Genomic DNA, 144179 nt, shown 5'->3' on the forward strand with positions numbered 1-144179 from the left:
TAAAACTAATAAAACAAGTTTTAAAAAGAGACTTTTCCATTTGATTACATTTTGTATGATGGATTATGCAGAAAAAGTAGAATTGGGCTGAAAGATCTATTGCTTTATCACCTGTTCAGGTTGTAAATCGTGTTTTTTAAAAGTAACTAAGCAACTAATTACTTTTGGAAATAAGTAATCAGTAAAGTAACGGGATTACTTTTTTGGGGGAAGTAATCGGTAATTAGTTACTGATTACTTTTTTCAAGTAACTTGACCAACACTGGTCCTATGTTAATGTTTTCAGTTTTGCTTCAATTTGGTCTCATCATGGTCGTCCGCCCGCCTAAAAAAAAGTCCAAACAGCCTGTGACATTTTCTCCCAGTACTGACAGCTGTATTAGTTTAACAGCAAGTAAAGAGGCCTAAAGTGATACGTTTTGAATTGTGACAGAAAATGGGAGCCAGAGTCTGTCGCGGTTTTAAATTCACTACCGGATGCACTCGGCTCTTCTTGAAAGGGATGTGACGCAATAAAAAACCGCAACATGTACGACAGATCCACACTCGCGGATGAGGCCTGTGCGCGCGCGTGTGGAACCGTAATGGCCGCCGTGCAGCTCAGTTGCGCTGTTTGTTTTGCTTCATTGGCTCAACCCTCCGGGGGGCGGGGCCGCTGCGGGGCTAAAGTCACGTGATCTAGGCAAAGCCAAACTGACCAATTCCAATATGGTGGCCAGCCTAGCAGGTCTACGGTTCCTGTTGATGGTAGTGTTGTTCTGCGGAATCAGGTACGGCGCCTGCAGCCAGAAAGCTCCGCAGGTTTTGGGGCTGCGGCTGGAAGAACCAGTGGATCCGCTGTGCATGAAGGGTCGTATCATTTCAGCACCAAAAGGAGCCACGTTTAAGCTCCGTGTCTTCGGGTTTAATCTGAATGGAAGCTTGCCATGGGTCGCGTTCGCAGGAGCAGCTGGCGGAGCGGCTGGGGCTGTCGGTGATACACCGGACCCTTGCGAGGAGCAGTTCAACCGCCAGGACTCCAAGTTAAAGGTGACCAATTTAGAACTCGACGATGCGCACAGCGTGCTTCTAACTGTGGAGGTTAGCACCTCTGAGGGGGAAGCTGGCAACGAGCAGACCTACTACCACCTGTGTGTGCGGAGTGGAGAGACATGGACATCTGCGGGCCTGGACAGACTGCGAATAAACACTGACACGGATCTGCCAGCAGACTACATCCCGCCGTGGGGTCTGGCCGTACTGATAGTGCTTGTGCTTATGATCTGCGGATTGCTGAGGACGGTGAACTTGAGCCTTTTGTGGCTGGACCCAGTCGAGCTTTATGTCCTACACAGCTGTGGATCCGAGGAGGAGAAACGAGCCGCCAAACGGCTGGAGCCGATCAGGAGAAGGGGGAACTTCATGGTGAGTTTCTAAAAGCACGTGGGGAAGCCACAGGGAAAGAAAGGTGCAAATGAAGTAGTGTTTTCTAAACGCATGTCTTTTCCACCGCAGGCATGTTCTTTGTTGTTCCTGTGTGCTCTGGGGCATTCTGTCCTCGGTGTGCTCCTGTACCGGGCACTGGGCTCCATCGTCTCTGCTGTGTTCAACAGCGGCTTCCTTATCTTCTTCCTAGCTGAGCTGGCTCCTCACATCTTGTGCTCAGGTTACGGCTTCCAGCTGGCGCCTGGTCTGACCTGGCTGGCCCAGGTTTGCATGGTGCTTACCTGCCCCCTGTCTTGCCCTCTGGGCCTGATTCTGGATCTGGGGCTGAGGAGAGACATCAGTACCTGTGGGATAAGGGAGAGGGCCATGGAGATGGTACGGGCAAACGTGAATGATCCTTACAGGTAAATATAGTGGACTTGGGAGAGTATCACAGAGATCTGACATAGAGGTGCGATGAGTATTGACACTTGGTTTAAAAAAAAAACCCTGATCTGTTTGTTTGTTTGTTTGTTTGTTTGTTTGTTTGTTTTTTAAGAAAGAAAAAAACACATGATGCTTCTGAACATACAGAGTAAACAGAACTAGAAAAAAAGATACTATAGGACATAACCAACAAAAAGTGTGTTCTGTCATACTCTACAGTGCATAATTCTTATGGTACATTATGTTAGATTCACTGACATACAGGAACAATTTAGTGTTCCAGACACAGACTCTTTGCTAAGTTTGAGTTTAATATTTGATTAAAATGTCTGACACATTAAGATGCTTTGATTCATGATTAATGCCAGACATCCCAGTTTACTTTAACAGAAGCATTTGGTGTGATTTTGGCCAGTGCTTTCTTGTACTGTTTGCATAACCAATGACTAACAGGAACATCATTCGTAGAAACTTGAAATGTAACTTGAACCCGAAAGACTTGACTTTTAGGAGTTGTCTTTGTTTAGATCTCCAAACACTTGATATTCTAGTTGGATTAGTCCAAAAAAATTTGAGATTATTCTGAGGGTGGACTTCTTTTTAAAGACTTCACAATTGTTATATTCTTCTTAACACTTGCCCATGAAAGACCTGAAACTTGACTCACACGTGATCTGAAAGTCTTGAGAGTATTTTGAAATTTAGATTTGTTTTTTTTTTGTTTTTTTTTAAACAGACTTCACATTTGACCCCATAGTAGCCTTGTAATGATTTGAAACATGACCTGGCCTAACACTGTAAAAATTTGATGCTTGAACCAGATTAAGTCTCAAGACTCAGTTTACCATGTGTGTATTGGTCTAACTGTATTAACACCTTAGACAGATTAAGTATTGAGACTGGACTCAGACTCATTTTCAAAAGATTTAAGACTCGACTTGAACTTGGTTCAATAGACTTTTTAGGACTAATCTGCATTAAATTTGTAGGATTTGAGACCTGAAGTTGGTTCTTAAAGATTGGCCTAGAAGATTTGATAATTGACTTGATTGTTGACTCAGTTTTCTTCATTATGTTTGTAGTGAGTTTGTAAAGGAGGAGTTCAGTCGTGGGACATTGCGCATTAAGACCGTGGAGGACATCTTGACACCTCTGAAAGACTGCTTCATGCTGCCTAGCTCGGCTGTCCTAGACTTCTCCACTATGTCTGAGATCATGCAGAGTGGTTACACCCGTGTGCCCATTTATGAGGAAGAGAGGTGGGATCAGCAACACAACACTCACTTAATAGCTTAACAAAAACATGGCTTAAAAACTTGACATGGCAGCATTCGCCTCATCTGAACAGAGTATCTGTAGAATTGGCAGCTTTGAATTAGGCTTCTTGGTATAACGTTGAATAAATGTAAATCCTTGGATTCACTCATTTAAAAATGTCTATTCCTTGAAACCACCATGACAAAAAAGACAACAGCACAAGTGTATATTTTCTTATAATCTAGCACATGCAAAATATTCTTAATAATAACCAGAGTATGTGTGTCCAGGCCTTTTATAACTTCAACATTTTTACCAAAGAATGAATATAATGGTAGCCATAAGAGTGCAATGGAAAGGTCTTTGGGAGTTATTCACATATTCATACCAATCATAAGCCTTTGTTTGATTTCCTTCAGGTCTAACATTGTGGAAATCCTTTATGTGAAAGACTTGGCTCTGGTTGATCCAGAAGACTGCACCCCAATGACGACTATCACCAAGTTCTACAATCACCCTCTGCACTTTGTGTTCAATGATACCAAACTAGATGCCATGTTGGAGGAATTCAAAAAAGGTTGGCTGCTGTTTGATTTGTGGGAATGGTTGGAATCATAGAAAATTATAGAGTTGCCATGCTGCAAGCTTTTCACCTTTTTTATTTACATTTATTTTTATTTTGGAGCTTTCATTTTGCTCATATCCTGAATTATTAAAAGTCTCAAGTCTCATGACGCCTGATACATGCTTTGATCAAATCTTTAAAGTATTAGAGAGAGAAACTCGAAACAGTTAGACAGTCCCTTATGAGTTGGCCCCCTTTCAACAACAAGAGACAGAGGCAGAACCAGGCTGACTGCTGTGATCCTGAAGCTAATAAGCCTGGATAGATAAGTATATAATGTCATCCTTTTGAGAAGTGATATAAATAAAGTATATAAATAAAGCCAGAGTAGCCTATATATTTTATATTTTTATTGACCTTTAACAAATGTATACTAAAGTACAATTAATTAGCTGTTGGTAGCTCTTATTGCAAAAGAATATGCTTGTACAGACAATCTTGAGAATAGCAGAGAATGCCAGCTAATCCCACTTCAGATTAGCTGATGATGATGATGATGATGATTCAACTGATTCCGTTTTACACATTTTATTAGTAAATCTCATATAGGGCACTATTTGAGTGGCTTCAGTGTGTCTGTTATGCATCTGTAAACTGCCTTACAACCCATCTCAACCCAAGATCCTGCTTTTTGTACTGTATCTGACTTCATTAATTAAATATTTATCATCATTGACGCCTGCCCTGAACTTTAATTTGATTTTTCTATAGAAGGTAAAGAGGTGCCAGAACTGCTATACTGCCAACTCTAAATTAGTGCAGGCCTGTCCTGACTAATGTAGTCCACACAGAATATCACTGGCATGTTGTGAATTTAATAGATGCTTATTTCTGTGATTTCTAAGAAGTTTGTACTGGAAACGACTTAAACAGTAAGTTTATCACACTGAATCTAAAGAAAATCACTTGTGTGAGTTATGACTTTGTAGCCCTCCTTCCTGTTATGTCTCCTTTATAATTCAGAGTTACTCTTTTTACTCCAAGTACCTTTTTCCTCACTATAATTTGCCATTAACCTTTATCCTTTAATCAGGCAACTCTCACATGGCCATCGTCCAGAAGGTGAACAATGAGGGAGAGGGAGATCCTTTCTATGAGGTGCTGGGTTTGGTCACTTTAGAAGATGTCATAGAGGAGATCATCAAGTCAGAGATCCTGGATGAATCTGATGGCTACTGTGAGTGTCTTTTGGAATATTGGCTTCTTTGCTTCTTTTATTGTTATTTATTGTTATTATTGACTCCCCTTGCAGTAGACAGGAAAGTAAAGCGTCCCCTCACTCCACTGGAGATTCCTCTGGAGCCTCGCAGCACCCATGAGGAGTTTTCTCTTTTCAAGCCTCCTGAAGGAGAACCCAAGATCCGAACTTCACCACAACTCCTGCTAGCCACACACCGCTTCCTGTCCAGAGGTATGTGATTATGTGTGTTTATCTGTAAATCTCTACTGACCGAAGCTAGCACATGAATAAAATAGTCACAGTTTAACACAGCACATGTAATGATTATGCCACGGACCTGGTCAACCAAGCAGTAACTGGTTAAAGGGGAGTTGAGACCAGTCTCTGACTTTGACATTTTCCCTTACAGGAAATGTGTAAATGTATAATGTGTAAAGATGTGTTTGTATTTAAATGTCAGAACAACAAAGTAAAGTTTTAGGTCAAACATCTCAAAGAAAAGGAAAACAGCAACAATAATTTTCTGCACAATGTCTTCAGCATGAATCAACATCAACAACACCAGATTTACTAACAGGGACAAATTCCGCAATTACAAAAATATGCACATGACAGTGAAAGGCTTGCTAATGATATCCTTACTGACTTGGCTACAGCAGTTCATTTTAATAATAACCAGCATTGTACCATAAGGTTGGAGTATGATCTAATAACCAAATGACCACATTGTGTAGGTTGTGTAAAATCTTGTGTTAGGAATTGCTGGAGTCTGTGTGTGGATAAATGTGCGTGATGTCCAGATAAACCGCATAGCGTGAGTGGAGTGTAGGATTCATTTGGATAGGCTGTCCTATTACGAAATATTCCACTGTATAAATCTGAAATATCTTTTTGTCTGTAAAAGGCACAAAGTGTATGTTCTCAACAGCAGGTTTAATGTGTCTTTGTCCAAATTTGTTGACCCAGATTTCGCTTTCTGCAAACTAGTTTCCTTTTTCCAGAGAGTTAACCCTGGATCATTTATCATGCTTATTGACTCAATGAAGCTAATTTGCTTGTTGCCATATTTCTCTCATACTGTACTATGGAGAATAAAATGTAATAGTTTTACATTTGACTGTTTTCTCAATTTTGTAAGACAAAAACCATGGTTCACATTGCCACTTATTCATATTTAAATTTTAAATGGGCCTCTGCTCTTTATTTACCCAAATACTTGTAGGTATCAGTTGATGATGGGGGTTGCCCATTTTTCCCATTTTCCCAAAACATGTTCACCCTTTAAAGGATTTTGCTTCTCAGATTGTATTAACGCAGAGGTTAGGTTACACCATAGTTACACTACACTAGCTTTTTGACATTACAAAAAACAACAACTTTAAGAAGCTTTGGGGCTCCGACTCTATTATTTAGCAATACGTGCAGTATCACAGCTGTCTAGAAAGTGGTGCATAGTCAAGTAATGTCTAACTAATTTTAGAAAGTTTAATGCAGTGACCCCACCAATATACACTGTATTGACAAAAGCATTCACTCGTCTGCCTTCACACCATTATCAACTGTGTGACATCTAGGGCTGCCACAAACGATTATTTTGATAGTCGACTAGTCACCGATTATTTTTGTGATTAGTCGACTAATCAGATCATCATCCATTGGACGTACAGCTTATTGCACCAGCAGCATCTGGTCTTGTATAACTATCATTAGCTTACAGCTTGAAGTGTTTGTGCTAACTAAAAATAAAGACAAGATGGTAGTTTATTAATTTTTAATGAAATTTGCAGATTGTTTCGGTGAAGTTTAATAAACTCCTTGCTTTCTAAAATATAACAGGACACCGGAGTATATTCTCCAGCATCTCACACTTCTGATAATCAGCTGTATGCTTGACAGTTTTAGCTGTGCAAAAACTATAACTTTAATCTCAGCCAAACCGATTTACTCAGGAACAAATAAAATACTAAAGAAAGCCAAACAATAACATTTTTAAGTTATCTAAGTGACTTATATATATGTTTAACCTGACTAGCAAAAGACGGCGGTGGGTTTGAAAACGATTTGCCGGGAGTCCGGTGTTCTCACGGCTCTAGTTAGCCTTGCCCCCGCCTAGCTAACGAGCTAGTGGGTAACAGACGTCTCCGAAAACGTCGGAGCGCTTTTGAAAATATGTGGTGTCTTGATAAACTGAGCAGATATTTGAGGTTTACACAGCTACATTCTCGCCTGAAAATATGTTAAACGTTTATTTTGTGACCCAGAAAGAATAATAAGAGTAAAGTTAAAACTAACTAGCTGCCGCCATTGTTGACAACTGCGCTGGGCTGCGCTATGAATTCTGGGACACAGCTTCTTCTTCTTCGGGGTTTAACGGCAGCTGGCATCCTTGTACATGCAGTGCTGCCATCTTCTGTTTCAGTCCGTTATTACACTCTTAAATCCTACTACTCATTCCTGCGTCCTTTGTGATCTTACAAAGCTTCAAACGATGCGTCGACTATTAAATTAGTCGTCGACGATTTTAATAGTCGACATAATCGTGACTAGTCGACTAATCGTGGCAGCCCTAGTGACATCCCATTCTAAGCCAGAGGGTTTAAAATGATGTGGGCTCAGCCTTTGCAGCTATAACAGCTTCAAATCCTCAGTCTTCATGGCAGATTCACCAAGGTTTGTAAACATTTTTTAAGAGGTTTTGATTAATGTTGACATGTTACCATTTGATTTGTCCACTGCACATCTGTGATCCTCAAAAGATCTGGTAATTGTGGCAGCTATTTGAGTATGGCCAACTTATCGTCATGGCACCCGCTGTGCTCTTTTCCTGGTGCAGCCCGTCTGCTTGAAAGTTTGATGTGTTGTGCATTCAGACATGCTCTTCTGCATACCTTTGTTCCAGTGAGTGCTTATTTGAGTTACTGTTGTTTTATTATTAACTTGAGGTAGTCTGACCATTTTGCTCTGTCATCAACATGGTCTTATCACCCAAAAAAACGCTTCCATCTGGACATCTCTTGTTTTCGAACAATTCTCTGTGAACCTTAGAGGTGATTGTGAGAGGAAAAACACAGTATAGCTGCAGTTTCTGAAATATCCAGCCCAGCCTATTTGGCACCAACAACTATTCAAAGTCACTTAATTTAGTTTTCTTCTCGATTCGGATGCTCTGTTTTTACTGTACAAGTCATCTTGATCATGTGAACATGCTTAAATGTGTTGAGTTGGTGTAATGTAAAAAGCTGACTAGACATTTGTGTTTAAGTAGCTGAACAGGTGTACCTAATAAAATGTTCAGCCAGTGTACTTAAAGATGCTAGAGGAAACCTTCCAGACTACTTATTTCAGTTATTCAAATAGTGTCAGTTCACAACCAGTCATTTCAAACCACTTTAGATTGTAAGGTCAAGACTACAGTATTATTGAGCAAACACCAACAATCATAGACTATTCCCTGTAAGCGGCTCCTTGAGTTGATGGGAAGGAAGAACTCCCTTTAAACATGAAGCTACGCTGCATATGAGTCATGACTACGTTTAAGTCATAACCCTTCCTCATATTATTATTGCCTTGGTAAGCACAGCAAAAATGATTAGAGTGACCCTAACAACTAATAGTAGATTAATTAGTTCTCACCTTTATCTTTCCTCTGTCTGAAAACAGGCTTGTATATCATGACTCAACTCTGGACCTAAGGTCCAGTATTGATGTCTTTGGCAAAAGCTACTGAAGCATTCAAAGAATTGAGCCTCGACTGGTCACAGCTAGTAACACCACTTTATTGTTGTGTAAAGCACTTTGAGTGCTCAGAGTAGAAAAGCGCTATATAAGAACCAGTCCATTTACAGCCAATATTCAACAAATTTCATTGCGTCCAGTGGTAGAGAAAAGTGTTCAGATCCTATACTTAAGTAAAAGTACAAACACCATACAGAAAAAAGTACTTGGGGTAAAAGCTCTGGGGCCCCTTTAGGTAAGTGTCCACCTGACAGGTCATTTCAAATTATCCATTGACTTTCTATGGGAGGTGCGGTTGCAGTCACTGTAGGTCCCATGATGTGAAAGAATAGAATCTATTGTTAACCCAAAATATGACATGGTTAAAACGATATTTCCATCTATTAATAAACATTACGTGGAAGGCACAAGGAAGAAATCACACACTTCCTCGTAAATGCTGCCTCATCATAGGACCGATTCATAATCAACAACAAATATGACACATTTTGAGTCAGTCCAGTATGACAGAGAGGAGCTGAGGTGGATATGGGTTGCAAAGTTTGCAGATAGCCTGCCTAAAGCTGCAGGATAACTTTAAAGCAATACCTGTCATTAGGTTTACCATCTAAATCCATAGATGGTGAGGCATGACTTTAAAATCAAGTGATTTGTCCTAGCTTGACTTTGTGGCATGCTTGAGCTAATGTACTGCTTGATTTGGTAAAACAGAAAAAACTGTAAACTGCAAAATGGTAAAGGTAGAAGGAAAACGGAAATCGTCAAGTGCCTTAAACTTGTGTAAATGCATTTATTGTCCAGACAATGAGTTCACTTGTCCTATTTGACCTTTGGCCTCTGTAGAAGTGGAACACTTCAGCCCAGCACGTGTATCTGAGAAGGTCCTGTTCCACCTGCTCCGTCACCCCAGTGTCAACCAGGAAGTGCACTTTGACCCTAACAACCGTCTGAGCCCAGCACACTATCTTTACACCCGCAACCACCCAGTGGACTATTTCATCCTTCTGCTGCAGGTATTTGCTCATATACCCACACTTTTAAAAACTTTTAGCAAAACCAAATTTTGTCTGACAGGAACAAATATATGCTTGAACGTTTATACCACAGAAGATTCAACTTCAAAGTTAAACTGGTAGCTTAAGTCAGTCTGTAAAGTGAATTCAAAGAATAGCTTAATATCTTTATTTTTTTGCTTTCTTGCTTGAAGTAGAGAGAAGATTGACACCAGTTTTACACATGTACATCTATTGCCCTGTACTAAATGTGAGGATTCAGTATAACAGTTTAAAACTGGGGAACCAAGAGATCGTTTCCACATTTTACCAAAATACTTCTTATAATATCATGCATATTTTTCTTGTTTCCTTTGGATATAATTATTATTACCTTTTAGAACATTTTAGACCATGTTTGTCATTTATTTATTTATGTGTGTGTGTGTGTGTGTGTGTGTGTGTATAGATATATATGTGTGTATAGATATATATAGATATAGTCAATCCTTCAAGCTCGGGTCCTCTACCAGAGGCCTGGGAGCTTGAGGGTCCTGTGCAGTATCTTAGCTGTTCCTAGGACTGCGCTCTTCTGGACAGAGATCTCCGCTATTGTTCCCGGGATCTGCTGGAGCCACTCACCTAGCTTGGGAGTCACTGCACCTAGTGCTCCGATTACCACTGGGACCACCATGACCTTCACCCTCCACATGTTCTCGAGCTCTTGAACCGTTCGATACAGTGCTTTCGGTTCGGTACGCATATGTATCGAACAATACAAAATTTTTAATTTATTTTATCAACTTTCCTTCTGACGATGCTGTCTGTGTTGAGCGCTCAGTGGATCTGCGCTCGAAGGTGCAGCCTAGGCGGAGTAGTCGAACGCAGATTCACTGAGTGCAGGGCAAGCTAGCGAGACAGAAGTTAAGCTCTGGTTGCAACATGGCAAATTGAACCTCCCCCACCCTCATTCAGATGTGGCGTTTGGAACTATTTTGGTTTTCATGTGACGTATGACCCTGAAGGTAAGCGCGTCATGGACTAATGTAAAACAGTATGTTGGATGTGCCACGCAATGCTCAATTACATGGGTGGGAACTAGTGTGTTAACGCAGTTAGCTCGTTAATGTGTTGACGCCGTCCAGCCCCACGCATGGGGCGATCAGCGGTAGCTCGTTAACGGAGATTTGCCGTGTTGTGGCGTTAACGTCATTTCAACGAGATTAACGCTGACAGCACTAGTGGGAACACAACGAATATGACTGCACATTTACTCCGACAGCATCCTAGTGCAAAGACAAGTGGAAGTAGACAAAAACAACAAGCACGCATGCTACAAACTTTACCCGAGTCATTTAGACAGCCGTTAGCACATGATTCTCCTTATGGGGACCTGATATGTTTAATATGCTGCTGAGAATATAGCCCAGAAGAAGCATATAGTATAGCTTTTATTTTGGAAAGAGCCATTTCTCTGTAATAAACTCTTTTCCAAAGATGAGTGATTTCTCGATCAGATAGATTTATTATTTTATCCCTTTGTTTCAGCAACATTACATTTAAAAACTGTACTTTTGAGTTAAAATATATATTTATAATTTTAATAAATGACAAATGAAAAAGGCATGAACATTTTTTTTTTTTGTATCGAAAAAATATCGAACCGTGAATTTTGTGTATTGTTGCACCCCGTGTGTGTGTGTGTGTGTGTGTGTGTGTGTGTGTGAGAGAGAGAGAGAGAGAATCAATCTCTCGAACCGGCAACCTTCCCAACTCTTGAGCCACGATCACCCCCATATACACACACGCATACGCACACGTGTGTGTGTGTATATGTGACTATGTATAGTTTCTATTATGTATTACAGGTACAACTTATATTGACTGTGCCAGGCATTGCACTAAAAAAAGTAGGAAGATGGCCGCACACTAGAGGCGCTCCTAAAGCCTGTTGATTAATGTTCTGAACCTGGAAACATACACTCCAGCTGTAGTCATAAATTGGACACCCTTTGTTGACTTTGAAGTTTTTCAAGAATTACCGTCTTTGGAAAATGGCAGGTAATAACAAAGCAAACTTTTTTTTAAGGGAGCTACCACGAGGAAGAAGCAAGCTAGCATTAGCCTCGCTCCGGAACCGCCCGAAAATACACCTGCATCTGAGGCCGCCTCTCCAGCAGTAGTTGAGGAAGGTATAGGGAGCGAGAGCAAAAAGGATGTTTTTGAGGAAATTAAGAAAATGAACGCTACTCTTCAGGTCGTAGCAAAAGATGTCACCACTATTAAAGAAGCCACTAAAGAACTGAAAGATTCGGTGGAAGATATAAAAGTGAGGTTAGGAGAGGCGGAACAACGTACCTCAGACATGAAAGATGCCAGCGTGCTTACCGAGGCAAAAGTGGACAAATTCCAGAAAAGGATGGAGGCGTTGTGGTCACGAGTGGAGGACCTTGAAAACCGTAGCAGGAGGAACAATGTACGGATTATTGGACTTAAAGAAGGTGTGGAGACACCCGGGAACGTGGACAAATATGTGACGGAGATTCTGGCCAAAGCACTTAAGCTTTCTGGAAGTGAATTTGAAATTGAACGTGCCCATTGTTCCCCTGTACCAATGCCGGAATCTAACGAGCCTCCCAGGGTGATACATGTCCGCTTTCTACGTTCATCTGCTGGGGAGAAAGTACTACGGGTGGCCAGAGAGAAGCGTGGAGTCGATTGGCAAGGCGCCAAGCTTTCCTTCTTTGAAGATGTTACAAGGGAGCTGGCGGAGAAGAGGAAGGCATTCAACCCGGTCAAGAAGCGTCTCCGAGAGCTACAAGTGAAGCATAGGCTGATGTATCCTGCAACACTCATTTTTACGTGGAACGGACAAAAGAAAGCATTCAAAGACGGAAAGGAGGCCGAGAAATTTCTGCAGGAGTCGACTTAGAGGAGTGCGGGACATGATGTAACAGATCGGAGAAGTGTATGTGAATTTTAAAATAAGGTAACAAATAAAAAAATGGGCACAACGGGGCCGCGGCGGCGGTGCTGCTATCGGACGATTAGCGTGTCTCACGGACCACGGACAGTTTGGTGTCTCAAGCTAAAGTTAGTTAGGCTTGGGTAGGAGGGGAGGGAGGGGGCGCTTAGCAACGTTGTTTTGGTTTGTTTGGGTTTTGTAATATTGAGTGCCTATGCCTATATATTTGTGTTGTGTTGTAAAGCGCACAAGGTGTGCCTTAACCCATTTCTATTAGAAAGCGATGAACAGGTATACTAAAATAATATCGTGGAACATAAACGGATGTGGGGACCCAATTAAGAGGAAGAAGGTTCTAGCATACTTAAAATCTAAAAATACAGATATAGCGTTTATTCAGGAATCCCACATTGCTGGGGAAGAAGAGGCAAAAAAGTTTAAACGAGACTGGGTGGGCTCCGTTTTTCATAGTTCATATTCGAGTAAACGAAATGGTGTTTTGATCCTTATTAATAAAAAATTAAGCTTCGTGTTGCTGAAGAAATATAATGATAAAGAAGGGCGCATTATCTGCTTGGAGGCCTTAATTAATGGGGTTTGAACAGTTTTGTGTAATATTTATGCACCTAATAAAGCAGAGCCAGATTTTTTTTTTTTTTTTTTTTTTCACTAAATTAACAAGATAATAGGGGATCATGAGGGGCAGGTAATATTGGCTGGGGATTTCAACCAGGTGATGGATGGGATAATTGATAAGAGCAAACCCAGGGGTACGTCTACACCCAGGGACAGAGAGGCTGTTCATTTACTGACAGAGGATCTTTGCCTAGTGGACATTTGGAGGTTAGTTAATCCCAGTTCAAGGGAATATACATTTTACTCCAATTGTCATAAAACATATTCGAGGATAGATTTCGCCTTAATATCAAAGTCTCTGGTCGATTCAGTCGTCGACTGTGAGATTGGTGCCATTGTCATTAGTGATCATGCCACAGTAGAGTTGCAAATTGATTTAAACACAGATAGAACGAAGAGGGGTCGCTGGAGGCTTAACATGATGTTGTTGCAGAACAAATGTTTTAGTGAGGAGTTAACAAAGGATCTTAAAATTTTCTTCGAAATCAATATGGGTTCCACAGATAAAGTAGCCACAGTTTGGAAGCATCTAAAGCATATATAAGAGGAAAGATAATTGCATACGCAACAAAAGTTAGGAAAAGTGATCTAGAACGGGGAAAAAACCTTAGATAAAGAAATACGAGAATTGTAGAAGGATTTAGCGAGACAATACTCAAATTATAAATACCAGACTATGTAAATTAAAATACCAGCTGAATGACATTTATAACAAAAAGGCATAATATGCCTTATTTAGGCTTAAAACAAAATTTTATGAAGGTGGCGAAAGGAATGGAAGACTATTGGCAAGGCAACTGAAGCAGCAAGATAATTTAAATAATATATCTATGATTAAGAAAGACGGCCAAGTGGTAACCTCATCGAAAGAAATAAATTCAATTTTCCAATCATTTTATCAAGATTTGTATACGTCTGCTGGTGCACTTAATGAGGGGGAGGTGAAGACATTTTTTTCAGGTCTACAATTACCTACTCTTTCTGGGGAACAGAAAAAAAGACTGGATGAGCCTATAACTGAAGAAGAGGTCAGAGCTGCGATCTCATCAATGAAGAATGGGAAATCGCCAGGCTTGGATGGCTTCCCGATTGAGTATTATAAGAAATATATTGATATTTTAGCTCCAGTCCTACATAAAGTTTACCTTGAGGCATTAGTAATAGGTTCCTTGCCAAGTACGTTTAATGAAGCACTGATCTCCCTTATTCCTAAAAAGGATAGGGATCTATCGGACCCAGCAAATTACCGGCCAGTAAGCCTTTTGGGCGTCGATTGCAAAATTTTGACAAAGGTTTTGGCCTCCCGCCTGGATCAAATATTACCAGATATCATCAATGGTGATCAGGTTGGCTTTATTAAAAATAGGTCCGGGACCCGGCAGGGGTGCTCTTTGTCCCCGCTGCTTTTTACAATATTTCTGGAACCGCTGGCCTTGGCTATTCGAGCTAACAGGGATGTCAGAGGTGTTCATGCAGGGGGTATGGAGCACAAGTTATTTCTATATGCTGATGACATCTTAGCAGTATTAACGGATCCCATGCAGTCTCTACCAGCGCTACTCACATGTGTTGAGTCATTTTCAGGGTTGTCAGGTTATAAGATAAACTGGGACAAATCGGAAGGCATGCCATTATCAGCATCATGTCATTCTAGATGCGTTACTCCATTCAATTCTAAGTACTTACCTTCAGGTATGAAGTATTTAGGAATAGTATTAAAACCCAAACTGGAGGATATTATGCTTTCAAATATGGAACCTCTCCTCCTAAAGATAAAAACAAATCTGGATAAATGGGGTAAATTGAATCTTACACTATGGGGTAAAATTTATGTGATTAAAATGATGGTGGCCCCACAGTTCAATTATGTTTCCATGATGTTACCTGTACGAATTCCTTTACACATATTTAGTCAATTTGAGAAGTTAATTAAAGATTTTTTGTGGAATAACAAGAAGCCGAGAGTGAATATAAAGAAAATGTGGGCCTCTAAAGACATTGGGGGAATGGCCCTCCCAAATGTGAAGTTGTATAATTTAGCTTTTGAAATGTCAAGACTGGCCAAACACTGGACAGGATCGGACTCTGAGCTGAGCTGGATGAAGATCGAACAGGAACTAGTGAGCCCTTTTACACCCTTGGATGTTCTCTCACAGGGCTCGGCAACTAATGGACAAGACTTTCATAATAACCCAGTGCTCGGGTATTCCAAAGCTGTCTGGGTAGAGGTGCACAAGATGTGTGGAGCATCTCATTTAAGACAACCTTATACCTCGCTATGGAACAACACTGCTGTACAGATTGGGCGAAAAACTGTGCTTTGGAAGGAATGGCTTGTCAAAGGCAAACACAGGATAAGTGATCTTTACTCAGGGGGAGTGTTTATGTCATTCGTTGAAATAACCCAAAAATATGGTTTGATAAGAGAAAATAATTTTTGGAAATATTTACAAATAAGGGATTGTATTACCAAAGGGAAATTTACTCAAAGCTCAAATATGGTGGTGGAGTTTTTAGAATTGTCCAGTACGGCACATAGGGCAGCTGTTTTCTACAAACTGTTTAACAATCCAAAAAAAGAGATGTGTGAAAACTTAAGGATTATATGGCAGAGAGATCTGGGTTGTGCAATTTCTAAAGAAGACTGGCGCAGAATTTTGTCATTCTCTGATAAATATATAAGAGAGGTCAGGGGTAAATTTACTCAGTATAAATTAATACACAGATGGTACTTCACTCCGTCCAAACTTTATAGAATGGGAATCAGTCCCAGTAATGTATGCTGGAAATGTAGTTCAGATCCAGGGACCTTTATGCATGCTATTTGGGAATGTGGGAAAGTTTATCCCTTTTGGCAAAAAGTATTGGATAAAATAGGAAGGTGGATTGGTTTGATGATACCCCTGTCACCAAGACTGTGCTTATTAGGGGATCAGTCGGTGTTACCTGGGGTTTCAAAATATGACTTTGTGGTTATAAAGGTGGGGGTGATCGCAGCGGCTCGAGTTATTCTCAGTGTATGGAAGGAACCATCTCCTCCAGAATATAATAGGTGGAAAGAAAATATGCTGAAAATGGTGTCGTATGAAAAATTCTTTGCTAGGATTAATGATAATAGGGAGGGTTTTGACAAATCATGGGGACATGTTTTTGGCTGAGATGGCTGGAATTTATTTGGTCAGGGCAATTATCTTTAGTTAAATTTTATGCTTGCTGCATTGTATGTTTGTGTAGGCACTCAGTAATGGAACGACTTAAGAATTAGATTTTATTGTCCTTTTTTTTTTTTTTTTTTTACGGGTGTACCGATAGTTAGTAGGTATTGAAAATAGACCCAAAATATAAAGGTGAATTAACCATGGGATTGGAAGCTCTTTTCTTTTCTTTATTGTTTCTTTTCTCTTGTTGTTTCGTTTGTTACTTTGTTTGTTTTCATGTTGTTAAATGTTAAAAACAAATAAAGACTTCAATTACAAAAAAAACCGCACTTATTAGTAAAAGTACAAATTTAAGACTGTAAAATACAGCCTTTTAGCCTGACGTAACCTGAAAATCACTGACAGTGGAAAACATTATCCAGAAATAAGGATATAAGTAACACAAGCAAAGCAGTAGAAGTTGCATGTGTGAATAATTTTTTTTAATACTTTCTCTTTATTGATTTTCATCTTATTTTACATACAGAACTAAAGAGGGCAAGGGAAACCAACACAGTCACATATGTTCGCATATTCCAAAATACACAACGCCTTGTTTTACTTACACATATTACATATTACACAGGTGCATGTCCCATTCAAACAAATTCGCAGCTGTCCCTCTGCATCACAGAGGTATCAGTTTCTAGTCTCTTGACATATAACGATCCCATCGTTCCCAAAGTCTCTCTCCTTTCTCCTTCTGTAGCCGCAGTGAGAGGGTAATCAGTTCCATATGATGAATTGTGTTAATAATGTCTATGACCAGCTTCCGTGTGGGGGGGCTTGTCTGTAACCAACACTTAGTAATTGCCTTTTTGCATGCAACCATAATTATTTTCAGTAAGTATGAGTCTCTGTTATTTATATCCTCAGGGATATTCCCAAGGTACATGGTACTAAAGGAGAAGTCCAGTATTACTTCCAGCACATCCATCACCATTTGTTTAATCTCCTCCCAAAAGGTCTTCAGTTTAGGGCATGACCAGAAGACATGGAAGCAACCTGCAGTGACCTCCCCGCACTCCCTCCAGCATGAAGCGCCTGAACCACTTATTTTGGATTTCTGCTTTGGTGTGATGAAGAATCTAATTAAATTCTTCCATCCAAAATCTCGCCATGTTAAAGAATTTGTGGTAGACAACACATTCTTCCACATCCGCAACCAATCTTCCTCTGAGATAGTTATACCTGCTTCTTTTTCCCATCGATGACTGACATATCTTGTTGAGGTCTTTTTCATGGCTGTAAAACTTCTGTATATTTTGCCTATAGTACCTCTTATAATGTTCTCACCATAAGCATCCATAAATATTTGGATCACCCCACTAGCATCTGCGTCAAGCATTCTAATTTCCTTCCGGAAGAAGCTCCGAACCTGCAGGTAACGATAAAAATCTTCCCTGCCGATCTCGTAAATCTGACACGTCCTCAAATTTGATCAGCTCCCCATGCTTAACTATCTTACAGATCGCAGTGATTCCATGCCTGGACCACTCCCTGAATTTATGGTCTAACAATGCTGGAAGAAAGCGTGGGAGATGCGCTGGCCATCCCAGCAACCCTATTTCCCTATTAAGACCAAAAATTTTAATCACATCTGCCCATTTTTTCAGGGAAAAACTTACACATAAATTTTGCATCTGATATGCCTGTGGCAAACTCTCAAGAGACCCCAGAACAGACTGTATTGGGAAATCCATCAAAGAAAGCTCAATGTCCTTCCATTTTGCCTCAAACTTAGAGTTACACCAGCACACTAGAGGTCTGATCTGGGCTGCCAGATAGTAATCCTCAAAGCACGGTAGAGCCATGCCCCCCCACTCACCAGGCAGCTGCATTGTTGCATATTTCACTCTCGGCCTTTTATTTCCCCATATGAATCTTGAGCAATGCATATCCCACTCCCTAAATTGTTTTGCTGGGACCTCAACTGGAAGTGCTGCAAACAAATATAGCAGCTTTGGGAGGATATTTATCTTTATCGCTCTAACTCTGCTGCCCAGATCGAGGGGGAGCAGACTCCACCTCTCCAGATCTTCATATATCTTCTTGTTCACCCGATTATAATTAACTTCATATAACAATGCAGGGTCTTTTGTCAGCAGGATCCCCAAATACTCCATTTGAGATTGATGCCATCCGAATCTATATCTTGCTACCAATTGTCTTGAGGGGTTAAAGAAGAATGTCAAGATTTGAGTTTTTTGAATGTTCAGTCTATAACCAGACAGTCTGCCATATTCTTCCAGTATTTCCATAAGCAGAGGAATTCCCTCTTCCGGGTTTCCTAGCGCTACCAGCACATCGTCTGCATACAAGCAAATTTTATTTTCCACATTCCCCGTTGTAACCCCCTCCAATCGAGTATCTTCCCTGATACATTGAGCCAATGGCTCAATGAAAAGGTTGAAGAGCAGTGGGCTCAACGGGCAGCCCTGCCTGCAGCCACGTTGTAGCGTTATCCGATTTGAGAGGCTTCCATTAACTTTGATCCTCGCTGTTGGAGACATATAAATCATTCTTATACACTGAATAAACCTGTCACATAGCCCAAATCTCTTCAACACATGAAACAGAAATTCCCACCCGACTGTATCGTATGCCTTTTCCGCATCAAGCCCAATGAGAACTGTTCCAGTTTTCCCTTTAAGTATCCGGTCAATAGTATGAATGGCCCTTCTGATATTATCGTGTGTTTGTCTGTTACCAATGAAGCCTGTTTGATCCTCCTCTATCAGCGTGGGCATCAATGTACTCAACCTCCTAGCCAAAATCGCGGCAAATAGTTTATAGTCTATATTTAACACGCTAATAGGTCTATAACCTCTGGGGTCAGTTTTATCCTTCCCTGCTTTTGGTATGACAGAGATATACGCCTCCTGCCACGATGGTGGGAGCGCCCCCCCACTCAGAGAGTAATTAAAAGAGGCCTTTAGTAGCGGGATTAAGGGTTCCCTCATCTGCCTATACCTCTCTGGTGGAAATCCATCACATCCTGGGGCTTTAAAAGTCTTGAGTTTTGAGATCCCAATGTTAATCTCTTCTGCTGATATTTCTCTGACGAGTTTTTCATTCTGCTGCTTACCTATAAATGGTAGATCTAGGCTGGATAAGAAATTCTGAATCTTATGCTCATCTGCTTTGTCCGGTTGTGTGTATAGCTCAGTGTAATATTCTTCAAATGCTCTCTGAATTTCTTCAAGTTTATTAGTTATCTTATTTGTTTTTAAATTTCGAACTTTATGAATAGTGTTCTCCTGTTGTTGCCTCCTGAGTCTCCATGATAATAGCCTAGCAGCTTTGGGTCCTGCCTCAGACCACCGTTGTCTATTATATTTTAATTTTTTTTTCAATTTCCTCACTTAAAATTTTGTGGATCTCCTGTTTAACCAGCCTCATCTGCTCCAATACCTGGGGGCACCTTGTAACGGTGTGCAATTGTTCCAATTTTCCCAAATTTTCCTGCAAATCTGACAGCTTTTTTGCTCTGACCTTCTTTAGGACTGCACATTTTGCAATAATTTTACCCCTAAGGTATGCCTTAGCCGCATCCCATAAAATCGTAGGATTAACTGTTCCATTGTCATTGAGTTCTAAATATGTTTTTAACTCCTGTCCCATTTCTCTTTTAAACAAGTCATTATTTAACAGACCTGTGTTAAGCCTCCATAAGGTGTTTTTGGGGCTAGCTTTAAACCCAATCTTCATAGTTAGTCCCGAATGATCAGATAAATCTCTTTGTCCTATTATACAATCCTTCACTCTGTGGAGATCTTTACTAAAAGTAAAGAAATAATCAATCCTCGAGTACATATCATGTCTCGCTGAATAAAATGTAAATTTGCGTTCATGTTTGTGTAAATATCTCCATATATCTATAAGCCCCAACTCAGACAACATTGTTTTTACTTGTTTCTCTAATTTAGTTCCCCTCCGGTCTCGGCTAGTTGTATCCCATTTTGGATGGAGAAGTAAATTAAAATCTCCTGCACATATACATGTACCAACACTTTCTGCGGCAATAAGACTGAATATCTCCTTAAAGAACCCTGTACTACTACCAGGGGGTGCATATATATTACACAGCGTGACGTCTTCCTGTTCCATTTTCCCTTTCACCAACACAAATCTTCCCTCTTTATCTTTATGTTCTCCAGTAAACTCAAAACCAACCTTGTTCGGTATCAGAATGGCCACTCCTCTTTTTTTGCCAGATCTATGTGAGGCATAATAGATATTTTTGAATCCCATTGTCTTCCACTTCTCATGTTCTTCCTTTGAGAGATGCGTTTCTTGTAGAAATGCAATATCAATTTTTTCCCTTTTTAGCTTTGAAACTATCTTACTCCTCTTAATGGGATTCTTTATACCATTTACATTCAAAGACAATACCTTATAATACCGCATATGTTCTATATATTTCCAACTTATTTTCCTGCACCAACATAACAATACTCCCAGCCCTCAGAACACATAATAAACACACATGAACAAAGACAGAACTTGTCTTAACCAAATAAACCAGGTCTTCCATAAGAGAGGTTTTTTCTCTCCTCTCAGTCTGGGGGAAATGCCACAGTGTGGGGCCCCTCTCGTTTCCTATTTTAAAAGAAAAAGGGAAACTAAAAAACAAAAACAAAAAACATGTGAGTCACCTGCATCGGACCCTCACCACTCTATGATCAAAGGGGTATCGACGTGCCATATTCCATCACGGCCAGGGGAGGAGGCCATCCAACCATATATCCCCCTGTATTGATCAGCAGCCCGGCGCACCTGTTTTTCCGTTGGTCTTATGTTCATCTTAACAGCGAAACGGGGCGGGCGGGGCGCAGGTGTTACTCCTCCGTACCTTCAGCTTTTCCCGTGCGCTCCCGCGTAGATCAGCTGTATTCCCGGTGCGTCGCGGCCCAACCACGCTCGTCGGTAGGATACTGCTGATCATCTCCGCCGTAATGCCTTTGGGCTTTCTTGTGGCCACCGGTCCCACCGTGTATCCGCGTCTTCTTAGATCCGCCGCAGCTTCCTCCGCGTTATTGTATAGGACCATTCCCGAGTCAAAATGAACCCGCATTTTAGCAAGCGGGGTCTGGAACCGGATGGCGTTTTCTTTAAGTACTTTTTTAACCGGGCCATACTCTTTTCTCTTCATTTGTATGTTTTCGGCATAGTCGTGATCAAAGAAAATCCGTTTCTCCTTTATATATACAGGCTTCTTCCATGCAGCGCGTAGGATTTGTTCTTTAATATTGAACTTTAAGAAGCGCACCACCGTTGATCGAGGGGGCGCCCCCGACGGCGGCCGCACTCCCAGCGCCCGGTGAGCTCTCTCTATCCCTAGGTTCTTCTCGCTGCCCAAGTCCACACCGTCCCCCAACTCCGATATCATCATGCTTTCCACATACCTTAGCATGGAGGTGCCTCCTATGTTCTCAGGGATGCCATATATCCGTATGTTATTACGGCGTGAGCGCCCCTCCAAATCCGTAACCTTCTCTTGGAGCTGCCTCTGGCAGCAGCTGAACAATGGCATCCCTCACTCCAATGTCCCATTTCTCCTTCCCTACCATGTTTCTTTCCATTTCTTCCAGATGTTTCCCCACCTCCTCGATCCTGCTTGTGGCGGCGGTAACCTGTTGATTTATCTCGTGTGTTAACTCGCTCATTTTCAAAGTCAAAGTCAAAGTCAACTTTATTTGTCGATTCTGCCACATGTACAGGACATACGGAGAATAGAAATTGCGTTACTCTCAATCCCTAGATAAATAGCAAATGAACATTTAAATATATTTAAATATAAAAGTGATTAAAAATGCAAGTAAAATAATTAAAAAGTAAAAATTTAAATAAATACAATTTTACATATAACAAGAAAGCTATATAATATACAATATAATGGGTAAGTGACATTGAGTGTAAACCAGGCAGAGTAGTGCAAATAGGCAAATAGTGCAAATGGAGATTTAGTAGTGTACGGTAAGAGAAAGTGTAACAACAAAGTCTTATGAGGTAATGGCAGTCCAATGCTCCACAAAGTGACTGGTAACTGGTGCAGGCCAGTGAGTGAGTCAGAGAGTGTGTGTGTTTGTGTGTGTGTGACAGAGTTCAGTGAGACCGTGGAGGAGAGAGGGGAGAGGGGGCAGAATCGGGAGGGAGTTAAGCTTCCTGACAGCCTGATGGATGAAGCTGTCCTTCAGCCTGCTGGTCCTGGCCTGGAGACTCCGCAGTCTCCTCCCCGACGGCAGCAGCTTGAAGAAGCTTTGCATTGGGTGTGTGGGATCAGCCGCTATGCAAAGGGCTTTTTTAGTGAGACGGGTGCTGTAAATGTCCTGGAGGGAGGGGAGAGAGACACCAATGATCCTCTCTGCAGCTCTCACTATGCGTTGGAGGGTTCTATGACAGGACGCATTGCAGGCTCCAAACCACACAGTGATGCAGCTCGACAGGATGCTCTCGATGGTGCCTCTGTAGAAAGTGTACATGATGGGGGCTGGTGCTCCTGCTCTTCTTAGTTTGCGGAGAAAGAAGAGACGCTGCTGTGATTTCTTGGCCAGTGCTGTGGTGTTGTACGTCCAGGAGAGATCCTCTGTGATGTGCACACCCAAGAACTTGGTGCTGCTCACTCTCTCCACAGACGCTCCGTCAATGGTCAGAGGAGCATGTTGGGTGTGCATTCTCCTGAAGTCCACAACAATCTCCTTCGTCTTCTCCACATTCAGAGAGAGATTGTTGTCAGCACACCACGTGGCCAGGCGTCTCACCTCACTTCTGTAGTCGGTCTCATCCCTGTTGCTAATGAGACCCACCACCGTTGTGTCATCCGCAAACTTGATGAAGAGGTTGGAGCTATATGATGGAGTGCAGTCATGGGTCAGCAGAGTGAAGAGGAGGGGGCTCAGCACACATCCCTGCGGGGCCCCCGTGTTTAAAATGATGGTGCTGGATGTATTTGGGCTTTCATGTCCTCTTTCAAACTTGTTCTCACGAGCGATAGCTCCTTCTTCATCTCTGCCTTAAGGTCTTGCATGCCCTCCGCCACTACTTCACCCACCACTTGTCTGAGAGGGCCTAGCGCTGATGTTGCGGCCTCCGCCACCATCTTCTCGCCCTCTTGCTCGGAGCGTGTTTCATATGTCTTACTCTCAAGTCGCGTTTCTAAGCTTCGGCCTGGGGCTCGTCCCTTCTTATTTTTATTTCCGCTCATTATTCTTAAAGGGAAAATCGCTTTTAATGAATTATATTCTTGAATTGCGGATTATTTTAGCTATCGATGCAGGAGCTCCTGTTTATGCTGCTACTCTCGCCACCATGACACCGGAAGTCCATGTGTGAATAATTTTAAGGACATTCTTGTGAGTTTATTGTATATGTTTTCTCTTGTTTCCAAAAACAATGGTAAATGGTAAATGGCCTGCATTTGTATAGCGCTTTTCTAGTCCCTAAGGACCCCAAAGCGCTTCACACTACATTCAGTCATTCACCCATTCACACACACATTCATTGTGTGCATGTTTCTTGTTTGCTCCTTGTCAGGGCCGCGTTGAAGTGGAGATTGGCAAAGAGGGGCTGAAATTTGAAAATGGAGCATTTACATACTATGGCGTGTCTGCTTTGACGCTGCCATCTTCAGGTGAGTTTACAAAACACAGAATTGCTTCACAATGCAGGGACAATTCACCCGAAGACTGATCATACAGATTTCTGGGCATTTAAATGCATCATCATGTTTGTTAAGATTGTGTATACTTCATGAATTAAAATTAAAAGCCATATTTAAAAAGTTAAGATTACAGTGTAGTTTTAACACTCAAAAATAAAACTATTTACAAATTTTATTAAATTGTTTTAAGTAAGATAAACAGGGCAATTTCACAGCATTCCTGTAGAATACTAAAACTATTACATATACAGTAATGTACTTTACATTATATTAATGCATTTCAAAGCGCGCGTGTCACTCCGAATGGCCTGGAAAATTGTGTATTAAGCACTGAGAATCCTGATAATTATTTAGAGATATTGTATTCAAGAGTTTCATTTCACCACTAGACTTCCAGCTGTAAGTAAGAATATGTCTTATTATTTTCATTATTTTTCTTGGTAAATAAAATCCACAAATCATCTCCACAATTTTAAAAGCCTGAAGTGACATCTTTCATGTCACATTTTTGTCTGACCCCTAAAACATTTTACAACCTACAGAAAATACTGCAAATAAAATCACACTGAGCTGCTGGAGCAGTTAAATGTTGTTTTTGCATACATAGTAGACAACAGATATTAATAAATCACGTTAGGGCTAGGTTTATATGCTAAGTCATAAAAAATAAGAAAACAAATTGAGCAGGATAAATTAAAATCAGCCAACATGTCCTGTTTTACATGCATGGAAGTTTTAAAGAAGTTCTTGGAGTTTATATTTATGCCTGGAATTGAACCCCATAGCATTCATTTTCATATCAGCTAGGTTATAAAAGACTTCATGCATATAATGGTCATTTTAGGTATTCCCTTTAGGTTTGACCACATAGTATTATAATTATAACAATGTTTCTGTTTTAATCTAGTAAATGACCTTATTGCTCATTTTAAATGATTTATATTTTTGTTTGATAAATGAATAAAATAATTGCCTAATTTTAAATAAAGGCTGATAAATTCTTAGTCCTTGAATAAGCCATAGACTTGTATGCTCAGTGACATTGTTCTTTCAGTTGAATCAGGACCTTCCAAATATGGGAAGAGATTTTGAGCAGGAGTGACTCAAAACATTAATGTAACATTTGTAACATTTACAGTATCTGTAGCATGTTAGTTAAATCCTAGTTGTAGACATTAGAAATAGCAATTTAAAGGCACCTAACAAAAATTATGTGAATTACAGTTTAAAGCTAAACTAGTTGGCTGTAAGTGGGACCAAATTTTGTTACCTTTTTATTATTTACCTCTCATTTTATTTATACCAAGATTAAAACCTTAACTGTGATTTAAGTACATTAAAATTACATTATTTAATGGTCACTAAACCACGTAAATTTCCAATCATAAGCTACTGTTTCAAGTTAGCAGTTTTCTCTTAATAATTCTCTCCATAGCAAGGTTTGAAGAAATTAGATTTAAACTTTATCATATAAACTTACATATTAGTTAATTGATTTTTTACACATTCTTCATAATAATTATAATACTTGTTCCAAGGGTTTGTCAGTCGCTTCAGTCACACCTCAAAATTTTATCTTCAAACCAGTTAAGCATACAATAAGCTAAAAGTAATGATTTCTACTAAATCATAATGCTGTGTTTCAGTGTGTTTTCATAACAATGAGTTGGTGACAATAAGAAGACAAAAGAGCTCAAATTTGCAATGCTCCAGATAATGTGCAGGCTGTATGTATGATTGTGCAATTTCAGTGCACCAGTCTCCGGTGTCAACTCAGCGTCACTCTCCCAGGGATCCTTTTGAGTCAGCAGAAGCCACAAGCCCGTCCAGCTATTGCCCCGACTACACCGTCCGAGCTCTCACGGACCTCCAGCTCATACGAGTTTGTATATGTGTCTTTTCTCTTGGAAAGTATTCATCCATAACAAAGACTATTCGTAAGCATTAAAAAGTTTTAATTTAATCTGTATTGGTTAGTAAAGCGTATCATAGACAACAAACTGATAATACAGTTACAGAAATATAAAGAATATAACAGTTTGACAGAGCCTACAATAATACAGAGAAAACCCCAACAATCAGTTAATCCCGATGAGCAAGCTTTTGGTGACAGTGGGAATCCAGCCCTAACTAAATCATGCATTCATTACTTCTATGCTCGACAGCGTTGGGCAAGTTACTTTGAAAAAGTAATTAATTATAGTTACTAGTTACTACTTCAAAAAAGTAACCGAGTTAGTAATTGAGTTACAAGATTATAAAAGTAATTAATTACTTGCAAAGTAACTATTGCGTTACTTTAAAAAAAAAAGTTTAACCCACTGGGGTCCAGGGTATAATTGGCCATTTTTAACTACTTTTGATTTCCCCTCTACAGTTCACCTAAAAACTATTTACTTGCCTTGTTTAGTATCATCCTTTTTAGCACAACCTCACATGTCTGAATTTACAGTTATGTTTTTATTTTGATATACTGTATTAACACAATTGATCTAAAATCAGACAAAACATAAAATCCGAGTAGAAAAAGTTATGTTTTACTGTAACAACCACAAACATGTTTATTGAATCATATTTCATAACTTTAAATGCAATTATAAATTGTCAATTTTAAAATCATATGCAAAAGTTTTGCAAACAACAAAGTTATTTGCAGCCGTTTACCTTTTACCCCCTTTTTTTAAATAACCATTTCAAACTATTTACAGAACAATCAGCTGTTCTGCATTCAATAAGATGCCACACAAATTATTTGTGCCACTCCAAAAAAATTATTTCTAAGGTGACTACTGTCTCCAGGTAGAACCTGGAGACAGCAGTCACCTCATTGTTCTGACACACAACACAATACTATCCACAACACCTAACTACACAAGACAACACATTAACTACAGACTCCAAATATGCTGAACGTCACAAATCTCTCACATCTCAAAACTCGCTCTCTCTCTCTTTTTCTGAGAGTGCTTGCTAGCGCTGTCCTTAGACATTAAACGTGACAAAACTATTGAGGAAAAAACGCCACGAATTTATTGTTTATCATGACTCTGGTTTTACGTGGTCTATCAACACAATTTAAAAACTGGTATATATCACCTTGTTGGTTTGTCATCTTGAAGTGGTCATGTGATTGGCTTACCACGACTACTTTATTCTTCCTCAGTCAAACAGCAGCACTCAAGCGATTGTTTTGCCCCCTTAGCTACAGGTGTTGTGCCAAAAAGTGATCGTTGGGCAGAAAGTGATTGCCGTCCGCGCAGCTGCTAAAAGCTGTAGCGCCCAGATTACTTACAGTTACTTCCGTGCAACTGATAAAAGATGTGGTAAGCTGAAGACAGCATCTGTTTGTTGAAAAATAGTAAGGCGACCGCACCGCATTTTCTTGTTAGTAACGGTAACCGCGTTGTAACGATAGAAATGGTAATTAGTTAGATTACTCGCTACTGGAAAAAAGTAACGCCGTTAGTAACTCGGTTACTATTATCCCATTATCGGTTACTTGTAATGCCGTTATTCCCATCACTGATGCTTGACTACTGTAATTCATGATTATGAGGTTGTCCTAAAAACTCCCTAAAAACCTTTCATTTTATCCAAAACCCTGCAGCGACATTACTAACTTGTGTGTACGTGTGTTTTGCAGGTGACACGTCTACAGTATCTCAACGCTCTCATGGCGTCACGCGCTGGCCAGAGTCCAGATCCACCTGAGATCAAGATTTTGCCGAACAGTCAGACCAAGCTGCTCAATGACAGAAACACCACGCAAGGTAGCTTTGTTCAAAATGATGTCTGACTTGCCGGGTGTGCTGCCCCATCGACTACAAAGCTTTGTTTTCCAGACGCCTTTTGTAAACGTTTATAGGAATGTGCATTCCTTTTTGCCTTCAGCTGAACTAAATTAATTTTTTCTCTTTCTCTTTCTTTTCCCTCCTTGCGCGCCTCCATGTGTCCTCTCTGCTCTGGCCTGTCCAGAGTTCCCTGTAAACTTTTCATTCTTTGATACCATTGAGAACTACTGTTAACACTTTTGTTTTGTTGCATGAGGTAAATGAAATGCAGCCTGTCACTGACTGTGTCCATTTCTGGTTTCTGGAACCATCTCACTTCTCCCAGTTTTACTGTAGTTAGCTGAGTCTCTTTGAATCTGCATGGCTGTTCTACTGAATTGATGCCCTTCACAAAGCTAATGACAGGAATCTGGGTGTATATAAAAACATAGGCGACAAATGGTGATGAATTGTGTCCTCTGGCATCCAAAATGTAGGTCTACACTTTACAATAGAGAACTTAGGTGAAAACTGTTTGTTTTAACCTGATATATTTCCCAATAATGTGCCTTTATGGATAATGCCCACTGTGTCCTCTCAGTTCAATTAACTTCAATTCAATTTTATTTTATACTTTCAGTTCACAACGTCTGATGTACGTGAGTACTGTCAGGTAATGACTGTGATGTTAGAGAGCTTCAGTAATTCAGCAGTCCACTATAAGCAAAGCACTCAGTCATGGTGGGGAGGAACAGTATCCTTTTTAATAGGAAAAGACATGTGAGAACCAGGTTCTCCAGGTCAGTTAGGTTCTATGTAAGCGATTTCTTGATTCAACTGCTCAGTTAGCAATCCTGCCTAGGTGTTAAAGTGGAGCTTTCTAATTTGGCTAAACATGAAAGGCATGAGTTCTAGCACAGTACCATGTGGAACTCCACGACTGGTTAATGTGTGGAAGGAACACACCTTGTTTACATGAACAAATTGGATGAGATAAATATAACTCAGACTGCCACAGTGAACCATCTTCATTGTACAGATTCCAGAAAAAGAAGAATCGCTCAGAACGGATTATACTGACATCAAAAGCACCCTGCAGCTGCAGATTGCTGTTTCAAATCACAGCTCTAGAAATGGGGAATATATCAGAGTTAAATAAAGCAAAATTATTCTTTGAGAATAATATTAAACCCCTCCCCCCAAAAAGGCTTATATTTTCAAAAAAAAGGTTAAAAGGTACAATATATGTTAGACTGTAAATTTGAAACTGCATAAAATAAAATAAAAAGAAAAGAACTAAAAAGATCAATATTATGTGATAAATTAACAGCTCTAACCTCATGTCAATCCCATATTGTGTTTCAGAGATATCTCTCCTAATTGAGCATGTTAGCCAGCTAGCATTTGGATGTTTCCTTTGTGTCTTGGTGTGGAATAAAAACTCTGTGGAGCCTCCAATATGATCTCTGTCCAACATGAGAGGAACTTGTAGATCTGTCCAGAAACAGTACTGTGCAAATATTTCAGGCAGGTGTGAAAAAATGCTGTAAACAGAGAATTTAGAAAATTCTACACAAATAGGGATGCAGCTGCTTCAGGATAGCAATTCAATGCACCTTCAAAACAGCAGGTACACTAGGTACACTTGCACACAGTTTTTGAAGGAACTCTGCTAGTAGGTTGTTCCAAACATCTTGGAGAACTAACCACATATCTTCTCTGGATGTCTGTTTCCTCAGATCCTTCTGTCTCTTCATGTAATCCTAACACGCTTGATGATGTTGAGATGCTGAAGATGGTTCTTAATGACTTTGTCTGTATGTTTGGGGTCGTTGTCCTGCTGCAGAATAAATTTGGGGCCAATTATATGCCTACCTGATGGTATTGCATGATGGATAAGTATCTGACTGTGTTTTTCAGCACTAAGAACACCATTAATCCTTACCAAATCTCTAACTCCATTTGCAGAAATGCAGCCCTAAACCTTCAACCAACATCCATTATGCTTCACTGTTGCGTGCAGACAATAATTATTGTACCACTCTCCAGCCCTTTGACGAACAAGCTGCCTTCTGCTACAGCCAAATATTTAAAATTTTGACTCATAGGTCAAAAGTCTAGAGCATGTGCTGCCATTTTTCTGCACCCCATTTCCTATGTTTCCGTGCATAATTGAGTCGCTTGGCCTTGCAGCCAAAAAGCCATACCTCCAACTTGGAAACAACTCTTCCATGAAGACCACTTCTGGCCGGACCTGGGTGGGTGTACCTGGGTCCCACTGGTTTATGTCAGTTCTGAGCTGAAGGCACTGCTGAACATCTTCCAATTTCGAAGAGTAATAAGCTTGATGTGTCTTTTATCTGCTGCACTGTTTCCTTGGCCAACTACTGAGTCTACAATCCTCAACGTTGCCCGTTTCTTTGTGCTTCTTCAAAAGAGCTTGAACAGCACATCTTGAAACCCCAGTTTGCTTTGAAATCTTTGTCTGGGAGAAACCTTGCTGGTGCAAGGTCTTGTGGTTCTGCTCAATATTGCCATGACATGAAACGGTCTTTCACAACCTCACCTTGGTAGCAGAGATTGGCTGTTCCATATAATAATTGCTGATGGTTTGAAGGCAAAAGGTGGTAATACCAAATATTGATTTGATTTAGATTTTTATTTTGTTCTCTCACTTTGTTTATTTATATCAATTTACAAAATACAATCATTATTCATATTTCTGAAAGCATTCTTTACAGCATTTTTTTTTCACACCTGGCTAAAACTTTTGCAGAGTACTGTGTTTTTCTTTTAAACAGTCATGGTTCTGACTTCTCTGTGAGCCAGCCATGTAAAAACAAAACACATGGGCAGTAAATGAAACTGAGGTGACATGCCCACGTTGATTGGCATTACTGATGTCGTTGGCTGATATATTTAATGTATTATCACATCAGTTTTGTGATGGCTTAAGAAGTCTGTGTACCCCTGGCACAAGGATGGAAAAATAATCACCTGGGGAAAAAAACCCAAATATCATTAGCAGCTATTGATCATTGGTATTGCTATTGTAAAATTGGTATCTAACGCACAGTCGCTGGAGACTACAGCATGACCAAAATTATTTTTGCAGCCTTGTGTAATTAACTAGAAATTTCATTGCTTTTGAAATGGTTGCTTTAACAATGGGGACCAGGTGTGTAGCCACTCACAGTCAGTTACCATCTTCAGAGCGACTTTGGTGCCCCAAAATGGTGATAAAGCAACAACAGAGACTCGACAACTCGACCTTGTAAACTTGATAACAGATTGTTGGACAACAATTTCAAATCTTTTACCATCATACATACACAGAATTAACTCATTACATTTATAGACTGGTCACAATCTCATAGATCTTAAACTGAAGTTCAAAAACTTCTGCACAAATAGGGATGCAGCTGCTGCAGGACAGCCATTTAATGCAGTTACCTGGTAACCACTGATTTGCTTATTGCTTCATTTGTTTTTGGTTTCCATCCTGTTTTTGCTCCAGTGTGACTGAGTCATCCGTGAAACCGTGACCACAGTCATTTAAAGTTTTTATTAGAAAGGAGGCAAAACATAACAACGGGAGAAAATGTGTTAGTCTATTATTAGCAAAAATTAATTTCAAACTTAACGGAGACCCGTCATATGCCTATTGGAGGACTTGTTACATCACCATAAGTGTACTAAAAAAGACAAAAGATGGCACTAAAGTGATGACAAAGTCTGTGCTCCTGAGAAAAGCTGTACTTGAAAATATTTTTGAGTTGAATGTCATCATTTTGGCCCATGATATATCTCCAAAATGAATACAGCATACAAACTATTGTTAGTTATTTTATGTAAAATATAATACAGAGGGAAAGCGTGAGTGTATTTATAGACAAAGAACAACTCTTTCCTAATCACTGGCTTTTCTTCATCAATCGTGCTATCTTTCATGTCTTGAGGCAGACTATTGTTTCCTATTTTTATTCCCCTGCCATCATCTTTTAATCCCCTCTTCATATTACTGTAACACCCCACCCACCCCCACCTTAAACCCCCTGAGTGGGTTTACATAAGTGTGATGATGTGACCCCTTACTCATCCTAGCTCTCCTGTCATTGGTCAGATTCCACAGGTGGCACCAGAGCCCAGAAGAGCTCCCCAGAAGATGAGGCTCACGGGTAGTGCAGTTTCTGTCAGCCTGTTGTTTGGGGGGGAAGCCCTCCTCCAACCAAGTAGAGATTGGTTTTGTTTTTTTATATCATTGTTTGTAATTATTGATAAATCATCTATGGCTGGAACCTAGTTATTGGACAAGACTGGAGTGGAAGTGCTTTTTGTCTTTTATGTACATCTACTGTTCACACTGTTCATTTCCACCCACATTCCTTTATGTGCTTACTATTGGAATTATTATTTTATGCAATTTTTAATAACTTTGGACTATGTGTGTGCATGTTTATGTATATACAAATAAAAATGTGGTATAGCAGGAAAAAGTATATGGATCCTTTGGAATGACCTTGTTTCTATTGGGATTCATTATAAAGTGTCATCTGATCATCTTCTTTGCCAGAAGCGCAATGTGCTTCAATCAGCAATACAAAACTGTGTGTCTGAAAGAAGAGCTTCCTGTAGCTGCAGGTCAAACTTGCACTGAATTATGGAAGACTCTTTCCCTGCATTTTTTTTGTTGTTGTTATTTTAAAAACTGGGCTGATACAAAATGCAAATATCTCCAAAGGGTTCCATTGCTGTTTCTTGCCCTTGAGTATACATTTTAATCTGGTGGTGCCTTACTTCCAGATTGAGCCTTCTGTACTAAACTTGTTTTGCCATTCCTTACTTGTGTGTGTGCGTGCGTGCGTGCGTGCGTCCCTTTGAGACATTAAAAACACTCGATAGTGGGTTCTAAGCAGATTTGCACCTTACATTTGTGCACTGTGGAAGATGTTAAACTATTTGGTGAGATGCGAGGTACGTCCGAATTTTTTCAATTCATTTAACATTGATGCCATACTGTGTGTGTGTGTGTGTGTGTGTGTGTGTGTGCGCGTGCGTGCGTGCGTCTTTGATCTTTCAGTCGCTCATGGATGGTTTTCTAGGGTCTGGTTCTACTACCATAGACCTTGGATCTGTAGCAAAGATTTCTTGAAGCTTGACTGATTTTTCACAAATTCTGGATATAATGTTTTGTCAGGGTAGAAAACATGGCTAAAACAGCACCGGCCTTTTGAAAGAATTCTAGAAACATTTTGTTCAGTATAGGGGTTAACAGTGTAGACCTGTAGAGCTCAGGTGCTGTTGATTGTTACTATATACATAGAAGTGACTGACCTTTCTGCTAGTTTATCCCGTTGTTCTCTTTTTTTTCCCCCCAAACTGGCAAGTCAAATTGAAACATGCCTTACTGTGAGACAAAATACAGTGTGGTTTCTCCAAAAAAAAAAAAGAATATAAGGACAGAACTATAATTCAATATGAAACTGAGGATGAAAAGATGCAAAAGGATTTCCAAATTGACGTCACAAGCTGATAAACTGTTATTTGACATATCTTTTATTACTTCACATCACACATTCACCATAAAGACTCTGACATGATGGAATGGAGATTTGATAGTCTAAGAGAGGGAATTTTATTTGGCACCCCACAGTTAGACATCTCACAGTGTTACTGTTTAAAGGGACCTTAACACAAGACTAAACACCTGTTAGTGTTAATAATGTTTGAGACCTTTGTCGACATCAAGATTAGAGTGCACTGATTTCTATAGCCTTTCTGCTGTGATTGGTTATTATGCCTTCAGGCATGTGTGATTGAGTATGTGTGATAAATTCAGAGAAAAGGACTATAGAAATTCAACCAATATAGAGGTCCTTGCATGACGTCTAGCAAAAGGCCAACAGCACACCTAACAGGGGTTCTTTTTTCCCGACAAATTCTGATTGGTCGAAGAATTGGCTTTTACAGAAAGACTGCCACTACAGACTTTACCATAAAGGGGAAGAAATCCAGAAAGTATCAAAGCTAAAAAAAAATACTAATGAGATGCATAGACATTTATATGAACAAATTATATATATCCAAATATAGACAATTTTGAGGGGTTTTTTTTAGGTTGTTATTTTTTCCCCACTCAGTCTCTAAACAAAACTCCAGACTCGTGGTTTGTACTTGTACTTTGACTTTTGATACTTTGTACTTCTGCTCCAAACTTTAGGTTGCAGCTTTTTAAGTCTCACCTACTTAGCTGCTATTACCAGGCCAAGGAGGTGAGACTATGTTGTTATCTTTTGCATCTCTGCAGGCTTAATTCAGAAACATTGAGTACTGAAAGAGCTAGAGATTTTTGTTGAATTCTTTTTAAAGATTGGTGTAACTTATGTGACCATACAATGCCTTTAGATAAACAAAAACATCCATCATGTCTAAAAGGACCTGTGGAAACACCAGTTGGAACAATAGACCGTATAGATGATATGGAATTGAGACAGATCACATTACTACCTTGTCAATCACTCTAACATTTTGACTCTAATGGAGACCGTAATTTCTTTTTATAGGACTTGAAACCATAAAAGGAGACCATAAAGTCATCAGGAAAAGCAAGATTTAATATAAAGTTGTGCAATCAGATCTGTGACACAGAAATGGGACATGTTTCTATTGTTGCTGTTCCTAGTGTTCCTTAAGTAAGTTCTAATATACATGCTGTGATGCTTCTACGAGTAGGTCTGCTTTTCATAAGTCATGTAAACTTAAGACTTATGAAAAGCAGACCTACTTAAACTTAAGAGCATACAGTAAGCAGCACAGCACAGAGCACTGTGGTTAAGTAGAGGGTCTGCTCCCTGCACTGTTCCCAGTGTGTCGTCTAATCCTTGCAACTGGAAATCAGATTGGCACTGAAAGGGTGAATGTGGTGAAATGTTGTTTCTAATATTGTTTAACTGCAGTTGCCCTGTAGTTAAACAAGATTAGATTGAACAAATCCCAAGCATTTGTTTGTGCTTCAGAAGCACCTTTAAGAACCTTATTTCCCACCTCTTTGAATTATGATGGCATTCCTGTGTGTGTGTGTGTGTGTGTGTGTGTGTGTGTGTGTGTGTGTGTGTGTGTGTGTGTGTGTGTGTGTGTATGAGTTCAACGCAGTATGTCACCTGTAGACCATGAAAAACATCCAGTCTGCACTGTAGTATTCATTATCCAGTATGCTGACAGTCTAAAATACATTTGAAATGTCTGTCAGTCATTGTTGCATGTGTGTAAACATGTGAGAAAGGTCAGAAGTGGCTTCTAAATAATCCCTGTGTTGATGATAAAATATTAATGATAACAAGGAAGGACAGGAAGAGTCAGTCTTATAATGGAAAGCTTTCACTGCATAATTAAATAAATGGAACTAGATGAAACAAAGCAGTGGGATATAAAACAACATCTTATTCTTCATTGTAGGACCTATTATCTCATTCATAGAGGAAATTAACTCAAAGGGAGCAAATACAGTTTTGTGAGGTGATGGAAAGTGAATTGGCAATGGCCAAACTTATGAGGTGAATTGTCAGAAAATCAAAATGAATCAGTGAAAGCACAAACGGGTACAGGTTCATCTTATGTTTATATGACAATCACAGTTGAGATGAAAGAGTTCCAAAAAGGCCCAGCAATCTTTAGTTTGGGAATGGCTGCTATATTGTATAAGGTAGATTTTAAAATCTAAATCTAACCCTTAAAGGATAATTCTAGTTAATTTCAACCTAGCTTACATCCCAGTAATTTGGCTCAATGGCTCATGCTAACTTTACCTTGTCAACTCCATTGTAGAGGTGGCAGTGTGAGAAGTTGCACAAGAAGTCAGCAAAGTTGTTTCTTTACATTGTGTTGATGACTATAACCGATTTTTAGAAACTGTTTTAAATTACAGACATTTAACTCATTTTAAATGTCTCCTTTCAATTTTTCAGATGCACGGGTGCCAACTTAACCTGAGAATTCATGGCCCATTAAGCCATTTCAATAGGAAACACACCATGTTAATCATTACATAATCAACCTAGTGTATTTCCCACATTGGTGTGCAGGGTTGCTTAGGAGTCGGCGCTGTCAGCTGTGACACAGTGTGTTTCTTTGTGTTTCAGATCCATGTATGTTAGATTCAGTCTGTGCACATGTATGCGTTATTATTCAAGTGTATTGCCATATTCCAGCAGAATCCCAGATTCCCTGATAATGGGATTGTGAGTAAATATTTTTTTCAGCAGTTTGCTCATTTTTTGTTCTAAAAAAGTTGATTTCTATCAAAAGATTGAATGTAAAAAGATAATCCTGATTTTGTGCGACTTGGGCAGTTTGCTGATGTTAAGAATGATGTATTACTAAATGACTACTTGGAGTATAAATCTAGGAAATATTTTATAGGTAATCAGTCTTAGTTTCCAGGTACAATACTGTTACCAGACGAGTTATTGAGAATTAAATAGTTCTCGCTCTCTCTCGCTCGCTCACTCACTCTGTTACATTTGTATAGAACTTCTAAAGTTATTTTTGATGGTTTGTTTTTTCTGGAATGCTGCCAGTATTGGGTATATTGGGACTCCATTGAATTTAACACTTTCAATAATTTCTTAAGAAATAAAGTCAATCCTGTTCTGAACATGTTAATTATGATTGCTTTTTCTTTTCATACGCAGCATATGACATGACGTGAGATCGCTGACATGAGGTTTTTATACTGACATAGTGCGAATAAAGATCAAATAAAGCAGTTTGCTTGAAACAACAACTTGGAACCTGAACACAACATTCCCCCAACATTTTCAGTTTCTAGTGTGGTGTTGTCAACACCAGCCTAAACATGCCTGACGGTGTTCTCTGGATGAATCCCGTACTCTACCTGAATCTTGGCCAGAGCTCAGTGTTTTACTGTAGTTAAACAGAAGATGGCAGCATCTGTGTTGTAATGAGCGGAATTTTAGCAAGAGACAAGTGTATCAATCTGTCAGAAATATATGCAGACACCAGTATATGTTAGGGCAGCTAAAGGAAGCAGAATTGGATAAGCAGAAGACGAATGGAGGGAGGGAGCTGTGTAATGAGATGCATGCAGGTGATAAGAATCAAAGACATTGAGGCAAGTAAAACTGAAGGCAAGATACTGGAGACAGGTATCTACTAAAATAAAATAGGAAGCGAGAAGCAATAGCTAAACAGGAAATGAGACAAGAATTTAAGGGGAATTGACAGATGAGAAAGGGCCAAGAAACTGAGGGAACAAACTAAACTGAAACATAATTCGTGAAAGGAAATATATTAAGTTGAAAAGATAAACACAAAGAAAACTAAGAATTAAACATATTATTCAGTAAGCAAGACATGAGAGCACAAAACCTCAAAATGCTGGGTCAAAGACCTCTGATCATCACACTCCTTTCTGGCTGAAAAATGTAAAATATTATTATTACTTATTATTGTTAATACTTATCCAATTTTTATATATTTAGCATATATATATATATATAAAAAAAACACCCAGCACGCCCCTGCGGGCGGTTTATCCTTCAAGCTCGGGTCCTCTACCAGAGGCCTGGGAGCTTGAGGGTCCTGCGCAGTATCTTAGCTGTTCCCAGGACTGCGCTCTTCTGGACAGAGATCTCCGATGTTATTCCCGGGATCTGCTGGAGCCACTCGCCTAGCTTGGGAGTCACCGCACCTAGTGCTCCGATTACCACGGGGACCACCGTTACCTTCACCCTCCACATCCTCTCGAGCTCTTCTCTGAGCCCTTGGTATTTCTCCAGCTTCTCGTGTTCCTTCTTCCTGATATTGCTGTCATTCGGAACCGCTACATCGATCACTACGGCCGTCTTCTTCTGTTTGTCTACCACCACTATGTCCGGTTGGTTAGCCACCACCATTTTGTCCGTCTGTATCTGGAAGTCCCACAGGATCTTAGCTCGGTCATTCTCCACCACCCTTGGGGGCATCTCCCATTTTGACCTCGGGACTTCCAGGTTGTACTCAGCACAGATGTTCCTGTACACTATGCCGGCCACTTGGTTATGGCGTTCCATGTATGCCTTGCCTGCTAGCATCTTGCACCCTGCTGTTATGTGCTGGATTGTCTCTGGGGCATCTTTACACAGCCTGCACCTGGGGTCTTGCCTGGTGTGATAGACCCCAGCCTCTATGGATCTTGTGCTCAGAGCTTGTTCTTGTGCTGCCATGATTAGTGCCTCTGTGCTGTCTTTCAGTCCAGCTTTGTCCAGCCACTGGTAGGATTTCTGGATATCAGCCACCTCCTCTATCTGCCGGTGGTACATACCGTGCAGGGGCCTGTCCTTCCATGATGGTTCCTCGTCTCCATCCTCTTTCTTGGGTTTCTGCTGCCTGAGGTATTCACTGAGCACTCGGTCAGTTGGGGCCATCTTCCCAATGTATTCTTGGATGTTCCTTGTCTCATCCTGGACTGTGGTGCTGACACTCACCAGTCCCCGGCCCCCTTCCTTCCGCTTAGCGTACAGCCTCAGGGTGCTGGACTTGGGGTGAAACCCTCCATGCATGGTAAGGAGCTTTCTTGTCTTTATGTCAGTGGCTTCTATCTCCTCCTTTGGCCAGCTTATTACCCCAGCAGGGTACCTGATCACGGGCAGGGCGTATGTGTTGATGGCCCGGATCTTGTTCTTACCATTCAGCTGACTCCTCAGGACTTGCCTGACCCTCTGCAGGTACTTGGTGGTTGCAGCCTTTCTAGCGGCCTCTTCATGGTTCCCATTTGCCTGCGGGATCCCCAAGTACTTGTAACTGTCTTCTATGTCTGCAATGTTGCCTTCTGGTAGTTCAATCCCCTCAGTTCTGACTACCTTCCCTCTCTTTGTTACCATCCGACTACACTTCTCCAGTCCAAACGACATTCCAATGTCATTGCTGTATAGCCTGGTAGTGTGGATCAGTGAATCGATGTCTCGTTCACTCTTGGCATACAGCTTGATGTCATCCATGTACAGGAGGTGGCTGACAACTGCTCCGTTCCGTAGTCGGTATCCGTAGCCAGTCTTGTTAATGATCTCACTGAGGGGGTTCAGGCCTATGCAGAACAGCAGTGGGGACAGAGCATCTCCTTGGTAGATCCCGCACTTGATGGTAACTTGTGCTATGGGCTTGGAGTTGGCCTCTAGTGTTGTACGCCACATCCCCATTGAGTTCCTGATGAAGGCTCTTAGGGTCCCATTGATCTTGTACAATTCTAGGCATTCCAGTATCCAGCTGTGGGGCATTGAGTCATAGGCCTTCTTGTAATCAATCCAGGCAGTGCACAGGTTGGTCAGTCTGGTCTTGCAGTCTCGGCTGATTGTTCTGTCTACCAGTAGCTGGTGTTTTGCACCTCTGGTATTCTTGCCAATTCCTTTCTGTGTCCCGCTCATGTATTGACCCATGTGCCTGTTCATCTTAGCCGATATGATGCCTGACAGGAGCTTCCATGTAGTACTGAGGCAGGTTATTGGTCGGTAGTTGGAGGGGACCGGTCCCTTCTTGGGGTCCTTGGGGATCAGGACCGTCCGGCCTTCAGTTAGCCATTCCGGGTGTCTCTCGTTAACTAGCAGCTGGTTCATTTGTGCTGCCAGACGCTCGTGGAGTGCAGTCAGCTTCTTCAGCCAGTAGGCGTGAACCATGTCGGGCCCTGGTGCTGTCCAACTCTTCATACTGGAGACCCTTTCTTGGATATCTGCCACTGTGATGGTTACTGGACCCTGTTCAGGGAGGTCACTGTGGTCTGCCCTCAGATCCTCTAGCCACTGAGCATTGCCGTTATGGGTTGCATCCTTCTCCCATATGCTCTTCCAGTATTGCTCCGTCTCCAGCCTTGGTGGTGCTGTTCTCTTATTGTTCCCTTGCCACTGAGAGTACACCTTTGCTGGTTCTGTGGAGAACAGCTGGTTTATTCTCCTGCCTTCTATCTCTCTGGTGTACCTCCTCAAGCGGCTGGCCAAGGCTGTGAGTCTTTGCTTGGCAGTTTCCAAGGCCTCAGGTATGGACAGCTTGCTGTATTTCTTAGGCACCTTATTTGTCGCACCTTTCTGCAACTCCGTTAGTTGGCTAACCTCCCTCCGTGCTACTTTGATCTTGCCCTCTAGCCTCCTTCTCCATGGAGGGTACTGCCCCTTGTGGCTGTTCAACTTGTAGCCAAGCATCTCACTGATCACTGCTGCCGTATTGTAGATCAGCTTGTTAGTGTCGGTAATCGTGGTTGTAGGTATTGCCCGTAGGTCTGTCCAGCGTCCTCCCCCGCCACCTGATCCAACTCACCACCAGGTGGTGATCAGTTGACAGCTCAGCCCCTCTCTTTACCCGAGTGTCCAGAACATATGGTCGCAGGTCTGCTGATACGATTACAAAATCGATCATCGACCTACGGCCTAGAGCGTCCTGGTGCCACGTGCACTTATGGACACTCTTATGTTCGAACAGGGTGTTCGTTATAGCCAAACTGTGGTTAGCACAGAAGTCCAATAACAGAGCACCGCTCGGGTTCAGATCAGGGAGGCCGTTCCTCCCAATCACGCCCCTCCAGGTCTCGCTGTCGTTACCCACGTGAGCATTGAAGTCTCCCAGCAGGACAACAGAGTCTCCAGGTGGAGCACCCTCCAGCACCCCCCCCAGGGACTCTAAGAAGGCTGGGTACTCTGAACTGCCACTCGGCGCATAAGCGCAGATGACAGTCAGGACCCGTTCCCCGACCCTAAGGCGCAGGGAACAAACCCTCTCGTCCACCGGGAAAAACCCCAACGTACCAGCAGCAAGCCGAGGGGATATTAGGATACCCACCCCAGCCCGCCGCCTCTCACCAGGGGCAACTCTGTTTTCCCTCCTTGTAAATCTCACATTTGATGATGGACCACAGGTTCTCAATGGGGTTCAGATCAGGTGAACAAGGAGGCCATGTCATTAGTATTTCTTCTTTTATACCCTTTCTTGCCAGCCACGCTGTGGAGTACTTGGACGCGTGTGATGGAGCATTGTCCTGCATGAAAATCATGTTTTTCTTGAAGGATGCAGACTTCTTCCTGTACCACTGCTTGAAGAAAGTGTCTTCCAGAAACTGGCAGTAGGACTGGGAGTTGAGCTTGACTCCATCCTCAACCCGAAAAGGCCCCACTCATTTCATCAGTCCATAAAACCTTAGAAAAACCAGTCTTGAGATATTTCTTGGCCCAGTCTTGACGTTTCAGCTTGTGTGTCTTGTTCAGTGGTGGTCGTCTTTCAGCCTTTCTTACCTTGGCCATGTCTCTGAGTATTGCACACCTTGTGCTTTTGGGCACTCCAGTGATGTTGCAGCTCTGAAATATGGCCAAACTGGTGGCAAGTGGCATCTTGGCAGCTGCACGCTTGACTTTTCTCAGTTCATGGGCAGTTATTTTGTGCCTTGGTTTTTCCACACGCTTCTTGCGACCCTGTTGACTATTTTGAATGAAACGCTTGATTGTTCGATGATCACGCTTCAGAAGCTTTGCAATTTTGAGACTGCTGCATCCCTCTGCAGGATATCTCACTATTTTTGACTTTTCCGTTCCTGTCAAGTCCTTCTTTTGACCTATTTTGCCAAAGGAAAGGACGTTGCCTAATAATTATGCACACCTGATATAGGGTGTTGATGTCATTAGACCACACCCCTTCTCATTACAGAGATGCACATCACCTAATATGCTTAATTGGTAGTAGGCTTTCGAGTCTATACAGCTTGGAGTAAGACAACATGCATGAAGAGGATGATGTGGAAAAAATACTCATTTGCCTAATAATTCTACCGCCTACTGGGGTTGACCAGAGGGGCCGATGGCGCGATATGGCAGCCTGCCCCAGGGCAGCTGTGGCTACAACCGTAGCTTGCCTCCACCAGTGTGTGAATGCGAAAGTGAATGAATAGTGGCATTGTAAAGCGCTATATAAATCCGACACACACACACATATATATATATATATATATATATATCTGTGTGTGTGTATACATATATGTATACATAAAAGTAGGGTTGCCAACTCCCTGAAAAATAAATAAGGGACACCTCGTGGCCAGGGCCGGGCAACCCAGTTGTCTTCACCCTTCCCAGTGTGGTGAATTTTCTAGCTCTTTTTTTGTTTGTGAAATTATTATTATTTTTAACCATTTGACTTGAAGTTGATTTAAGTAGATGCATATTCTATTCTTTGTGATATGAACACATGTGAAACAAGTGATCATTTAGCCATTTATTTTCGATGTGTAAAAATAACTCAGTTTGGTGATGGCTATGGCGGGGCTTCCACAGAGGCCAGCAGGTGGATGAGGTGAGGGGAGGCAGGAGGAGAGCCCCGAGGCAGCCACCAGTCAGAGTGTCAGGTGAACTGAACTTCAGGTAAGAAGTTATGACCTGCAGTCTATCTGGGTCAGATATAAACTAAGTTTAGGTGTAGTTTATTTTCGTTGTGCTGACTTTTTACCGTCAGTTGCAATAACTCGTACTGCGTTCTAGCCAGCTTGATGGAGTTTTTAGGTGGGTGGGTTCTATGATGTTACTGATAGTGAACTTTATTTTATTCATAAGGTTAGTTAGTAGAGTTGCCAACGGCTCCTTAAAAAAATGGAATGGTCCCTCATTAAGAGAAAATATTACACGTTTCGTATTGAGCTGAGAAGAGACGCAGTTTGTCCCGAACTTTAGCTAGAATGGAAAAGGACACAAAGCTGAAGTTATTCTGTCGTTACGCTGCACAGCTGCCTCTTCTTCTCTCATTCTCTCCCCCTGCCTCTCCTGTTGCTACTTCAGTCATGAAACTGATCAATGATCAGCTGATCGGCTTTTCTCTCTCATTTATTTATTGCCCACTTTGCGCCAGAAAGAGGAAACCAGCAGATGTCGCGCTAAACAACAGCAGCACGTTTAAGCTTGATCAGCTGTTGTCAGAATTTATTTAATATTAATTTCTAGTATCAGCTGATGTTTGCTGGAGCCACAGCTGTAAAACTGCTGGTCATGATGTCGGTTTGTATATGTGGTGAGAGGGAAACATGAAGATGAAACCAGGAGATGTCCTTACTGAATCATTAGAGCTGAACAGGTGATGGAGAAACAGGTTTATCTTTTAGGTGACATGAATGAGTTGAAGGGAAGTTATGAACTGTTTCTGAGAGACAAATAACACCAGGATCCTTTTCTAAGCAGCTGACAGCTGGTAACTGTGCAGGTGTGGATCTAGGAAATTTTTGCCAGGGGGCCAGGTAGGGCATTAACAGGGAAAGGGGGCACAAAGAAATACTTTTCTTTCTTATTCTCATTTAAAATATCTAGCTTTTATTAAATAATTATCTAAATCTTACAACCAAAGGTTTTATCTGACGTAAAATGTATAGAAATCATACATATACCAACAAGACAGTGTACATCACTGTCACAACAGCATTTGTTTTCATTCAAAGGCTTTATGGCTTTAATACCTGGTGGGCCGGTCTCTAGTCAAAATGCCCGATTTTCTGTCCCGGTCCAGCCCTGCAGGTTAATACTGGCAGTGTCACCATGCCAGCTGACTGTATTTCATCATCAGCCAGTGTTGTTCTTTATCAATATTACCAAAGTTTACCATAAGGCAGCATAGAAAGTATTTACTTGCTTTCAGGTTTTATTCAAATATTAGTCTTTTCAGTTGTTTCCCCACTTTTTTCCTGTTTCAAAATCAAACACCAGTTTGTGAGAAGATTATCTTCTTTTTTTAATAGGCAGATAAAGTTTTGCATTGGCATTGGCTAATTTGTCGATTGTTTGTTACAAATGTTTGTATTTTAATATTAAAAAATGTTTTTGCCCAAAACATATGTGCACTATATGTCAGTAAAAATACTATGCAAATATTGCTGTCCTTGAATGCTGAGTAAACACTGACAAAGCACTGATTGTATCTCTTGTACTTTATCAACGCAGTATCTAAAAACTTTGCACCGTAGTGGTTAAAATCTCATTCTAATAAGAGTTAAAAGCGCATTCGGTTATTAGGTATATAGGGTTATTGAATTATGGTTAATGGTTGGTAGAATTTTTTTTAAACATTATCTGCCAATTACATCTGCCACCCTTCTCCAAATCTGTGCCCCTACCTGGCCCCCCCAACAAAAATTTTCTAGACACGCCACTGAGTACAAGTTGAAGATTTCATTCAAAGTTTTATACAAGGATAAACTCAAAGTTGTGAATCAAAAACACATTTTTTGTCATATATGTAGCATATGTCTTTTCTACGTCTGTGTCTACGTCATGTGTGTGCTGTTCTATGTCTTTGTGGTTTACAAAAATGTAGATCAAACTTTTCTTGTGTGGTTTGGAAATTACACTTGTATTTCCAAACCACAAAGTACTTCCATCCATCCGTTTAAAACAAGGCAAAAGGTGAGGTACACCATGTGAGAGCTACTAGTCTGTTACAGAGAGACAGACAACCATTTGCAACTATGGGCAATTTAGAATCGCCAGTTAAGCTAACCCCACTGACTGCATGTCTTTGGACTGTGAGGGGAACATGGAGTACCTACAGAGACAACATGAAAGGCAATGGCCAAATTCAAAACCAGAAGGTTCTTTCTATGAACATTGGGCAGCCGTCTGCTTCCCAATGCCAAAGATTTTTTATTTTTTTCATTATATATTACTGACATATCTAGTACGCCTGTAGAAAACGGGGGGGGGGGAATAAAGCAGAAATGCTAAAGTGAAAAGACAGGCCTTGCTTACTGCATAATTCCTGTTTAATTCTTTTTTTTTTTTCTTTTTTTTTTGGCCTGTCCCGTTTGGCTCTTTTGCCATCAGAATTGTTGTCTAAAGGCAAAGAAAGATGCCCAACGGATTTACTTTACCAAACTGACCATCCCAGCCTTGCCGTAATGGTCCATTTGATTCATCTTTTATTGTTTATTTTATTTTCACTTACTGAATACGGGACAGACTTGACTGGGGGAAAGAAGGGGAGAAAGAAAGAGGGAAAGAGAAACAGCTGAGAAGAGGGACGGGGGAGAAGGGCAAAAGACAAAAACCAACAGAACGGGCAGAGAAAAAAAATGCATATATCAATCACCTGGATCACCTGCTGAGAAAGAAAAAAGAAAGCAAGCAGAAGAGAACAAGAGTAATAGAATAAACAACATCACAATGATATATGGGAATATGACAGTAAATACTAAATGTTAAACATTATTGTGCAGCACATAAGATCAACAGAACACAGTGTGCTTTGAGGTAGGAGCCAAAAAGGGTGTAGTTTGTGGGTGTGATCACCCGTGTGTACACCTGTGAGCATGGACGCGCTTGTTTTTTGTTTTTTAAAAGGTTCCTTCATGTAATAACGTGCTAGAGGGTGTGGGGGGGCCACAGCCCCGTCCTCCAGGGCGTGAAGCAGGTGTGGAGGAGATCAAAACTCCAGACATCCAGAGGCCCCCAGAACACAAGAGACCAAGGAAGACCAACAGAGGGGCAGCTGCGCCACTGTCCCGGAAAGAGCTGACGAGAGTCCCAGATGAGGGCTCACTCAGCAGCCGCGGAGCAGAAGCCAGGGGGAGTTGCAGTGACGCGCCCGTGAGCTCCGCCGGCAGCCAGCTGCGCCTGAGTGACCGAGCCCCAGGCCGAGAGGCCGGGGGCACCCCACCTCCGAAGTGGCCCGAGCGAGCCCCAGGCTCCAGGCCCCGATAAGCGGCCGCCAAGGAGTGAGCCGGTGTGTACCTGGACGCCCATCCCCGGACACAAAGAACCACCAACGCACCGATGTCTGAGGGGGTCCGCCACTGGCAGGGGAAGTGGTGGTAGGGGGAGATAGGCCTCCAAACCTTGGAGGGCCTGAGATGTCCCCAGAGAGGTGGCGCCTGACACCCAACCTGACATATAGACACAGACATACAGGCACACACAGATACAAACATCCATTCCCACCCTCATGCTCTCATATGCACTTACTCCACACTCAACCAACGTGGAGACAGACATAAAGAGACGTTGTACACACGATCACACTCCCCAAGCGTACTCTACAAACCGGGTCTAGGTGCCCCCGCCCCTGGAGGGGGGAACTGCACCCAGACCCAGGTGGTGTTTCCCTTTTCCCTGCGGTGGGGGGAGGCAGACCGCCCCGACTCCGCAGCAGCAGGAAGGCTCCACACTCCAGACCGCAGTCGGACGGCCAACTCCGTCCGACTGCGGACGGAAAAAAAAGGGGGGGGGGGGGGGTAGCCTCCTCTGCACCCTGGTGACATACCCCTACTCCAAGGCCCTGCATGTGTGGGTGGTTGTGGTGGAGCGGGAAGAGGGAGGCAGCTGGAGATGGGGAGGGAAGGAAGGGAGGGGCAAGTGACCCCTCCCTGGGGCCAGCTCCCCCGCTGACCCCAGTAGGCACCCCCATACTCCGGAAAGGGGGCCTGTGTATATATATATATATATACGTATATATATATATATATACACGTATACATATATATATACACACGTGTATATATATATATATATACGTATATATATATGTATATATATATATATGTATATATATATATATATATATATATATATATATATATACGTATATATACGTATATATACGTGTATATATATATATATATATATATACGTATATATACGTGTATATATATATATATATATATATATATATATATATATATATATATATATACGTATATATACGTGTATATATATATATATATATATATATATATATATATATATATATATATATATATATATATACGTATGTATATATATATATATATATATATATATATATATATATATATAGGGTGCAAGATGCTAGCAGGCAAGGCATACATGGAACGCCATAACCAAGTGGCCGGCATAGTGTACAGGAACATCTGTGCTGAGTATAACCTGGAAGTCCCGAGGTCAAAATGGGAGATGCCCCCAAGGGTGGTGGAGAATGACCGAGCTAAGATCCTGTGGGACTTCCAGATACAGACGGACAAAATGGTGGTGGCTAACCAACCGGACATAGTGGTGGTAGACAAACAGAAGAAGATGGCCGTAGTGATCGATGTAGCGGTTCCGAATGACAGCAATATCAGGAAGAAGGAACACGAGAAGCTGGAGAAATACCAAGGGCTCAGAGAAGAGCTCGAGAGGATGTGGAGGGTGAAGGTAACGGTGGTCCCCGTGGTAATCGGAGCACTAGGTGCGGTGACTCCCAAGCTAGGCGAGTGGCTCCAGCAGATCCCAGGAACAACATCGGAGATCTCTGTCCAGAAGAGCGCAGTCCTGGGAACAGCTAAGATACTGCGCAGGACCCTCAAGCTCCCAGGCCTCTGGTAGAGGACCCGAGCTTGAAGGATAAACCGCCCGCAGGGGCGTGCTGGGTGTTATATATATATATATATATATATATATATATATATATATATGTATGTGTGCCTGGAACGGTGACCCTGCAATCGGCAGTAAAGTCAAAACCTGGTCACCTGTACTAAACTGCTGCTCTTCAGAATGCCGGTCATAAAAATACTTCATCTTGACCTGAGCCTTTTCAAGGTTCTGTTTGGCCAACTGACCTGCCACATACAGTCTGTGCCGAAAACCATTAACATAATCTATCAAGTTCACTGGTGGTTCACCTGACAACCACTTATCGCACAGCACTGTCAACGGTCCCCGAACTTTGTGGCCAAAGACCAAGTCATTTGGGCTAAACCCAGTACTCTCCTGGCACACTTCACGCGCTGCCAACAGAAGCCACGGTAAACCTTCCTCCCAGTCACTCCTCATTTCGGTGCAATAGGCACGTAACAAGGACTTCAGTGTTTGGTGGAAGCGCTCTAAAGCACCTTGGCTCTGTGGATGATAAGGAGAGGCTTTATTATGCACAATATTCAACAGCTTAAGAACTTGTGCAAATAGATGTGACGAAAAGTTTGATCCCTGGTCACTCTGAATAATCTTCGGTATGCCAAATACAGAAATAAACTGTGTCAAAGCCTTCACCACAGACTTAGCTGTGATGGTACGCAACGGATATGCAGCAGGATAACGCGTAACCTGGCACATTACAGTTAACAGATACTCCGAACCAGATTTTGATCGAGGAAGAGGGCCCACACAGTCAATGATCAAATGTTCAAATGGGTTACTCACAGCAGGGATGGGACAAAGTGGAACAGGTTTAATAGACTGATTTGGCTTACCTACAATTTGGCAAGTATGGCAGGTCTTAATGTAAGCTGAAACATCACGCTTAAGACGTGGCCAAAAGAAGTAGCGCAAGATGTAATTATAAGTCTTCGTCACACCCAAATGTCCAGATTTGTCATGAGAACACTTCAACACCTCGTCACGGTATTTAGTTGGAACCACAATCTGGACAACTGGACTCCCAACACAGTCCAACCCTTGCGGAATCCACCTACGGACTAGTACCTCCTTCTGCAGAAAATAACCAGAGGCCGCACTTCTAGCGTCATCACTAGGTTGCACTTTGTGAAACAGCTCAGTCAGTGAAGCATCAGCACGCTGTGCCTGAATTAACTCTTGCTGGGAAACTGACAAATGTTCAGGAACAATCAAGTCTGGTTCAACCTGACACTCTTCTGCTTGAGTTACAGGCTCTGCATCCCTTTTAGCTGCAGCCCTCGTAACAGCACAAGCTGCAAAGTCAGAAAAACCCTGTTCACACTCATGGGACTCATTCAGAACTCTAGATTTAACAGGTAAAGAATTGTTGTGGGCAGTCTGAGGTACACCTGTGCACTACTCATGATGTCAGATCAGCATCTTGATGTGGCACACCTGTGAGGTGGGATGGATTATCTCAATATAGCAGATGTGCCCACTACCACACATTTGGACTGATTTGTGACCACTGTTTGGGAGGGATGGTTATATTGTGTATCTGGAATGAATTTTAGGTCTCTACGTCCATCCCATGGGGAATGGGAGCAGTAACAATGGTGTTGCGTTTATATTTTTGTTGAGTGTATATATGTGTGTGTATATATATATGTGTGTGTGTGTATATGTGTATGTATATATGTATATGTATATATATGTATATGTATATGTATATATGTATATACATATACATATATGAGCAATGTTTGTCAAACAAGTGTGACAAACATACAAAAAATAGGAAATCGGGAAGGGGGAAACCCTTTTTCACATTTTTAGACACATTTTTAGTAGACATCAAAAGTCCCACAAACATTAAGTTATGGATTTTTTCCTCTAGTTTTGTTTAAATAGTTGTGTAAAATGGGGAAAAAAACATCAACCTTTCACCTGAATTAATGCAACTTTTTCCTCCTCACTGTGTGTCTAGAAATGAGTAGCATTAGGCAGAGAGCATATTCTTTCCATTTCCCCTGTAACAAAATTGCAGCAGTGTGGTTTCTGATGACATAAAGAAAGAAGGTCCACCTCTAGCCGCATAAAGGAAGCTGCTCACACACAGGACTGTCATTCAACTTGCAGTGCAACAAGTGACACTAATTACTTAAAACGCTCGCAAAACCTGGACAGAGAACTTAAAAAAAAAATCCCAATTCAGCAATTTACTTCGCAACTATGTGTGATTTTGATCTCTCTCAAGCTCTGGACTGGTAAGTACAAGAAGTTCTATTCAGTTAAATTTATTTTAAATTTAAGCCAAAAGCTAATGCTTTTACTAAAACTATCATAACAACATAATGTGATTTTTACGTGATTATGGATATGTTAAGTAAAATTCTAAATGTTTTATGCTTTTGATCTCAAACCAGTAGCTAAGGGTGGAGTTTCCCAAAAGCATTTGCAATTATAGAGTTACATCCTGGGTTATTGTTTGTGAAAAGGGAACAGCTCCAGTCTGGCAGCATGTTTCGTTTCCCATTCCCTCACTGTAATCATATTGTACTTGCATTCTGTGTCTAAATACATTGCTTGACAAAGCATGGTGTTCACATTACAACAGACATTTGTGTATATAGGTATGTAGGCTGATATTGATAATTATATACAGTTATACGTGTTTTTATTCCATTCAGTGTCTTAAAAATGTTTTATTTCATATTTCAGCTCACCTGAAGAAGGAATTGAATCTGCCTGCTTTGACATGAAGGTAAGATTTTTCCCTTCCATAACTTTTTCATCTAATATCTTTACACTGTCACACACACATACATTCAATAACATTTAATTTAAATGGAGTTTTTAAACAAATTTTACTATTTCATGAAAAATATCATCTTATTTTGAATTTGATGCCAGTAAAATGTTCCAAAAAAAATTGGGTCAAGGGAAGCAAAGGCTAAAAACGTGTGGCAGGGTGTGGTCTGTAGCACCGTATCTGGCTGATACACCGAAACTGCATCAGCTCATCACACTTCCCCTGCATTCAAGTCTTTGCTGGGTCCTGACTGTGTTGTTTTAGTTGGTGTGTATGTTCGGCTGCAAGCTAAAAAGCTGCAGCCGTGTCTGTAAAACAAAGACCGTGAACAGTGGCGGTCCTAGCCTGTTTGGCGCCCAGGGCGAACACTCCCTCTGCCCCCCCCCCCCCCCCCCCCGCCAAACAAACACACACACACACACACACACACACACACACATAAAACATATTAAGGATTATGCATTAACATAAAACTGTTGTCGGAACCATACTGAATTTCACCAGAGAAACACACACATATGAAGAGAGAGAGAGTCTGCATAGTATGCAAACAGCCACCAAACAGCCATCATAATTCATCATACAATGAGAATAGAACAAATCAACAATTGACAATGACTAATTAATATTAAAATCTGTAACATAATGTATTGTTTGGAGTTTAGTCTGTTACTGTTACTATTTTTACCATTTCTTCTTGGAGCAACCCACATTTCCTTAGGGATTAATAAAGTATTCTGATTCTGATTGTTTCAGGATACATGACTTGCCATGATCCAATGACACATCTGGTTACCTGTATCTTTTGCGCGTTTCTCCTCCTCTTCTTTTTTCTTTTTTCTAAACTGAAGACATGATGGCTTTGAACTTTTCTTGTCCATCTTCCATTGGTTTTAATTTTACACTACAGTATGAACACCCATCCCCCAACTCAGGGATCACCCCAACATAACCTAATAAACCTACACCTTAGTTCATTTTGTCTAGGGTTTATTTCGAGGATTTCGCACAACCCAGGATTCCAATCATGAATACATAATGGGCTTGGATTTACAACATTATGAATGAAATGTGGTCTACTTGGAAGCAGCAGGGCTCTCCTCCCCTTTCGACGGGTTGTGTGTGAGATTTTAAATCATCAAACTGTAAATTATGAATTTTAAATTGTTATTGATCCCTTTATCGCGGGGGCAATAGTCCTAAAGTGTATATTTATTTTCTTACTCTTCTTGTTTGTTTAATTGCACTGCTGTAACTGGAGCCTCGTCGTCTTGTAAGCAAGTAAAACTTTATTTATATAGCACCTTTCAAGATAAAAATCACAAAGTGCTTCACAGAAGCTAAAACCTAAAAATAAAAATCAACTAAAAGCAAGTTTAAAAAGATGGGTTTTTAGCTGTTTTTTAAAAGTGACCACTGAGTCCACAGATCTCAGGCTCAAAGGGAGGTTCCACAATCTGGGGGCCACAGTTCCAAAAGCTTTGTCGCCTTTTGTCGCAGCAAGCAAGCCCTGGTCACATGACCTCAGGGACCTGCTGGGAATGTATGGATGCAAAAGTTCACTTATATATGTTGGTGCTTGTCCATGCAGGGCCCTGAAAGTCAAGGTAAAAACCTTAAACTGGATCCTGAATTTAACGGGGAGCCAGTGCAGCTGAATCAGCAGGGATGTGACATGGGAAAACTTGGAGGACTTGGTCAGAAGCTTTGCAGCAGCATTCTGAACAACTTGCAGACGATCCAAAGAGGCTTTACATAAACAAGTAAACAAAGAATTACAGTAGTCCAGACGAGATGAAACAAATGCATGAATGACAATTTCTAATTCGGAGCGCGATACAATGGGACTCAGCTTAGCAATGTTTCTCAAATGATAAAAACAGGAGCGAACCAAAGATTTTACATGGGCATCCAAAGTCAGAGCTGAGTCAATACTAACACCAGATAGACGGTTTTGCAAATGTAGCAAGTGGACCCAAGTTTTCCATAACACTAGGTACAAAAGTTTTAGGAGCACAAACAAGAACTTCAGTCTTCTCCTCATTTAGTTGAAGAAAGTTTCCAGCCATCCAACATCTAATGGAGTCTATGCACTTGTGCAAAATTTGTAGCTTGGAAACATCATGGGGCTTAAAGGAGATATATACCTGAATATCATCAGCATAGCAGTGATACGAAATGTCCTTAAAAGTGCTCAATAAGTGTTGAAGAGGAAGTAAATACAGTAAGAACAATAAAGGCCCCAAAACTGAACCTTGTGGCACACCATAGGCAAGAAAAGTAGAAGAGGAACTGTACTTAGAGGTAGCCACAGAAAAGGATCGTTCATGCAAATAGGATTCAAACCAGTCCAAAGCAGCCCCTGATATACCCACCCAGTCTCTCAGCCTATCTAGCAGAATATGATGGTCCACAGTATCAAAGGCGGAGGTCAGGTCCAACATCAACAGAACGGAGCATTCTCCTGCATCACATCTCATTAAAATGTCGTTGGAGACTCTAAGAAGTGTAGTTTCAGTAGAGTGAGCTCTACGAAAGCCAGATTGGAATTTATCCAGAATGCTGTATTCATCTAGAACAGCTATAAGCTGCTTAGCCACAACCTTTTCTAAAATCTTAGAAATGAACGGTAATTTTGAAATCGGTCTGTAGCTACTGAGAAGAGAAGCATCAAGCTTAGGTTTTTTTAACAGTGGGTGAATAACAGCATTCTTACAATAAACAGGGACCTGACCAGAAACCAGTGAGGTATTAATAATTGTGAGCACACAGGGACCAATAGACTGAAAGACATTTTTAAACAAAGATCCAGGTAAAATATCAAGAGAGCAGGAGGATGCTTTCATTGAATTAACCAACTTGACCAGCTCAGGTAAGGACACAGGTAAAAATCTTTCTAAAATTACAGGCCTAGCTTGAGTTGGAGCAGACAAGAGAGACACAGAAGGAGAGATACTGTTCCTCACGTTACTGACTTTTTCAACGAAGAAAGAAAGAAATTTTTCACAATCTTCATTTGATGAAATTGGGACAGCAGGTGGAGCAGGAGCAACAATATCACTAATGGTGTCGAATAGTACCTTAGACACTAAGTCTGAGAAATAGGCCGCCCTCGCATCTCGAACTAAAGTGTTAAAAGAGACTAAAAGTTCCTTTAGATAAAGGAGATGGACATGCAAACGCGTTTTCCTCCATAAACGCTCAACCTTACGGCAGCAACGCTTTAAGAAGCGAATGCTGTCATCTAACCAGGGAGACGACTTTGAAACCGGAGCTAGTCAAACTTTGACAGGACAAACATTGTCTAAAATACAAAGACAATTGAAGGAAACTGTTTCCAGGGCCTACTCCGTGGATCGGCTTCCTCCGAGGCGTGGACGTCTATCAGCAGAGAATGTACCTTCACCTATCAGCAGAGAATGTCCCTTAGTCTGTAACACAGTCAAATATATTCTCAAGTAATATTCAAGCATGCCATTCAGCGTGTTAGTACGAGCAGCTCGGGAGCAGCTTGGGAGAACAAGAAAACAGAGACTGCTTTAGATTGTCTTCCCAAAGTGACTCAACTTTATTCACAAGTACAACAGTTTATATAGAGGGTAAAATTCATGAGACAGCAGATTATCAGTTTAAACCAGTACAGACCAAGATAAGGCAGCGTCTTCCTGCCCTTGGGTGAAGAAGCATCCTTTGTGTAGTTTATTAGTTCAGCTACAATTGTGATTATCTCAGCGACATATTTTCAAGGCACAAAACGAAGAGTTCTTTCATTAGTGAAATCTGAAACAAACCATTTGGCCTTCAACAGGCGTCTCCTAAAAGATTAAGAAACTAATGTAGCTGAGGGAGTGATCTCTGTGGTATTTCAACCTTGTACCAGCCTGTGATTCTCACACATCAATTCTTGGGTCAAAGAGAAAAATAACTAAAACAAAAGGGGCCTTATTGAATGACAGAGTTTTCCTGCATAATGTCACTATAAAACAATATCCAGTAAATGCTCCCATGGTACTAAAATACCTAACAACAATGATTATTAAAAAGATTTGTTAAAAAATGAACATCATTATAGGGAGATAAAACTAAATTAAAAGCATCGGAAAATTTAACAGCACTAGAGGAAGTTAAGATGCGAGAGCTAACCACGTGTCGAATAGGAGAGAAGGACAAATGAAAAGACAGATTAAAAAGAATACAATGATGATCCGAAATAAAAATGTCCTCAGTACAAATAAAATCAATGTTTAAACCTAAAGTAAAAACAAGGTCCAGTGGTGTGTCCTTTGGTGTGTGTGGGACCAGACACATGCTGAGTAAAATGAAAAGAATCCATGACGCTAAGGAAACCTCTGGCAAAGAGGCCAGAGTCATCATCAACGTGTATATTAAAATCCCCGACTATAACCAGTCTGGACAGCTTCAAAGTCGAGGATAAAAAGTCACTGAACTCCTTTAAAAACATAGTGTTTAGGCCAGGTGGACGATACACTACAGCGCAGTAAAATGGATCTTTATTTCCAATTCTAACCAGCTGTAGTTCAAAGGATGAAAAATGTCCGACCAACACTGCGCGACAGTAAAACCGGCTTCCAAACACCGCAGCGACACCTCCTCCTCGACCCGACGTCCGAGGCTGGCTGATGAATGAGTACCCACTCGGACAGAGTTCAATGAAGGATGAAAAGTCACCATCGCGCTGCCAGGTTTCGGTTAGAAATAAGAAGTCCAGTTTCTTGGAAAGAATAAAATCGTTCAGCAGGAACGTTTTATTAGTCATTGATCGAGCGTTGAAAAGCGCCACTCTCAGCGAAGTAGAAGACATATTATTAACAGAAGCGGCCCGATTTAGGGGACGAAGAAACAGAGAGTTTGATCCGCGACGTTCATAAATTCCACTCACCGCGGGGATGGAAGGCCAAACAACAGGAGAGTCTGGATGAACACTCCTGAGGTAGCGCCGTCTCATAGATCCAGGCACAGTTAGTCCCCGCTTCCAGAACAGTCTGAGTTTTACCTGGACACCTGCTCTTTTTCCTCTCCTTCTCCGTGACTTGCGCGGACACAGAAAGGCGCCACTGATGACACCTAACGAAGATCCAGACACCGGTGTCGGCAGCGGAGGATGGAAAATACCGCAGGAGGATAAGGCATCTTGACTTATCATAGAGGATCGGATGGATAATAGCGTCAGGCGATCATAGACAAGGGCAGCCAACACATTAGTGACAAAAAGCGAAAGCAAAAAGGCCGAAAAAAACAGCACAGAGAAACCACGGCCGGTGTTGTGCCAAAAAGTGATTGTCTGCCAGAAACTGATTGCCGTCCGCGGGAGCGCGCGCAGCTGCTTAAAGCTGTAGCGCCCGGATTACTTGCGTTGCCAGCTACTTCCGTGCAACTGATATAACGGGCGGGGGGGGGGGCAGACCAACACATTTATGCCTTTGTTATTAGGCAAAGGTATGCATTTATGAAACTTCAACGTTTCTTGTAACTGAATTATGACGCTTTTCAGAACGTTGCTTTCGGTGTGTAGCGCAGTCACGAATGACTACACGCATCACGATGGAATAATTAATGCCTACAGGTTTAGTATGTCTACTCTCGTTGTTCATATTTGTTATAAGACTGTCGAATAGTAGTTAAAACAATAAAGACCATTTGTGCCAGTATCACCATGACTCTTTCTTGTTTGTTCAGAATAACGACTGAGAACATGGCATTTTAGCGCTACCAAAAAGTGATTGTGGCCTATAACTCGTCACTGAAACAATATTTCTGCTTCAAACTTGGCGGATGTCATTCAGAAGGGTCATATGCCAAATATTACATCTCAAACAGTCCCTTAGAACTGCTGGATAACCTGTAAAGGAACATTAACATTGATAATATGCCATTTTCAGCCTGCCAAAAAGTGATTGTGGCCTATATCCTGTCACTGAAGCAATGTTTCTGCTTCAAACTTGGTGGATGTCATTCAGAAGGGTCCTATGTGACATATTATATCTCAAACACTCTCCAAGAACTGCTGAAAAACTTTTAAAATAACATTAATACCGATAATATCTCATTTTCAACCTGCCAAAAAGTGATTGTGGCCTATATCTAGTTAATGAAATACTATTTCTGCTTCAAACTTGCTGCATGTCATTCTGAAGGGTCCTATGTGACATATTATATCTCAAACACTCCCTTAGAACTGCTGGATAACCTGTAAAGGAACATTAACATTGATAATATGCCATTTTCAGCCTGCCAAAAAGTGATTGTGGCCTATATCCTGTCACTGAAGCAATGTTTCTGCTTCAAACTTGTTGGGTATCATCCAAAAGGATGATATGTGGCACATCATATCCCAAACAGTCCCTTAGAACTGCTGGATAACCCGTAAAGGAACATTAACATTGATAATATGCAATTTTCAACCTGCCAAAAAGTGATTGCCGCCTATATCTTGTCACTGAAACAATATTTCTGCATCAAACTTGTTGGATATCATCCAAAAGGGTTACATGTGACACATTATATCTCAAACAGTCTCTAAGGACTGTTGAATAACTATTAAAGGACCATTAATACCCATAACATGCCATTTTCGACCTGCCAAAAAGTGATTGTGGACCATAACTTGTCACTGAAACAATATTTCTGCTTCAGACTTGCTGGAAGTCATTCAGATGGGTCATATGTCAAATATTATATCTCCACCAGTCCCTTAGAACTGCTGAATAACTTTTAAAGGGACAATAATACCTATAATATGCCATTTTCAGCCTGCCAAAAAGTGATTGTGGACCATAACTTGTCACTGAAACAATATTTCTACTTCAAACTTGACTGATGTCATTCAGAAGGATCATATGTGACACATTCTGCTGAAAATTATGTATTCCTCAAGAGATGTAACTAGGATGCCCTACTTTTGTTCGCTGTTGTGCGCAGCTGTTAATTAAACTCAAATTTGGCAAACAGTGGAAAGCTAAAAAATTACGTAAAACATTCGACAAACTCACCTTGAACCTCAAAGTTCTTTGCCTTTCGACGAAAATTGCACTTTTGTGTGGTGGAAAACCCACTAGGCAAGGTTCCATTGGTTTTAAACGACAGGATATCGGAATAAAGAGTGGGGTCCATGACTCTGTAACGCTTTTCTTACACTCGGCTAATTGAAGCACTTTAGGCCTACCAATTGAGCTCTAAGCAAAACAACAGGATGTTGAGTAAATTTAAATCGGAAAAACATTTTTTAAAGGGAAAAGAAAAAGTAATATTCTAAAACATCAGAAATATTTTATTAAAGAATGAATGAAAACTTTCCAAAACGTGAAATTATACTTATATTTAGATAAGACAATGTATACAATCTAAAAGTTTTTTATTTTTATTTTTAAAAAGAAATGTCATGTCATTATGTGCGTAATAAATATTGTTTCAGTGACAAGATATAGGCGGCAATCACTTTTTGGCAGGCTGAAAATGGCATATTATCAATGTTAATGTTCCTTTACGGGTTATCCAGCAGTTCTAAGGGACTGTTTGGGATATGATGTGCCACATATCATCCTTTTGGATGATACCCAACAAGTTTGAAGCAGAAACATTGCTTCAGTGACAGGATATAGGCCACAATCACTTTTTGGCAGGTTGAAAATGAGATATTATCGGTATTAATGTTATTTTAAAAGTTTTTCAGCAGTTCTTGGAGAGTGTTTGAGATATAATATGTCACATAGGACCCTTCTGAATGACATCCACCAAGTTTGAAGCAGAAACATTGCTTCAGTGACAGGATATAGGCCACAATCACTTTTTGGCAGGCTGAAAATGGCATATTATCAATGTTAATGTTCCTTTACAGGTTATCCAGCAGTTCTAAGGGACTGTTTGAGATGTAATATTTGGCATATGACCCTTCTGAATGACATCCGCCAAGTTTGAAGCAGAAATATTGTTTCAGTGACGAGTTATAGGCCACAATCACTTTTTGGTAGCGCTAAAATGCCATGTTCTCAGTCGTTATTCTGAACAAACAAGAAAGAGTCATGGTGATACTGGCACAAATGGTCTTTATTGTTTTAACTACTATTCGACAGTCTTATAACAAATATGAACAACGAGAGTAGACATACTAAACCTGTAGGCATTAATTATTCCATCGTGATGCGTGTAGTCATTCGTGACTGCGCTACACACCGAAAGCAACGTTCTGAAAAGCGTCATAATTCAGTTACAAGAAACGTTGAAGTTTCATAAATGCATACCTTTGCCTAATAACAAAGGCATAAATGTGTTGGTTTGCCCCCCCCCCCCCCCGCCCGTTATATCAGTTGCACGGAAGTAGCTGGCAACGCAAGTAATCCGGGCGCTACAGCTTTAAGCAGCTGCGCGCGCTCCCGCGGACGGCAATCAGTTTCTGGCAGACAATCACTTTTTGGCACAACACCGGCAGCGGCAAAGCCAAACACAGGCGCCATCATACCGGAAGTGTCTTGTCTCTCTATATACTGGACTGTATGTAGCGGAGATGTCAATAAAGTTTACTTTGACTTCAGCAGCAAGCAGGCGCACCGAGGGCTCTCGCGCTCACTTTTCGCGTATAGAATTTCGAAAAAACATCGGTGCAAATTATTAAGTCTGTATTATAATGTCTGGTGTTTTAGTGTTCGTTAGTTTGTTTTTATTTTGTTTTATTTTGCGAGCTGGTTATTAGATGCTGCTCCAGCCAGCCAGAGAATCCCCCCACCGCCCTGCCCTCTCCTCCCTGTGCAAGCAGCAGGCGCACCTCGCAAACGGAGGGCGATAGAAAATCGATCGGTGCCTATGCCATTCCCAATATGCGCTGGCATGATGTCAGGGCAGCATGAGTACGAGCAATTTTTTTATTTTAATTTTTTGCCCATGCGCGTGATGCCGCCCCAGGCAACCGCCCGTGTCGCTACTATCAAAAACCGCTACTGACCGTGAATAAAGTACGCTGGAAAGCATGAAAATATGGTTGGGTATGCCTTGGATCTATTACAGTGGTGCCAAAACCCAGGATCGGGGCACAACCGTAGCTTGCCTCCACCAGTGTGTGAATGCGAGAGTGAATGAATAGTGGCATTGTAAAGCGCTTTGGGTGCCTTGAAAAGCGCTATATAAATCCAATCCATTATTATTATAGCATTTTATTAGCGCCCATTTCAAAAGCCGGCATCTCTGATGGTATGTGAGCATGTTAATGTCTATGGAATTGGCCTGACTGACTTGAACATCTGCAAAGATACCATCAGTGTTAAAAGGTATACACAGGTTTTAAAGCAACATATGCTCCTATCCATTTTCAAGGAAGGTGAGATATTGTGCTGCCATCAAATTCAAAATGACCATATTTTTTCCTTAAGATGGTACATTTTCTCAGTTAATTCTCAAAATGAAATATTGGTTTATGAGAGTTGCAAAACTTTACATTCTTTTGGGCAGTGTCTAACCTTTTGGGCATTTTTTTGTACTTGCAAGAGTGTACAAAAATTGTGTACAAAAAAGTGTACATAGGCAACAATATATCTAAGTGAGATGTACAGAATAACATTTTTTATGGAGCAATGTTGAGGTTACGTAACTTGTCCTGAGCAGCATTTTTTTTTTGTCTCACTGTAAACTTTGTATGGCATGGATGAGAAGCGGCAGCAGAAGTCTGACTTCTTGTTTTTCTGCTTTGTATTATGCAGGAGGTTGAAAGTGAGATCTTCAGACTTAATGAGGGTTTGGAGCTGATGGTTTCCCACAACAGAAGGACCATGCAGAGTGTGGCTCTTTTAGTGCTGGGGGTAAACAGGATGAAAAAGCCACTTACTCAAAGTGACAGTAAGCTCAGTGATGATGATGTCATGAACATCATAGACAGTGTAGTGAAAGGTAAGTAATAATATTGTTATACAGTTAAAAAGAAATCCTCTTATGGCTTATATAATAAAAATAAAACCACACAGTTACCACACTGCTGTGAAGAAATACAAAATTTCTGCTGTTTAGCCCTTTTAATTGTATTTCTCTTGTTTGGGTACATGATATTCTGGGCAACCACATAAGTAAACTAATGTCTATATTTAGGCACTGTAAAAATGAGACAGTGCTGCCATCACCAGGTCAAATTGGAGATTACTAAATCTGCCCTATATACAGTTATCATACAAAATGCTGTTATTAAAAAAATTGGATCAAAAACACGTTTTAAATAAAAATAGTACAAAAAATGCTTCATTTTCATAGTCCCACTGAAAATTAAAAGCAACAATTTAATAAATATAATTCTATCATTTAACACGACTCTTATTATCATTGTGTTTTTTCCCCTCATTTGCTTGTTCACAAAAGAACAATAATTAAAATAAGTCAGACATTATTGTTTGCCAAATAATTTTGTAGCAGTATCTGGCTTAAGCATACTGATCACATCATACTGATGTGATTACTGATGTATTTTTTTCTTTACTGAGAACAAGCTGGAGCAGCTCATTTACTATATTAATATGTCAAACATCAATGACAGCTATCAATTTATAATTGAAACTAAAGTGCAACTAGAAAAATTTGCATTTCCTGCGAAAATGCTGTGAGGATGCTTGAAACTAGCTGAAAAAGCTGAAAATTTGCAGAAATTGTAAAAACTTTGCAGAAGCAAAGGAACTTTGCTAAAATGGAATAACTTAGCAGAACTGCAATATCTTAGAGGAAACATAATACTTGGCAGAAATGCAATAGCATAGCAGAACTTAGCAGAAATATTGTAACTTACCAGAAACATGATAACTTCTCAAAAATACAAAAATTTAGGAGAAATAGTATAAGATAACAGAAAGAATATATTTAGCCAAAAATACTCGAACATTACAGAAACACTATGATTTAGAAAAAAAAGTACAACATAGCAGAAATACTGTGATTTATCAGAGACACTGTGATGAAGTATGAATATTGTAATTTTAAATTAATACTATAATTTGACAGAAATACTATCATTTGGCAGAAATACTATGTTTCAGCACAAATACTCTGGTTTAGCACAAATATTATAACATAGCAGAAATACAATTATATAGCAGAAATGCTATATTTAGAAAGAAAAATATAATATAGTAGAAATAGTATGATTTAGCAGAAATACTGTAATCAGCACATATACTGTAACATGACAGAAATTCCTCCACTTAGTAGTAATACTATAACATAACACAAATGTTATGATTTGGCACAAAAACCATGATTTGGCAAAAATACTATGATTTAGCAGAAATACTATGATTGAGCAGAAGTACTAAGATGTAGTAAAAGTACTTTGATTTAACAGAAATACAATTATGGAGGAGTAATACTTTAAAGTGGGAGAAATATTGATACACACAGAGCCTAAAGGGAACAGTATTTGTGCCATGGAGTGCTAACAAGAATGTGAGGTCCATATTAGAAAAGCTGGTAAAATCATAAAAGTTTGCAGAATACTGTAAAAGGCTTTCTCTCTCTCTCTCTCTCTGTGTGTGTGTGTGTGTGTGTGTGTCTCGCACACACACACACACACACACACACACACGGCGAGAGAAGCAAGTTTCTAGGTCAGTCAAGCAGCCTGGGAGCAGCTAAATTTGAATCCACCAATCAGAGAGGCTGTGTACTTTTTCCCGCCAAAACAGGTGCACAGAGACAGGATTTTTGTAGTCTATTTCTCATAGTGAGGATTCCCCTCAAACAAATGACCATAATTTCCTAACCGTAGGGGCTAGAACGGTCATTCTTACACAGTTTTGTTCAGAAGAGATGGGGGAATCGTCAAGTGTTGACAATTTATCATTAAAATATGGATTTTTAGAGATATATGACATGGATGACTTGTTGGCTTAGAAGTAGGGTTGCCAACCGTTCCTTAAAATACGGAATCGTCCCGTATTTAGAAACAAAAGTACACGTCCCGTATTGAACTAATAAAGGACGCACTTTGTCCCGTAATACAGTGAGGATCAAAAGTAGTCTATAACTTTTAATGGAATTAACGCTTTGTTTGAAAACATAATTCCCAGCCCCTCTCCTGCTTTGTGACCAATGAGCTGACAGCACACTTATGACAATTCGAGTATGACAATTCAGATTACCGCTCATCGAGGAAAGGTCGCTTGAAATACCGGAAGACAACAGGTGACCACAACAAGAAGCACCATAACTGATTAGAGGCGAAGCAAAAACTGCCTTGACTTGCCCTCAAACAACACTTTCTAACTCTAAATCTATTTGGAGTATCAATATCATTCTTTCACCGTAAGAGACAGCAGGCTTTGGCGAACAGTCATGGAAATTTTCAGGTCTCTGTGGAAATCCAACAAAAAGTTATGACGAGAGAAAAAAGTGGTTCATTTCCAGAGTTTGAAATCTGAAGAAGGACGAATTTCCTACCCTCAAACAAGTCTAACTCATTTCAGAACGGTAATAGGTGAGAAAGAAATTCTTGAATTGTGAGCGTCAGGAGTGTCTGAAGATATACTGGGACAAGCCTCATGTCTTAACTTTGTTTCGTTAAGGAGATATGACGATTCGAATATGCCTCTCATTACAGAAATAAAGCGGTGATTTTGAACAAACTCTCCATTGACTTTCTATGGAGAGTTTTGCGACTTTGTGTTGGTCTGAGGAGATTTGCAAAAATTCTATAAATCCCACAACAATGATAGTGACATTTCCTGAAAGCCAGCAAAAATACCTACATTTTGATGTATAATGAGTGAAAATTCAGCAAGTAGCAAGAAGTTGTTCGGACATGAAGAGAAGACTGCAAAACCTTCAGTGGCACACTGGAAGCCAAGAGCATAGCAACCATAACAACGCATGTATTTTGTGAAAAATCACAATTTTGCAACTCAAAACTTTAAGAGGGATAAAAGTAAAACGGTAAAAGATTTGAAAAAGCTGATTTATACCTGAATAGCCCAATAATTTGAGAACATTTTAAAGTTTGAATGGTTGTTCTACGTGAAAATATGAGGAAGTAGTTAAGTTTCAAAAACAAGCAAATTTTAGCAGAATTGCAGAAGTTTCCCATTCATTTCAATGGGACAAATTAAGCTTAATATTTTAAAAAGTATAATAGTGAAAAATACCAAAAGACATAGCCATCATTAGCAGAAATAGCAGAATAGTTTAAAATTTGAAAGGTGAAAATTGGCTGAAAATTGTGGAAGTAGTTAAGGCTACGTTCACACTGCAGGTCTTAATGCTCAATTCCGATTTTTTGATCAAATCCGATTTTTTTGTCTGCTCGTTCACACTACAAATAAAATGCGACAGCAAACGCACTCTAGTGTGAACGCTCAAAGCGGCCCGCATGCGCAAAAGAAGATGTCACACACAACGCGCTCTGTTTAGACCCAGAGCCAACAGTATTGTTTGACTGATGGCCCTTAATATAAAGACTTCGGACTTCACGTTTCCCAATTTTTGCTTTAAGTTATTTTGTTATTTACATAATAATGTAAATAACCTAATAATGATCCTTATTGCTGTTTAAGAGAGGAGCGGTGCTTCAAAGGATAGCTGCAGATTTCTGTCAGAATCTGCAGATTATACAGTACAAATAAAATGTTTACGTTGTCTTCCCAACAGTTTCACTGACATCTACACTGGATGGCCAGGAAGCGTTCGCGATGTCTTCTCGGGCGCTTCTCTGGCGCTGATAATTGGCTTCAGTCTTGTGTCGGTGACGTAAAAGGCGGATTTAATGCGACTTGACTGTTCAAACAGCAGTCGCTTTCTGAAACATCGGATATGTATCGGATTCAGTACCACATACGAAAGTGACCCAGATCGGATTTGAAAATATCGGATTTGCGCCGTTCACACTGTCATACCATGATCGGATATGGGTCGCATACACAGCAAATTCAAAAGTGTTAAATGTTTTGGTGTTAATAGTCTTCTTGCAAAAGTAGAGTTAATTTTACTCTAAGTAGAGTCACATTCTTTTAATGTAACTCTGAGGTGTAAAATGATAGTAGTTAAAATCGAGTGTTAAAAATGAGTGTTTCTCTGTCAAATCTGGAGGTGTTACAATGGAAACATTAACTCTTGACCTCTTAACTCTGAACTCCTACAGGGGCTATGACACCAACAGAGTAAATTCACAGACTCCGCCCCCAGCACGGCTGCAATCGAAGCTGAAGTGAAGCCGTTTCAGAACATTTTGCTCTACATATTTGAGTTGTTTGCCATGCTTGGTAAGTCATTTTTTCAAAGATTGTTTCAATTATTATTATGAGCTTTTACTTCTGTGGCTCTTTGGAGTTGAGACAAAGCTGTGTGAAAGGCATTAGCCATGTTGCTCGCTGATAGCATAATATTCTGTTTTAGCTAGCTGAAAGGTATTGTTTGCGGGCAAATACCACAGCCTTGAAAAAAAGCTTGCATGTGAATTTTCAGTCAAACTTTTGGTCAAATACACCTAAAACAATGTCTAGAATGTGAAATGTTGGTATAATGGTGCTACTTGAAGCCTGAAAACGATCGCCCATAAAAAAAAAACGAGCAAACAGCAGTAGCTGACGTCCTGACTGGATTCTACGTTAGCATAGATCTCTCCAGAGTTTTGTGCACACGGTTTAGGTAAAAATGAAAAAGGTTGAGGTTTTACATTTAGTTCAGTATTACCTGTTGCCTGTGTCTTTGTCTTTTGGGAAAATACTTTACACAAGTAATGGCTCAAAGAGGATTCCTTTTTTTTTTTTTTTACTGTGCTGCAATTGTTTACTGGATTATTTATGCCATTAATTAGTGTCAACTAATTTTTATTCAATCTCCGCACAGGATATGCTTGTGAAGATGGAATATGGGGGAGAGCAGAAGTGCGTTGAAGTTCCACAAAGGGATGAATGAAGGACATGCATATTGTATTGAAGAAATAAGTGATGAGAATGCTGTTATTTGCATTTACCATGTCAGACCTTTTGATAAACAAAATTCTAATGAAAGTGAGAACATGTATACTGTTACATCTTTCAGAAAATGTTTTGAAATTGTGGTGCACAGTTCAGAATAAATGTTTTTCAAAAACCATTGCATCTTTTTAGTAAATGTTTATTTCCAAAAGAAATTTCTAGAAGTTCAGAACAGTAAAATTCCCGCTTTTTAGAATGAATTAGAAGATAACGTAGTTAAACTAAAATACTCTTTGAGAGTTAATATATAAACTCTTAACACCAAGTGTTAAATTATCAACTCCAGACAGATTTGGTGTTTAACACTAAATCAGAGTTAACGTACCAACTCTCCAAAAAGAGTTAAATTAACAATCTCTGGTGTGGACCCATATAGACACTTTAATAGTGTTGAAATCAAATCCGACAGTGTTAATTTGGACATGCTGGATTTGCTGTGTAGGGTCAAAAAAATCGGATTTGATGCACTTTCGCCTGCAGTGTGAACGTAGCCTAAGTGCCAAAAAGTGTACGGAAGTTCCAAGAGGAACTCAATCCACACAAATATCCAGCATATATTCTGCTAAAATTTGCTTGTTTTTGAAACTTAACTACTTCCTCATATTTTCACGTAGAACAACCATTCAAACTTTAAAATGTTCTCAAATTATTGGGCTATTCGGGTATAAATCAGCTTTTTCAAATCTTTTACCGTTTTACTTTTATGCCTCTTAAAGTTTTCAGTTGCAAAATTGTGATTTTTCACAAAATACATGCGTTGTTATGGTTGCTATGCACTTGGCTTCCAGTGTGCCACTGAAGGTTTTGCAGTCTTCTCTTCATGTCCGAACAACTTCTTGCTACTTGCTCAATTTTCACTCAACTTCCACAAATTATACATCAAAACGTAGGTATTTTTGCTGGCTTTCCGAAAATGTCACTATCATTGTTGTGGGATTTATAGAATTTTGGCAAATCTCCTCAGACCAACACAAAGTCGCAAAACTCTCCATAGAAAGTCAATGGAGAACTTGTTCAAAATCACCGCTTGATCTCCTTAACGAAGCAAAGTTAAGACATGAGACTTGTCCCAGTATATCTTCAGACACTCCTGACGCTCACAATTCAAGAATTATTTTCTCACCTATTACCGTTCTGAAATGAGTTAGACTTGTTTGAGGGTAGGAAATTCGTCCTTCGCTCAGATTTCTTCAGATTTCAAACTCTGGAAATGAACCACTTTTTTCTCTCGCCATATCTTTTTAATGGATTTCCACAGAGACCTGAAAATTTCCATGATTGTTCGCCAAAGCCTGCTGTCTGTTACGGGGAAAGAATGATATTGATACTCCAAATAGATTTAGAGTTAGAAAGCATTGTTTGAGGGCAAGTCAAGGCAGTTTTTGCTTTGCTCTACTCAGTTATGGTGCATTAGAAGTCAAATATCTTTAATAATTCATATTTTAATGATAAATTGTCAACACTTGACGATTCCCCCATCTCTTCTGAACAAAACGGTCTAAGAATGACCGTTCTAGCCCCTACGGTTAGGAAATTATGGTCATTTGTTTGAGGGGAGTCGTCATTATGAGAAATAGACTGCAAAAATCCTGTGTCTCTCTGTGCTGCGTGCACCAGTTTTGGCGGGAAAAAGTGCACAGGCTCTCTGATTGGTGGATTCAAATTCAGCAGCTCCCAGTCTGCTTGACTGACCTAGAAACTTACTTCTCTCTCCCTGTGTGTGTGTGTGTGTGTGTGTGTGTGTGTGCATGCATGAGAGAGAGAGAGACCCTCTTTAGGGCAGCATCTCATTGTTGGAAAAAAATATAATATATTCAGACTGGTTGACTGGCATAGACCCTCCGTGTGTGTCTCTCTCTCTCTCTCTGTGCATTTGTGTATACATATTTGATTTTGTGTGTATCTGTTGGCTATTCCTTCTTGTTTTTTAAATTTATTTATATTTCTTTTTTTTTTTTCACAGGTGAACAACAATTAGTTTTGAGGGAACTTAACCATGTTCCGTTTTTTTTTTCAGCTTGTCATCTTACTTTTCCAGTATTTTCACTTAAGTTATTACTATTCTGCTCAATCATAGTATTCTTCTAAATCATTGTTATTATGCTATATTGTAGTATTTCTGCTAAATCATACTATTTCTACTATATTATATTTTTCTTTCTAAATATAGCATTTCTGCTATATAATTGTATTTCTGCTATGTTATAATATTTGTGCTAAACCAGAGTATTTGTGCTGAAACATAGTATTTCTGCCAAATGATAGTATTTCTGTCAAACTATAGTATTTGTGATAAAACATAGTATTGATTTAAAATTATAATATTCATAGTTCATCACAGTGTCTCTGGTAAATCACAGTATTTCTGCTCTGTTGTACTATTTTTCTAAATCATAGTTCTGTAATGCTTAAGTATTTTTGGCTAAATATATTCTTTCTGTTATCTTATACTATTTCTCCTAAATTCTTATATTTTTGAGAAGTTATCATGTTTCTGGTAAGTTACAATATTTCTGCTAAGTTCTGCTATGCTATTGCATTTCTGCCAAGTATTATGTTTCCTCTAAGATATTGCAGTTCTGCTAAGTTATTCCATTTTAGCAAAGTTCCTTTGCTTCTGCAAAGTTTTTACAATTTCTGCAAATTTTCAGCTTTTTCAGCTAGTTTTTGCATACAGCTTCAGCTTTAAAGCATCCACACTGCATTTTCGCAGGAAATGCAAATTTTTCTAGTTTTTTCTGTGTGTGTGTGTATTTGTTTTTTTTTTTTCTTTTTTAGAAAAACAGAAACTGCTGTTTGTTTAGCTTTAGGTGAATAGAAATTTTTGTTGTTTTTCCTTGTTTTGTTTCCTCTGTCTCTTTAGAAACTGTTTGGACTCCCACCCAAGGAATAAAACGAAGGGACTTCCTGCGTGCCAACAGTGAGAAAGCGTTGACACTGTGTGACAACTCTCAGAAAGATCTTGTTCTGTCAGGAGAGTTACAGCTGCAGGCCATCACTCTGCAAGGGGGATATTGCCACCGCAAAGGTACAAACAGGACACAAAATCATTTACATAAGCAGGTATATTAACGTACTGGTACTAAACTTGAGTATTTCAGGTTCATGCCGCTTTATAGTCCTACTCCGCTGAATTTCAGAGATATTATATCTGATGACCCTCAGCTTCAAGGTTGGAAATGTGACATCAGTTTTAACAATCTAATAAAGTTAACCCCCATAAAGAACAGCTGTGTTTACTTCATTAAGTAAAAGCAGGTGTTTGAATGTAAGACTTGTAGTTGGAGCAAGTATGTTTAACCTGTTGGACTTTAGGTAGAGAGTGTTATCCATCCGTCCATCACTACCAACTAAAAACAAATGGCCATTCTGCACAACTTCAGTCTTCCAACTACACACGAGCTCCTGTTCTTACTTTTTTTGTTTCCTTACGTTAGTGAATTTTAAAATGTCCCGGTACATCCCTTTCTCCGTCCCTCCTGGTGACTCTCCTGGTCTGATTGTCGTCCTGTCTATCAACAACAACCTGTACATGTCTTGCCGCATGGAAGATAATAAAGTTGTGCTGTTTCTGGAGGTAAATATAAATTCACATGATGCAATCCCATTTTATTTCTTTTTAGAGAGTATTAAATAGACAAATTCTCCTTGCCTCCAGCCTCCCGTCTTACCCTGTCCTATAATTTTTATCTGAAAATTATAATGGGGATTTAATAGGTCCAATATTTTACTTTATATGTCACACTTTAAGTTGATGTTTATAGGCTTTTACTACTAGTATTACAACTTATACAGGGGACAGTATAAAAAATTTGGTTTTAAAATTATTTACTCTGAGTAGTTCTCCAATAACTTTGACTTACTATGTCTGAACATACCTCACATACCTCTTTAGTGCAAAATGTGGATATTTTTCCTAATGATTAAGTCCCAGTTTTAACTTTCCATAAACATTTTTCTTTTTCATTGGGACGAAATGTGTTTCCATGCATGAAAAAATGACTGGGAAACGTATTCTTTTCATCTCTTTCTGCCAGCAATACCATGATGACATTTTAACCGACAGAGACATGGACCGATTTCTCTTCTACAGGAAAACCACTGGAATTTCTCTAACCACTTTTGAGTCTGTCAAGTTCCGCGGCTGGTACATCAGCACTTCACAACAGGAAAACCAGCCCGTTGAACTGTGTAAGGTGGATGCTGCTAACCGCCTTACAAGCTTCAGAGTAAACTAAAAGATGTTGTAGCACCCACGCATCTGTATAATTTTTGATATAATCACTAGATGAAGCAATTTTATATAGTAATGCCTGAGTCTGTAGTGGCAGTGTTCTGTACTTATTGAAGTAGAAAAGCTTATGACCTAGTGTAACCTATCAAAAGCACTATTACTTTATAATACATTTACTTACAACATACTTAAAAATAAACAAAGAAAAAAAATTGGAAAACACATGCCTTCTTTGTTGGAGAAAATTGTAACAGGATATTCCTTAAAACTACTGATATATTTTCTTTTTTTCTAAAAAGCTATTATCTTTATTTAAGTTTATGCTATTGCTGTGGCTTTTTAGCCATTAATGCTCTGATTTAAGTCTTCTGCAGTTTTTTTGTACTAAGACCTTTAGAGGTTAAGCTTTTCCTTTTCTGATATCAGCTGGTGTTGTGGGTTAAAAAAATACTGTTTGTCAGGGGTTTAGACATTTGTTCAAACACAAGCAAGAGAAATGAGACAACTGCAGACCGACTCAGAGTGTAATTAGAAAACGTGCGCACGGGTGAATGCCTCTGAGAAGACACACACACCGAGCACAGGCTCACTTGCTTTATTTATAAGGCAAAAATGGGTTACATAGTATTTCCTCTTTTTAACAGTCAGGGAAGAGGTTAAACATTAAATCAGCTTATCTGATCTTTCACACACTGGGATTAAAAATACAGAAGTATATCATGCTTTATCTGACATCACAGACATTATAGGAAAGAATGCATCATTATATCATGCTGTCAAACATCTCAAACATTTCAGACACTTAAGTAAGGAATGCATTATGTTCTCTTTAACAATAAACTTAATTAGGTAATTCTTCAACAATAGGCTTGGTTATGTGAAAATATATGAACACACAAAATATAAGGCATACTTGGTTAGAATATAAGGCCTACTTGATTATATTGTATTATAGAGATTTGGTTATACTGTATAATGTAGAAAATCTCTTAACACTGTTATATATTTATTTTTTCAATTTCCTCCTTGTTAGCTTGTATTTTGTATTGTTTTAAAACCTCTTTTTGTGAAGAGCCTATATATCTTTAAGAACTTGTAATGTGTCTTCTCTAACCAGTGTAAGGATTTCAGTACCATATTAAAACAAACAAAGAGGGTAGTTTCAACTGGTAGATCCAATTATCTGAGAACAAAAAGTAAAATTAATTAACTGTTTGGTAAGAAAATGGGTTGTGAGAGCCTACTTTAGGAATCTGCCAATAAATAATACCCTAATCTGCTGTACTTCCTACCTACAGATCTTCCTACAAATCTTGGGATATAATTTGGGAAATTACTCTTCATCAGCAATCCATTCACTTGAGCATTGTTGTAAAAGCCGCATTGTGAACTTACAATGAGGCTTTTACAACAATGCCGCATTGTGAACTTACAGCTATGACATTTTCATGTCATAGCTGTTGTAAGCTTTAGGACCAAGTGATAACTGCTACATCTGATTACCTGTGAATTACATATACATTCATTTCTTGGAGAAATGTTGTTTTTGCATTTATTCAGGATTTATTCAAAACACATGCCTACAGGAGCCTTTTCTTCAGTACTATGTAAATCTCAAGTGAAGGAAAGAAAAGCATTGTATATGATTGACAGGGTAATTTTTTTTTAAAATTAGGTTTTGTGAAATTATATATACTGATTATGATTTATCTGTATTTTGTTGCACTATATCTTACATTTGGTGTCTAAAATCTTGTAACTGCATGTAACTGCATTCTCATAATTTCTCAAATAAAGAATGCTAATTTTACATATTTAAAATTTAACTTGATCACCTTTGGTAATCTTAAATTTATTGCACTTGATCTGTTAAAAACATTTATTATGATTGTTAATCGGTGCTGATATTTATGAAATTTATATTTGTGTAATTGATTGACTGATGAAAATGTCTTGAGATGACGCGGAGACTCTAGCAACATTTTAATGTAATGATAAACATCCTTATTAAGTGACCAACGCATTTCGGCTAACTGCCTTCATCAGAGTCATTGTAAAATGTGAAACAGTTTGTGTTCAAATAAAAGACAGGAAACAGAGATTTTTTTCAAATGGATGAATCACACCTTCACAAACAAACCATGTGACCAATTGACATTTAACGAGGTGGTATTGGCTATTTGGTAAATTGGTTATGTCACAGTCCAAGTGCTTATCCTGTTCCTCCTTCCACAAAGGAGCAGATACCAGTCATGCTGATGGATGAACCTTTTATGGCACTTTTCAGCTCTGCTAAAGTAACTTCCTGGCTGTATCCCAATTCAGGGTCTACAGCCTTAAAGTACACAGCCTTAACGGTCCTCAAGGGCCGCGTACTCGAAGATCGCTACGGCCAGAAGTGCGAGGCTTGTAGGCTTGTGAAATGGGACGGTCTAGCCTCGGTCGCACTGACCAGGTTGCCTAGCAACCGTGATACCAACCGCTGGAAACGTGTCATACAGCTTTGTTTGACAGAAATGAATGAGGGATAACGTATTTTGTTCATTTGTTTCTACGTGAGCTCTGTGTGATTTAATGACCAGAGGACTGTAAAACATGATTGTTGGGCTTCATTTCTGTGCTGAACAGTCATTTTAAGATTAGCTAGTAAATAACAATTAGCTAATGTTGTTCACGAGACTAAAGTCATCTCACTTTGGTAATGTGAATATAATATGGCCAATATTATAGTTAATATATTAATTATTATTAGTTATTACAGCAGTGAGCTTGAACTCTGTGTCAAAGATTCAAGTTGCATTTATTTATATGTCCTATCACCTTAAATCTTCACTCAAAGACAAGTATCTTTGACAGTGTATCTATAGATGTATTATATATGAGACAAATATTCTTTTAGTATGTTGGCATTACTAAATTTGGCTCAATGCTTACATATATGTGTAAAAAGAAAATGTACGAGCTGTAATAACTGTTGCTGATAGAATGAAGAGTAGACCAATATATTAAATATTCCTTTATTAGGTGAAAAAATTATACCATGTGACATAACTGCTTTAAGTAATACAGAATAGATATCAGAGCCTTAAACAGGCTGACTTCTGCTAAATGGGTCAAACTGAGCAGAAAGTACACAAACACATAACATCCTTATAGAATATGATGTAACACTATAGATCAACCTACCTCAGAATATATAAAGCATATACACAATTACAGCAACATGATGCAACAAACATAGCAGGACTACTAATCTAAAATACTCAAAGCTTCATAGAACTGAAACAAACATTTATTTTTAGGTCCATTCTGCTGCTTATACATACTTTAGGTTTCTGAATATTAAACTTGTTTCTGCCTTTCATAGTGTTTAACTTGAAGGCCCTGAGTACTTTCTCCCACACTGAGAACACTGGAATGATAAAATTATTTGAACATTAACTAATAAGACTGATTCAGGACAGACAATTAGTTATTTTAAACTTTTCTAGCAGTCCTTCACAAACAGGGAACAGTCTCTGTATTCTCTCCATCTGTCAGCTGCTGCTGGCTCTTCCTCCCCCTCTTCCTCACACACTGTTGAGTTTGTCCTGGTGGATCATCAGGGGTGCAAAGTCTCACAGATGATGTGCAGCAGTGGGTCCCTCAGTCTGTCCTCACTCTGGACACTTGCAGTTGTCACACATGGAAATCAAATGTGTTACAACGCGTTACTGTAATCCGATTACTTTTTTCAAGTAACGAGTAAAGTAAGGGATTACTATTGCAAAAACGATAATTAGATTACTGTTACTTTCCCGTAAGCACGCTGCGTTACTAAAACCGTGATTAATTTGCGAGAGTGTCTCATGACAATGACGTAAGCGAGTGCGACGTTTGTGGCAACAGCTGTATGCTAGTAATGTAATTTCCGGCTCATTTTGGAGAACCGGCTCTTTCGGCTCGGATCACTAAAAACAGCCGCCTCTTTCGACTCTGAACCGGCTTTTCAGGTTTTTTTTGTTGCTTTAATTAATTTATTATTAAAAATAATATAAAATTATGCACAAAAGGAATTACTAATGTAAAAAAAAAAAAAAAAAAAAAAAAGTGGTTTTATTTATATATGTTTATATATAAATATATGCGGTGGCCCCTAGAGACAAAGCACGTAAAACTCCAAAAAGCACCTACAAACTCTAAAACACATTTCTAGCTTTAACTGAACTTCCAAAACAGAGCTATCTAGATCACTTAAATTACACAATTGAAAGAATATGTGTATTGTTTGTGTATTTAAACAAATAATTAAAAAAAAAAAGTTCATTTACCTATTACTATCACACACTAAATCCGGTCGTTGGTACTTCCTGGCTTGTGTAGCCACTAGGTAACAAAAGATTAACACTTTCTGTTTTATTTGGTTCATTACAGTTACATGTGTTCAGTACATGTGTGTTATCAGTAAGTTCAGTTTTGCATATAAAGTTAAAGTTCTAAACTAAAAATCTTTTAACACTCTTTTCTTTGTCAGTCTGATGTATTTTTGCTTTTACACACCCATTCACCTTCACCTGAGTTGTTGTATCGTTTAAGCTATGAAAATGTAAATAAATGTCACAGCTGTCGAGGCGAGCCGTGTGGTGTTGGAGGGAAAAGGACCCAAAGTGCAGGCAGTTGACTCATAATGCAAGTGACGTTTATTTACAAGTAATAGGGTGACAGAACTGGCAGTGAGAAATGACAAATGACTAAAGAAATCTAAACAACAAACCTGGGAACATAAGAAACCGGGTGCGGGGCAGAGAGATGCAGCGAGAGGAATGAAACACCATGGAATGCAGACGAACCAGACACAGGTAGGAGAACACACAGGTCTTAAATACAGACAGCAGTAATCAGGGGATGAGAGAGAGGAGGGCAACACACCTGGGAGAAATCAGAGCTGACGGGACAGGGGAAACGTAATCTGAACACACTCACATGAGAGGGGGACCTTCAGAATAAAACAGGAAACTCAGACACAGAGAACCAGACAAGACACTGAACTAAACAGACAGATTCACAAACAGACAGTGTGACACCATAGACAGACAGAACACAGAAGTGGGACCAGGGCAGGCACAGAACAGAAACCTAACAAATGGCAAATCATAACAGAATACATACTCAGAATAAACGAAAGCATAAAGAAACACAAAACACTGAGTCGGCAGACTCAGGACCATGACAATAAAAATGTTTATCTTTAGATTTTATAGTAAAATGAATCATCTAACCTTTACAACGGAAAAAATATTTGTTAAAATGAAGCTAAGTGAGTCCTTTCCATAAAAATTGAAAATTAGGAAAGATGGGCAACCAACTTGAAAATTACAGCAAGCAGTTTTGAAGCTAAGAAACATTAAATCACTTTGCACCTTGTACATTCTGTGAATAGTCAATGCAGATATTTCATAAAAAACAAACTTAACAGAACCCTTTCTTGTTGTCTCTATAACAAAACATAACTTACTTGGTCTTTTAAGAGCCACAGTGGAGGGGCCAGAGAGGCACATGTGGCTTTAGAGCCGCAGGTTGAAGATCCCTGGCCTAGGTGCTGTAGAATATAAAATTTTCTACATGTAGGTGGCAACCTATGAAAGCAAACACTTTATTTCTTCTAAGACGGCTACATTAATAATAATGAACATATATAACTCAAAACAAAATCATAGAGACAAACTGGGTATGTAAAAAATAATAATCATTTAGGTATACATGAATCACTTCACATGAAAGTCACAGTTTTCCACAGAAAAAAATAAAGAACTTTAGCCTACCTTGCGTACGTTTCTGCACTGGTAACAAAAGAAATATCGACCTTTCTGCTGACTAAATTGTGTTACTAAAGTGTAAACTAATAAAACTTAATATGCAGCAAGCCTAAGAAAAGTGGACAGTCTTCTATAAACGTGCAAAACTCCACAGCTGCTGAAACTCACTGCCACAGACACTGGTGTTATACAGCATAGGCCGTAAGAATTAAAATCATTATATCTTAGAAACCGTAGCAGCACAAACGCTAATTTTACCTGCACAAATCTGCATAAACGTAGCACTAACCGCTCCGCCTATTTGCCTTTACGTTTCAAGTGGGTGGGGTCAGCTTCACTCTGCTCCAGGGCTTTCATCAGGCGTCCCAGACGCTAACGAAGGAAGCTTTGGTCAGAACCAGGCAGTGGAGCTTAAAGCTCCTCACCTGTCTCTAGCCAAAGTCCTTCAAAGAGCAGCTCTCCTCGTATCTATTTATTGAAAACTGTTAAAATACACAACAGAACACAAGCACCTCCCACCGTAAAACCCACAAAGGTTTTTGGGCATCAAGGCACTATATGTGTGTATGTGTAAGCACGTGCGTGGTGCATGCATATGAGAATGTGTGTGTTGGGGGGGGGGGGGGGGGGGGCGTTTGTGTGACCTCCTGCTCACCAAAAGGATCGTAAAGGATCAGCAGGAAGCTTACAACACAAGTCACAGATCTATCAGATAGGATGTATCTGTAATAAAACCTCACCCCAGCACCAGAGTGGCTGGAGAGATGGTCAGAGACTATGGAATGTCTTTGATCCTATAGTTTGAACCTAGACTTTGTTAAATGTCGTCATTGGGTTTCTTAAATTTTACTTAACAATGGGGATATTGAATTCTATAAGGCAAAGCATAAATATCTGTGTCTGAGTCTTCTATCAAAAGTTATAGCTATCTTTATGAAGTTGTACAAAAACGCTTTCTTTCGCCAGGACAGTGCATTTCTCGCTATTACATGCATTTGAATGGGGAACTCGCCTGAAACAAAGTATAGGTTTTCATTATGTGAATAATTTTAAAATCTTACCTCAAACAGCTACAAAACCTGTTTGCCCAGCACGGGGATATTGAATTCTATAAGATAAAGCCATAAATATGTTTGTCTGAGTCTTCTATCAAAAGTTACAGCGATTTATATGAAGTTGTTCAAAAACGCTTTATTTTGTCAAGACAATGCGTTTCTCACTGTTACATGCATTTGAATGGGAAACTCGCCTGAAACAAAGTATAGGTTTTCATTATGTGAATAATTTTAAAATCTTAGCTCAAACGGCTGCAAAACCTGTTCTGTTTGCCCAGCACGGGGATACTGAGTTCTATAAGATAAAGCCATAAACATGTTTGTCTGAGTCTTCTATCAAAAGTTACAGCGATTTATATGAAGTTGTACAAAAACGCTTTCTTTCGCCAAGACAGTGTGTTTCTCACTGTTACATGCATTTGAATGGGAAACTCACCCGAGACAAAGTATAGGTTTTCATTATGTGAATAATTTTAAAATCTTAGCTCAAACGGCTGCAAAACCTGTTTGCCCAGCACGGGATATTGAGTTCTATAAGATAAAGCCATAAACATGTTTGTCTGAGTCTTCTATCAAAAGTTACAGCGATTTATATGAAGTTGTTCAAAAACGCTTTATTTCGCCAAGACAATGCGTTTCTCACTGTTACATGCATTTGAATGGGAAACTCGCCTGAAACAAAGTATAGGTTTTCATTATGTGAATAATTTTAAAATCTTAGCTCAAACGGCTGCAAAACCTGTTCTGTTTGCCCAGCACGGGGATATTGAGTTCGATAAGATAAAGCCATAAACATGTTTGTCTGAGTCTTCCATCAAAAGTTAAAGCGATTTATGTGAAGTTGTTCAAAAACGCTTTATTTCGCCAAGACAATGCGTTTCTCACTGTTACATGCATTTGAATGGGAAACTCGCCTGAGACAAAGTATAGGTTTTCATTATGTGAATAATTTTAAAATCTTAGCTCAAACGGCTAAGATTTAACTTTTATTTTTTTCATGTCTATTTAAGTGCTATTTATGACACTATGTTTGCACTGAAGCACCGCAGCAATTTCCTAATGTTGTAAACCTGCTCAACATTTGGCAATAAAACCCTTTCTGATTCTGATTCTGATTTGAATGGGAAACTCACCCGAGACAAAGTATAGGTTTTCATTATGTGAATAATTTTAAAATCTTAGCTCAAATGGCTGCAAAACCTGTTCTGTTTGCCAAGCACGGGGATATTGAGTTCTATAAGATAAAGCCATAAACATGTTTGTCTGAGTCTTCTATCAAAAGTTACAGCGATTTATATGAAGTTGTTCAAAAACGCTTTATTTCGCCAAGACAATGCGTTTCTCACTGTTACATGCATTTGAATGGGAAACTCGCCTGAGACAAAGTATAGGTTTTCATTATGTGAATAATTTTAAAATCTTAGCTCAAACGGCTGCAAAACCTGTTTGCCCAGCACGGGGATATTGAGTTCTATAAGATAAAGCCATAAACATGTTTGTCTGAGTCTTCTATCAAAAGTTACAGCGATTTATATGAAGTTGTTCAAAAACGCTTTATTTCGCCAAGACAATGCGTTTCTCACTGTTACATGCATTTGAATGGGAAACTCGCCTGAAACAAAGTATAGGTTTTCATTATGTGAATAATTTTAAAATCTTAGCTCAAACGGCTGCAAAACCTGTTCTGTTTGCCCAGCACGGGGATATTGAGTTCGATAAGATAAAGCCATAAACATGTTTGTCTGAGTCTTCCATCAAAAGTTAAAGCGATTTATGTGAAGTTGTTCAAAAACGCTTTATTTCGCCAAGACAGTGTGTTTCTCACTGTTACATGCAGTTGAATGGGAAACTCACCCGAGACAAAGTATAGGTTTTCATTATGTGAATAATTTTAAAATCTTAGCTCAAACGGCTGCAAAACCTGTTCTGTTTGCCAAGCACGGGGATATTGAGTTCTATATGATAAAGCCATAAACATGTTTGTCTGAGTCTTCTATCAAAAGTTACAGCGATTTATATGAAGTTGTTCAAAAACGCTTTATTTCGCCAAGACAGTGTGTTTCTCACTGTTACATGCAGTTGAATGGGAAACTCACCCGAGACAAAGTATAGGTTTTCATTATGTGAATAATTTTAAAATCTTAGCTCAAACGGCTGCAAAACCTGTTCTGTTTGCCAAGCACGGGGATATTGAGTTCTATAAGATAAAGCCATAAACATGTTTGTCTGAGTCTTCTATCAAAAGTTACAGCGATTTATATGAAGTGGTTGAAAAACGCTTTATTTCGCCAAGACAGTGTGTTTCTCACTGTTACATGCAGTTGAATGGGAAACTCACCCGAGACAAAGTATAGGTTTTCATTATGTGAATAATTTTAAAATCTTAGCTCAAACGGCTGCAAAACCTGTTCTGTTTGCCAAGCACGGGGATATTGAGTTCTATAAGATAAAGCCATAAACATGTTTGTCTGAGTCTTCTATCAAAAGTTACAGCGATTTATATGAAGTTGTTCAAAAACGCTTTATTTCGCCAAGACAGTGTGTTTCTCACTGTTACATGCAGTTGAATGGGAAACTCACCCGAGACAAAGTATAGGTTTTCATTATGTGAATAATTTTAAAATCTTAGCTCAAACGGCTGCAAAACCTGTTCTGTTTGCCAAGCACGGGGATATTGAGTTCTATAAGATAAAGCCATAAACATGTTTGTCTGAGTCTTCTATCAAAAGTTACAGCGATTTATATGAAGTGGTTGAAAAACGCTTTATTTCGCCAAGACAGTGTGTTTCTCACTGTTACATGCAGTTGAATGGGAAACTCACCCGAGACAAAGTATAGGTTTTCATTATGTGAATAATTTTAAAATCTTAGCTCAAACGGCTGCAAAACCTGTTCTGTTTGCCAAGCACGGGGATATTGAGTTCTATAAGATAAAGCCATAAACATGTTTGTCTGAGTCTTCTATCAAAAGTTACAGCGATTTATATGAAGTTGTTCAAAAACGCTTTCTTTCGCCAAGACAGTGTGTTTCTCACTGTTACATGCATTTGAATGGGAAACTCGCCTGAAACAAAGTATAGGTTTTCATTATGTGAATAATTTTAAAATCTTAGCTCAAACAGCTGCAAAACCTGTTCTGTTTGCCAAGCACGGGGATATTGAGTTCTATAAGATAAAGCCATAAACATGTTTGTCTGAGTCTTCTATCAAAAGTTACAGCGATTTATATGAAGTTGTTCAAAAACGCTTTATTTCGCCAAGACAATGCGTTTCTCACTGTTACATGCATTTGAATGGGAAACTCGCCTGAAACAAAGTATAGGTTTTCATTATGTGAATAATTTTAAAATCTTAGCTCAAACGGCTGCAAAACCTGTTCTGTTTGCCCAGCACGGGGATATTGAGTTCTATAAGATAAAGCCATAAACATGTTTGTCTGAGTCTTCTATCAAAAGTTACAGCGATTTATATGAAGTTGTACAAAAACGCTTTCTTTCGCCAAGACAGTGTGTTTCTCACTGTTACATGCATTTGAATGGGAAACTCACCCGAGACAAAGTATAGGTTTTCATTATGTGAATAATTTTAAAATCTTAGCTCAAACGGCTGCAAAACCTGTTTGCCCAGCACGGGGATATTGAGTTCTATAAGATAAAGCCATAAACATGTGTGTCTGAGTCTTCTATCAAAAGTTACAGCGATTTATATGAAGTTGTTCAAAAACGCTTTATTTCGCCAAGACAATGTGTTTCTCACTGTTACATGCATTTGAATGGGAAACTCGCCTGAAACAAAGTATAGGTTTTCATTATGTGAATAATTTTAAAATCTTAGCTCAAACGGCTGCAAAACCTGTTTGCCCAGCACGGGGACATTGAGTTCTATAAGATAAAGCCATAAACATGTGTGTCTGAGTCTTCCATCAAAAGTTACAGCGATTTATATGAAGTTGTTCAAAAACGCTTTATTTCACCAAGACAATGCGTTTCTCACTGTTACATGCATTTGAATGGGAAACTCGCCTGAAACAAAGTATAGGTTTTCATTATGTGAATAACTTGGAAATCTTAGCTCAAACAGCTGCAAAACCTGTTTTCCCAGCACGGGGACCTTGAGTTCTATAAGATAAAGCCATAAACATGTTTGTCTGAGTCTTCTATCAAAAGTTACAGCGATTTATATGAAGTTGTTCAAAAACGCTTTATTTCGCCAAGACAATGCGTTTCTCACTGTTACATGCATTTGAATGGGAAACTCGCCTGAGACAAAGTATAGGTTTTCATTATGTGAATAATTTTAAAATCTTAGCTCAAACGGCTGCAAAACCTGTTTGCCCAGCACGGGGATATTGAGTTCTATAAGATAAAGCCATAAACATGTTTGTCTGAGTCTTCTATCAAAAGTTACAGCGATTTATATGAAGTTGTTCAAAAACGCTTTATTTCGCCAAGACAATGCGTTTCTCACTGTTACATGCATTTGAATGGGAAACTCGCCTGAAACAAAGTATAGGTTTTCATTATGTGAATAATTTTAAAATCTTAGCTCAAACGGCTGCAAAACCTGTTCTGTTTGCCCAGCACGGGGATATTGAGTTCGATAAGATAAAGCCATAAACATGTTTGTCTGAGTCTTCCATCAAAAGTTAAAGCGATTTATGTGAAGTTGTTCAAAAACGCTTTATTTCGCCAAGACAGTGTGTTTCTCACTGTTACATGCAGTTGAATGGGAAACTCACCCGAGACAAAGTATAGGTTTTCATTATGTGAATAATTTTAAAATCTTAGCTCAAACGGCTGCAAAACCTGTTCTGTTTGCCAAGCACGGGGATATTGAGTTCTATATGATAAAGCCATAAACATGTTTGTCTGAGTCTTCTATCAAAAGTTACAGCGATTTATATGAAGTTGTTCAAAAACGCTTTATTTCGCCAAGACAGTGTGTTTCTCACTGTTACATGCAGTTGAATGGGAAACTCACCCGAGACAAAGTATAGGTTTTCATTATGTGAATAATTTTAAAATCTTAGCTCAAACGGCTGCAAAACCTGTTCTGTTTGCCAAGCACGGGGATATTGAGTTCTATAAGATAAAGCCATAAACATGTTTGTCTGAGTCTTCTATCAAAAGTTACAGCGATTTATATGAAGTGGTTGAAAAACGCTTTATTTCGCCAAGACAGTGTGTTTCTCACTGTTACATGCAGTTGAATGGGAAACTCACCCGAGACAAAGTATAGGTTTTCATTATGTGAATAATTTTAAAATCTTAGCTCAAACGGCTGCAAAACCTGTTCTGTTTGCCAAGCACGGGGATATTGAGTTCTATAAGATAAAGCCATAAACATGTTTGTCTGAGTCTTCTATCAAAAGTTACAGCGATTTATATGAAGTTGTTCAAAAACGCTTTATTTCGCCAAGACAGTGTGTTTCTCACTGTTACATGCAGTTGAATGGGAAACTCACCCGAGACAAAGTATAGGTTTTCATTATGTGAATAATTTTAAAATCTTAGCTCAAACGGCTGCAAAACCTGTTCTGTTTGCCAAGCACGGGGATATTGAGTTCTATAAGATAAAGCCATAAACATGTTTGTCTGAGTCTTCTATCAAAAGTTACAGCGATTTATATGAAGTGGTTGAAAAACGCTTTATTTCGCCAAGACAGTGTGTTTCTCACTGTTACATGCAGTTGAATGGGAAACTCACCCGAGACAAAGTATAGGTTTTCATTATGTGAATAATTTTAAAATCTTAGCTCAAACGGCTGCAAAACCTGTTCTGTTTGCCAAGCACGGGGATATTGAGTTCTATAAGATAAAGCCATAAACATGTTTGTCTGAGTCTTCTATCAAAAGTTACAGCGATTTATATGAAGTTGTTCAAAAACGCTTTCTTTCGCCAAGACAGTGTGTTTCTCACTGTTACATGCATTTGAATGGGAAACTCGCCTGAAACAAAGTATAGGTTTTCATTATGTGAATAATTTTAAAATCTTAGCTCAAACAGCTGCAAAACCTGTTCTGTTTGCCAAGCACGGGGATATTGAGTTCTATAAGATAAAGCCATAAACATGTTTGTCTGAGTCTTCTATCAAAAGTTACAGCGATTTATATGAAGTTGTTCAAAAACGCTTTATTTCGCCAAGACAATGCGTTTCTCACTGTTACATGCATTTGAATGGGAAACTCGCCTGAAACAAAGTATAGGTTTTCATTATGTGAATAATTTTAAAATCTTAGCTCAAACGGCTGCAAAACCTGTTCTGTTTGCCCAGCACGGGGATATTGAGTTCTATAAGATAAAGCCATAAACATGTTTGTCTGAGTCTTCTATCAAAAGTTACAGCGATTTATATGAAGTTGTACAAAAACGCTTTCTTTCGCCAAGACAGTGTGTTTCTCACTGTTACATGCATTTGAATGGGAAACTCACCCGAGACAAAGTATAGGTTTTCATTATGTGAATAATTTTAAAATCTTAGCTCAAACGGCTGCAAAACCTGTTTGCCCAGCACGGGGATATTGAGTTCTATAAGATAAAGCCATAAACATGTGTGTCTGAGTCTTCTATCAAAAGTTACAGCGATTTATATGAAGTTGTTCAAAAACGCTTTATTTCGCCAAGACAATGTGTTTCTCACTGTTACATGCATTTGAATGGGAAACTCGCCTGAAACAAAGTATAGGTTTTCATTATGTGAATAATTTTAAAATCTTAGCTCAAACGGCTGCAAAACCTGTTTGCCCAGCACGGGGACATTGAGTTCTATAAGATAAAGCCATAAACATGTGTGTCTGAGTCTTCCATCAAAAGTTACAGCGATTTATATGAAGTTGTTCAAAAACGCTTTATTTCACCAAGACAATGCGTTTCTCACTGTTACATGCATTTGAATGGGAAACTCGCCTGAAACAAAGTATAGGTTTTCATTATGTGAATAACTTGGAAATCTTAGCTCAAACAGCTGCAAAACCTGTTTTCCCAGCACGGGGACCTTGAGTTCTATAAGATAAAGCCATAAACATGTTTGTCTGAGTCTTCTATCAAAAGTTACAGCGATTTATATGAAGTTGTTCAAAAACGCTTTATTTCGCCAAGACAATGCGTTTCTCACTGTTACATGCATTTGAATGGGAAACTCGCCTGAGACAAAGTATAGGTTTTCATTATGTCAATAATTTTAAAATCTTAGCTCAAACGGCTGCAAAACCTGTTTGCCCAGCACGGGGATATTGAGTTCTATAAGATACTGAGTCTTCTATCAAAAGTTACAGCGATTTATATGAAGTTGTTCAAAAACGCTTTATTTCGCCAAGACAATGCGTTTCTCACTGTTACATGCATTTGAATGGGAAACTCGCCTGAAACAAAGTATAGGTTTTCATTATGTGAATAATTTTAAAATCTTAGCTCAAACGGCTGCAAAACCTGTTTGCCCAGCACGGGGATATTGAGTTCTATAAGATAAAGCCATAAACATGTTTGTCTGAGTCTTCTATCAAAAGTTACAGCGATTTATATGAAGTTGTTCAAAAACGCTTTATTTCGCCAAGACAATGCGTTTCTCACTGTTACATGCATTTGAATGGGAAACTCGCCTGAGACAAAGTATAGGTTTTCATTATGTGAATAATTTTAAAATCTTAGCTCAAACGGCTGCAAAACCTGTTTGCCCAGCACTGGGATATTGAGTTCTATAAGATAAAGCCATAAACATGTTTGTCTGAGTCTTCTATCAAAAGTTACAGCGATTTATATGAAGTTGTTCAAAAACGCTTTATTTCGCCAAGACAATGTGTTTCTCACTGTTACATGCATTTGAATGGGAAACTCGCCTGAAACAAAGTATAGGTTTTCATTATGTGAATAATTTTAAAATCTTAGCTCAAACGGCTGCAAAACCTGTTTGCCCAGCACGGGGATATTGAGTTCTATAAGATAAAGCCATAAACATGTGTGTCTGAGTCTTCTATCAAAAGTTACAGCGATTTATATGAAGTTGTTCAAAAACGCTTTATTTCGCCAAGACAATGTGTTTCTCACTGTTACATGCATTTGAATGGGAAACTCGCCTGAAACAAAGTATAGGTTTTCATTATGTGAATAATTTTAAAATCTTAGCTCAAACGGCTGCAAAACCTGTTTGCCCAGCACGGGGATATTGAGTTCTATAAGATAAAGCCATAAACATGTTTGTCTGAGTCTTCTATCAAAAGTTACAGCGATTTATATGAAGTTGTTCAAAAACGCTTTATTTCGCCAAGACAATGCGTTTCTCACTGTTACATGCATTTGAATGGGAAACTCGCCTGAAACAAAGTATAGGTTTCCATTATGTGAATAATTTTAAAATCTTAGCTCAAACGGCTGCAAAACCTGTTTGCCCAGCACGGGGATATTGAGTTCTATAAGATAAAGCCATAAACATGTTTGTCTGAGTCTTCTATCAAAAGTTACAGCGATTTATATGAAGTGGTTGAAAAACGCTTTATTTCACCAAGACAATGCGTTTCTCACTGTTACATGCATTTGAATGGGAAACTCGCCTGAAACAAAGTATAGGTTTTCATTATGTGAATAATTTAAAAATCTTAGCTCAAACGGCTGCAAAACCTGTTTGCCCAGCACGGGGATATTGAGTTCTATAAGATAAAGCCATAAACATGTTTGTCTGAGTCTTCTATCAAAAGTTACAGCGATTTATATGAAGTTGTTCAAAAACGCTTTATTTCGCCAAGACAATGCGTTTCTCACTGTTACATGCATTTGAATGGGAAACTCGCCTGAAACAAAGTATAGGTTTTCATTATGTGAATAATTTAAAAATCTTAGCTCAAACGGCTGCAAAACCTGTTTGCCCAGCACGGGGATATTGAGTTCTATAAGATAAAGCCATAAACATGTTTGTCTGAGTCTTCTATCAAAAGTTACAGCGATTTATATGAAGTTGTTCAAAAACGCTTTATTTCGCCAAGACAATGCGTTTCTCACTGTTACATGCATTTGAATGGGAAACTCGCCTGAAACAAAGTATAGGTTTTCATTATGTGAATAATTTTAAAATCTTAGCTCAAACGGCTGCAAAACCTGTTTGCCCAGCACGGGGATATTGAGTTCTATAAGATAAAGCCATAAACATGTTTGTCTGAGTCTTCTATCAAAAGTTACAGCGATTTATATGAAGTTGTTCAAAAACGCTTTATTTCGCCAAGACAATGCGTTTCTCACTGTTACATGCATTTGAATGGGAAACTCGCCTGAGACAAAGTATAGGTTTTCATTATGTGAATAATTTTAAAATCTTAGCTCAAACGGCTGCAAAACCTGTTTGCCCAGCACGGGGATATTGAGTTCTATAAGATAAAGCCATAAACATGTTTGTCTGAGTCTTCTATCAAAAGTTACAGCGATTTATATGAAGTTGTTCAAAAACACTTTATTTCGCCAAGACAATGCGTTTCTCACTGTTACATGCATTTGAATGGGAAACTCGCCTGAAACAAAGTATAGGTTTTCATTATGTGAATAATTTTAAAATCTTAGCTCAAACGGCTGCAAAACCTGTTTGCCCAGCACGGGGATATTGAGTTCTATAAGATAAAGCCATAAACATGTTTGTCTGAGTCTTCTATCAAAAGTTACAGCGATTTATATGAAGTTGTTCAAAAACGCTTTATTTCGCCAAGACAATGCGTTTCTCACTGTTACATGCATTTGAATGGGAAACTCGCCTGAAACAAAGTATAGGTTTTCATTATGTGAATAATTTTAAAATCTTAGCTCAAACGGCTGCAAAACCTGTTTGCCCAGCACGGGGATATTGAGTTCTATAAGATAAAGCCATAAACATGTTTGTCTGAGTCTTCTATCAAAAGTTACAGCGATTTATATGAAGTTGTTCAAAAACGCTTTATTTCGCCAAGACAATGCGTTTCTCACTGTTACATGCATTTGAATGGGAAACTCGCCTGAGACAAAGTATAGGTTTTCATTATGTGAATAATTTTAAAATCTTAGCTCAAACGGCTGCAAAACCTGTTCTGTTTGCCCAGCACGGGGATATTGAGTTCTATAAGATAAAGCCATAAACATGTTTGTCTGAGTCTTCTATCAAAAGTTACAGCGATTTATATGAAGTTGTTCAAAAACGCTTTATTTCGCCAAGACAATGCGTTTCTCACTGTTACATGCATTTGAATGGGAAACTCGCCTGAGACAAAGTATAGGTTTTCATTATGTGAATAATTTTAAAATCTTAGCTCAAACGGCTGCAAAACCTGTTTGCCCAGCACGGGGATATTGAGTTCTATAAGATAAAGCCATAAACATGTTTGTCTGAGTCTTCTATCAAAAGTTACAGCGATTTATATGAAGTTGTTCAAAAACGCTTTATTTCGCCAAGACAGTGTGTTTCTCACTGTTACATGCATTTGAATGGGAAACTCGCCTGAAACAAAGTATAGGTTTTCATTATGTGAATAATTTTAAAATCTTAGCTCAAACGGCTGCAAAACCTGTTTGCCCAGCACGGGGATATTGAGTTCTATAAGATAAAGCCATAAACATGTTTGTCTGAGTCTTCTATCAAAAGTTACAGCGATTTATATGAAGTTGTTCAAAAACGCTTTATTTCGCCAAGACAATGCGTTTCTCACTGTTACATGCATTTGAATGGGAAACTCGCCTGAAACAAAGTATAGGTTTTCATTATGTGAATAATTTTAAAATCTTAGCTCAAACGGCTGCAAAACCTGTTTGCCCAGCACGGGGATATTGAGTTCTATAAGATAAAGCCATAAACATGTTTGTCTGAGTCTTCTATCAAAAGTTACAGCGATTTATATGAAGTGGTTGAAAAACGCTTTATTTCGCCAAGACAGTGTGTTTCTCACTGTTACATGCATTTGAATGGGAAACTCGCCTGAAACAAAGTATAGGTTTTCATTATGTGAATAATTTTAAAATCTTAGCTCAAACGGCTGCAAAACCTGTTTGCCCAGCACGGGGATATTGAGTTCTATAAGATAAAGCCATAAACATGTTTGTCTGAGTCTTCTATCAAAAGTTACAGCGATTTATATGAAGTTGTTCAAAAACGCTTTATTTCGCCAAGACAATGCGTTTCTCACTGTTACATGCATTTGAATGGGAAACTCGCCTGAGACAAAGTATAGGTTTTCATTATGTGAATAATTTTAAAATCTTAGCTCAAACGGCTGCAAAACCTGTTCTGTTTGCCCAGCACGGGGATATTGAGTTCTATAAGATAAAGCCATAAACATGTTTGTCTGAGTCTTCTATCAAAAGTTACAGCGATTTATATGAAGTTGTTCAAAAACGCTTTATTTCGCCAAGACAATGCGTTTCTCACTGTTACATGCATTTGAATGGGAAACTCGCCTGAAACAAAGTATAGGTTTTCATTATGTGAATAATTTTAAAATCTTAGCTCAAACGGCTGCAAAACCTGTTCTGTTTGCCCAGCACGGGGATATTGAGTTCTATAAGATAAAGCCATAAACATGTTTGTCTGAGTCTTCTATCAAAAGTTACAGCGATTTATATGAAGTTGTTCAAAAACGCTTTATTTCGCCAAGACAATGCGTTTCTCACTGTTACATGCATTTGAATGGGAAACTCGCCTGAAACAAAGTATAGGTTTTCATTATGTGAATAATTTTAAAATCTTAGCTCAAACGGCTGCAAAACCTGTTTGCCCAGCACGGGGATATTGAGTTCTATAAGATAAAGCCATAAACATGTTTGTCTGAGTCTTCTATCAAAAGTTACAGCGATTTATATGAAGTTGTTCAAAAACGCTTTATTTCGCCAAGACAATGCGTTTCTCACTGTTACATGCATTTGAATGGGAAACTCGCCTGAGACAAAGTATAGGTTTTCATTATGTGAATAATTTTAAAATCTTAGCTCAAACGGCTGCAAAACCTGTTTGCCCAGCACGGGGATATTGAGTTCTATAAGATAAAGCCATAAACATGTTTGTCTGAGTCTTCTATCAAAAGTTACAGCGATTTATATGAAGTTGTTCAAAAACGCTTTATTTCGCCAAGACAATGCGTTTCTCACTGTTACATGCATTTGAATGGGAAACTCGCCTGAAACAAAGTATAGGTTTTCATTATGTGAATAATTTTAAAATCTTAGCTCAAACGGCTGCAAAACCTGTTTGCCCAGCACGGGGATATTGAGTTCTATAAGATAAAGCCATAAACATGTTTGTCTGAGTCTTCTATCAAAAGTTACAGCGATTTATATGAAGTTGTTCAAAAACGCTTTATTTCGCCAAGACAATGCGTTTCTCACTGTTACATGCATTTGAATGGGAAACTCGCCTGAGACAAAGTATAGGTTTTCATTATGTGAATAATTTTAAAATCTTAGCTCAAACGGCTGCAAAACCTGTTTGCCCAGCACGGGGATATTGAGTTCTATAAGATAAAGCCATAAACATGTTTGTCTGAGTCTTCTATCAAAAGTTACAGCGATTTATATGAAGTTGTTCAAAAACACTTTATTTCGCCAAGACAATGCGTTTCTCACTGTTACATGCATTTGAATGGGAAACTCGCCTGAAACAAAGTATAGGTTTTCATTATGTGAATAATTTTAAAATCTTAGCTCAAACGGCTGCAAAACCTGTTTGCCCAGCACGGGGATATTGAGTTCTATAAGATAAAGCCATAAACATGTTTGTCTGAGTCTTCTATCAAAAGTTACAGCGATTTATATGAAGTTGTTCAAAAACGCTTTATTTCGCCAAGACAATGCGTTTCTCACTGTTACATGCATTTGAATGGGAAACTCGCCTGAAACAAAGTATAGGTTTTCATTATGTGAATAATTTTAAAATCTTAGCTCAAACGGCTGCAAAACCTGTTTGCCCAGCACGGGGATATTGAGTTCTATAAGATAAAGCCATAAACATGTTTGTCTGAGTCTTCTATCAAAAGTTACAGCGATTTATATGAAGTTGTTCAAAAACGCTTTATTTCGCCAAGACAATGCGTTTCTCACTGTTACATGCATTTGAATGGGAAACTCGCCTGAGACAAAGTATAGGTTTTCATTATGTGAATAATTTTAAAATCTTAGCTCAAACGGCTGCAAAACCTGTTCTGTTTGCCCAGCACGGGGATATTGAGTTCTATAAGATAAAGCCATAAACATGTTTGTCTGAGTCTTCTATCAAAAGTTACAGCGATTTATATGAAGTTGTTCAAAAACGCTTTATTTCGCCAAGACAATGCGTTTCTCACTGTTACATGCATTTGAATGGGAAACTCGCCTGAGACAAAGTATAGGTTTTCATTATGTGAATAATTTTAAAATCTTAGCTCAAACGGCTGCAAAACCTGTTTGCCCAGCACGGGGATATTGAGTTCTATAAGATAAAGCCATAAACATGTTTGTCTGAGTCTTCTATCAAAAGTTACAGCGATTTATATGAAGTTGTTCAAAAACGCTTTATTTCGCCAAGACAGTGTGTTTCTCACTGTTACATGCATTTGAATGGGAAACTCGCCTGAAACAAAGTATAGGTTTTCATTATGTGAATAATTTTAAAATCTTAGCTCAAACGGCTGCAAAACCTGTTTGCCCAGCACGGGGATATTGAGTTCTATAAGATAAAGCCATAAACATGTTTGTCTGAGTCTTCTATCAAAAGTTACAGCGATTTATATGAAGTTGTTCAAAAACGCTTTATTTCGCCAAGACAATGCGTTTCTCACTGTTACATGCATTTGAATGGGAAACTCGCCTGAAACAAAGTATAGGTTTTCATTATGTGAATAATTTTAAAATCTTAGCTCAAACGGCTGCAAAACCTGTTTGCCCAGCACGGGGATATTGAGTTCTATAAGATAAAGCCATAAACATGTTTGTCTGAGTCTTCTATCAAAAGTTACAGCGATTTATATGAAGTGGTTGAAAAACGCTTTATTTCGCCAAGACAGTGTGTTTCTCACTGTTACATGCATTTGAATGGGAAACTCGCCTGAAACAAAGTATAGGTTTTCATTATGTGAATAATTTTAAAATCTTAGCTCAAACGGCTGCAAAACCTGTTTGCCCAGCACGGGGATATTGAGTTCTATAAGATAAAGCCATAAACATGTTTGTCTGAGTCTTCTATCAAAAGTTACAGCGATTTATATGAAGTTGTTCAAAAACGCTTTATTTCGCCAAGACAATGCGTTTCTCACTGTTACATGCATTTGAATGGGAAACTCGCCTGAGACAAAGTATAGGTTTTCATTATGTGAATAATTTTAAAATCTTAGCTCAAACGGCTGCAAAACCTGTTCTGTTTGCCCAGCACGGGGATATTGAGTTCTATAAGATAAAGCCATAAACATGTTTGTCTGAGTCTTCTATCAAAAGTTACAGCGATTTATATGAAGTTGTTCAAAAACGCTTTATTTCGCCAAGACAATGCGTTTCTCACTGTTACATGCATTTGAATGGGAAACTCGCCTGAAACAAAGTATAGGTTTTCATTATGTGAATAATTTTAAAATCTTAGCTCAAACGGCTGCAAAACCTGTTCTGTTTGCCCAGCACGGGGATATTGAGTTCTATAAGATAAAGCCATAAACATGTTTGTCTGAGTCTTCTATCAAAAGTTACAGCGATTTATATGAAGTTGTTCAAAAACGCTTTATTTCGCCAAGACAATGCGTTTCTCACTGTTACATGCATTTGAATGGGAAACTCGCCTGAAACAAAGTATAGGTTTTCATTATGTGAATAATTTTAAAATCTTAGCTCAAACGGCTGCAAAACCTGTTTGCCCAGCACGGGGATATTGAGTTCTATAAGATAAAGCCATAAACATGTTTGTCTGAGTCTTCTATCAAAAGTTACAGCGATTTATATGAAGTTGTTCAAAAACGCTTTATTTCGCCAAGACAATGCGTTTCTCACTGTTACATGCATTTGAATGGGAAACTCGCCTGAGACAAAGTATAGGTTTTCATTATGTGAATAATTTTAAAATCTTAGCTCAAACGGCTGCAAAACCTGTTTGCCCAGCACGGGGATATTGAGTTCTATAAGATAAAGCCATAAACATGTTTGTCTGAGTCTTCTATCAAAAGTTACAGCGATTTATATGAAGTTGTTCAAAAACACTTTATTTCGCCAAGACAATGCGTTTCTCACTGTTACATGCATTTGAATGGGAAACTCGCCTGAGACAAAGTATAGGTTTTCATTATGTGAATAATTTTAAAATCTTAGCTCAAACGGCTGCAAAACCTGTTTGCCCAGCACGGGGATATTGAGTTCTATAAGATAAAGCCATAAACATGTTTGTCTGAGTCTTCTATCAAAAGTTACAGCGATTTATATGAAGTTGTTCAAAAACGCTTTATTTCGCCAAGACAATGCGTTTCTCACTGTTACATGCATTTGAATGGGAAACTCGCCTGAAACAAAGTATAGGTTTTCATTATGTGAATAATTTAAAAATCTTAGCTCAAACGGCTGCAAAACCTGTTTGCCCAGCACGGGGATATTGAGTTCTATAAGATAAAGCCATAAACATGTTTGTCTGAGTCTTCTATCAAAAGTTACAGCGATTTATATGAAGTTGTTCAAAAACGCTTTATTTCGCCAAGACAATGCGTTTCTCACTGTTACATGCATTTGAATGGGAAACTCGCCTGAAACAAAGTATAGGTTTTCATTATGTGAATAATTTTAAAATCTTAGCTCAAACGGCTGCAAAACCTGTTTGCCCAGCACGGGGATATTGAGTTCTATAAGATAAAGCCATAAACATGTTTGTCTGAGTCTTCTATCAAAAGTTACAGCGATTTATATGAAGTTGTTCAAAAACGCTTTATTTCGCCAAGACAATGCGTTTCTCACTGTTACATGCATTTGAATGGGAAACTCGCCTGAGACAAAGTATAGGTTTTCATTATGTGAATAATTTTAAAATCTTAGCTCAAACGGCTGCAAAACCTGTTTGCCCAGCACGGGGATATTGAGTTCTATAAGATAAAGCCATAAACATGTTTGTCTGAGTCTTCTATCAAAAGTTACAGCGATTTATATGAAGTTGTTCAAAAACACTTTATTTCGCCAAGACAATGCGTTTCTCACTGTTACATGCATTTGAATGGGAAACTCGCCTGAAACAAAGTATAGGTTTTCATTATGTGAATAATTTTAAAATCTTAGCTCAAACGGCTGCAAAACCTGTTTGCCCAGCACGGGGATATTGAGTTCTATAAGATAAAGCCATAAACATGTTTGTCTGAGTCTTCTATCAAAAGTTACAGCGATTTATATGAAGTGGTTGAAAAACGCTTTATTTCGCCAAGACAGTGTGTTTCTCACTGTTACATGCATTTGAATGGGAAACTCGCCTGAAACAAAGTATAGGTTTTCATTATGTGAATAATTTTAAAATCTTAGCTCAAACGGCTGCAAAACCTGTTTGCCCAGCACGGGGATATTGAGTTCTATAAGATAAAGCCATAAACATGTTTGTCTGAGTCTTCTATCAAAAGTTACAGCGATTTATATGAAGTTGTTCAAAAACGCTTTATTTCGCCAAGACAATGCGTTTCTCATTGTTACATGCATTTGAATGGGAAACTCGCCTGAAACAAAGTATAGGTTTTCATTATGTGAATAATTTTAAAATCTTAGCTCAAACGGCTGCAAAACCTGTTTGCCCAGCACGGGGATATTGAGTTCTATAAGATAAAGCCATAAACATGTTTGTCTGAGTCTTCTATCAAAAGTTACAGCGATTTATATGAAGTTGTTCAAAAACGCTTTATTTCGCCAAGACAATGCGTTTCTCACTGTTACATGCATTTGAATGGGAAACTCGCCTGAGACAAAGTATAGGTTTTCATTATGTGAATAATTTTAAAATCTTAGCTCAAACGGCTGCAAAACCTGTTCTGTTTGCCCAGCACGGGGATATTGAGTTCTATAAGATAAAGCCATAAACATGTTTGTCTGAGTCTTCTATCAAAAGTTACAGCGATTTATATGAAGTTGTTCAAAAACGCTTTATTTCGCCAAGACAGTGTGTTTCTCACTGTTACATGCATTTGAATGGGAAACTCGCCTGAAACAAAGTATAGGTTTTCATTATGTGAATAATTTTAAAATCTTAGCTCAAACAGCTGCAAAACCTGTTTGCCCAGCACGGGGATATTGAGTTCTATAAGATAAAGCCATAAACATGTTTGTCTGAGTCTTCTATCAAAAGTTACAGCGATTTATATGAAGTTGTTCAAAAACGCTTTATTTCGCCAAGACAATGCGTTTCTCACTGTTACATGCATTTGAATGGGAAACTCGCCTGAGACAAAGTATAGGTTTTCATTATGTGAATAATTTAAAAATCTTAGCTCAAACGGCTGCAAAACCTGTTTACCCAGCACGGGGATATTGAGTTCTATAAGATAAAGCCATAAACATGTTTGTCTGAGTCTTCTATCAAAAGTTACAGCGATTTATATGAAGTTGTTCAAAAACGCTTTATTTCGCCAAGACAATGCGTTTCTCACTGTTACATGCATTTGAATGGGAAACTCGCCTGAAACAAAGTATAGGTTTTCATTATGTGAATAATTTTAAAATCTTAGCTCAAACGGCTGCAAAACCTGTTTGCCCAGCACGGGGATATTGAGTTCTATAAGATAAAGCCATAAACATGTTTGTCTGAGTCTTCTATCAAAAGTTACAGCGATTTATATGAAGTTGTTCAAAAACGCTTTATTTCGCCAAGACAGTGTGTTTCTCACTGTTACATGCATTTGAATGGGAAACTCGCCTGAAACAAAGTATAGGTTTTCATTATGTGAATAATTTTAAAATCTTAGCTCAAACGGCTGCAAAACCTGTTTGCCCAGCACGGGGATATTGAGTTCTATAAGATAAAGCCATAAACATGTTTCTCTGAGTCTTCTATCAAAAGTTACAGCGATTTATATGAAGTGGTTGAAAAACGCTTTATTTCGCCAAGACAGTGTGTTTCTCACTGTTACATGCATTTGAATGGGAAACTCGCCTGAAACAAAGTATAGGTTTTCATTATGTGAATAATTTTAAAATCTTAGCTCAAACGGCTGCAAAACCTGTTTGCCCAGCACGGGGATATTGAGTTCTATAAGATAAAGCCATAAACATGTTTGTCTGAGTCTTCTATCAAAAGTTACAGCGATTTATATGAAGTTGTTCAAAAACGCTTTATTTCGCCAAGACAATGCGTTTCTCACTGTTACATGCATTTGAATGGGAAACTCGCCTGAAACAAAGTATAGGTTTTCATTATGTGAATAATTTTAAAATCTTAGCTCAAACGGCTGCAAAACCTGTTTGCCCAGCACGGGGATATTGAGTTCTATAAGATAAAGCCATAAACATGTTTGTCTGAGTCTTCTATCAAAAGTTACAGCGATTTATATGAAGTTGTTCAAAAACGCTTTATTTCGCCAAGACAATGCGTTTCTCACTGTTACATGCATTTGAATGGGAAACTCGCCTGAGACAAAGTATAGGTTTTCATTATGTGAATAATTTTAAAATCTTAGCTCAAACGGCTGCAAAACCTGTTCTGTTTGCCCAGCACAGGGATATTGAGTTCTATAAGATAAAGCCATAAACATGTTTGTCTGAGTCTTCTATCAAAAGTTACAGCGATTTATATGAAGTTGTTCAAAAACGCTTTATTTCGCCAAGACAATGCGTTTCTCACTGTTACATGCATTTGAATGGGAAACTCGCCTGAAACAAAGTATAGGTTTTCATTATGTGAATAATTTTAAAATCTTAGCTCAAACGGCTGCAAAACCTGTTTGCCCCGCACGGGGATATTGAGTTCTATAAGATAAAGCCATAAACATGTTTGTCTGAGTCTTCTATCAAAAGTTACAGCGATTTATATGAAGTTGTTCAAAAACGCTTTATTTCGCCAAGACAATGCGTTTCTCACTGTTACATGCATTTGAATGGGAAACTCGCCTGAGACAAAGTATAGGTTTTCATTATGTGAATAATTTTAAAATCTTAGCTCAAACGGCTGCAAAACCTGTTTGCCCAGCACGGGGATATTGAGTTCTATAAGATAAAGCCATAAACATGTTTGTCTGAGTCTTCTATCAAAAGTTACAGCGATTTATATGAAGTTGTTCAAAAACGCTTTATTTCGCCAAGACAATGCGTTTCTCACTGTTACATGCATTTGAATGGGAAACTCGCCTGAAACAAAGTATAGGTTTTCATTATGTGAATAATTTTAAAATCTTAGCTCAAACGGCTGCAAAACCTGTTCTGTTTGCCCAGCACGGGGATATTGAGTTCTATAAGATAAAGCCATAAACATGTTTGTCTGAGTCTTCTATCAAAAGTTACAGCGATTTATATGAAGTGGTTGAAAAACGCTTTATTTCGCCAAGACAGTGTGTTTCTCACTGTTACATGCATTTGAATGGGAAACTCGCCTGAAACAAAGTATAGGTTTTCATTATGTGAATAATTTTAAAATCTTAGCTCAAACGGCTGCAAAACCTGTTTGCCCAGCACGGGGATATTGAGTTCTATAAGATAAAGCCATAAACATGTTTGTCTGAGTCTTCTATCAAAAGTTACAGCGATTTATATGAAGTTGTTCAAAAACGCTTTATTTCGCCAAGACAGTGTGTTTCTCACTGTTACATGCATTTGAATGGGAAACTCGCCTGAAACAAAGTATAGGTTTTCATTATGTGAATAATTTTAAAATCTTAGCTCAAACGGCTGCAAAACCTGTTTGCCCAGCACGGGGATATTGAGTTCTATAAGATAAAGCCATAAACATGTTTGTCTGAGTCTTCTATCAAAAGTTACAGCGATTTATATGAAGTGGTTGAAAAACGCTTTATTTCGCCAAGACAGTGTGTTTCTCACTGTTACATGCATTTGAATGGGAAACTCGCCTGAAACAAAGTATAGGTTTTCATTATGTGAATAATTTTAAAATCTTAGCTCAAACGGCTGCAAAACCTGTTTGCCCAGCACGGGGATATTGAGTTCTATAAGATAAAGCCATAAACATGTTTGTCTGAGTCTTCTATCAAAAGTTACAGCGATTTATATGAAGTTGTTCAAAAACGCTTTATTTCGCCAAGACAATGCGTTTCTCACTGTTACATGCATTTGAATGGGAAACTCGCCTGAGACAAAGTATAGGTTTTCATTATGTGAATAATTTTAAAATCTTAGCTCAAACGGCTGCAAAACCTGTTCTGTTTGCCCAGCACGGGGATATTGAGTTCTATAAGATAAAGCCATAAACATGTTTGTCTGAGTCTTCTATCAAAAGTTACAGCGATTTATATGAAGTGGTTGAAAAACGCTTTATTTCGCCAAGACAGTGTGTTTCTCACTGTTACATGCATTTGAATGGGAAACTCGCCTGAAACAAAGTATAGGTTTTCATTATGTGAATAATTTTAAAATCTTAGCTCAAACGGCTGCAAAACCTGTTTGCCCAGCACGGGGATATTGAGTTCTATAAGATAAAGCCATAAACATGTTTGTCTGAGTCTTCTATCAAAAGTTACAGCGATTTATATGAAGTTGTTCAAAAACGCTTTATTTCGCCAAGACAATGCGTTTCTCACTGTTACATGCATTTGAATGGGAAACTCGCCTGAGACAAAGTATAGGTTTTCATTATGTGAATAATTTTAAAATCTTAGCTCAAACGGCTGCAAAACCTGTTCTGTTTGCCCAGCACGGGGATATTGAGTTCTATAAGATAAAGCCATAAACATGTTTGTCTGAGTCTTCTATCAAAAGTTACAGCGATTTATATGAAGTTGTTCAAAAACGCTTTATTTCGCCAAGACAATGCGTTTCTCACTGTTACATGCATTTGAATGGGAAACTCGCCTGAAACAAAGTATAGGTTTTCATTATGTGAATAATTTTAAAATCTTAGCTCAAACGGCTGCAAAACCTGTTTGCCCCGCACGGGGATATTGAGTTCTATAAGATAAAGCCATAAACATGTTTGTCTGAGTCTTCTATCAAAAGTTACAGCGATTTATATGAAGTTGTTCAAAAACGCTTTATTTCGCCAAGACAATGCGTTTCTCACTGTTACATGCATTTGAATGGGAAACTCGCCTGAGACAAAGTATAGGTTTTCATTATGTGAATAATTTTAAAATCTTAGCTCAAACGGCTGCAAAACCTGTTTGCCCAGCACGGGGATATTGAGTTCTATAAGATAAAGCCATAAACATGTTTGTCTGAGTCTTCTATCAAAAGTTACAGCGATTTATATGAAGTTGTTCAAAAACGCTTTATTTCGCCAAGACAATGCGTTTCTCACTGTTACATGCATTTGAATGGGAAACTCGCCTGAAACAAAGTATAGGTTTTCATTATGTGAATAATTTTAAAATCTTAGCTCAAACGGCTGCAAAACCTGTTCTGTTTGCCCAGCACGGGGATATTGAGTTCTATAAGATAAAGCCATAAACATGTTTGTCTGAGTCTTCTATCAAAAGTTACAGCGATTTATATGAAGTTGTTCAAAAACGCTTTATTTCGCCAAGACAATGCGTTTCTCACTGTTACATGCATTTGAATGGGAAACTCGCCTGAAACAAAGTATAGGTTTTCATTATGTGAATAATTTTAAAATCTTAGCTCAAACGGCTGCAAAACCTGTTTGCCCAGCACGGGGATATTGAGTTCTATAAGATAAAGCCATAAACATGTTTGTCGGAGTCTTCTATCAAAAGTTACAGCGATTTATATGAAGTTGTTCAAAAACGCTTTATTTCGCCAAGACAATGCGTTTCTCACTGTTACATGCATTTGAATGGGAAACTCGCCTGAGACAAAGTATAGGTTTTCATTATGTGAATAATTTTAAAATCTTAGCTCAAACGGCTGCAAAACCTGTTTGCCCAGCACGGGGATATTGAGTTCTATAAGATAAAGCCATAAACATGTTTGTCTGAGTCTTCTATCAAAAGTTACAGCGATTTATATGAAGTGGTTGAAAAACGCTTTATTTCGCCAAGACAGTGTGTTTCTCACTGTTACATGCATTTGAATGGGAAACTCGCCTGAAACAAAGTATAGGTTTTCATTATGTGAATAATTTTAAAATCTTAGCTCAAACGGCTGCAAAACCTGTTTGCCCAGCACGGGGATATTGAGTTCTATAAGATAAAGCCATAAACATGTTTGTCTGAGTCTTCTATCAAAAGTTACAGCGATTTATATGAAGTTGTTCAAAAACGCTTTATTTCGCCAAGACAGTGTGTTTCTCACTGTTACATGCATTTGAATGGGAAACTCGCCTGAAACAAAGTATAGGTTTTCATTATGTGAATAATTTTAAAATCTTAGCTCAAACGGCTGCAAAACCTGTTTGCCCAGCACGGGGATATTGAGTTCTATAAGATAAAGCCATAAACATGTTTGTCTGAGTCTTCTATCAAAAGTTACAGCGATTTATATGAAGTGGTTGAAAAACGCTTTATTTCGCCAAGACAGTGTGTTTCTCACTGTTACATGCATTTGAATGGGAAACTCGCCTGAAACAAAGTATAGGTTTTCATTATGTGAATAATTTTAAAATCTTAGCTCAAACGGCTGCAAAACCTGTTTGCCCAGCACGGGGATATTGAGTTCTATAAGATAAAGCCATAAACATGTTTGTCTGAGTCTTCTATCAAAAGTTACAGCGATTTATATGAAGTTGTTCAAAAACGCTTTATTTCGCCAAGACAATGCGTTTCTCACTGTTACATGCATTTGAATGGGAAACTCGCCTGAGACAAAGTATAGGTTTTCATTATGTGAATAATTTTAAAATCTTAGCTCAAACGGCTGCAAAACCTGTTCTGTTTGCCCAGCACGGGGATATTGAGTTCTATAAGATAAAGCCATAAACATGTTTGTCTGAGTCTTCTATCAAAAGTTACAGCGATTTATATGAAGTTGTTCAAAAACGCTTTATTTCGCCAAGACAATGCGTTTCTCACTGTTACATGCATTTGAATGGGAAACTCGCCTGAAACAAAGTATAGGTTTTCATTATGTGAATAATTTTAAAATCTTAGCTCAAACGGCTGCAAAACCTGTTTGCCCCGCACGGGGATATTGAGTTCTATAAGATAAAGCCATAAACATGTTTGTCTGAGTCTTCTATCAAAAGTTACAGCGATTTATATGAAGTTGTTCAAAAACGCTTTATTTCGCCAAGACAATGCGTTTCTCACTGTTACATGCATTTGAATGGGAAACTCGCCTGAGACAAAGTATAGGTTTTCATTATGTGAATAATTTTAAAATCTTAGCTCAAACGGCTGCAAAACCTGTTTGCCCAGCACGGGGATATTGAGTTCTATAAGATAAAGCCATAAACATGTTTGTCTGAGTCTTCTATCAAAAGTTACAGCGATTTATATGAAGTTGTTCAAAAACGCTTTATTTCGCCAAGACAATGCGTTTCTCACTGTTACATGCATTTGAATGGGAAACTCGCCTGAAACAAAGTATAGGTTTTCATTATGTGAATAATTTTAAAATCTTAGCTCAAACGGCTGCAAAACCTGTTCTGTTTGCCCAGCACGGGGATATTGAGTTCTATAAGATAAAGCCATAAACATGTTTGTCTGAGTCTTCTATCAAAAGTTACAGCGATTTATATGAAGTTGTTCAAAAACGCTTTATTTCGCCAAGACAATGCGTTTCTCACTGTTACATGCATTTGAATGGGAAACTCGCCTGAAACAAAGTATAGGTTTTCATTATGTGAATAATTTTAAAATCTTAGCTCAAACGGCTGCAAAACCTGTTTGCCCAGCACGGGGATATTGAGTTCTATAAGATAAAGCCATAAACATGTTTGTCTGAGTCTTCTATCAAAAGTTACAGCGATTTATATGAAGTTGTTCAAAAACGCTTTATTTCGCCAAGACAATGCGTTTCTCACTGTTACATGCATTTGAATGGGAAACTCGCCTGAGACAAAGTATAGGTTTTCATTATGTGAATAATTTTAAAATCTTAGCTCAAACGGCTGCAAAACCTGTTTGCCCAGCACGGGGATATTGAGTTCTATAAGATAAAGCCATAAACATGTTTGTCTGAGTCTTCTATCAAAAGTTACAGCGATTTATATGAAGTTGTTCAAAAACGCTTTATTTCGCCAAGACAATGCGTTTCTCACTGTTACATGCATTTGAATGGGAAACTCGCCTGAAACAAAGTATAGGTTTTCATTATGTGAATAATTTTAAAATCTTAGCTCAAACGGCTGCAAAACCTGTTTGCCCAGCACGGGGATATTGAGTTCTATAAGATAAAGCCATAAACATGTTTGTCTGAGTCTTCTATCAAAAGTTACAGCGATTTATATGAAGTTGTTCAAAAACGCTTTATTTCGCCAAGACAATGCGTTTCTCACTGTTACATGCATTTGAATGGGAAACTCGCCTGAAACAAAGTATAGGTTTTCATTATGTGAATAATTTTAAAATCTTAGCTCAAACGGCTGCAAAACCTGTTTGCCCAGCACGGGGATATTGAGTTCTATAAGATAAAGCCATAAACATGTTTGTCTGAGTCTTCTATCAAAAGTTACAGCGATTTATATGAAGTTGTTCAAAAACGCTTTATTTCGCCAAGACAATGCGTTTCTCACTGTTACATGCATTTGAATGGGAAACTCGCCTGAGACAAAGTATAGGTTTTCATTATGTGAATAATTTTAAAATCTTAGCTCAAACGGCTGCAAAACCTGTTTGCCCAGCACGGGGATATTGAGTTCTATAAGATAAAGCCATAAACATGTTTGTCTGAGTCTTCTATCAAAAGTTACAGCGATTTATATGAAGTTGTTCAAAAACACTTTATTTCGCCAAGACAATGCGTTTCTCACTGTTACATGCATTTGAATGGGAAACTCGCCTGAAACAAAGTATAGGTTTTCATTATGTGAATAATTTTAAAATCTTAGCTCAAACGGCTGCAAAACCTGTTTGCCCAGCACGGGGATATTGAGTTCTATAAGATAAAGCCATAAACATGTTTGTCTGAGTCTTCTATCAAAAGTTACAGCGATTTATATGAAGTGGTTGAAAAACGCTTTATTTCGCCAAGACAATGCGTTTCTCACTGTTACATGCATTTGAATGGGAAACTCGCCTGAAACAAAGTATAGGTTTTCATTATGTGAATAATTTTAAAATCTTAGCTCAAACGGCTGCAAAACCTGTTTGCCCAGCACGGGGATATTGAGTTCTATAAGATAAAGCCATAAACATGTTTGTCTGAGTCTTCTATCAAAAGTTACAGCGATTTATATGAAGTTGTTCAAAAACGCTTTATTTCGCCAAGACAATGCGTTTCTCACTGTTACATGCATTTGAATGGGAAACTCGCCTGAAACAAAGTATAGGTTTTCATTATGTGAATAATTTTAAAATCTTAGCTCAAACGGCTGCAAAACCTGTTCTGTTTGCCCAGCACGGGGATATTGAGTTCTATAAGATAAAGCCATAAACATGTTTGTCTGAGTCTTCTATCAAAAGTTACAGCGATTTATATGAAGTTGTTCAAAAACGCTTTATTTCGCCAAGACAATGCGTTTCTCACTGTTACATGCATTTGAATGGGAAACTCGCCTGAAACAAAGTATAGGTTTTCATTATGTGAATAATTTTAAAATCTTAGCTCAAACGGCTGCAAAACCTGTTTGCCCAGCACGGGGATATTGAGTTCTATAAGATAAAGCCATAAACATGTTTGTCTGAGTCTTCTATCAAAACTTACAGCGATTTATATGAAGTTGTTCAAAAACGCTTTATTTCGCCAAGACAATGCGTTTCTCACTGTTACATGCATTTGAATGGGAAACTCGCCTGAGACAAAGTATAGGTTTTCATTATGTGAATAATTTTAAAATCTTAGCTCAAACGGCTGCAAAACCTGTTTGCCCAGCACGGGGATATTGAGTTCTATAAGATAAAGCCATAAACATGTTTGTCTGAGTCTTCTATCAAAAGTTACAGCGATTTATATGAAGTTGTTCAAAAACACTTTATTTCGCCAAGACAATGCGTTTCTCACTGTTACATGCATTTGAATGGGAAACTCGCCTGAAACAAAGTATAGGTTTTCATTATGTGAATAATTTTAAAATCTTAGCTCAAACGGCTGCAAAACCTGTTTGCCCAGCACGGGGATATTGAGTTCTATAAGATAAAGCCATAAACATGTTTGTCTGAGTCTTCTATCAAAAGTTACAGCGATTTATATGAAGTTGTTCAAAAACGCTTTATTTCGCCAAGACAATGCGTTTCTCACTGTTACATGCATTTGAATGGGAAACTCGCCTGAAACAAAGTATAGGTTTTCATTATGTGAATAATTTTAAAATCTTAGCTCAAACGGCTGCAAAACCTGTTTGCCCAGCACGGGGATATTGAGTTCTATAAGATAAAGCCATAAACATGTTTGTCTGAGTCTTCTATCAAAAGTTACAGCGATTTATATGAAGTTGTTCAAAAACGCTTTATTTCGCCAAGACAATGCGTTTCTCACTGTTACATGCATTTGAATGGGAAACTCGCCTGAGACAAAGTATAGGTTTTCATTATGTGAATAATTTTAAAATCTTAGCTCAAACGGCTGCAAAACCTGTTTGCCCAGCACGGGGATATTGAGTTCTATAAGATAAAGCCATAAACATGTTTGTCTGAGTCTTCTATCAAAAGTTACAGCGATTTATATGAAGTTGTTCAAAAACGCTTTATTTCGCCAAGACAATGCGTTTCTCACTGTTACATGCATTTGAATGGGAAACTCGCCTGAAACAAAGTATAGGTTTTCATTATGTGAATAATTTAAAAATCTTAGCTCAAACGGCTGCAAAACCTGTTTGCCCAGCACGGGGATATTGAGTTCTATAAGATAAAGCCATAAACATGTTTGTCTGAGTCTTCTATCAAAAGTTACAGCGATTTATATGAAGTTGTTCAAAAACGCTTTATTTCGCCAAGACAATGCGTTTCTCACTGTTACATGCATTTGAATGGGAAACTCGCCTGAAACAAAGTATAGGTTTTCATTATGTGAATAATTTTAAAATCTTAGCTCAAACGGCTGCAAAACCTGTTTGCCCAGCACGGGGATATTGAGTTCTATAAGATAAAGCCATAAACATGTTTGTCTGAGTCTTCTATCAAAAGTTACAGCGATTTATATGAAGTTGTTCAAAAACGCTTTATTTCGCCAAGACAATGCGTTTCTCACTGTTACATGCATTTGAATGGGAAACTCGCCTGAAACAAAGTATAGGTTTTCATTATGTGAATAATTTTAAAATCTTAGCTCAAACGGCTGCAAAACCTGTTTGCCCAGCACGGGGATATTGAGTTCTATAAGATAAAGCCATAAACATGTTTGTCTGAGTCTTCTATCAAAAGTTACAGCGATTTATATGAAGTTGTTCAAAAACGCTTTATTTCGCCAAGACAATGCGTTTCTCACTGTTACATGCATTTGAATGGGAAACTCGCCTGAAACAAAGTATAGGTTTTCATTATGTGAATAATTTTAAAATCTTAGCTCAAACGGCTGCAAAACCTGTTTGCCCAGCACGGGGATATTGAGTTCTATAAGATAAAGCCATAAACATGTTTGTCTGAGTCTTCTATCAAAAGTTACAGCGATTTATATGAAGTTGTTCAAAAACGCTTTATTTCGCCAAGACAATGCGTTTCTCACTGTTACATGCATTTGAATGGGAAACTCGCCTGAAACAAAGTATAGGTTTTCATTATGTGAATAATTTTAAAATCTTAGCTCAAACGGCTGCAAAACCTGTTTGCCCAGCACGGGGATATTGAGTTCTATAAGATAAAGCCATAAACATGTTTGTCTGAGTCTTCTATCAAAAGTTACAGCGATTTATATGAAGTTGTTCAAAAACGCTTTATTTCGCCAAGACAATGCGTTTCTCACTGTTACATGCATTTGAATGGGAAACTCGCCTGAGACAAAGTATAGGTTTTCATTATGTGAATAATTTTAAAATCTTAGCTCAAACGGCTGCAAAACCTGTTTGCCCAGCACGGGGATATTGAGTTCTATAAGATAAAGCCATAAACATGTTTGTCTGAGTCTTCTATCAAAAGTTACAGCGATTTATATGAAGTTGTTCAAAAACGCTTTATTTCGCCAAGACAATGCGTTTCTCACTGTTACATGCATTTGAATGGGAAACTCGCCTGAAACAAAGTATAGGTTTTCATTATGTGAATAATTTTAAAATCTTAGCTCAAACGGCTGCAAAACCTGTTTGCCCAGCACGGGGATATTGAGTTCTATAAGATAAAGCCATAAACATGTTTGTCTGAGTCTTCTATCAAAAGTTACAGCGATTTATATGAAGTTGTTCAAAAACGCTTTATTTCGCCAAGACAATGCGTTTCTCACTGTTACATGCATTTGAATGGGAAACTCGCCTGAAACAAAGTATAGGTTTTCATTATGTGAATAATTTTAAAATCTTAGCTCAAACGGCTGCAAAACCTGTTTGCCCAGCACGGGGATATTGAGTTCTATAAGATAAAGCCATAAACATGTTTGTCTGAGTCTTCTATCAAAAGTTACAGCGATTTATATGAAGTTGTTCAAAAACGCTTTATTTCGCCAAGACAATGCGTTTCTCACTGTTACATGCATTTGAATGGGAAACTCGCCTGAGACAAAGTATAGGTTTTCATTATGTGAATAATTTTAAAATCTTAGCTCAAACGGCTGCAAAACCTGTTCTGTTTGCCCAGCACGGGGATATTGAGTTCTATAAGATAAAGCCATAAACATGTTTGTCTGAGTCTTCTATCAAAAGTTACAGCGATTTATATGAAGTTGTTCAAAAACGCTTTATTTCGCCAAGACAATGCGTTTCTCACTGTTACATGCATTTGAATGGGAAACTCGCCTGAAACAAAGTATAGGTTTTCATTATGTGAATAATTTTAAAATCTTAGCTCAAACGGCTGCAAAACCTGTTTGCCCAGCACGGGGATATTGAGTTCTATAAGATAAAGCCATAAACATGTTTGTCTGAGTCTTCTATCAAAAGTTACAGCGATTTATATGAAGTTGTTCAAAAACGCTTTATTTCGCCAAGACAATGCGTTTCTCACTGTTACATGCATTTGAATGGGAAACTCGCCTGAGACAAAGTATAGGTTTTCATTATGTGAATAATTTTAAAATCTTAGCTCAAACGGCTGCAAAACCTGTTTGCCCAGCACGGGGATATTGAGTTCTATAAGATAAAGCCATAAACATGTTTGTCTGAGTCTTCTATCAAAAGTTACAGCGATTTATATGAAGTTGTTCAAAAACGCTTTATTTCGCCAAGACAATGCGTTTCTCACTGTTACATGCATTTGAATGGGAAACTCGCCTGAGACAAAGTATAGGTTTTCATTATGTGAATAATTTTAAAATCTTAGCTCAAACGGCTGCAAAACCTGTTTGCCCAGCACGGGGATATTGAGTTCTATAAGATAAAGCCATAAACATGTTTGTCTGAGTCTTCTATCAAAAGTTACAGCGATTTATATGAAGTTGTTCAAAAACGCTTTATTTCGCCAAGACAATGCGTTTCTCACTGTTACATGCATTTGAATGGGAAACTCGCCTGAAACAAAGTATAGGTTTTCATTATGTGAATAATTTTAAAATCTTAGCTCAAACGGCTGCAAAACCTGTTTGCCCAGCACGGGGATATTGAGTTCTATAAGATAAAGCCATAAACATGTTTGTCTGAGTCTTCTATCAAAAGTTACAGCGATTTATATGAAGTTGTTCAAAAACGCTTTATTTCGCCAAGACAGTGTGTTTCTCACTGTTACATGCATTTGAATGGGAAACTCGCCTGAAACAAAGTATAGGTTTTCATTATGTGAATAATTTTAAAATCTTAGCTCAAACGGCTGCAAAACCTGTTTGCCCAGCACGGGGATATTGAGTTCTATAAGATAAAGCCATAAACATGTTTGTCTGAGTCTTCTATCAAAAGTTACAGCGATTTATATGAAGTTGTTCAAAAACGCTTTATTTCGCCAAGACAATGCGTTTCTCACTGTTACATGCATTTGAATGGGAAACTCGCCTGAAACAAAGTATAGGTTTTCATTATGTGAATAATTTTAAAATCTTAGCTCAAACGGCTGCAAAACCTGTTTGCCCAGCACGGGGATATTGAGTTCTATAAGATAAAGCCATAAACATGTTTGTCTGAGTCTTCTATCAAAAGTTACAGCGATTTATATGAAGTTGTTCAAAAACGCTTTATTTCGCCAAGACAATGCGTTTCTCACTGTTACATGCATTTGAATGGGAAACTCGCCTGAGACAAAGTATAGGTTTTCATTATGTGAATAATTTTAAAATCTTAGCTCAAACGGCTGCAAAACCTGTTCTGTTTGCCCAGCACGGGGATATTGAGTTCTATAAGATAAAGCCATAAACATGTTTGTCTGAGTCTTCTATCAAAAGTTACAGCGATTTATATGAAGTTGTTCAAAAACGCTTTATTTCGCCAAGACAATGCGTTTCTCACTGTTACATGCATTTGAATGGGAAACTCGCCTGAAACAAAGTATAGGTTTTCATTATGTGAATAATTTTAAAATCTTAGCTCAAACGGCTGCAAAACCTGTTCTGTTTGCCCAGCACGGGGATATTGAGTTCTATAAGATAAAGCCATAAACATGTTTGTCTGAGTCTTCTATCAAAAGTTACAGCGATTTATATGAAGTTGTTCAAAAACGCTTTATTTCGCCAAGACAATGCGTTTCTCACTGTTACATGCATTTGAATGGGAAACTCGCCTGAAACAAAGTATAGGTTTTCATTATGTGAATAATTTTAAAATCTTAGCTCAAACGGCTGCAAAACCTGTTTGCCCAGCACGGGGATATTGAGTTCTATAAGATAAAGCCATAAACATGTTTGTCTGAGTCTTCTATCAAAAGTTACAGCGATTTATATGAAGTTGTTCAAAAACGCTTTATTTCGCCAAGACAATGCGTTTCTCACTGTTACATGCATTTGAATGGGAAACTCGCCTGAGACAAAGTATAGGTTTTCATTATGTGAATAATTTTAAAATCTTAGCTCAAACGGCTGCAAAACCTGTTTGCCCAGCACGGGGATATTGAGTTCTATAAGATAAAGCCATAAACATGTTTGTCTGAGTCTTCTATCAAAAGTTACAGCGATTTATATGAAGTTGTTCAAAAACGCTTTATTTCGCCAAGACAATGCGTTTCTCACTGTTACATGCATTTGAATGGGAAACTCGCCTGAAACAAAGTATAGGTTTTCATTATGTGAATAATTTAAAAATCTTAGCTCAAACGGCTGCAAAACCTGTTTGCCCAGCACGGGGATATTGAGTTCTATAAGATAAAGCCATAAACATGTTTGTCTGAGTCTTCTATCAAAAGTTACAGCGATTTATATGAAGTTGTTCAAAAACGCTTTATTTCGCCAAGACAATGCGTTTCTCACTGTTACATGCATTTGAATGGGAAACTCGCCTGAGACAAAGTATAGGTTTTCATTATGTGAATAATTTTAAAATCTTAGCTCAAACGGCTGCAAAACCTGTTCTGTTTGCCCAGCACGGGGATATTGAGTTCTATAAGATAAAGCCATAAACATGTTTGTCTGAGTCTTCTATCAAAAGTTACAGCGATTTATATGAAGTGGTTGAAAAACGCTTTATTTCGCCAAGACAGTGTGTTTCTCACTGTTACATGCATTTGAATGGGATACTCGCCCGAAACAAAGTATAGGTTTTCATTATGTGAATAATTTTAAAATCTTAGCTCAAACGGCTGCAAAACCTGTTTGCCCAGCACGGGGATATTGAGTTCTATAAGATAAAGCCATAAACATGTTTGTCTGAGTCTTCTATCAAAAGTTACAGCGATTTATATGAAGTGGTTGAAAAACGCTTTATTTCGCCAAGACAGTGTGTTTCTCACTGTTACATGCATTTGAATGGGAAACTCGCCTGAAACAAAGTATAGGTTTTCATTATGTGAATAATTTTAAAATCTTAGCTCAAACGGCTGCAAAACCTGTTCTGTTTGCCCAGCACGGGGATATTGAGTTCTATAAGATAAAGCCATAAACATGTTTGTCTGAGTCTTCTATCAAAAGTTACAGCGATTTATATGAAGTGGTTGAAAAACGCTTTATTTCGCCAAGACAGTGTGTTTCTCACTGTTACATGCATTTGAATGGGAAACTCGCCTGAAACAAAGTATAGGTTTTCATTATGTGAATAATTTTAAAATCTTAGCTCAAACGGCTGCAAAACCTGTTTGCCCAGCACGGGGATATTGAGTTCTATAAGATAAAGCCATAAACATGTTTGTCTGAGTCTTCTATCAAAAGTTACAGCGATTTATATGAAGTGGTTGAAAAACGCTTTATTTCGCCAAGACAGTGTGTTTCTCACTGTTACATGCATTTGAATGGGAAACTCGCCTGAAACAAAGTATAGATTTTCATTATGTGAATAATTTTAAAATCTTAGCTCAAACGGCTGCAAAACCTGTTTGCCCAGCACGGGGATATTGAGTTCTATAAGATAAAGCCATAAACATGTTTGTCTGAGTCTTCTATCAAAAGTTACAGCGATTTATATGAAGTTGTTCAAAAACGCTTTATTTCGCCAAGACAATGCGTTTCTCACTGTTACATGCATTTGAATGGGAAACTCGCCTGAAACAAAGTATAGGTTTTCATTATGTGAATAATTTTAAAATCTTAGCTCAAACGGCTGCAAAACCTGTTTGCCCAGCACGGGGATATTGAGTTCTATAAGATAAAGCCATAAACATGTTTGTCTGAGTCTTCTATCAAAAGTTACAGCGATTTATATGAAGTGGTTGAAAAACGCTTTATTTCTCCAAGACAGTGTGTTTCTCACTGTTACATGCATTTGAATGGGAAACTCGCCTGAAACAAAGTATAGATTTTCATTATGTGAATAATTTTAAAATCTTAGCTCAAACGGCTGCAAAACCTGTTTGCCCAGCACGGGGATATTGAGTTCTATAAGATAAAGCCATAAACATGTTTGTCTGAGTCTTCTATCAAAAGTTACAGCGATTTATATGAAGTGGTTGAAAAACGCTTTATTTCGCCAAGACAGTGTGTTTCTCACTGTTACATGCATTTGAATGGGAAACTCGCCTGAAACAAAGTATAGGTTTTCATTATGTGAATAATTTTAAAATCTTAGCTCAAACGGCTGCAAAACCTGTTTGCCCAGCACGGGGATATTGAGTTCTATAAGATAAAGCCATAAACATGTTTGTCTGAGTCTTCTATCAAAAGTTACAGCGATTTATATGAAGTGGTTGAAAAACGCTTTATTTCGCCAAGACAGTGTGTTTCTCACTGTTACATGCATTTGAATGGGAAACTCGCCTGAAACAAAGTATAGGTTTTCATTATGTGAATAATTTTAAAATCTTAGCTCAAACGGCTGCAAAACCTGTTCTGTTTGCCCAGCACGGGGATATTGAGTTCTATAAGATAAAGCCATAAACATGTTTGTCTGAGTCTTCTATCAAAAGTTACAGCGATTTATATGAAGTGGTTGAAAAACGCTTTATTTCGCCAAGACAGTGTGTTTCTCACTGTTACATGCATTTGAATGGGAAACTCGCCTGAAACAAAGTATAGGTTTTCATTATGTGAATAATTTTAAAATCTTAGCTCAAACGGCTGCAAAACCTGTTTGCCCAGCACGGGGATATTGAGTTCTATAAGATAAAGCCATAAACATGTTTGTCTGAGTCTTCTATCAAAAGTTACAGCGATTTATATGAAGTGGTTGAAAAACGCTTTATTTCGCCAAGACAGTGTGTTTCTCACTGTTACATGCATTTGAATGGGAAACTCGCCTGAAACAAAGTATAGATTTTCATTATGTGAATAATTTTAAAATCTTAGCTCAAACGGCTGCAAAACCTGTTTGCCCAGCACGGGGATATTGAGTTCTATAAGATAAAGCCATAAACATGTTTGTCTGAGTCTTCTATCAAAAGTTACAGCGATTTATATGAAGTTGTTCAAAAACGCTTTATTTCGCCAAGACAATGCGTTTCTCACTGTTACATGCATTTGAATGGGAAACTCGCCTGAAACAAAGTATAGGTTTTCATTATGTGAATAATTTTAAAATCTTAGCTCAAACGGCTGCAAAACCTGTTTGCCCAGCACGGGGATATTGAGTTCTATAAGATAAAGCCATAAACATGTTTGTCTGAGTCTTCTATCAAAAGTTACAGCGATTTATATGAAGTGGTTGAAAAACGCTTTATTTCTCCAAGACAGTGTGTTTCTCACTGTTACATGCATTTGAATGGGAAACTCGCCTGAAACAAAGTATAGATTTTCATTATGTGAATAATTTTAAAATCTTAGCTCAAACGGCTGCAAAACCTGTTTGCCCAGCACGGGGATATTGAGTTCTATAAGATAAAGCCATAAACATGTTTGTCTGAGTCTTCTATCAAAAGTTACAGCGATTTATATGAAGTTGTTCAAAAACGCTTTATTTCGCCAAGACAATGCGTTTCTCACTGTTACATGCATTTGAATGGGAAACTCGCCTGAAACAAAGTATAGGTTTTCATTATGTGAATAATTTTAAAATCTTAGCTCAAACGGCTGCAAAACCTGTTTGCCCAGCACGGGGATATTGAGTTCTATAAGATAAAGCCATAAACATGTTTGTCTGAGTCTTCTATCAAAAGTTACAGCGATTTATATGAAGTTGTTCAAAAACGCTTTATTTCGCCAAGACAATGCGTTTCTCACTGTTACATGCATTTGAATGGGAAACTCGCCTGAAACAAAGTATAGGTTTTCATTATGTGAATAATTTTAAAATCTTAGCTCAAACGGCTGCAAAACCTGTTTGCCCAGCACGGGGATATTGAGTTCTATAAGATAAAGCCATAAACATGTTTGTCTGAGTCTTCTATCAAAAGTTACAGCGATTTATATGAAGTTGTTCAAAAACGCTTTATTTCGCCAAGACAATGCGTTTCTCACTGTTACATGCATTTGAATGGGAAACTCGCCTGAGACAAAGTATAGGTTTTCATTATGTGAATAATTTTAAAATCTTAGCTCAAACGGCTGCAAAACCTGTTTGCCCAGCACGGGGATATTGAGTTCTATAAGATAAAGCCATAAACATGTTTGTCTGAGTCTTCTATCAAAAGTTACAGCGATTTATATGAAGTTGTTCAAAAACGCTTTATTTCGCCAAGACAATGCGTTTCTCACTGTTACATGCATTTGAATGGGAAACTCGCCTGAAACAAAGTATAGGTTTTCATTATGTGAATAATTTTAAAATCTTAGCTCAAACGGCTGCAAAACCTGTTTGCCCAGCACGGGGATATTGAGTTCTATAAGATAAAGCCATAAACATGTTTGTCTGAGTCTTCTATCAAAAGTTACAGCGATTTATATGAAGTGGTTGAAAAACGCTTTATTTCGCCAAGACAGTGTGTTTCTCACTGTTACATGCATTTGAATGGGAAACTCGCCTGAAACAAAGTATAGGTTTTCATTATGTGAATAATTTTAAAATCTTAGCTCAAACGGCTGCAAAACCTGTTTGCCCAGCACGGGGATATTGAGTTCTATAAGATAAAGCCATAAACATGTTTGTCTGAGTCTTCTATCAAAAGTTACAGCGATTTATATGAAGTTGTTCAAAAACGCTTTATTTCGCCAAGACAATGCGTTTCTCACTGTTACATGCATTTGAATGGGAAACTCGCCTGAAACAAAGTATAGGTTTTCATTATGTGAATAATTTTAAAATCTTAGCTCAAACGGCTGCAAAACCTGTTTGCCCAGCACGGGGATATTGAGTTCTATAAGATAAAGCCATAAACATGTTTGTCTGAGTCTTCTATCAAAAGTTACAGCGATTTATATGAAGTTGTTCAAAAACGCTTTATTTCGCCAAGACAATGCGTTTCTCACTGTTACATGCATTTGAATGGGAAACTCGCCTGAAACAAAGTATAGGTTTTCATTATGTGAATAATTTTAAAATCTTAGCTCAAACGGCTGCAAAACCTGTTTGCCCAGCACGGGGATATTGAGTTCTATAAGATAAAGCCATAAACATGTTTGTCTGAGTCTTCTATCAAAAGTTACAGCGATTTATATGAAGTTGTTCAAAAACGCTTTATTTCGCCAAGACAATGCGTTTCTCACTGTTACATGCATTTGAATGGGAAACTCGCCTGAGACAAAGTATAGGTTTTCATTATGTGAATAATTTTAAAATCTTAGCTCAAACGGCTGCAAAACCTGTTCTGTTTGCCCAGCACGGGGATATTGAGTTCTATAAGATAAAGCCATAAACATGTTTGTCTGAGTCTTCTATCAAAAGTTACAGCGATTTATATGAAGTTGTTCAAAAACGCTTTATTTCGCCAAGACAATGCGTTTCTCACTGTTACATGCATTTGAATGGGAAACTCGCCTGAAACAAAGTATAGGTTTTCATTATGTGAATAATTTTAAAATCTTAGCTCAAACGGCTGCAAAACCTGTTTGCCCAGCACGGGGATATTGAGTTCTATAAGATAAAGCCATAAACATGTTTGTCTGAGTCTTCTATCAAAAGTTACAGCGATTTATATGAAGTTGTTCAAAAACGCTTTATTTCGCCAAGACAATGCGTTTCTCACTGTTACATGCATTTGAATGGGAAACTCGCCTGAGACAAAGTATAGGTTTTCATTATGTGAATAATTTTAAAATCTTAGCTCAAACGGCTGCAAAACCTGTTTGCCCAGCACGGGGATATTGAGTTCTATAAGATAAAGCCATAAACATGTTTGTCTGAGTCTTCTATCAAAAGTTACAGCGATTTATATGAAGTTGTTCAAAAACGCTTTATTTCGCCAAGACAATGCGTTTCTCACTGTTACATGCATTTGAATGGGAAACTCGCCTGAAACAAAGTATAGGTTTTCATTATGTGAATAATTTTAAAATCTTAGCTCAAACGGCTGCAAAACCTGTTTGCCCAGCACGGGGATATTGAGTTCTATAAGATAAAGCCATAAACATGTTTGTCTGAGTCTTCTATCAAAAGTTACAGCGATTTATATGAAGTTGTTCAAAAACGCTTTATTTCGCCAAGACAATGCGTTTCTCACTGTTACATGCATTTGAATGGGAAACTCGCCTGAGACAAAGTATAGGTTTTCATTATGTGAATAATTTTAAAATCTTAGCTCAAACGGCTGCAAAACCTGTTCTGTTTGCCCAGCACGGGGATATTGAGTTCTATAAGATAAAGCCATAAACATGTTTGTCTGAGTCTTCTATCAAAAGTTACAGCGATTTATATGAAGTTGTTCAAAAACGCTTTATTTCGCCAAGACAATGCGTTTCTCACTGTTACATGCATTTGAATGGGAAACTCGCCTGAAACAAAGTATAGGTTTTCATTATGTGAATAATTTTAAAATCTTAGCTCAAACGGCTGCAAAACCTGTTTGCCCAGCACGGGGATATTGAGTTCTATAAGATAAAGCCATAAACATGTTTGTCTGAGTCTTCTATCAAAAGTTACAGCGATTTATATGAAGTTGTTCAAAAACGCTTTATTTCGCCAAGACAATGCGTTTCTCACTGTTACATGCATTTGAATGGGAAACTCGCCTGAGACAAAGTATAGGTTTTCATTATGTGAATAATTTTAAAATCTTAGCTCAAACGGCTGCAAAACCTGTTTGCCCAGCACGGGGATATTGAGTTCTATAAGATAAAGCCATAAACATGTTTGTCTGAGTCTTCTATCAAAAGTTACAGCGATTTATATGAAGTTGTTCAAAAACGCTTTATTTCGCCAAGACAATGCGTTTCTCACTGTTACATGCATTTGAATGGGAAACTCGCCTGAAACAAAGTATAGGTTTTCATTATGTGAATAATTTTAAAATCTTAGCTCAAACGGCTGCAAAACCTGTTTGCCCAGCACGGGGATATTGAGTTCTATAAGATAAAGCCATAAACATGTTTGTCTGAGTCTTCTATCAAAAGTTACAGCGATTTATATGAAGTGGTTGAAAAACGCTTTATTTCGCCAAGACAGTGTGTTTCTCACTGTTACATGCATTTGAATGGGAAACTCGCCTGAAACAAAGTATAGGTTTTCATTATGTGAATAATTTTAAAATCTTAGCTCAAACGGCTGCAAAACCTGTTTGCCCAGCACGGGGATATTGAGTTCTATAAGATAAAGCCATAAACATGTTTGTCTGAGTCTTCTATCAAAAGTTACAGCGATTTATATGAAGTTGTTCAAAAACGCTTTATTTCGCCAAGACAATGCGTTTCTCACTGTTACATGCATTTGAATGGGAAACTCGCCTGAAACAAAGTATAGGTTTTCATTATGTGAATAATTTTAAAATCTTAGCTCAAACGGCTGCAAAACCTGTTTGCCCAGCACGGGGATATTGAGTTCTATAAGATAAAGCCATAAACATGTTTGTCTGAGTCTTCTATCAAAAGTTACAGCGATTTATATGAAGTGGTTGAAAAACGCTTTATTTCTCCAAGACAGTGTGTTTCTCACTGTTACATGCATTTGAATGGGAAACTCGCCTGAAACAAAGTATAGATTTTCATTATGTGAATAATTTTAAAATCTTAGCTCAAACGGCTGCAAAACCTGTTTGCCCAGCACGGGGATATTGAGTTCTATAAGATAAAGCCATAAACATGTTTGTCTGAGTCTTCTATCAAAAGTTACAGCGATTTATATGAAGTGGTTGAAAAACGCTTTATTTCGCCAAGACAGTGTGTTTCTCACTGTTACATGCATTTGAATGGGAAACTCGCCTGAAACAAAGTATAGGTTTTCATTATGTGAATAATTTTAAAATCTTAGCTCAAACGGCTGCAAAACCTGTTTGCCCAGCACGGGGATATTGAGTTCTATAAGATAAAGCCATAAACATGTTTGTCTGAGTCTTCTATCAAAAGTTACAGCGATTTATATGAAGTGGTTGAAAAACGCTTTATTTCGCCAAGACAGTGTGTTTCTCACTGTTACATGCATTTGAATGGGAAACTCGCCTGAAACAAAGTATAGGTTTTCATTATGTGAATAATTTTAAAATCTTAGCTCAAACGGCTGCAAAACCTGTTCTGTTTGCCCAGCACGGGGATATTGAGTTCTATAAGATAAAGCCATAAACATGTTTGTCTGAGTCTTCTATCAAAAGTTACAGCGATTTATATGAAGTGGTTGAAAAACGCTTTATTTCGCCAAGACAGTGTGTTTCTCACTGTTACATGCATTTGAATGGGAAACTCGCCTGAAACAAAGTATAGGTTTTCATTATGTGAATAATTTTAAAATCTTAGCTCAAACGGCTGCAAAACCTGTTTGCCCAGCACGGGGATATTGAGTTCTATAAGATAAAGCCATAAACATGTTTGTCTGAGTCTTCTATCAAAAGTTACAGCGATTTATATGAAGTGGTTGAAAAACGCTTTATTTCGCCAAGACAGTGTGTTTCTCACTGTTACATGCATTTGAATGGGAAACTCGCCTGAAACAAAGTATAGATTTTCATTATGTGAATAATTTTAAAATCTTAGCTCAAACGGCTGCAAAACCTGTTTGCCCAGCACGGGGATATTGAGTTCTATAAGATAAAGCCATAAACATGTTTGTCTGAGTCTTCTATCAAAAGTTACAGCGATTTATATGAAGTTGTTCAAAAACGCTTTATTTCGCCAAGACAATGCGTTTCTCACTGTTACATGCATTTGAATGGGAAACTCGCCTGAAACAAAGTATAGGTTTTCATTATGTGAATAATTTTAAAATCTTAGCTCAAACGGCTGCAAAACCTGTTTGCCCAGCACGGGGATATTGAGTTCTATAAGATAAAGCCATAAACATGTTTGTCTGAGTCTTCTATCAAAAGTTACAGCGATTTATATGAAGTGGTTGAAAAACGCTTTATTTCTCCAAGACAGTGTGTTTCTCACTGTTACATGCATTTGAATGGGAAACTCGCCTGAAACAAAGTATAGATTTTCATTATGTGAATAATTTTAAAATCTTAGCTCAAACGGCTGCAAAACCTGTTTGCCCAGCACGGGGATATTGAGTTCTATAAGATAAAGCCATAAACATGTTTGTCTGAGTCTTCTATCAAAAGTTACAGCGATTTATATGAAGTTGTTCAAAAACGCTTTATTTCGCCAAGACAATGCGTTTCTCACTGTTACATGCATTTGAATGGGAAACTCGCCTGAAACAAAGTATAGGTTTTCATTATGTGAATAATTTTAAAATCTTAGCTCAAACGGCTGCAAAACCTGTTTGCCCAGCACGGGGATATTGAGTTCTATAAGATAAAGCCATAAACATGTTTGTCTGAGTCTTCTATCAAAAGTTACAGCGATTTATATGAAGTTGTTCAAAAACGCTTTATTTCGCCAAGACAATGCGTTTCTCACTGTTACATGCATTTGAATGGGAAACTCGCCTGAAACAAAGTATAGGTTTTCATTATGTGAATAATTTTAAAATCTTAGCTCAAACGGCTGCAAAACCTGTTTGCCCAGCACGGGGATATTGAGTTCTATAAGATAAAGCCATAAACATGTTTGTCTGAGTCTTCTATCAAAAGTTACAGCGATTTATATGAAGTTGTTCAAAAACGCTTTATTTCGCCAAGACAATGCGTTTCTCACTGTTACATGCATTTGAATGGGAAACTCGCCTGAGACAAAGTATAGGTTTTCATTATGTGAATAATTTTAAAATCTTAGCTCAAACGGCTGCAAAACCTGTTTGCCCAGCACGGGGATATTGAGTTCTATAAGATAAAGCCATAAACATGTTTGTCTGAGTCTTCTATCAAAAGTTACAGCGATTTATATGAAGTTGTTCAAAAACGCTTTATTTCGCCAAGACAATGCGTTTCTCACTGTTACATGCATTTGAATGGGAAACTCGCCTGAAACAAAGTATAGGTTTTCATTATGTGAATAATTTTAAAATCTTAGCTCAAACGGCTGCAAAACCTGTTTGCCCAGCACGGGGATATTGAGTTCTATAAGATAAAGCCATAAACATGTTTGTCTGAGTCTTCTATCAAAAGTTACAGCGATTTATATGAAGTGGTTGAAAAACGCTTTATTTCGCCAAGACAGTGTGTTTCTCACTGTTACATGCATTTGAATGGGAAACTCGCCTGAAACAAAGTATAGGTTTTCATTATGTGAATAATTTTAAAATCTTAGCTCAAACGGCTGCAAAACCTGTTTGCCCAGCACGGGGATATTGAGTTCTATAAGATAAAGCCATAAACATGTTTGTCTGAGTCTTCTATCAAAAGTTACAGCGATTTATATGAAGTTGTTCAAAAACGCTTTATTTCGCCAAGACAATGCGTTTCTCACTGTTACATGCATTTGAATGGGAAACTCGCCTGAAACAAAGTATAGGTTTTCATTATGTGAATAATTTTAAAATCTTAGCTCAAACGGCTGCAAAACCTGTTTGCCCAGCACGGGGATATTGAGTTCTATAAGATAAAGCCATAAACATGTTTGTCTGAGTCTTCTATCAAAAGTTACAGCGATTTATATGAAGTTGTTCAAAAACGCTTTATTTCGCCAAGACAATGCGTTTCTCACTGTTACATGCATTTGAATGGGAAACTCGCCTGAAACAAAGTATAGGTTTTCATTATGTGAATAATTTTAAAATCTTAGCTCAAACGGCTGCAAAACCTGTTTGCCCAGCACGGGGATATTGAGTTCTATAAGATAAAGCCATAAACATGTTTGTCTGAGTCTTCTATCAAAAGTTACAGCGATTTATATGAAGTTGTTCAAAAACGCTTTATTTCGCCAAGACAATGCGTTTCTCACTGTTACATGCATTTGAATGGGAAACTCGCCTGAGACAAAGTATAGGTTTTCATTATGTGAATAATTTTAAAATCTTAGCTCAAACGGCTGCAAAACCTGTTCTGTTTGCCCAGCACGGGGATATTGAGTTCTATAAGATAAAGCCATAAACATGTTTGTCTGAGTCTTCTATCAAAAGTTACAGCGATTTATATGAAGTTGTTCAAAAACGCTTTATTTCGCCAAGACAATGCGTTTCTCACTGTTACATGCATTTGAATGGGAAACTCGCCTGAAACAAAGTATAGGTTTTCATTATGTGAATAATTTTAAAATCTTAGCTCAAACGGCTGCAAAACCTGTTTGCCCAGCACGGGGATATTGAGTTCTATAAGATAAAGCCATAAACATGTTTGTCTGAGTCTTCTATCAAAAGTTACAGCGATTTATATGAAGTTGTTCAAAAACGCTTTATTTCGCCAAGACAATGCGTTTCTCACTGTTACATGCATTTGAATGGGAAACTCGCCTGAGACAAAGTATAGGTTTTCATTATGTGAATAATTTTAAAATCTTAGCTCAAACGGCTGCAAAACCTGTTTGCCCAGCACGGGGATATTGAGTTCTATAAGATAAAGCCATAAACATGTTTGTCTGAGTCTTCTATCAAAAGTTACAGCGATTTATATGAAGTTGTTCAAAAACGCTTTATTTCGCCAAGACAATGCGTTTCTCACTGTTACATGCATTTGAATGGGAAACTCGCCTGAAACAAAGTATAGGTTTTCATTATGTGAATAATTTTAAAATCTTAGCTCAAACGGCTGCAAAACCTGTTTGCCCAGCACGGGGATATTGAGTTCTATAAGATAAAGCCATAAACATGTTTGTCTGAGTCTTCTATCAAAAGTTACAGCGATTTATATGAAGTGGTTGAAAAACGCTTTATTTCGCCAAGACAGTGTGTTTCTCACTGTTACATGCATTTGAATGGGAAACTCGCCTGAAACAAAGTATAGGTTTTCATTATGTGAATAATTTTAAAATCTTAGCTCAAACGGCTGCAAAACCTGTTTGCCCAGCACGGGGATATTGAGTTCTATAAGATAAAGCCATAAACATGTTTGTCTGAGTCTTCTATCAAAAGTTACAGCGATTTATATGAAGTTGTTCAAAAACGCTTTATTTCGCCAAGACAATGCGTTTCTCACTGTTACATGCATTTGAATGGGAAACTCGCCTGAAACAAAGTATAGGTTTTCATTATGTGAATAATTTTAAAATCTTAGCTCAAACGGCTGCAAAACCTGTTTGCCCAGCACGGGGATATTGAGTTCTATAAGATAAAGCCATAAACATGTTTGTCTGAGTCTTCTATCAAAAGTTACAGCGATTTATATGAAGTTGTTCAAAAACGCTTTATTTCGCCAAGACAATGCGTTTCTCACTGTTACATGCATTTGAATGGGAAACTCGCCTGAAACAAAGTATAGGTTTTCATTATGTGAATAATTTTAAAATCTTAGCTCAAACGGCTGCAAAACCTGTTTGCCCAGCACGGGGATATTGAGTTCTATAAGATAAAGCCATAAACATGTTTGTCTGAGTCTTCTATCAAAAGTTACAGCGATTTATATGAAGTTGTTCAAAAACGCTTTATTTCGCCAAGACAATGCGTTTCTCACTGTTACATGCATTTGAATGGGAAACTCGCCTGAGACAAAGTATAGGTTTTCATTATGTGAATAATTTTAAAATCTTAGCTCAAACGGCTGCAAAACCTGTTCTGTTTGCCCAGCACGGGGATATTGAGTTCTATAAGATAAAGCCATAAACATGTTTGTCTGAGTCTTCTATCAAAAGTTACAGCGATTTATATGAAGTTGTTCAAAAACGCTTTATTTCGCCAAGACAATGCGTTTCTCACTGTTACATGCATTTGAATGGGAAACTCGCCTGAAACAAAGTATAGGTTTTCATTATGTGAATAATTTTAAAATCTTAGCTCAAACGGCTGCAAAACCTGTTTGCCCAGCACGGGGATATTGAGTTCTATAAGATAAAGCCATAAACATGTTTGTCTGAGTCTTCTATCAAAAGTTACAGCGATTTATATGAAGTTGTTCAAAAACGCTTTATTTCGCCAAGACAATGCGTTTCTCACTGTTACATGCATTTGAATGGGAAACTCGCCTGAGACAAAGTATAGGTTTTCATTATGTGAATAATTTTAAAATCTTAGCTCAAACGGCTGCAAAACCTGTTTGCCCAGCACGGGGATATTGAGTTCTATAAGATAAAGCCATAAACATGTTTGTCTGAGTCTTCTATCAAAAGTTACAGCGATTTATATGAAGTTGTTCAAAAACGCTTTATTTCGCCAAGACAATGCGTTTCTCACTGTTACATGCATTTGAATGGGAAACTCGCCTGAAACAAAGTATAGGTTTTCATTATGTGAATAATTTTAAAATCTTAGCTCAAACGGCTGCAAAACCTGTTTGCCCAGCACGGGGATATTGAGTTCTATAAGATAAAGCCATAAACATGTTTGTCTGAGTCTTCTATCAAAAGTTACAGCGATTTATATGAAGTGGTTGAAAAACGCTTTATTTCGCCAAGACAGTGTGTTTCTCACTGTTACATGCATTTGAATGGGAAACTCGCCTGAAACAAAGTATAGGTTTTCATTATGTGAATAATTTTAAAATCTTAGCTCAAACGGCTGCAAAACCTGTTTGCCCAGCACGGGGATATTGAGTTCTATAAGATAAAGCCATAAACATGTTTGTCTGAGTCTTCTATCAAAAGTTACAGCGATTTATATGAAGTTGTTCAAAAACGCTTTATTTCGCCAAGACAATGCGTTTCTCACTGTTACATGCATTTGAATGGGAAACTCGCCTGAAACAAAGTATAGGTTTTCATTATGTGAATAATTTTAAAATCTTAGCTCAAACGGCTGCAAAACCTGTTTGCCCAGCACGGGGATATTGAGTTCTATAAGATAAAGCCATAAACATGTTTGTCTGAGTCTTCTATCAAAAGTTACAGCGATTTATATGAAGTTGTTCAAAAACGCTTTATTTCGCCAAGACAATGCGTTTCTCACTGTTACATGCATTTGAATGGGAAACTCGCCTGAGACAAAGTATAGGTTTTCATTATGTGAATAATTTTAAAATCTTAGCTCAAACGGCTGCAAAACCTGTTCTGTTTGCCCAGCACGGGGATATTGAGTTCTATAAGATAAAGCCATAAACATGTTTGTCTGAGTCTTCTATCAAAAGTTACAGCGATTTATATGAAGTTGTTCAAAAACGCTTTATTTCGCCAAGACAATGCGTTTCTCACTGTTACATGCATTTGAATGGGAAACTCGCCTGAAACAAAGTATAGGTTTTCATTATGTGAATAATTTTAAAATCTTAGCTCAAACGGCTGCAAAACCTGTTCTGTTTGCCCAGCACGGGGATATTGAGTTCTATAAGATAAAGCCATAAACATGTTTGTCTGAGTCTTCTATCAAAAGTTACAGCGATTTATATGAAGTTGTTCAAAAACGCTTTATTTCGCCAAGACAATGCGTTTCTCACTGTTACATGCATTTGAATGGGAAACTCGCCTGAAACAAAGTATAGGTTTTCATTATGTGAATAATTTTAAAATCTTAGCTCAAACGGCTGCAAAACCTGTTTGCCCAGCACGGGGATATTGAGTTCTATAAGATAAAGCCATAAACATGTTTGTCTGAGTCTTCTATCAAAAGTTACAGCGATTTATATGAAGTTGTTCAAAAACGCTTTATTTCGCCAAGACAATGCGTTTCTCACTGTTACATGCATTTGAATGGGAAACTCGCCTGAAACAAAGTATAGGTTTTCATTATGTGAATAATTTTAAAATCTTAGCTCAAACGGCTGCAAAACCTGTTTGCCCCGCACGGGGATATTGAGTTCTATAAGATAAAGCCATAAACATGTTTGTCTGAGTCTTCTATCAAAAGTTACAGCGATTTATATGAAGTTGTTCAAAAACGCTTTATTTCGCCAAGACAATGCGTTTCTCACTGTTACATGCATTTGAATGGGAAACTCGCCTGAGACAAAGTATAGGTTTTCATTATGTGAATAATTTTAAAATCTTAGCTCAAACGGCTGCAAAACCTGTTTGCCCAGCACGGGGATATTGAGTTCTATAAGATAAAGCCATAAACATGTTTGTCTGAGTCTTCTATCAAAAGTTACAGCGATTTATATGAAGTTGTTCAAAAACGCTTTATTTCGCCAAGACAATGCGTTTCTCACTGTTACATGCATTTGAATGGGAAACTCGCCTGAGACAAAGTATAGGTTTTCATTATGTGAATAATTTTAAAATCTTAGCTCAAACGGCTGCAAAACCTGTTCTGTTTGCCCAGCACGGGGATATTGAGTTCTATAAGATAAAGCCATAAACATGTTTGTCTGAGTCTTCTATCAAAAGTTACAGCGATTTATATGAAGTTGTTCAAAAACGCTTTATTTCGCCAAGACAATGCGTTTCTCACTGTTACATGCATTTGAATGGGAAACTCGCCTGAGACAAAGTATAGGTTTTCATTATGTGAATAATTTTAAAATCTTAGCTCAAACGGCTGCAAAACCTGTTTGCCCAGCACGGGGATATTGAGTTCTATAAGATAAAGCCATAAACATGTTTGTCTGAGTCTTCTATCAAAAGTTACAGCGATTTATATGAAGTGGTTGAAAAACGCTTTATTTCGCCAAGACAGTGTGTTTCTCACTGTTACATGCATTTGAATGGGAAACTCGCCTGAAACAAAGTATAGGTTTTCATTATGTGAATAATTTTAAAATCTTAGCTCAAACGGCTGCAAAACCTGTTCTGTTTGCCCAGCACGGGGATATTGAGTTCTATAAGATAAAGCCATAAACATGTTTGTCTGAGTCTTCTATCAAAAGTTACAGCGATTTATATGAAGTGGTTGAAAAACGCTTTATTTCGCCAAGACAGTGTGTTTCTCACTGTTACATGCATTTGAATGGGAAACTCGCCTGAAACAAAGTATAGGTTTTCATTATGTGAATAATTTTAAAATCTTAGCTCAAACGGCTGCAAAACCTGTTTGCCCAGCACGGGGATATTGAGTTCTATAAGATAAAGCCATAAACATGTTTGTCTGAGTCTTCTATCAAAAGTTACAGCGATTTATATGAAGTGGTTGAAAAACGCTTTATTTCGCCAAGACAGTGTGTTTCTCACTGTTACATGCATTTGAATGGGAAACTCGCCTGAAACAAAGTATAGGTTTTCATTATGTGAATAATTTTAAAATCTTAGCTCAAACGGCTGCAAAACCTGTTTGCCCAGCACGGGGATATTGAGTTCTATAAGATAAAGCCATAAACATGTTTGTCTGAGTCTTCTATCAAAAGTTACAGCGATTTATATGAAGTGGTTGAAAAACGCTTTATTTCGCCAAGACAGTGTGTTTCTCACTGTTACATGCATTTGAATGGGAAACTCGCCTGAAACAAAGTATAGGTTTTCATTATGTGAATAATTTTAAAATCTTAGCTCAAACGGCTGCAAAACCTGTTTGCCCAGCACGGGGATATTGAGTTCTATAAGATAAAGCCATAAACATGTTTGTCTGAGTCTTCTATCAAAAGTTACAGCGATTTATATGAAGTGGTTGAAAAACGCTTTATTTCGCCAAGACAGTGTGTTTCTCACTGTTACATGCATTTGAATGGGAAACTCGCCTGAAACAAAGTATAGATTTTCATTATGTGAATAATTTTAAAATCTTAGCTCAAACGGCTGCAAAACCTGTTTGCCCAGCACGGGGATATTGAGTTCTATAAGATAAAGCCATAAACATGTTTGTCTGAGTCTTCTATCAAAAGTTACAGCGATTTATATGAAGTTGTTCAAAAACGCTTTATTTCGCCAAGACAATGCGTTTCTCACTGTTACATGCATTTGAATGGGAAACTCGCCTGAAACAAAGTATAGGTTTTCATTATGTGAATAATTTTAAAATCTTAGCTCAAACGGCTGCAAAACCTGTTTGCCCCGCACGGGGATATTGAGTTCTATAAGATAAAGCCATAAACATGTTTGTCTGAGTCTTCTATCAAAAGTTACAGCGATTTATATGAAGTTGTTCAAAAACGCTTTATTTCGCCAAGACAATGCGTTTCTCACTGTTACATGCATTTGAATGGGAAACTCGCCTGAGACAAAGTATAGGTTTTCATTATGTGAATAATTTTAAAATCTTAGCTCAAACGGCTGCAAAACCTGTTTGCCCAGCACGGGGATATTGAGTTCTATAAGATAAAGCCATAAACATGTTTGTCTGAGTCTTCTATCAAAAGTTACAGCGATTTATATGAAGTTGTTCAAAAACGCTTTATTTCGCCAAGACAATGCGTTTCTCACTGTTACATGCATTTGAATGGGAAACTCGCCTGAGACAAAGTATAGGTTTTCATTATGTGAATAATTTTAAAATCTTAGCTCAAACGGCTGCAAAACCTGTTCTGTTTGCCCAGCACGGGGATATTGAGTTCTATAAGATAAAGCCATAAACATGTTTGTCTGAGTCTTCTATCAAAAGTTACAGCGATTTATATGAAGTTGTTCAAAAACGCTTTATTTCGCCAAGACAATGCGTTTCTCACTGTTACATGCATTTGAATGGGAAACTCGCCTGAGACAAAGTATAGGTTTTCATTATGTGAATAATTTTAAAATCTTAGCTCAAACGGCTGCAAAACCTGTTTGCCCAGCACGGGGATATTGAGTTCTATAAGATAAAGCCATAAACATGTTTGTCTGAGTCTTCTATCAAAAGTTACAGCGATTTATATGAAGTGGTTGAAAAACGCTTTATTTCGCCAAGACAGTGTGTTTCTCACTGTTACATGCATTTGAATGGGAAACTCGCCTGAAACAAAGTATAGGTTTTCATTATGTGAATAATTTTAAAATCTTAGCTCAAACGGCTGCAAAACCTGTTCTGTTTGCCCAGCACGGGGATATTGAGTTCTATAAGATAAAGCCATAAACATGTTTGTCTGAGTCTTCTATCAAAAGTTACAGCGATTTATATGAAGTGGTTGAAAAACGCTTTATTTCGCCAAGACAGTGTGTTTCTCACTGTTACATGCATTTGAATGGGAAACTCGCCTGAAACAAAGTATAGGTTTTCATTATGTGAATAATTTTAAAATCTTAGCTCAAACGGCTGCAAAACCTGTTTGCCCAGCACGGGGATATTGAGTTCTATAAGATAAAGCCATAAACATGTTTGTCTGAGTCTTCTATCAAAAGTTACAGCGATTTATATGAAGTGGTTGAAAAACGCTTTATTTCGCCAAGACAGTGTGTTTCTCACTGTTACATGCATTTGAATGGGAAACTCGCCTGAAACAAAGTATAGATTTTCATTATGTGAATAATTTTAAAATCTTAGCTCAAACGGCTGCAAAACCTGTTTGCCCAGCACGGGGATATTGAGTTCTATAAGATAAAGCCATAAACATGTTTGTCTGAGTCTTCTATCAAAAGTTACAGCGATTTATATGAAGTTGTTCAAAAACGCTTTATTTCGCCAAGACAATGCGTTTCTCACTGTTACATGCATTTGAATGGGAAACTCGCCTGAAACAAAGTATAGGTTTTCATTATGTGAATAATTTTAAAATCTTAGCTCAAACGGCTGCAAAACCTGTTTGCCCAGCACGGGGATATTGAGTTCTATAAGATAAAGCCATAAACATGTTTGTCTGAGTCTTCTATCAAAAGTTACAGCGATTTATATGAAGTTGTTCAAAAACGCTTTATTTCGCCAAGACAATGCGTTTCTCACTGTTACATGCATTTGAATGGGAAACTCGCCTGAAACAAAGTATAGGTTTTCATTATGTGAATAATTTTAAAATCTTAGCTCAAACGGCTGCAAAACCTGTTTGCCCAGCACGGGGATATTGAGTTCTATAAGATAAAGCCATAAACATGTTTGTCTGAGTCTTCTATCAAAAGTTACAGCGATTTATATGAAGTTGTTCAAAAACGCTTTATTTCGCCAAGACAGTGTTTCTCACTGTTACATGCATTTGAATGGGAAACTCGCCTGAAACAAAGTATAGGTTTTCATTATGTGAATAATTTTAAAATCTTAGCTCAAACGGCTGCAAAACCTGTTTTCCCAGCACGGGGATATTGAGTTCTATAAGATAAAGCCATAAACATGTTTGTCTGAGTCTTCTATCAAAAGTTACAGCGATTTATATGAAGTGGTTGAAAAACGCTTTATTTCGCCAAGACAATGCGTTTCTCACTGTTACATGCATTTGAATGGGAAACTCGCCTGAAACAAAGTATAGGTTTTCATTATGTGAATAATTTTAAAATCTTAGCTCAAACGGCTGCAAAACCTGTTTGCCCAGCACGGGGATATTGAGTTCTATAAGATAAAGCCATAAACATGTTTGTCTGAGTCTTCTATCAAAAGTTACAGCGATTTATATGAAGTGGTTGAAAAACGCTTTATTTCGCCAAGACAGTGTGTTTCTCACTGTTACATGCATTTGAATGGGAAACTCGCCTGAAACAAAGTATAGGTTTTCATTATGTGAATAATTTTAAAATCTTAGCTCAAACGGCTGCAAAACCTGTTTGCCCAGCACGGGGATATTGAGTTCTATAAGATAAAGCCATAAACATGTTTGTCTGAGTCTTCTATCAAAAGTTACAGCGATTTATATGAAGTGGTTGAAAAACGCTTTATTTCGCCAAGACAGTGTGTTTCTCACTGTTACATGCATTTGAATGGGAAACTCGCCTGAAACAAAGTATAGATTTTCATTATGTGAATAATTTTAAAATCTTAGCTCAAACGGCTGCAAAACCTGTTTTCCCAGCACGGGGATATTGAGTTCTATAAGATAAAGCCATAAACATGTTTGTCTGAGTCTTCTATCAAAAGTTACAGCGATTTATATGAAGTGGTTGAAAAACGCTTTATTTCGCCAAGACAGTGTGTTTCTCACTGTTACATGCATTTGAATGGGAAACTCGCCTGAAACAAAGTATAGATTTTCATTATGTGAATAATTTTAAAATCTTAGCTCAAACGGCTGCAAAACCTGTTTGCCCAGCACGGGGATATTGAGTTCTATAAGATAAAGCCATAAACATGTTTGTCTGAGTCTTCTATCAAAAGTTACAGCGATTTATATGAAGTTGTTCAAAAACGCTTTATTTCGCCAAGACAATGCGTTTCTCACTGTTACATGCATTTGAATGGGAAACTCGCCTGAAACAAAGTATAGGTTTTCATTATGTGAATAATTTTAAAATCTTAGCTCAAACGGCTGCAAAACCTGTTTGCCCAGCACGGGGATATTGAGTTCTATAAGATAAAGCCATAAACATGTTTGTCTGAGTCTTCTATCAAAAGTTACAGCGATTTATATGAAGTTGTTCAAAAACGCTTTATTTCGCCAAGACAGTGTTTCTCACTGTTACATGCATTTGAATGGGAAACTCGCCTGAAACAAAGTATAGGTTTTCATTATGTGAATAATTTTAAAATCTTAGCTCAAACGGCTGCAAAACCTGTTTGCCCAGCACGGGGATATTGAGTTCTATAAGATAAAGCCATAAACATGTTTGTCTGAGTCTTCTATCAAAAGTTACAGCGATTTATATGAAGTTGTTCAAAAACGCTTTATTTCGCCAAGACAATGCGTTTCTCACTGTTACATGCATTTGAATGGGAAACTCGCCTGAAACAAAGTATAGGTTTTCATTATGTGAATAATTTTAAAATCTTAGCTCAAACGGCTGCAAAACCTGTTTGCCCAGCACGGGGATATTGAGTTCTATAAGATAAAGCCATAAACATGTTTGTCTGAGTCTTCTATCAAAAGTTACAGCGATTTATATGAAGTGGTTGAAAAACGCTTTATTTCGCCAAGACAGTGTGTTTCTCACTGTTACATGCATTTGAATGGGAAACTCGCCTGAAACAAAGTATAGATTTTCATTATGTGAATAATTTTAAAATCTTAGCTCAAACGGCTGCAAAACCTGTTTTCCCAGCACGGGGATATTGAGTTCTATAAGATAAAGCCATAAACATGTTTGTCTGAGTCTTCTATCAAAAGTTACAGCGATTTATATGAAGTGGTTGAAAAACGCTTTATTTCGCCAAGACAATGCGTTTCTCACTGTTACATGCATTTGAATGGGAAACTCGCCTGAAACAAAGTATAGGTTTTCATTATGTGAATAATTTTAAAATCTTAGCTCAAACGGCTGCAAAACCTGTTTGCCCAGCACGGGGATATTGAGTTCTATAAGATAAAGCCATAAACATGTTTGTCTGAGTCTTCTATCAAAAGTTACAGCGATTTATATGAAGTGGTTGAAAAACGCTTTATTTCGCCAAGACAGTGTGTTTCTCACTGTTACATGCATTTGAATGGGAAACTCGCCTGAAACAAAGTATAGATTTTCATTATGTGAATAATTTTAAAATCTTAGCTCAAACGGCTGCAAAACCTGTTTGCCCAGCACGGGGATATTGAGTTCTATAAGATAAAGCCATAAACATGTTTGTCTGAGTCTTCTATCAAAAGTTACAGCGATTTATATGAAGTTGTTCAAAAACGCTTTATTTCGCCAAGACAATGCGTTTCTCACTGTTACATGCATTTGAATGGGAAACTCGCCTGAAACAAAGTATAGGTTTTCATTATGTGAATAATTTTAAAATCTTAGCTCAAACGGCTGCAAAACCTGTTTGCCCAGCACGGGGATATTGAGTTCTATAAGATAAAGCCATAAACATGTTTGTCTGAGTCTTCTATCAAAAGTTACAGCGATTTATATGAAGTTGTTCAAAAACGCTTTATTTCGCCAAGACAATGCGTTTCTCACTGTTACATGCATTTGAATGGGAAACTCGCCTGAAACAAAGTATAGATTTTCATTATGTGAATAATTTTAAAATCTTAGCTCAAACGGCTGCAAAACCTGTTTGCCCAGCACGGGGATATTGAGTTCTATAAGATAAAGCCATAAACATGTTTGTCTGAGTCTTCTATCAAAAGTTACAGCGATTTATATGAAGTTGTTCAAAAACGCTTTATTTCGCCAAGACAATGCGTTTCTCACTGTTACATGCATTTGAATGGGAAACTCGCCTGAAACAAAGTATAGGTTTTCATTATGTGAATAATTTTAAAATCTTAGCTCAAACGGCTGCAAAACCTGTTTGCCCAGCACGGGGATATTGAGTTCTATAAGATAAAGCCATAAACATGTTTGTCTGAGTCTTCTATCAAAAGTTACAGCGATTTATATGAAGTTGTTCAAAAACGCTTTATTTCGCCAAGACAGTGTTTCTCACTGTTACATGCATTTGAATGGGAAACTCGCCTGAAACAAAGTATAGGTTTTCATTATGTGAATAATTTTAAAATCTTAGCTCAAACGGCTGCAAAACCTGTTTGCCCAGCACGGGGATATTGAGTTCTATAAGATAAAGCCATAAACATGTTTGTCTGAGTCTTCTATCAAAAGTTACAGCGATTTATATGAAGTTGTTCAAAAACGCTTTATTTCGCCAAGACAATGCGTTTCTCACTGTTACATGCATTTGAATGGGAAACTCGCCTGAAACAAAGTATAGGTTTTCATTATGTGAATAATTTTAAAATCTTAGCTCAAACGGCTGCAAAACCTGTTTGCCCAGCACGGGGATATTGAGTTCTATAAGATAAAGCCATAAACATGTTTGTCTGAGTCTTCTATCAAAAGTTACAGCGATTTATATGAAGTTGTTCAAAAACGCTTTATTTCGCCAAGACAGTGTTTCTCACTGTTACATGCATTTGAATGGGAAACTCGCCTGAAACAAAGTATAGGTTTTCATTATGTGAATAATTTTAAAATCTTAGCTCAAACGGCTGCAAAACCTGTTTGCCCAGCACGGGGATATTGAGTTCTATAAGATAAAGCCATAAACATGTTTGTCTGAGTCTTCTATCAAAAGTTACAGCGATTTATATGAAGTTGTTCAAAAACGCTTTATTTCGCCAAGACAATGCGTTTCTCACTGTTACATGCATTTGAATGGGAAACTCGCCTGAAACAAAGTATAGGTTTTCATTATGTGAATAATTTTAAAATCTTAGCTCAAACGGCTGCAAAACCTGTTTGCCCAGCACGGGGATATTGAGTTCTATAAGATAAAGCCATAAACATGTTTGTCTGAGTCTTCTATCAAAAGTTACAGCGATTTATATGAAGTTGTTCAAAAACGCTTTATTTCGCCAAGACAATGCGTTTCTCACTGTTACATGCATTTGAATGGGAAACTCGCCTGAAACAAAGTATAGGTTTTCATTATGTGAATAATTTTAAAATCTTAGCTCAAACGGCTGCAAAACCTGTTTGCCCAGCACGGGGATATTGAGTTCTATAAGATAAAGCCATAAACATGTTTGTCTGAGTCTTCTATCAAAAGTTACAGCGATTTATATGAAGTTGTTCAAAAACGCTTTATTTCGCCAAGACAATGCGTTTCTCACTGTTACATGCATTTGAATGGGAAACTCGCCTGAAACAAAGTATAGGTTTTCATTATGTGAATAATTTTAAAATCTTAGCTCAAACGGCTGCAAAACCTGTTTGCCCAGCACGGGGATATTGAGTTCTATAAGATAAAGCCATAAACATGTTTGTCTGAGTCTTCTATCAAAAGTTACAGCGATTTATATGAAGTGGTTGAAAAACGCTTTATTTCGCCAAGACAGTGTGTTTCTCACTGTTACATGCATTTGAATGGGAAACTCGCCTGAAACAAAGTATAGATTTTCATTATGTGAATAATTTTAAAATCTTAGCTCAAACGGCTGCAAAACCTGTTTGCCCAGCACGGGGATATTGAGTTCTATAAGATAAAGCCATAAACATGTTTGTCTGAGTCTTCTATCAAAAGTTACAGCGATTTATATGAAGTGGTTGAAAAACGCTTTATTTCGCCAAGACAGTGTGTTTCTCACTGTTACATGCATTTGAATGGGAAACTCGCCTGAAACAAAGTATAGGTTTTCATTATGTGAATAATTTTAAAATCTTAGCTCAAACGGCTGCAAAACCTGTTTGCCCAGCACGGGGATATTGAGTTCTATAAGATAAAGCCATAAACATGTTTGTCTGAGTCTTCTATCAAAAGTTACAGCGATTTATATGAAGTGGTTGAAAAACGCTTTATTTCGCCAAGACAGTGTGTTTCTCACTGTTACATGCATTTGAATGGGAAACTCGCCTGAAACAAAGTATAGATTTTCATTATGTGAATAATTTTAAAATCTTAGCTCAAACGGCTGCAAAACCTGTTTTCCCAGCACGGGGATATTGAGTTCTATAAGATAAAGCCATAAACATGTTTGTCTGAGTCTTCTATCAAAAGTTACAGCGATTTATATGAAGTGGTTGAAAAACGCTTTATTTCGCCAAGACAATGCGTTTCTCACTGTTACATGCATTTGAATGGGAAACTCGCCTGAAACAAAGTATAGGTTTTCATTATGTGAATAATTTTAAAATCTTAGCTCAAACGGCTGCAAAACCTGTTTGCCCAGCACGGGGATATTGAGTTCTATAAGATAAAGCCATAAACATGTTTGTCTGAGTCTTCTATCAAAAGTTACAGCGATTTATATGAAGTGGTTGAAAAACGCTTTATTTCGCCAAGACAGTGTGTTTCTCACTGTTACATGCATTTGAATGGGAAACTCGCCTGAAACAAAGTATAGGTTTTCATTATGTGAATAATTTTAAAATCTTAGCTCAAACGGCTGCAAAACCTGTTTGCCCAGCACGGGGATATTGAGTTCTATAAGATAAAGCCATAAACATGTTTGTCTGAGTCTTCTATCAAAAGTTACAGCGATTTATATGAAGTGGTTGAAAAACGCTTTATTTCGCCAAGACAGTGTGTTTCTCACTGTTACATGCATTTGAATGGGAAACTCGCCTGAAACAAAGTATAGATTTTCATTATGTGAATAATTTTAAAATCTTAGCTCAAACGGCTGCAAAACCTGTTTGCCCAGCACGGGGATATTGAGTTCTATAAGATAAAGCCATAAACATGTTTGTCTGAGTCTTCTATCAAAAGTTACAGCGATTTATATGAAGTTGTTCAAAAACGCTTTATTTCGCCAAGACAGTGTGTTTCTCACTGTTACATGCATTTGAATGGGAAACTCGCCTGAAACAAAGTATAGATTTTCATTATGTGAATAATTTTAAAATCTTAGCTCAAACGGCTGCAAAACCTGTTTGCCCAGCACGGGGATATTGAGTTCTATAAGATAAAGCCATAAACATGTTTGTCTGAGTCTTCTATCAAAAGTTACAGCGATTTATATGAAGTTGTTCAAAAACGCTTTATTTCGCCAAGACAGTGTTTCTCACTGTTACATGCATTTGAATGGGAAACTCGCCTGAAACAAAGTATAGGTTTTCATTATGTGAATAATTTTAAAATCTTAGCTCAAACGGCTGCAAAACCTGTTTGCCCAGCACGGGGATATTGAGTTCTATAAGATAAAGCCATAAACATGTTTGTCTGAGTCTTCTATCAAAAGTTACAGCGATTTATATGAAGTTGTTCAAAAACGCTTTATTTCGCCAAGACAGTGCGTTTCTCACTGTTACATGCATTTGAATGGGAAACTCGCCTGAAACAAAGTATAGGTTTTCATTATGTGAATAATTTTAAAATCTTAGCTCAAACGGCTGCAAAACCTGTTTGCCCAGCACGGGGATATTGAGTTCTATAAGATAAAGCCATAAACATGTTTGTCTGAGTCTTCTATCAAAAGTTACAGCGATTTATATGAAGTTGTTCAAAAACGCTTTATTTCGCCAAGACAGTGTTTCTCACTGTTACATGCATTTGAATGGGAAACTCGCCTGAAACAAAGTATAGGTTTTCATTATGTGAATAATTTTAAAATCTTAGCTCAAACGGCTGCAAAACCTGTTTGCCCAGCACGGGGATATTGAGTTCTATAAGATAAAGCCATAAACATGTTTGTCTGAGTCTTCTATCAAAAGTTACAGCGATTTATATGAAGTTGTTCAAAAACGCTTTATTTCGCCAAGACAATGCGTTTCTCACTGTTACATGCATTTGAATGGGAAACTCGCCTGAAACAAAGTATAGGTTTTCATTATGTGAATAATTTTAAAATCTTAGCTCAAACGGCTGCAAAACCTGTTTGCCCAGCACGGGGATATTGAGTTCTATAAGATAAAGCCATAAACATGTTTGTCTGAGTCTTCTATCAAAAGTTACAGCGATTTATATGAAGTGGTTGAAAAACGCTTTATTTCGCCAAGACAGTGTGTTTCTCACTGTTACATGCATTTGAATGGGAAACTCGCCTGAAACAAAGTATAGATTTTCATTATGTGAATAATTTTAAAATCTTAGCTCAAACGGCTGCAAAACCTGTTTGCCCAGCACGGGGATATTGAGTTCTATAAGATAAAGCCATAAACATGTTTGTCTGAGTCTTCTATCAAAAGTTACAGCGATTTATATGAAGTGGTTGAAAAACGCTTTATTTCGCCAAGACAGTGTGTTTCTCACTGTTACATGCATTTGAATGGGAAACTCGCCTGAAACAAAGTATAGGTTTTCATTATGTGAATAATTTTAAAATCTTAGCTCAAACGGCTGCAAAACCTGTTTGCCCAGCACGGGGATATTGAGTTCTATAAGATAAAGCCATAAACATGTTTGTCTGAGTCTTCTATCAAAAGTTACAGCGATTTATATGAAGTGGTTGAAAAACGCTTTATTTCGCCAAGACAGTGTGTTTCTCACTGTTACATGCATTTGAATGGGAAACTCGCCTGAAACAAAGTATAGATTTTCATTATGTGAATAATTTTAAAATCTTAGCTCAAACGGCTGCAAAACCTGTTTTCCCAGCACGGGGATATTGAGTTCTATAAGATAAAGCCATAAACATGTTTGTCTGAGTCTTCTATCAAAAGTTACAGCGATTTATATGAAGTGGTTGAAAAACGCTTTATTTCGCCAAGACAATGCGTTTCTCACTGTTACATGCATTTGAATGGGAAACTCGCCTGAAACAAAGTATAGGTTTTCATTATGTGAATAATTTTAAAATCTTAGCTCAAACGGCTGCAAAACCTGTTTGCCCAGCACGGGGATATTGAGTTCTATAAGATAAAGCCATAAACATGTTTGTCTGAGTCTTCTATCAAAAGTTACAGCGATTTATATGAAGTGGTTGAAAAACGCTTTATTTCGCCAAGACAGTGTGTTTCTCACTGTTACATGCATTTGAATGGGAAACTCGCCTGAAACAAAGTATAGGTTTTCATTATGTGAATAATTTTAAAATCTTAGCTCAAACGGCTGCAAAACCTGTTTGCCCAGCACGGGGATATTGAGTTCTATAAGATAAAGCCATAAACATGTTTGTCTGAGTCTTCTATCAAAAGTTACAGCGATTTATATGAAGTGGTTGAAAAACGCTTTATTTCGCCAAGACAGTGTGTTTCTCACTGTTACATGCATTTGAATGGGAAACTCGCCTGAAACAAAGTATAGATTTTCATTATGTGAATAATTTTAAAATCTTAGCTCAAACGGCTGCAAAACCTGTTTTCCCAGCACGGGGATATTGAGTTCTATAAGATAAAGCCATAAACATGTTTGTCTGAGTCTTCTATCAAAAGTTACAGCGATTTATATGAAGTGGTTGAAAAACGCTTTATTTCGCCAAGACAATGCGTTTCTCACTGTTACATGCATTTGAATGGGAAACTCGCCTGAAACAAAGTATAGGTTTTCATTATGTGAATAATTTTAAAATCTTAGCTCAAACGGCTGCAAAACCTGTTTGCCCAGCACGGGGATATTGAGTTCTATAAGATAAAGCCATAAACATGTTTGTCTGAGTCTTCTATCAAAAGTTACAGCGATTTATATGAAGTGGTTGAAAAACGCTTTATTTCGCCAAGACAGTGTGTTTCTCACTGTTACATGCATTTGAATGGGAAACTCGCCTGAAACAAAGTATAGGTTTTCATTATGTGAATAATTTTAAAATCTTAGCTCAAACGGCTGCAAAACCTGTTTGCCCAGCACGGGGATATTGAGTTCTATAAGATAAAGCCATAAACATGTTTGTCTGAGTCTTCTATCAAAAGTTACAGCGATTTATATGAAGTTGTTCAAAAACGCTTTATTTCGCCAAGACAATGCGTTTCTCACTGTTACATGCATTTGAATGGGAAACTCGCCTGAAACAAAGTATAGGTTTTCATTATGTGAATAATTTTAAAATCTTAGCTCAAACGGCTGCAAAACCTGTTTGCCCAGCACGGGGATATTGAGTTCTATAAGATAAAGCCATAAACATGTTTGTCTGAGTCTTCTATCAAAAGTTACAGCGATTTATATGAAGTTGTTCAAAAACGCTTTATTTCGCCAAGACAGTGTGTTTCTCACTGTTACATGCATTTGAATGGGAAACTCGCCTGAAACAAAGTATAGATTTTCATTATGTGAATAATTTTAAAATCTTAGCTCAAACGGCTGCAAAACCTGTTTGCCCAGCACGGGGATATTGAGTTCTATAAGATAAAGCCATAAACATGTTTGTCTGAGTCTTCTATCAAAAGTTACAGCGATTTATATGAAGTTGTTCAAAAACGCTTTATTTCGCCAAGACAGTGTTTCTCACTGTTACATGCATTTGAATGGGAAACTCGCCTGAAACAAAGTATAGGTTTTCATTATGTGAATAATTTTAAAATCTTAGCTCAAACGGCTGCAAAACCTGTTTGCCCAGCACGGGGATATTGAGTTCTATAAGATAAAGCCATAAACATGTTTGTCTGAGTCTTCTATCAAAAGTTACAGCGATTTATATGAAGTTGTTCAAAAACGCTTTATTTCGCCAAGACAATGCGTTTCTCACTGTTACATGCATTTGAATGGGAAACTCGCCTGAAACAAAGTATAGGTTTTCATTATGTGAATAATTTTAAAATCTTAGCTCAAACGGCTGCAAAACCTGTTTGCCCAGCACGGGGATATTGAGTTCTATAAGATAAAGCCATAAACATGTTTGTCTGAGTCTTCTATCAAAAGTTACAGCGATTTATATGAAGTTGTTCAAAAACGCTTTATTTCGCCAAGACAATGCGTTTCTCACTGTTACATGCATTTGAATGGGAAACTCGCCTGAAACAAAGTATAGGTTTTCATTATGTGAATAATTTTAAAATCTTAGCTCAAACGGCTGCAAAACCTGTTTGCCCAGCACGGGGATATTGAGTTCTATAAGATAAAGCCATAAACATGTTTGTCTGAGTCTTCTATCAAAAGTTACAGCGATTTATATGAAGTGGTTGAAAAACGCTTTATTTCGCCAAGACAGTGTGTTTCTCACTGTTACATGCATTTGAATGGGAAACTCGCCTGAAACAAAGTATAGGTTTTCATTATGTGAATAATTTTAAAATCTTAGCTCAAACGGCTGCAAAACCAGTTTGCCCAGCACGGGGATATTGAGTTCTATAAGATAAAGCCATAAACATGTTTGTCTGAGTCTTCTATCAAAAGTTACAGCGATTTATATGAAGTTGTTCAAAAACGCTTTATTTCGCCAAGACAATGCGTTTCTCACTGTTACATGCATTTGAATGGGAAACTCGCCTGAAACAAAGTATAGGTTTTCATTATGTGAATAATTTTAAAATCTTAGCTCAAACGGCTGCAAAACCTGTTTGCCCAGCACGGGGATATTGAGTTCTATAAGATAAAGCCATAAACATGTTTGTCTGAGTCTTCTATCAAAAGTTACAGCGATTTATATGAAGTTGTTCAAAAACGCTTTATTTCGCCAAGACAATGCGTTTCTCACTGTTACATGCATTTGAATGGGAAACTCGCCTGAAACAAAGTATAGGTTTTCATTATGTGAATAATTTTAAAATCTTAGCTCAAACGGCTGCAAAACCGGTTTGCCCAGCACGGGGATATTGAGTTCTATAAGATAAAGCCATAAACATGTTTGTCTGAGTCTTCTATCAAAAGTTACAGCGATTTATATGAAGTTGTTCAAAAACGCTTTATTTCGCCAAGACAATGCGTTTCTCACTGTTACATGCATTTGAATGGGAAACTCGCCTGAAACAAAGTATAGGTTTTCATTATGTGAATAATTTTAAAATCTTAGCTCAAACGGCTGCAAAACCTGTTTGCCCAGCACGGGGATATTGAGTTCTATAAGATAAAGCCATAAACATGTTTGTCTGAGTCTTCTATCAAAAGTTACAGCGATTTATATGAAGTTGTTCAAAAACGCTTTATTTCGCCAAGACAGTGTTTCTCACTGTTACATGCATTTGAATGGGAAACTCGCCTGAAACAAAGTATAGGTTTTCATTATGTGAATAATTTTAAAATCTTAGCTCAAACGGCTGCAAAACCTGTTTGCCCAGCACGGGGATATTGAGTTCTATAAGATAAAGCCATAAACATGTTTGTCTGAGTCTTCTATCAAAAGTTACAGCGATTTATATGAAGTTGTTGAAAAACGCTTTATTTCGCCAAGACAATGCGTTTCTCACTGTTACATGCATTTGAATGGGAAACTCGCCTGAAACAAAGTATAGGTTTTCATTATGTGAATAATTTTAAAATCTTAGCTCAAACGGCTGCAAAACCTGTTTGCCCAGCACGGGGATATTGAGTTCTATAAGATAAAGCCATAAACATGTTTGTCTGAGTCTTCTATCAAAAGTTACAGCGATTTATATGAAGTTGTTCAAAAACGCTTTATTTCGCCAAGACAATGCGTTTCTCACTGTTACATGCATTTGAATGGGAAACTCGCCTGAAACAAAGTATAGGTTTTCATTATGTGAATAATTTTAAAATCTTAGCTCAAACGGCTGCAAAACCTGTTTGCCCAGCACGGGGATATTGAGTTCTATAAGATAAAGCCATAAACATGTTTGTCTGAGTCTTCTATCAAAAGTTACAGCGATTTATATGAAGTTGTTCAAAAACGCTTTATTTCGCCAAGACAATGCGTTTCTCACTGTTACATGCATTTGAATGGGAAACTCGCCTGAAACAAAGTATAGGTTTTCATTATGTGAATAATTTTAAAATCTTAGCTCAAACGGCTGCAAAACCGGTTTGCCCAGCACGGGGATATTGAGTTCTATAAGATAAAGCCATAAACATGTTTGTCTGAGTCTTCTATCAAAAGTTACAGCGATTTATATGAAGTTGTTCAAAAACGCTTTATTTCGCCAAGACAATGCGTTTCTCACTGTTACATGCATTTGAATGGGAAACTCGCCTGAAACAAAGTATAGGTTTTCATTATGTGAATAATTTTAAAATCTTAGCTCAAACGGCTGCAAAACCTGTTTGCCCAGCACGGGGATATTGAGTTCTATAAGATAAAGCCATAAACATGTTTGTCTGAGTCTTCTATCAAAAGTTACAGCGATTTATATGAAGTTGTTCAAAAACGCTTTATTTCGCCAAGACAATGCGTTTCTCACTGTTACATGCATTTGAATGGGAAACTCGCCTGAAACAAAGTATAGGTTTTCATTATGTGAATAATTTTAAAATCTTAGCTCAAACGGCTGCAAAACCTGTTTGCCCAGCACGGGGATATTGAGTTCTATAAGATAAAGCCATAAACATGTTTGTCTGAGTCTTCTATCAAAAGTTACAGCGATTTATATGAAGTTGTTCAAAAACGCTTTATTTCGCCAAGACAATGCGTTTCTCACTGTTACATGCATTTGAATGGGAAACTCGCCTGAAACAAAGTATAGGTTTTCATTATGTGAATAATTTTAAAATCTTAGCTCAAACGGCTGCAAAACCTGTTTGCCCAGCACGGGGATATTGAGTTCTATAAGATAAAGCCATAAACATGTTTGTCTGAGTCTTCTATCAAAAGTTACAGCGATTTATATGAAGTTGTTCAAAAACGCTTTATTTCGCCAAGACAGTGTTTCTCACTGTTACATGCATTTGAATGGGAAACTCGCCTGAAACAAAGTATAGGTTTTCATTATGTGAATAATTTTAAAATCTTAGCTCAAACGGCTGCAAAACCTGTTTGCCCAGCACGGGGATATTGAGTTCTATAAGATAAAGCCATAAACATGTTTGTCTGAGTCTTCTATCAAAAGTTACAGCGATTTATATGAAGTTGTTCAAAAACGCTTTATTTCGCCAAGACAATGCGTTTCTCACTGTTACATGCATTTGAATGGGAAACTCGCCTGAAACAAAGTATAGGTTTTCATTATGTGAATAATTTTAAAATCTTAGCTCAAACGGCTGCAAAACCTGTTTGCCCAGCACGGGGATATTGAGTTCTATAAGATAAAGCCATAAACATGTTTGTCTGAGTCTTCTATCAAAAGTTACAGCGATTTATATGAAGTGGTTGAAAAACGCTTTATTTCGCCAAGACAGTGTGTTTCTCACTGTTACATGCATTTGAATGGGAAACTCGCCTGAAACAAAGTATAGGTTTTCATTATGTGAATAATTTTAAAATCTTAGCTCAAACGGCTGCAAAACCTGTTTTCCCAGCACGGGGATATTGAGTTCTATAAGATAAAGCCATAAACATGTTTGTCTGAGTCTTCTATCAAAAGTTACAGCGATTTATATGAAGTTGTTCAAAAACGCTTTATTTCGCCAAGACAGTGTTTCTCACTGTTACATGCATTTGAATGGGAAACTCGCCTGAAACAAAGTATAGGTTTTCATTATGTGAATAATTTTAAAATCTTAGCTCAAACGGCTGCAAAACCTGTTTGCCCAGCACGGGGATATTGAGTTCTATAAGATAAAGCCATAAACATGTTTGTCTGAGTCTTCTATCAAAAGTTACAGCGATTTATATGAAGTTGTTCAAAAACGCTTTATTTCGCCAAGACAATGCGTTTCTCACTGTTACATGCATTTGAATGGGAAACTCGCCTGAAACAAAGTATAGGTTTTCATTATGTGAATAATTTTAAAATCTTAGCTCAAACGGCTGCAAAACCTGTTTGCCCAGCACGGGGATATTGAGTTCTATAAGATAAAGCCATAAACATGTTTGTCTGAGTCTTCTATCAAAAGTTACAGCGATTTATATGAAGTGGTTGAAAAACGCTTTATTTCGCCAAGACAGTGTTTCTCACTGTTACATGCATTTGAATGGGAAACTCGCCTGAAACAAAGTATAGGTTTTCATTATGTGAATAATTTTAAAATCTTAGCTCAAACGGCTGCAAAACCTGTTTGCCCAGCACGGGGATATTGAGTTCTATAAGATAAAGCCATAAACATGTTTGTCTGAGTCTTCTATCAAAAGTTACAGCGATTTATATGAAGTGGTTGAAAAACGCTTTATTTCGCCAAGACAGTGTGTTTCTCACTGTTACATGCATTTGAATGGGAAACTCGCCTGAAACAAAGTATAGGTTTTCATTATGTGAATAATTTTAAAATCTTAGCTCAAACGGCTGCAAAACCTGTTTTCCCAGCACGGGGATATTGAGTTCTATAAGATAAAGCCATAAACATGTTTGTCTGAGTCTTCTATCAAAAGTTACAGCGATTTATATGAAGTTGTTCAAAAACGCTTTATTTCGCCAAGACAGTGTTTCTCACTGTTACATGCATTTGAATGGGAAACTCGCCTGAAACAAAGTATAGGTTTTCATTATGTGAATAATTTTAAAATCTTAGCTCAAACGGCTGCAAAACCTGTTTGCCCAGCACGGGGATATTGAGTTCTATAAGATAAAGCCATAAACATGTTTGTCTGAGTCTTCTATCAAAAGTTACAGCGATTTATATGAAGTTGTTGAAAAACGCTTTATTTCGCCAAGACAATGCGTTTCTCACTGTTACATGCATTTGAATGGGAAACTCGCCTGAAACAAAGTATAGGTTTTCATTATGTGAATAATTTTAAAATCTTAGCTCAAACGGCTGCAAAACCTGTTTGCCCAGCACGGGGATATTGAGTTCTATAAGATAAAGCCATAAACATGTTTGTCAGAGTCTTCTATCAAAAGTTACAGCGATTTATATGAAGTGGTTGAAAAACGCTTTATTTCGCCAAGACAGTGTGTTTCTCACTGTTACATGCATTTGAATGGGAAACTCGCCTGAGACAAAGTATAGGTTTTCATTATGTGAATAATTTTAAAATCTTAGCTCAAACGGCTGCAAAACCTGTTTGCCCAGCACGGGGATATTGAGTTCTATAAGATAAAGCCATAAACATGTTTGTCTGAGTCTTCTATCAAAAGTTACAGCGATTTATATGAAGTGGTTGAAAAACGCTTTATTTCGCCAAGACAGTGTGTTTCTCACTGTTACATGCATTTGAATGGGAAACTCGCCTGAAACAAAGTATAGATTTTCATTATGTGAATAATTTTAAAATCTTAGCTCAAACGGCTGCAAAACCTGTTTTCCCAGCACGGGGATATTGAGTTCTATAAGATAAAGCCATAAACATGTTTGTCTGAGTCTTCTATCAAAAGTTACAGCGATTTATATGAAGTTGTTCAAAAACGCTTTATTTCGCCAAGACAGTGTTTCTCACTGTTACATGCATTTGAATGGGAAACTCGCCTGAAACAAAGTATAGGTTTTCATTATGTGAATAATTTTAAAATCTTAGCTCAAACGGCTGCAAAACCTGTTTGCCCAGCACGGGGATATTGAGTTCTATAAGATAAAGCCATAAACATGTTTGTCTGAGTCTTCTATCAAAAGTTACAGCGATTTATATGAAGTGGTTGAAAAACGCTTTATTTCGCCAAGACAGTGTGTTTCTCACTGTTACATGCATTTGAATGGGAAACTCGCCTGAAACAAAGTATAGATTTTCATTATGTGAATAATTTTAAAATCTTAGCTCAAACGGCTGCAAAACCTGTTTGCCCAGCACGGGGATATTGAGTTCTATAAGATAAAGCCATAAACATGTTTGTCTGAGTCTTCTATCAAAAGTTACAGCGATTTATATGAAGTTGTTCAAAAACGCTTTATTTCGCCAAGACAATGCGTTTCTCACTGTTACATGCATTTGAATGGGAAACTCGCCTGAAACAAAGTATAGGTTTTCATTATGTGAATAATTTTAAAATCTTAGCTCAAACGGCTGCAAAACCTGTTTGCCCAGCACGGGGATATTGAGTTCTATAAGATAAAGCCATAAACATGTTTGTCTGAGTCTTCTATCAAAAGTTACAGCGATTTATATGAAGTGGTTGAAAAACGCTTTATTTCGCCAAGACAGTGTGTTTCTCACTGTTACATGCATTTGAATGGGAAACTCGCCTGAAACAAAGTATAGGTTTTCATTATGTGAATAATTTTAAAATCTTAGCTCAAACGGCTGCAAAACATGTTTGCCCAGCACGGGGATATTGAGTTCTATAAGATAAAGCCATAAACATGTTTGTCTGAGTCTTCTATCAAAAGTTACAGCGATTTATATGAAGTTGTTCAAAAACGCTTTATTTCGCCAAGACAATGCGTTTCTCACTGTTACATGCATTTGAATGGGAAACTCGCCTGAAACAAAGTATAGGTTTTCATTATGTGAATAATTTTAAAATCTTAGCTCAAACGGCTGCAAAACCTGTTTGCCCAGCACGGGGATATTGAGTTCTATAAGATAAAGCCATAAACATGTTTGTCTGAGTCTTCTATCAAAAGTTACAGCGATTTATATGAAGTTGTTCAAAAACGCTTTATTTCGCCAAGACAGTGTGTTTCTCACTGTTACATGCATTTGAATGGGAAACTCGCCTGAAACAAAGTATAGGTTTTCATTATGTGAATAATTTTAAAATCTTAGCTCAAACGGCTGCAAAACCTGTTTGCCCAGCACGGGGATATTGAGTTCTATAAGATAAAGCCATAAACATGTTTGTCTGAGTCTTCTATCAAAAGTTACAGCGATTTATATGAAGTTGTTCAAAAACGCTTTATTTCGCCAAGACAGTGTTTCTCACTGTTACATGCATTTGAATGGGAAACTCGCCTGAAACAAAGTATAGGTTTTCATTATGTGAATAATTTTAAAATCTTAGCTCAAACGGCTGCAAAACCTGTTTGCCCAGCACGGGGATATTGAGTTCTATAAGATAAAGCCATAAACATGTTTGTCTGAGTCTTCTATCAAAAGTTACAGCGATTTATATGAAGTGGTTGAAAAACGCTTTATTTCGCCAAGACAGTGTGTTTCTCACTGTTACATGCATTTGAATGGGAAACTCGCCTGAAACAAAGTATAGATTTTCATTATGTGAATAATTTTAAAATCTTAGCTCAAACGGCTGCAAAACCTGTTTGCCCAGCACGGGGATATTGAGTTCTATAAGATAAAGCCATAAACATGTTTGTCTGAGTCTTCTATCAAAAGTTACAGCGATTTATATGAAGTTGTTCAAAAACGCTTTATTTCGCCAAGACAATGCGTTTCTCACTGTTACATGCATTTGAATGGGAAACTCGCCTGAAACAAAGTATAGGTTTTCATTATGTGAATAATTTTAAAATCTTAGCTCAAACGGCTGCAAAACCTGTTTGCCCAGCACGGGGATATTGAGTTCTATAAGATAAAGCCATAAACATGTTTGTCTGAGTCTTCTATCAAAAGTTACAGCGATTTATATGAAGTGGTTGAAAAACGCTTTATTTCGCCAAGACAGTGTGTTTCTCACTGTTACATGCATTTGAATGGGAAACTCGCCTGAAACAAAGTATAGGTTTTCATTATGTGAATAATTTTAAAATCTTAGCTCAAACGGCTGCAAAACATGTTTGCCCAGCACGGGGATATTGAGTTCTATAAGATAAAGCCATAAACATGTTTGTCTGAGTCTTCTATCAAAAGTTACAGCGATTTATATGAAGTTGTTCAAAAACGC

At 38.1% G+C, this 144179-nt stretch overlaps 3 protein-coding genes across 10 annotated transcripts; 2 read left to right on the top strand and 1 right to left on the bottom strand.

The window, feature by feature from the left end:
- Nucleotides 1-602: 602 nt before the first annotated feature.
- Nucleotides 603-36524, top strand: cnnm3 (cyclin and CBS domain divalent metal cation transport mediator 3). 7 transcript variants are annotated; one of them, XR_014893090.1, is made up of 12 exons: nt 614-1404; nt 1495-1829; nt 2934-3110; nt 3528-3685; nt 4767-4910; nt 4986-5144; nt 9492-9661; nt 23975-24071; nt 25853-25983; nt 27745-27871; nt 28077-28625; nt 31050-31986. XR_014893090.1 is itself a non-coding variant. In XM_085280386.1 (12 exons), the coding sequence occupies exons 1-11, from the start codon at nt 709-711 to the stop codon at nt 28124-28126; spliced, it is 2244 nt and encodes a 747-aa protein (XP_085136512.1). In that variant the 5' UTR covers nt 614-708; the 3' UTR covers nt 28127-28148; nt 31995-36524. The 7 variants fall into 7 exon arrangements, 6 of the variants coding, with proteins under 6 accessions (XP_085136514.1, XP_085136515.1, XP_085136511.1 ...); XM_085280386.1 differs by lacking the exon at nt 31050-31986 and adding an exon at nt 31995-36524 and having other exon boundaries at nt 28077-28148; XM_085280389.1 differs by lacking the exon at nt 28077-28625 and having other exon boundaries at nt 610-1404; nt 29611-31986.
- Nucleotides 36525-49012: 12488 nt separating this feature from the next.
- On the top strand, nt 49013-71318 carry LOC146571254 (interleukin-1 beta-like). 2 transcript variants are annotated; one of them, XM_085280391.1, is made up of 6 exons: nt 49013-49493; nt 49948-49990; nt 59746-59932; nt 67853-68017; nt 68427-68566; nt 69027-71318. In XM_085280391.1, the coding sequence occupies exons 1-6, from the start codon at nt 49459-49461 to the stop codon at nt 69225-69227; spliced, it is 771 nt and encodes a 256-aa protein (XP_085136517.1). In that variant the 5' UTR covers nt 49013-49458; the 3' UTR covers nt 69228-71318. The 2 variants fall into 2 exon arrangements, with proteins under 2 accessions (XP_085136517.1, XP_085136518.1); XM_085280392.1 differs by lacking the exons at nt 49013-49493; nt 49948-49990 and adding an exon at nt 58620-59004.
- On the bottom strand, nt 53577-55456 carry LOC146571255 (uncharacterized). The gene has a single exon (XM_085280390.1). It carries the CDS (start codon nt 55200-55202, stop codon nt 54276-54278), a length of 927 nt encoding a protein of 308 aa, XP_085136516.1. The 5' UTR covers nt 55203-55456; the 3' UTR covers nt 53577-54275.
- Nucleotides 71319-144179: the final 72861 nt, after the last annotated feature.

This window comes from Mchenga conophoros, linkage group LG7, assembly GCF_057382185.1.
Source record: "Mchenga conophoros isolate Kocher_MC1m ecotype Shallow Benthic linkage group LG7, M_conophoros_male_GT1.1, whole genome shotgun sequence".
Taxonomy (NCBI): Eukaryota; Metazoa; Chordata; class Actinopteri; order Cichliformes; family Cichlidae; genus Mchenga; species Mchenga conophoros.

Bases quoted from the DNA above. Each gene is read 5' to 3' on its own strand.
- LOC146571255 (XM_085280390.1), bottom strand. From the start codon at position 55,202: ATGATAAGTCAAGATGCCTTATCCTCCTGCGGTATTTTCCATCCTCCG.
- LOC146571254 (XM_085280391.1), top strand. From the start codon at position 49,459: ATGTGTGATTTTGATCTCTCTCAAGCTCTGGACTG. The intron at 49,991-59,745 runs GTAAGATTTTTC...TGTATTATGCAG, and splicing joins CTGCCTGCTTTGACATGAAG to GAGGTTGAAAGTGAGATCTT. The intron at 68,567-69,026 runs GTAAATATAAAT...TCTTTCTGCCAG, and splicing joins AAGTTGTGCTGTTTCTGGAG to CAATACCATGATGACATTTT.
- cnnm3 (XM_085280389.1), top strand. From the start codon at position 709: ATGGTGGCCAGCCTAGCAGGTCTACGGTTCCTGTTGATGGTAGTGTTG. The intron at 3,111-3,527 runs GTGGGATCAGCA...GATTTCCTTCAG, and splicing joins CCCATTTATGAGGAAGAGAG to GTCTAACATTGTGGAAATCC. The intron at 9,662-23,974 runs GTATTTGCTCAT...GCTCCTTGTCAG, and splicing joins ATTTCATCCTTCTGCTGCAG to GGCCGCGTTGAAGTGGAGAT.